At 34.8% G+C, this 144,179-nt stretch overlaps 8 protein-coding genes, 2 long non-coding RNA genes and 3 pseudogenes across 15 annotated transcripts; 6 read left to right on the top strand and 7 right to left on the bottom strand.

Moving 5' to 3' along the window:
* Nucleotides 1-6,684: 6,684 nt before the first annotated feature.
* LOC114389269 (GDSL esterase/lipase CPRD49-like) lies at nucleotides 6,685-8,340 on the top strand. Its single transcript, XM_028349907.1, has 5 exons — nucleotides 6,685-6,783; nucleotides 7,309-7,449; nucleotides 7,593-7,666; nucleotides 7,801-7,953; nucleotides 8,053-8,340. The coding sequence occupies exons 1-5, from the start codon at nucleotides 6,685-6,687 to the stop codon at nucleotides 8,264-8,266; spliced, it is 681 nt and encodes a 226-aa protein (XP_028205708.1). The 3' UTR covers nucleotides 8,267-8,340.
* Nucleotides 8,341-16,683: 8,343 nt separating this feature from the next.
* LOC114390555 lies at nucleotides 16,684-30,834 on the bottom strand. Of its 3 annotated transcripts, none has more exons than XM_028351317.1 (21): nucleotides 30,484-30,832; nucleotides 30,293-30,365; nucleotides 29,344-29,466; nucleotides 28,395-28,564; nucleotides 27,182-27,334; nucleotides 26,187-26,330; nucleotides 25,694-25,754; nucleotides 25,212-25,522; nucleotides 24,771-24,902; nucleotides 24,556-24,675; nucleotides 23,993-24,079; nucleotides 23,718-23,849; nucleotides 23,453-23,570; nucleotides 23,231-23,356; nucleotides 22,208-22,342; nucleotides 21,141-21,283; nucleotides 20,854-20,994; nucleotides 19,602-19,928; nucleotides 18,539-18,664; nucleotides 17,866-17,949; nucleotides 16,684-17,183 (listed from the first exon to the last, which is right to left on the bottom strand). In XM_028351317.1, the coding sequence occupies exons 1-19, from the start codon at nucleotides 30,538-30,540 to the stop codon at nucleotides 18,581-18,583; spliced, it is 2,637 nt and encodes an 878-aa protein (XP_028207118.1). In that variant the 5' UTR covers nucleotides 30,541-30,832; the 3' UTR covers nucleotides 16,684-17,183; nucleotides 17,866-17,949; nucleotides 18,539-18,580. The 3 variants fall into 3 exon arrangements, with proteins under 3 accessions (XP_028207118.1, XP_028207116.1, XP_028207119.1); XM_028351315.1 differs by having other exon boundaries at nucleotides 17,870-17,949; XM_028351318.1 differs by lacking the exons at nucleotides 16,684-17,183; nucleotides 17,866-17,949; nucleotides 18,539-18,664; nucleotides 19,602-19,928 and having other exon boundaries at nucleotides 22,168-22,342; nucleotides 30,484-30,834.
* Nucleotides 30,835-31,038: 204 nt separating this feature from the next.
* Nucleotides 31,039-32,316, top strand: LOC114389832. The gene has a single exon (XM_028350558.1). The coding sequence runs from the start codon at nucleotides 31,039-31,041 to the stop codon at nucleotides 32,314-32,316; it is 1,278 nt and encodes a 425-aa protein (XP_028206359.1).
* Nucleotides 32,317-45,303: 12,987 nt separating this feature from the next.
* LOC114389294 lies at nucleotides 45,304-48,284 on the bottom strand. Of its 2 annotated transcripts, none has more exons than XM_028349934.1 (5): nucleotides 48,147-48,284; nucleotides 47,841-47,940; nucleotides 45,853-45,914; nucleotides 45,708-45,766; nucleotides 45,304-45,617 (listed from the first exon to the last, which is right to left on the bottom strand). In XM_028349934.1, the coding sequence occupies exons 2-5, from the start codon at nucleotides 47,918-47,920 to the stop codon at nucleotides 45,600-45,602; spliced, it is 219 nt and encodes a 72-aa protein (XP_028205735.1). In that variant the 5' UTR covers nucleotides 47,921-47,940; nucleotides 48,147-48,284; the 3' UTR covers nucleotides 45,304-45,599. The 2 variants fall into 2 exon arrangements, with proteins under 2 accessions (XP_028205735.1, XP_028205736.1); XM_028349935.1 differs by having other exon boundaries at nucleotides 47,841-47,958; nucleotides 48,147-48,257.
* Nucleotides 48,285-50,117: 1,833 nt separating this feature from the next.
* On the bottom strand, nucleotides 50,118-51,511 carry LOC114389831 (annotated as a pseudogene).
* Nucleotides 51,512-71,188: 19,677 nt separating this feature from the next.
* Nucleotides 71,189-73,660, bottom strand: LOC114389208 (dnaJ protein ERDJ3A-like). The gene is made up of 4 exons (XM_028349839.1): nucleotides 72,957-73,660; nucleotides 72,203-72,541; nucleotides 71,724-72,077; nucleotides 71,189-71,641 (listed from the first exon to the last, which is right to left on the bottom strand). Exons 1-4 carry the CDS (start codon nucleotides 73,299-73,301, stop codon nucleotides 71,474-71,476), a joined length of 1,206 nt encoding a protein of 401 aa, XP_028205640.1. The 5' UTR covers nucleotides 73,302-73,660; the 3' UTR covers nucleotides 71,189-71,473.
* A 9-nt stretch (nucleotides 73,661-73,669) lies between these two features.
* LOC114389209 lies at nucleotides 73,670-77,838 on the bottom strand. The gene is made up of 6 exons (XR_003661721.1): nucleotides 77,673-77,838; nucleotides 77,488-77,544; nucleotides 74,442-74,505; nucleotides 74,176-74,259; nucleotides 73,928-74,077; nucleotides 73,670-73,822 (listed from the first exon to the last, which is right to left on the bottom strand). It is a non-coding gene; the product is annotated as an uncharacterized LOC114389209 (long non-coding RNA).
* Nucleotides 77,839-79,369: 1,531 nt separating this feature from the next.
* Nucleotides 79,370-80,686, top strand: LOC114390165 (annotated as a pseudogene). The gene is made up of 5 exons (XR_003661828.1): nucleotides 79,370-79,586; nucleotides 79,666-79,802; nucleotides 79,904-79,995; nucleotides 80,087-80,261; nucleotides 80,422-80,686. The product of XR_003661828.1 is annotated as an ERBB-3 BINDING PROTEIN 1-like (transcript).
* A 16,882-nt stretch (nucleotides 80,687-97,568) lies between these two features.
* LOC114389356 lies at nucleotides 97,569-98,381 on the top strand. The gene is made up of 3 exons (XR_003661754.1): nucleotides 97,569-97,701; nucleotides 97,853-98,139; nucleotides 98,304-98,381. It is a non-coding gene; the product is annotated as an uncharacterized LOC114389356 (long non-coding RNA).
* Nucleotides 98,382-106,661: 8,280 nt separating this feature from the next.
* LOC114389040 (chlorophyll synthase, chloroplastic-like) lies at nucleotides 106,662-132,626 on the top strand. Its single transcript, XM_028349631.1, has 15 exons — nucleotides 106,662-106,857; nucleotides 107,084-107,128; nucleotides 112,591-112,679; nucleotides 113,983-114,070; nucleotides 114,272-114,357; nucleotides 114,466-114,552; nucleotides 114,639-114,704; nucleotides 114,780-114,863; nucleotides 114,958-115,019; nucleotides 131,036-131,111; nucleotides 131,209-131,271; nucleotides 131,401-131,482; nucleotides 131,969-132,045; nucleotides 132,173-132,220; nucleotides 132,351-132,626. The coding sequence occupies exons 1-15, from the start codon at nucleotides 106,740-106,742 to the stop codon at nucleotides 132,411-132,413; spliced, it is 1,134 nt and encodes a 377-aa protein (XP_028205432.1). The 5' UTR covers nucleotides 106,662-106,739; the 3' UTR covers nucleotides 132,414-132,626.
* LOC114389039 (leucine aminopeptidase 2, chloroplastic-like) lies at nucleotides 117,348-129,529 on the bottom strand. Of its 2 annotated transcripts, XM_028349629.1 has the most exons (17): nucleotides 129,260-129,520; nucleotides 129,074-129,145; nucleotides 128,846-128,901; nucleotides 125,744-125,836; nucleotides 122,708-122,783; nucleotides 122,505-122,620; nucleotides 121,881-122,333; nucleotides 121,742-121,789; nucleotides 120,908-121,304; nucleotides 120,621-120,815; nucleotides 120,249-120,474; nucleotides 119,457-119,583; nucleotides 118,998-119,093; nucleotides 118,631-118,708; nucleotides 118,228-118,288; nucleotides 117,824-118,010; nucleotides 117,348-117,494 (listed from the first exon to the last, which is right to left on the bottom strand). In XM_028349629.1, exons 7-16 carry the CDS (start codon nucleotides 121,998-122,000, stop codon nucleotides 117,877-117,879), a joined length of 1,482 nt encoding a protein of 493 aa, XP_028205430.1. In that variant the 5' UTR covers nucleotides 122,001-122,333; nucleotides 122,505-122,620; nucleotides 122,708-122,783; nucleotides 125,744-125,836; nucleotides 128,846-128,901; nucleotides 129,074-129,145; nucleotides 129,260-129,520; the 3' UTR covers nucleotides 117,348-117,494; nucleotides 117,824-117,876. The 2 variants fall into 2 exon arrangements, with proteins under 2 accessions (XP_028205430.1, XP_028205431.1); XM_028349630.1 differs by lacking the exons at nucleotides 117,348-117,494; nucleotides 117,824-118,010; nucleotides 118,228-118,288; nucleotides 118,631-118,708 and adding an exon at nucleotides 118,848-118,898 and having other exon boundaries at nucleotides 129,260-129,529.
* Nucleotides 132,627-133,094: 468 nt separating the features above from the next.
* On the bottom strand, nucleotides 133,095-134,002 carry LOC114389830 (annotated as a pseudogene).
* A 3,774-nt stretch (nucleotides 134,003-137,776) lies between these two features.
* On the top strand, nucleotides 137,777-139,294 carry LOC114389105. The gene is made up of 2 exons (XM_028349703.1): nucleotides 137,777-137,857; nucleotides 138,606-139,294. The coding sequence occupies exons 1-2, from the start codon at nucleotides 137,820-137,822 to the stop codon at nucleotides 139,021-139,023; spliced, it is 456 nt and encodes a 151-aa protein (XP_028205504.1). The 5' UTR covers nucleotides 137,777-137,819; the 3' UTR covers nucleotides 139,024-139,294.
* Nucleotides 139,295-144,179: the final 4,885 nt, after the last annotated feature.

Raw genomic sequence — 144,179 nt, 5'->3', positions numbered from 1 at the left:
TTAATATAGATATGGTTACAGTGCATGTCTGTATAATTCTGCCGCACTGTTTCTTCTTTCTTTGTGTTGTGTTTCTTCCTCCTCGTGGTGGTTTTCTTCATTTTCCTTCTGCTTCTTCGTTCTCCTTCATGTACGACATGATCTCCTTCATTCTCTTAGTGGTTTGTGGTTCTTTCTCGTTGCGGTTCTTCTTCTTTTTTCACTTTCCGTGCGGCTATGGCTCTTCTTCCTTCATTTCCCGCACCGCTGTGATTCTTCTTCTTCCTCTTTCCTATGTCGTTTTACTCTGTTGGTGTTTCTTATTCTTCTTCGTCCTTTGAGGGTGCTGGATGTTGTTTTGGATGTTGTTGATATTGGTTTGATATTGTTATTTGAAGCAAAGTTGCAAACAAAAATAACATTTTTTCTAAAAAAAACCCATACGGATTGATGATCCGTATGGGTCATACGGATTGCCAATCTATATGTAGCAATCCGTATGATTTTTTTTTTGAATAATTTTTTTTTCAAATTTTTCTTCTAAATTTTTTTTTTTTTAATTTTTGTTCACATTGTAAATATATATTTGTCAATTATTATTTAAATTGTTTTATACTGTAGTGTTGTTTTGTAATGTTAGTAAAATTTTATAATTTTTTTCTAATTTATATGTTAAGTATTGATTTTATTTATAAAAAATATATATTAGTTATTACTAAATACTAAGATTAGATTAAATTGCTAAAATTAAGATTAGATTTTAATTTTCAATATTGTTAAGTTATATTTGTTTTTAACTTTTAAAAAAATTAAACAAATATTTAAGAGATATTGAATTTGTTATGAAAAATACTGAAATCATAATTAAAAATAATTTAAATTTTTTAGTTACAAAAAATATTTAAATGAAAATTTTAAATAATTTAAATTTGTTATAAAAATATTGAAACATAATTTTTAATTGTACAATAAATCTGTTTGTTATAAAAAAATATGAAACCAAAATTTAAAATTTAAAATATGATAAGATTGTTAGTTTTTAAGATAATGATTGAAATCAAATTTAAAAATATATTTAATTTGGTAGTTATAAAAAATATTGAAACCAAAATTTAAAATTTAAAATATGATAAGATTGTTAGTTTAAGATAATGATTGAAATCAAATTTAAAAATATATTAAATTTGGTAGTTATAAAAAATATTGAAACCAAAATTTTAGATCTAACATTTAATAATTAATCAATGTATGATCATGCGGATTTAAAAATTTAAAATAAAAATTAAAAACATACGGATTGTTGATCTTTATGAACCATATGAATTGCTGATCCATATGAGTCATATGGATTGACAATTTGTGTGTTTCTAAATTTTTTTATGAATCTCTTCTTCTCTGGTAACGAATAACCAGCCAACTTTACCGTATCCTCTTGAACAGCGCATGTACATCATCGGAGACAAAAAAAATGCTCAGAAAAAGAAACTAACAAAAGCTAACAAAAATAACTTACTATAAGGGTGTGGAATTTTGTGGGAAAAAAAAAAGGTGTTGCAGAAATGAATAACCAAACTTTCTATTTGTAACCAAAAATAAGGAAGTTGAGAATAAAATAGTTGCCAACTCTATCACATTTGAAATACGTGTTTGAAGTTGAGTTACCAAATCAACTAATAGCCGAATTATTTAAATGTAGTGTAATGTTGTTTTGTATTGTTAGTGATATTTTATATTTTTTTTATTTATATGTTAAGTATTGATTTTATTTATTAAAAAATATATATATGAGTTATTATTAAGATTAGATTGGATTAAATCGCTAAAAATAAGATTAGATTGGTGAAATAATTAATTTTTAATATTGTTATATTATATTTGTTTAACTTTTAAAAAAAATCGAAAAAAATATTTAAAAGATATCGAATTTTTTATTTATGAAAAATATTGAAATCATAATTAAAAATAATTTAAATTTGTTAGTTACAAAAAATATTTAAAAGAAAATTTTAAATAATTAAAATTTGTTATAAAAATATTGAAACATAATTTTTAATTGTACAATAAATTTGTTAGTTATAAAAAATTATGAAACCAAAATTTAAAATATGATATGATTGTTAGTTTTTAAGAATGATTAAAATCAAATTTAAAAATATATTTAATTTGGTAGTTATAAAAAATATTGAAACCAAAATTTAAAATTTAAAATATGATAAGATTGTTAGTTTAAGATAATGATTGAAATCAAATTTTAAAATATATTAAATTTGGTAGTTATAAAAAATATTGAAACCAAAATTTTAGATCTAAAATTTAATTATTAATCAATGTAAGATCATGTGGATTTAAATTTTTTTAAAAAAATTTAAAACATGCGGATTGTTGATCTGTATGAACCATAAGAATTGTTGATCCGTATGAGTCTACAGATTGACAATTCGTGTGTTACTAAATTTTTTTTATGTATCTCTTCTTCTCTGATAATGAATAACTAGCCAACTTCATCGTATCTTCTTGAATAGCGCACGTACACCACCGGAGACAAAAAATGCTCAGAAAAAGAGACTAACGAAAGAAACAAAAACAACTTACACTAAGGGTGTGGAATTTTGCGGAAAAAAAGCGCTACAGAAATGAAAAATCAAACTCCCTATTTGTAACCAAAAAATAAGGAAGTTGAAAAGGGAAAAACAATTGCCAACTCTCTACTACATCTGAAAAATGTGCTTGAAGTTGAAAAGTACATTAAATTTTCTAGTTTTGGAAAATAAAACAGTGGCCTACACTACAAATTATATATTCTTAAAAATAATTACAACTTGTGTCAATTGTGCAGTCATATTCGGGGGTGTATCTTAAGAGATGAAAAATCATTTGAAAGATAAAATCGTATTTAATCAAAAAAAATGTTAAGGTAAAAGAAAAGGAAGAGATTAAAAAAAAAACAGTAACAACTAACAAGGTCATTTAAAAAGGTGATGTGAATCTTACGGGGCGGAACGTTTGATACAGGCTACGGAGATTTGGATGACGCCACCTCCAGTGAAGGAAGATAAGTCATGGTAGACGCCACTTCCGGTGAAGGAAGATAAGTCAGGGTAGACGCCACAAGAATTACCTTGATAAATCTAAGATTGGTTCAACAAGGAACCCAGAGAGAAGCTCTCACCAAATTTTATGAAAATGCCAAAAGTTTTTTTATTGAAAACAAAAACCAATACTTATAGTGTATCTGAACAAAAAGATAAAAATAGACATGGGCCTTCTAAACAGTTTGGGCCAAAATTACAATAAATAAAAATTATTAATAAAAATAAAACATATTTATTATGGGTCTTCAAATTAATCTGGGTCTTCAGCAACAATTAATAGTTTTGATAATGTCTCTACCTCTGGGCCTTCATCCTTCTCCACTCAGGGGCTTTGTCCTTCTCCACTTGGGCCTTTAGCCTGTATTTGGCCAGTTTCAGGATTCTCATCATTCTCTCCTTCTTGGAAAACATTTGTCCTCAAATGTCCAGGATCATCACCGAGTTCAAGTACCACTTCCTTCCTTTTCTTGTCGGCTTGCTTGGTATAGCTTTCATTCTTCTTTGCAATTTGCACCTTCACTTAGTCATACAATCTTTTTACATACTCAACTTTGGTCTGTGCATCCTTATGTTGAGTCTCTTGGGGCTTGTTGTTGAGTTGGCCTGTTAGGCAATGAAGCTTCTGGAAGGAGATCAACTTGATGTTCTATGCTTCTTGAAGGTGGCAGTCCATGAGGAATCTCCTTGGGAAAGACATCTTTAAATTCCTGCAATAAAGGTTGAACACTAGGAGAAACATAAATAGTTAACTGATTAGAATTATCACTCTCTCTCTTGTGTATCACTCCATCTCTCAAGTGTATCACTCTTCCTTTTTCTATTCCTCTGTGATGCCTTACTATTGTCTCTCTCTTGTTCTTTCTTTTCTCTCCTTCTGATTTGGTCATCACACACTTCTCTGAGGGATAGAGGTTTATGAATAATTTTCTGGTCATGGTGCTGGAAAGAAATTTTGTTGGTGAAGCCATCATGTACTGCTTTGGTGTCCTCTTCAATGTTGGCCCTCACTAGTGTCATCTCCATCTCCTTGTCCTCAACAATCAAACTTCCCTAGGATAACCTCTGGAGTTTCCATCGCCTGGTTCTACTGTAGCTAGTTGGAACATATATCTTTCACATAACCCTTCTCATCTCAGTCCATGTATCTATCTCCCGCCATTCTTCTCTCTTCATCTCTCTTTGATTTTTCTTCCACCAAACAAAGGCATAGTCTGAGAATGTAGCTGCTGCTAACTTCACCTTCTGCTCTTCCGAATAATCATTGTAGGAGAATACATGTTGAATCTTCATCTCCCAGGTAAGGTAGGCGTCTGGGTCACTCCTGCCTTTAAAAGAGGATACATTGAGTTTTACTCCCTCAATTCTGTCTTGCCCCTCTATTCGGTTCGATCCATCATTGACCCTTCTGTTGCCACCATAAGGTCTCCCAGCATTTGGATTCATTTGGTGCTCTAGTCCTTCTATTCGCCTGTAGAGCTCTTCATTGTTACGTTTCAACAAACGTTGCATTTGTGTAGTCATCGCGTCCAGTAATAAGCGTTGAAATCCTTCCAGTTGATGATATACACCTCCATTGTCACCAACTCCTGCCATGATTAAGGAACAAAAAATTTTGCAGTAATTTTTAAAAAAATTCAGGACCTCACCACACTCTACTCACGTGTTTCTCTCTTTGATGGTAGTTCACTCGTGTTTGATGCTCTCAATATAGGCTTTTGTGTAATGTATTCCCTCTTGCCTTTTACCACTCGTGTTCACTCTTAAGTTCCTGGATGGACCAAATGAAACACACAAGGTAATATAAAAATAAAAGGAAAGACAATATAATTATCACAGACTGAGTAACAGATTTGATTTGGGATAACAACTTGGACTTGATTTGGATAAAAGATCTGACTTGATTTGGATAAAAGATTAGATTATGATTTGGATAAAAGATCAGATTATGATTTAGATAACAGATTAGATTGGATTTGGATAACAAATTAGATTTAATTTGGATAATAGATATGATAACAAATAAGATAACAGATAGAATAACAGATAAGATAACAGACATGACAAGTAAACTTCAAATGTTCATAACTTTTGTTACGGTTGTCCGTTTGAGGCCCACTATATATCAAAATGCTCAGAATTCAGAGGAGAATCCAGATAAGGGGATTTGGTACACAATTTTCTGCCAAAAAAAATCCTCTAACTACCTCAATTTCGTGTTCAAAGATCAAACACCCACTTTTTTTTCTTCTTTTCTTCTTTTTTTTTAAATATTTCTGCAACTTTTTTTTTACTTGAAACAGAACTCAAACAGATTTTTTTTTTTACACAAAGTCTGAAAGACACAAGAAACAAGAATAAAAACGTGACAAGAACAAGAACAAAAACGAAACAAAGACACAAACAAGAACGCAAACAAGAAAACAAATAACAGAACAAAGACAAAACACGAACCTGGACAAATTACAAAAAAAAATAATAGGATAGGATAGAACCTGTATCAAGAGCCAAAGCTCTGATACCAGATGATGTGAATCTTACAGGGTGGAACGTTTGATACAGGCTACGGAGATTTGGTTGACGTCACCTCTAGTGAAAGAAGATAAGTCATGGTAGACGCCACTTCCGGTGAAGGAAGATAAGGCAGGGTAGACGCCACAAGGATTACCTTGATAAGTCTAAGATTGGTTCAACAAAGGACCTAGAGAGAAGCTCTCACCAAATAAAAAGTCCTTCAATGAAACCTATATGAAGCAATACAAGAGCTCTTTCTGAAAAGATCATCTAAGATAAATAAAAAATAAAAAAAAAGTGGGGTGGGGGAGGGGGACAATCCCACCAGATTTGAAAGCAAGAGAGAGACAATGTTGTATGTTTTCACCACGCGGGAGAAATCTTAAAATGGAAAAGTGGACCTAAATTACTAATGAAGGAAGGAGTCAATTTTTGTGTTATTGGCCATAATTAAGACAAATACTAGTAACCAACCAGTGTCTTTAGTGCATCTGGTTAAGAAATTTAAAGTATTTTTTTATTAAAATACATAAAATCATGTTGTTTATAATTTTATTTATGCTATTTGATTTTTACAAAATATTTTTTTCATTTTAATTCTTCAACCAATATCTAAGAGTACTAATTAATAAGATTCGTTAAAAAAATGAGCAATGCTATACCATACAAAAAACATAAACACAAAATGCACGAATCAGTTCATTTATTATAATTTGTAGCCACGTATATTCGTGTGGATTCGTACAATGGAATTTTTGTAACATTTAGCATTTTCCTTAAAAAATTAATAAATAGAACATGTTTTTATTAAAAATCACATTGAAGTGCATTTGTAATAATAAATATTATGCCTTAAATAAAAAAATTATTTTGATTCTTAAACTAGCTAAAACAATGGTTAACAAAATTAGTAAGGAATATATAATACTTTATGAGGAAAGGGTGGGAACACCTTCGATTAATTAGTCTTTTTTCTTCAGTACAACGGGCTTATTAAACAAATATTTATTAATATGAACTATGAAGTGCCTAACTTTTTAAAACTTAGTAGAATGTTGGAATGTTTTACATTTATAAATGTCTTTTTGGGATTAATAAAGCAATGCTCAATGACACGATACAGGTTGATATTGATTTGCGAGGATATGCTGGTTGGAATTCAAGGCATGCTGTGCAGGTTCTGGATAAAGTTTTTCCCAAGGTATTCACCATCTGAGTGCTTCTGTTGAATAAAAAATCTCCCCTTCAGAGTGAAATTTGTTTTCCCATTCTTAATAAACGGTTAATTTCTTTTTTGGGTGGGATGAGGGATGGTGTTTTAACAAAAGAGGTCAAAATCAGTTTGTCTAAAGTGTGGTAATAACTGATTGATTACAGAATTTAATTAGAATATACTGTTAATATAAAAGAATTTTACCCCATTATTCAATCATAGATTTGCCAATCATAGCTAAGGTTATTTCTAATTTATTAATATTACTAATAATGCATAACTATTGGTTCAGAAAGAGTCATCCTATCTGTCAAAATTAACCTTTTTACGGTCAGCAAATGAATTTTATTTGCATCAATTAGCCTGAAAAATATATCCTGTACTTGGAAGATTATTCTGATCTTTAATTATATTAAATGTACAATAATGAACTTCTTAATTATCACAATTGTTAGCATGCACAATGTCATTACTTCGATTCTTGCTAAGACCCTGTCAACTTGTTAAATTCAGGATGCCCCTGTGCAACCTTCATTGGTTATTGTCTACTTTGGTGGTAATGATTCTTCTACTCCCCACTCATCTGGCCTAGGTCCTCATGTGCCTCTCCAAGAATACATTGAAAATTTGAGGAAGATCGTTGACCATCTCAAGGTATTTTATTTTCCACATCAAACATGTTTATCCTATGCCAATAAACCTTTTTACCTTTGTTCACTGCTTGAAAAATGGTATATTTTTTCCCCTTCTTATTCTTGTGGCTGCAAAAGTTTGACACAAATAATAATGATTGCTAGAGCCTCTCAGAGAACACTCGCATTCTACTTCTCAGTACTCCTCCCATCAATGAAGCAACAATTACGCCAAACAGGTTCTAACTGCAATAGATTTTCTATTTGATTGTTATAATAAGTAGTCAAAATATGTTTTTTGTTCTAATAAATTTTTGGTTCCTCACAAAAAAATTTCTGTTTTTTTCCTCACAAAATCGATAAATTGTTGGAGTGAACGCAGTGATGGGAAACCAACAAAGACAAATGAAGCTTGTCAAATATATTCAGAAGCATGTTTGGATGTGTGCCGGAAGATGAATATCGAGGCCATGGATTTGTGGTCTGCTATTCAGAAAAGAGATAACTGGCAAGATGTTTGCTTCATGTAAGTTTATGCTCTCATGTGTAGTGTCCCTCAATTGAAAAGGTTCAAATTTGCGTAGTCCTTTCTGTCATTTGATTTGGTGCTTTTGTTATTTTATAGTGATGGAATTCACCTGTCATCTGAGGGAAGCAAGATAGTGTTGAAAGAGATACTGAATGTCCTCAAAGGTGCAGAATGGGAACCTAGTCTATATTGGAAATCAATGCCAAGTGAGTTTGATGAAGATTCACCATATGATCCAATTGCATCTGATGGAAAGTCAACTGTTAATCTTTCCAACTGGGTCTTCCCTGACAATGACAAATGGGACTAGACTTTATATGTGCATTAACAGCGAGTCACTGAATTGCATCGAACGAAAATGCTTATTTTTATCTTTTTTTGTGTTGCATGTTTGGGTTCCTTTCTTTATCGTGTTCATTTCTGTATTACTTGCAAAAAATGACTTCTATTACTATGATTAACTTTGAGGCTCATGAGTCATCTTCAATCTTCTCCAATATCTCTGTTCTTATTACGGTAACAAATCAACGTGTACAAAATCCCTGAAGTAGATATTCTTGGCATTTGTGCTTATACAGGTTAAAAATAAAAACAAATTACTTTTAATGCTTCTGCGTTTTCTTTCCTTCAATTTTTCACTATTTTATGCCTTCTATGTTTTTGTTGCTTCAATGTCAATCAACATTTATTATTTCTGTCAATGTCAATTAGCATTTATTATTTCCGTCAATGTCAATCAACATTTATTATTTTTTGTCTTTTATGTTTATTTTGCCGAATTAATGTTTCCAAGAAAAATAATGTTGAACTTCCAATCCCATTTTGAATTCAACTGTGTGACATGATGGCTTTTCCATTTTCCCCTTGCATCTGATAACAATAATAAAATTAAAATAATAATAACAAAAAAAAAATTATGATTAATAATAATGATTTATAATAATTTATTATTATAATAATAAAAATGATTATAATCAATTTTAAATATTACAGTATCAATTTTAACATATTATTAAAACCAACTTCAATTTTGTATTTGTTTTTACCATAGTCATTGTCAATTTATTAACTTTTTATTAATAAGCATATTTTATTCGTATTTTTGTTAATTTTCATTTCAAATTAATAGGTACTTAATCATCATAATTTTCAAATTAATAAGCATATTCTGCTAGGATATGAAAATAATCATAATTTAGACGTTGCCTTATTCCTAATTAGTAGGTACTTAACAATCAATTTTAAATATTACAGTATCAATTTTTATTATTAAAACCAATTTCAATTTTGTATTTGTTTTTGTCGTAATCATTGTCAATTTATTAATGTTTAATTAATAAGCATATTTTATTCGTATTTTTGTTAATTTTCATTTCAAATTAATAAGTACTTAAGAATTAATTTTAAATATTCTATTAGGATAGGTAAATAATCATAATTTTCAAATTCATAAGTAATACTTTGTTAGGATATGGAAATAATCATAATCTAGATGTTGCCTTATTCCTCATTAGTAGGTCCTTAACAATCAATTTTAAATATTACAATTTCAATTTTAACAAAAACCAACTTATATTTTGTATTTGTTTTTGTCGTAATCATTGTCAATTTATTAACGTTTAGTTAATAAGCATATTTTATTTGTATTTTTGTTAATTTTCATTTCAAATTAATAGGTACTTAACAATCAATTTTAAATTTTCAGTTAGGATATGAAAATAATCATAATTTTCAAATTAATAGACATATTCTGTTAAGATATGAAAATAATCATAATTTAGACGTTGACTTATTCCTAATTAGTAGTACTTAACAATCAATTTTAAATATTACAGTATCAATTTTAACATATTATTAAAGTCAACTTCAATTTTGTATTTTTTTTTTGTCGTAATCATTGTCAATTTAGTAACGTTCAATTAATAAACATATTTTATTCATATTTTTATTAATTTTCATTTCAAATTAATAGGCACCTAACAATCAATTTTAACTATTCTGTTAGGATATGAAAATAATCATAATTTTCAAATTAATAAGCATATCCTATTAAGATATTGAAATAATCATAATTTAGAGGTTGACTTATCCCTAATTAGTAGGTACTTAACAATCAATTTTAAATATAACACCATCAATTTTAACATATTATTAGAAGAAAATTTTCATACATGACTACTTAAACATTATTATCTTTCAAATAAACTTAATTTTCATCTATTTCATAATGAATTTTAACACCGTTGATAAAAAAATTAATGTTTATACCAAGAATGAATATGTCTCCTTTTGATTCTCCGTGGCCATTCAAACTAATTGGAAGACAGTTTCCATTCACGACTTCATTTGCAATGACCATTAACAAGTCTACGGGATAGACCTGCGCACGTGTACGATTGTATTACATCACTCCCACTAAAGCATATTCATATAAATTTACCACTTGTTAGGTTAGTATTGTTGTATAAAGTAGCAACGTCCCGCTTGAGATTTTTAAATGTTCACTACTCTTATCTATATATGCAATCAATTCATTCATTTCTGTTCATCGTGCAGCCTCTCATTCATCTGCTTGAGATTTTTAAATGTTACACTATCAATTTTAACATATTATTCAAATCAGATTCGATTTTGTATTTGCTTTTGCCTTAATCGTTGTCAATTTATTAATGTTTAATTAATAAGCATATTTTATTTGTATTTTTGTTAGTTTTCATTCCAAATTAATAGGTACTTAACAATGAATTTTAAATATCCTGTTAGGATATGGAAGTTATCATGATTTTTGAATTAATAAGCATATTCTGTTAGGATATCGAAATAATTTTAGTTATAAATACTGTTTTTTCCACAAAAAAATGCAATTAACAATTTAAAGGCACGGGCTAACACTACTAATATCTGATTTTAGTCATGTGCATCCCAAAGGTTCTTCAATCAAAAAGAAGAAATAAAATGCAGTCAACAATTTGAAGGCACGAAAAAAATGGACCAAATTCAGAAAACAAATTCTCGAAAAAACTGCAACTGGAAAAAACAGAGGAAGAACGTGGACCCATCCGAAAATTCCATCATTCTCCCACTTGGTCCATTTAACTCAACATCAACCATAACAAGAAACATAATATATGAGTCATAACAAGAAACACAATATCTTCCATGTACCACAATATATCAAGTCTCTCAACACTAGCTCTCAACTTAATGAATAAACCATATGTTTATTCTAGATCTAAACCAGATGATTTTTCTCGAAATAAATAAATATGTGCACAAATCCATATGAGAAAATATCTAACTAAATAAGAGTTTCATTGAAAATAACAAATATACGTACAATGAAATTACATCATGGAACCAAGTCTCATTCGTACTACATGATCCTTAGAATTCTTTGGTGGCATGCCTTTAGTTAAAGGATCAGCAATCATCAACTCAATGTTGACGTGTTCAATGACCACTTTCTTCTCTTTAACACGTTTTCTTATGGCTAAGTACTTGACATCGATGTACTTACTTTGACTTCCACTTTTGTTGTTTTTAGCCATAAACACTGCAGTAGAGTTGTCATAGTACAACTTTAATGGCCTCGAAATAGAGTCCACAACTCTAAGGTCAGACATTAAACTCTTCAACCATACACCATGCGAGGTAGCCTCAAAACAGGAAACGAACTCAGCTTCCATAATGGAAGTAGCAGTTAAGGTTTGCTTGACACTTCTCCAAGATAAAGCTCCACCGACTAACATAAAAATATAACTAGATGTTGATTTTCGTGAATCAACGCAACCAGGAAAGTCTGAATCGGAGTAGCCAATCACTTCCAGACAATCAGTCCTTTTGTACATGAGCATGTAATCCTTTGTCCCTTGGAGTATTCTTCATGTGTTCCCGCTCAAAATCATTTTTCGGGCACTGACTCAAAACGAGTTTGTCACCCTTCACAATGGGAGTTATACTTGGTGAACAACCTTTCATGTTAAATTTCTCTAAAACTTTGTTGATATAAGTCTCTTGAGACAAACCCAAAATGCCTCGAGATCTTTCCCTATGGATCTTAATGTCAATGACATAAGATTCCTCTCCCATATCCTTCATATAAAAGTTCATCGAGAGAAATTGTTTCACCTCATATAGCAAACCCTTATCATTAGTTGCAAGCAAAATGTCATCCACATATAACACAAGAAAAAAAATCTTACTCCCACTGACCTTTTGGTATATACATTGATCCATGATGTTCTCTTCAAAGCCAAATGAAGTGATGACATCATGAAACTTTAGATACCATTGGCGGGAAGCTTGTTTCAAGCCATAGATTGATTTATTAAGCTTGCAAACTAAGTGCTCACCTTTAGTAGAGGAGAATCCTTTAGGCTGTTTTGTGTAAAACTCTTCCTCTAGATGACCATTAAGGAATGTCATTTTCACATCATTTGATGTAACTCAAAGTCAAAATGAGCTACTAATGTCATAATTATTCGAAAGGAATCTTTCTTAGATACAGGAGAACAATTCTCTGTGTAATCAATTTCTTCTCTTTGAGTGAACCCATTTGGCAACAAGTTTTGCCTTATGTCTCTCAATGCTGCTCACTTCCCATTGGCCTCCTTAGGTTTTTCATACCCTGCAAGGTATTAGAAACATGGATTGTAGAACCAGAATCAATCCACCACGTGTTATGATTAATACTAACCATATTAGATTCATAACAAACAAAAGCAAATGGAGTACCTTTCTTGTCCATCCAACTCTTAAACTTTAAGCAGTCTTTCTTCATGTGTCCTTTCTTCTTGCAAAAGAAACACATGGACTCTTTCTTTATGATTGGTTGGGCAGGAATTTTGCCCTTGTTTTTGGGTTGATCCCCTTTCTTTTTTCCATGAACAGTTAAGTTCACCCTTTCGCCCTCTTCCATAATTAACCTTTCCTCTTCTTGAACACACATGGTCATCAACTCATTAATTGACCATTGTCTTTATGTGTGTTATAAGAGATTTTGAAGGGAGCATATTGCAAGGACAGAGTACACAAAATATAGTGTACTAAGAATGAATCAGACATGGCAACCTCCAAGGCTTTTAGTTGAGCCACTATATCCCTCATGCGCATGATGTGATCACGTACACCCTTTATCCCTTGGAGCTTTAAGGATGAGAACTGCATTATAAGGGTGTTGTAAAGGGCCTTATAAGATGTAATAAACTGATAATTAATGGCCTTCAAAAGATCGTTGACCTTTTCATGCTGATCAACGGAGCTACGGATACTAGTAGATATATTAGTCTTTATGAACATTACGGATAGACGATTAGATCTCTCCCACTTTTCATAAAGATCAGCAGAGTCTGGAGTGCTAGTTTCAGTAATGCCTGACGGTTCGTCTTTCCTAACAGCATAGTCAATATCCATCCAGCCTAAATGAAGGAGAATTTTCTCCCTCCAAACCTTATAATTGTCCCTTTTCAATTCGGGAATATCACACTTAATATAAAAAATGTTTGCAGATTGATTAACTACAAAGTTCAAGAATACATTCTCATTATTCATAATTTGAGACTCAATAAATTGTCATGTTTTACCAATGTAAAATATGTATTAGTTCATGAACCTAGTGACATACAACTTGCCTGTGGGCTAAAGTCCTACTCAATTAGATTCATACTTTTGATAAAACTATCAAATTATGTTCCTTTTTCTCAATTCCTGTGGGTAAATTAAGAAATATAACTTGATATTTTATCCTAATTAATCATACAAACATAACAAAATTCCCGTGGGTATATTTTATCACATTAAATATGATTAATCACAACCAATGTTTTTTAAATGTGATTTTTACACTTAATATATAAACCTAATCAATTAAAGATGTTGTGGCTATTCTCTAATTAATTAAATCATATTAATCACTTAACATTAATTCTTAATTAAGAGCTAAATATTTACATAATATTCTAAATAATGTAAATAAATTGAATAACATTGCATAAAAAATATTCAAGATAACTTCGCATGTATAAAATCATAAAATCATACACACAAAACTTCAAAAGTAAATAAATAATATATGCATACGATTATCCAATAGTTGAAACCATATAAGCTCTTAACCATTAAATTTAATGTGCATAAATTATTTAGCTTAATATTGCATGCTTAAATACCAAAATAAACATACAATTAATCTTAATAAATAATTCAAACACACTAAAAGGCACTTAACAACTCATATTTAAATCATATTGATTAAGTAGAGAAATAATAAATTAATATACTTTTTCCTACAGGTGAAAGGATGACCTTATTATATCATATATATATATATATATATATATATATATATATATATATATATATATATATATATATATATATATATATATAAAAGTTTCAGTATACGCTTTCAAACTTCAAGGACGGGTTTCTCGTGATATTTCTTTCACTTCCAAGCCGGCGTCGCATTATAACTTATTCTAAATGATCGTTACTCTGCTCATCTTTTTTTGTCCCTCTGTTTCTATCTCCTCCGACGGCATCGTGTTTTTCACTCTGAAGTCCGTTGTGGATGCCTCCAGCGTCGCTGCTTTCTCCAACTGGAACGACGGCAATGCCACGCCATGCTAGTGGTCCAACGTCACATGCGCGAACATCTCCGGCCTCCAACCAATAAGATGGGTTCGTGAATCATTAATGTCATCGTGGGCAAAAAGTAGCAGCACAAAGGAGAACTCGAAGGTTTCCAGCCACATTAAATAAAACAGCATTACTGACATATAGTTCCAAAACAGAAGCAAAACAGAGGCATATAGTGCTATGATACCAAATGTAAAAGATATACATATTGATCTAAACATGTGAATGAATTTAAATGACATATTCAGATCTAGCAGCAGAAGCTAAACAACACATGTGTACTTCCAGCCATTGCAGATCAAACACGAAGCAGCACAAGCACGAACTCGAAGACAGCTTTGTTTATCCAAACTCTTACTCACTCTGAATAGATGATGTCTTTTTCTGAATAGAGAAGTAGGTTTGGTGATATAAAACTGAGAGCACCTCATCCTATTTATAGAGTTTGCCCATCACAGAGCTCAACCAATTCGGATCAGAACGTGGGTTTGAGGATAGAGGCGTGAGTTTATTACTGAACGTTTGCAGAGATAAGGATTGAACGTGGGAGGAAAATGGACCAAATTCAGAAAGCAAATTCCCGAAAAAACTCCAACGAAAAAAAAAAATAGAAGAAGAATGTGGATCCATCCGAAAATTCCATCAATAGTTTATGTTTGTTTAATCATAAATGGGGATTCAATTCTCCTTGGTTTCTCTGCATAATACTGTTGTGATTGTACTTCTACATTTGTTCTTTAATGTCTTATATATGGTTTTATGTCTTCCTTCTAACGAAGGTTATACATCAATACATGCAGTTGATAGTACAAAATAAACAGGACAATCAATGAGGAAGTTCTATGGTGATAGAATAGTTGTTAAAGCTTTCAGAGAATATGCTATCCATCTAAACATACACTTTAGATAAGAAATGATTGCTATCATAACCCGACATGACTGCTACCTAGAAAAAACATTGAACTACATAACAGCAACAAAACTCTTCCAAACATCTATAGGCATCTAATAGGAATGTCAGCTCCAAGTCTAACAATTAATGGTCAAAAGAAGTTAGATGAAAACATCCAATTGAAAAAAAAAATATTAAAAGATGTTTCTTATCTATAAAATTAGAAAAATTCAGTTTTCGTCCTAGATACGTTTAGAATGCACGCTTCACTGGATGGATTTTACGGGTTGTGGAATTTGCTGAATGCAAGCTTCGCGAGTGGGCTTACTTGCATGTCTAGCTCTAATTGCGAGCATGCATCTATATCTTCTAGTAGAATTTTAAATTTCACTATTTTAGTTAATTAAATATCTTGTAAAAATGCCAAAATTTCATAAAAAAAATGTTTTGCTCTGTAAAAGTGACCCATCCAAGCATTGGGTGTAGGAAATTCAATTGAAAGTCATTCAAATATCATATTTTTCTTTCAAATTCTAATTGCCCATCTAAACGTAGGATAAAGTTGTTCTGCTTAAGCTTTAAGAGCCTATTATTTCTTGAGGAGTTTTCGTAGTACCTTGAGACATAAATCCAACACATCGCACTGATTTCCAGTGAAGGCTTGGTTCCACTCTGCTTGTTTTTCAACATCTCCTTCACCACTATCTTGCTGCCCATAAATCAAATGAAGGAAGCATATTTAAACTTTTCTAAATTCAGGGACATATCCATGGAGCAAGCATCTTGCTAATTATCCTTTTTCTATTGCCTATATCATACATCAATGACATTTTTATTCATCTCGAGGCACACTTCCAAACATGCTTTTGAATTTATTCAACATGATTCAGTAAATATATGAAGCCGTTGTACAATAATTGTCTTGTATAATTTAACAATTAAACCAACAGCTTAAAGATTTGATGCATATGACCTATATTTTCTTGCGCAACAATCTTATTTTATTTGATGCTTTTGTCTTATTTCTTTACTGCTCATCCTATATACTTCACCCATTTTTGACAAAGTTTAATTTTAAATGAGCTACCACAGTATCAATCAAGGAAAGTTACTGCTTTGAACAACTTTCAAATGATCTGCAGATAATTATGTAGTACGAGACTTTAGGCTTAAATTTGTTGTTAGCTGCAAGCGTCTTCTGATTTTTTACACTTGGTGACTTTGTTAAATTACTTAAATAATCTCATATAAAGTTATATTATCATCAAAATTTTGGTCAGAAATCTTTAGTCTTAACACTATTGTTGTATACTTGTATAGGAAAGAAAATTAACACGAAAACTATAATATCTACTGTGTCTAAGCCATTGACGCTCATCACGAGGCTAGCTAATAGAAACACAGTGAAACAAAACTGAGGCTGCATGCAAAATTTAGATTTCTCCAAAGTGAAATAAAGTGCCTGCTGCAGGCAGGCCTCAAAACTGCTTGCAAATTAAACTTGGGAGAAGTAGGTTAGTAGATGAGGATGCCAATGCCAAGTATGCTCTGATAGTAATAAAACTGATGCCGAGTTTACCCTAACAAAGTTTACCAGTTTTGATCCAGACTTCGCCGCAAGTTAGAGAGAAAAAGTTACAACTCGGAAGCAATCTAAGACAAAAAGGGCACACACATATGGAGAGAGATCAAATTACACCTGCATAACGTACACCAAATATTACACCGTCAATAACTTTACCTAAAATGTGATTTTACTTGATTCAATTGTTGATATATAATTACACAAGGTGATTAATTTAACTTTGCAGATAAATGAACAATAATAAGATGATCAAATGCTTCATGTTTATATATATTTTAAAAATAGGATTAATTAAGTTTTTTGTCCCTCAACTATTTCAAATTTCGATTCGATTTTTAGTCCCTATCAAAAATTTGGCCCATTTTTAGACCCTATCAAATTTTAGATGATTAATTTTAGTCTCTTTAATAAAGTTTGCCCATTTTAAAGGAGCTTTCGATGTAATGGTGAATTTTGAGATAAAATTATTGAATGGTGTCATAGTTAGTATAATTTACACTATAACATAATTGGATCAAATAAGAGAGAAAGAGCATATCTAGTGAAAATCTAGAGAAAAGACATTTTTAAATGACTGAAGTAAATTTGAATTGTACAATTATGCATAAATGGTCAAAATTTAATGTTTGTGATCACTTAAAAAAGTCATTTAACTTTTAACACAATCTGTGTATTAATCTTGACCGTTCATGATGATATATCTAATAACCTAGATTTACTACTCACTCTAACATAAAAAAGGCTCCCTCACAAGATATATATATATATATATATATATATATGAATAACATTTTACCTACCCCAGAGCTCAGTCCATGTCCTCTGTCTGTCAATTTGACAAAAAAAACTCCCTTCTATGCCAACGATGCCTGCAAATATCCTGTCATGGACTCGAGCATATCAGAACTACCCAATTGCTATATTCAGGGATAGATTATGCAACTTTTTTTTTTGGTGAATAATAGATTAAGCAACTTATGACATTTTTATTCATGTTTTTTGGTGACCTTGGCAGTCATGGATAGTATGATTCATTTGAAAGGCTGAATGCACACAAATGAAGCAAAAAAAATTATTAGCAAGATTAAGCTGAACAAAGTGATAGAAAGAAGATAAACATGATATCTCAAAAAAGAGGAGGGAAGACGAAGACAGAGAAGGAAGATGATAAACATTGGTTTGTAAATTCAACATTGCAGGTGGGGTCATCTTTATGATGAATAGCTCAATTCAAACAGGTCATACACAAAAGCAAGAGACACTAGAAGACATGTCCCAACGACACTCCTCACCCCTGACAAGTGAACAAACCAAAAAACAGCACTAGAATTATTCTGAAATTCCTGAAGATGTATTATATGGTACACACTAGACAACAAAATACGAAATTCCAACAGAAATACATAATAAAATGACATGAAGATGAATGATATGTCAGAAAAATTTGCTAGCAAGCTTTAAAAACATACATGAACCAGTTTCTCAATTCAGAACATCCTTCTTGACAATTGTTATCCCGTTAAGATTTTCAGTCGTTCAAATGCACATTGTATTTCATGCCTTTCTTCAATTGTCGTACTGATCCGCCCTGATGTCTACATAAAAAATAAAAGAAATTATCAAAGAACGCCTATTAAATTTTTTTGGGAAACTAAATATGTTAACAGAACAATAACAAGAATAATAAACTCATCCCACAGTTAACAGAACAGTAAGACAAACAAAAATGAAAATACATCAAATCATTATGTCACAGCACAAGTATTCTTTGGGAAACTTGCAATGTTCCATTACCAGATTTCAACCCAACCAAATTTAGTATCTACTAGCTTGACTATGTGTTTGTCTAAGAAACCATTAAGGCCTGAGCAGTGTTTTACTGCAGAAGCCTGAAGTGCTGATGTAACTTGGACATAAACACCCAAGAGTTCATGGGTCAGATTAAAATAAATGCACCAAAGGCATCCTACCACAGTTTATCTAAGTATAATAGAAGCAACAGTGGAGACATTGTTATGTTTCAAATCCATTACCAAACCTTTTTCAAGATAATGAATTATCTTGTCTTAAAATAGCTCATTTTACACTAAATTGTCAATACAGGAACACCTTTCCATGTAATATTGTAATTCATTTCATATCTTCCTTGAAGTTATTTCCTACAGAAAGCTAGCCAATATATTTAGCATAATTGCATGCAATAAGCACTCTACTTGAACTTTATGCTGCCAAAAAAAAAGGTGATATTATGGATTAAATGATAAAGGAGTGTGTGCATGTATTTGGTGCAGATACACATCCCAAAAGCAAATGATCCCTCGTATGTTGCAGGCCACAAAGCCTCACTGTAGAGGATGTAACTATCTACATACAGTAGTATAGACAATCACAAAATACTGAAAACCTTTTATTAAAACTCCCAATTTTGTTTTATCCAACCAAAAGAAATTCTTGCAGATAAGTAATAGTTATGAACAGCAAGCTTCAAAATAGCAATCAATAGATGTTCTTGATCACTAAGGTTGAACCTACCTTTAAAGAAAAAACTTTATGTATGACGTTATCAATATCTTCCTTGAATAAAGACATAATCGGTTGCAATTTAGCATCCTTGTGCATCAAAAAAAGTACAGAAGTGACAGCATTCACTCTATCCAAACAGTTCCTTGTATGTTGAGTGCATTTATCAGATATTGGTGACAAACTACTTTCAGTTATAGCTGATCCCATTCTCTTCAACACAAGATTCATAAGTTTATGGCACCGATCAAACAAGAAAAAACAAGGTAGGAGATAATAATGCTGAGTACTTAATTGAATGGAGGGAGTCCCCTGTTCATCACCATCTTCTGGAATGCACTGTGGTACAGTGAAATATATGATCAAGAAAAATATCTATTCATATCAGCAAAAATTAAGATCCATTGCTTTAGGAAAAATAACAAAATAAAACTAAGATAAATTACTAGAAGTACTTACTAGAATCAGAAAACATACTAGGAATCTAGCAAAAAACTAAAATATATATAATAATTAAATCAATTCAAGTTGTCAACAAAAATTAAAACCCAATGCTTTTGAAAAGAAAAGAAAATGATGATAAATTGCAAGAAGCACGTACTAGTATCAGAAAACATAATAGGGATCTAGCATAATAATAATAATAATAATAATAATTGATAGATGTCTCTAAAGCAGGATGAGAAAATGAAAAGATCTTGGTTATTTGTTACAAATAATACCCTTAAGGCCGAAGGGTTAGTTTTATATACCCTCAACTATGGAACCTTCAGCCATTAAAAAAAAACACTAAATTAATGCAAGAAAAATAAAAAAGAATCAAGTCCTAGCTCAAAAGTAGGGTGTAAGCACCCATAGAATGGTCAAGTCGACATTTTTCTGAAAGAATTCTCACTTCGGTTAAAAGGGTGATGTTGATATCTCTCGTTAGATAATTCCAAAAACAATTATCAACAAAGGAAAGAAACCAAAATCAATCATCTGGGAAGTAGGCAGGATTTAGAAATTATTCCCACCATCTCCTATAAAATAATAATGTCTCGTAGATATTTTGCAGATTCTGCATTTCTTTTTAAAAATTGTCAATCTTTATTTTATATAGTAAGATATCATACCAATCAATCATAATATTTCAAAGACATTCTAAACAATTTGACTTTCAAAACAAAATTAAGGACAAAATTAAGTGAGACATGTATGTAGGAAACAACATAGCTTCAAACATATATTGATGGCTTGTCAGAGTTTTTGGCAGCATACGCACCTGCACAGCATCCATCAGATATTCAGAAAGATGCTGGCCTAGAATGATAATGCTTTGTTCAGAAAGTCTTGTGGGCTTGGAATCCACTGTAACAAGCATTCTCAGGAGAGAGCAACTATTATCCAAAGAAGGCATTTGTGGCTGTGGTACAAAATATCAGTAAGAGAAATGGAGGAGTCATTCTTCTAGAAAACCTCTAAATGAGCTAACAAGCAAGCACCAGAAAAATACAAGAAAAAAATCTGAATGCAAAAGAAAGCTCAAAACAAACAATTGTGTCAACTTACTATCTGATCAATTACCACTTTCTCTACTATCTGCAGAACAAGAGAATTGTCACCCATCTGTGCCATGTATGAGCAAAGAACAGTTGTCATTGACTTCAAAGTTTGGCAGAGTGGATCACTCTTAAAACCAGCAGAACCGATTTCTGCAGAATTAAAAAAGAATAACATTTCTGATGCCAGAAGACTGACTACCAAAAGTAGGTTTAAAAGATTGATAAATATAGCTATTTCAATAACCATAGATAACTAAATTAACTTTTTCTTGGCCAGGGATGAACACAACTTTCCTCAATTCAGTAGCTTTTCTAGCTCAAGAACATGGAAAAAATGCTATATAAATATTGTTATTTACAAGTTACCAAGAAGTCAAATATAGGTGGCAGGAATGCAAATTGGATAGATAAGTACAGATGAAAATTAGCAATGTAGACATGGTGAAGGGTAACCAACTATTGGGCTTACTGTGCCTGCAGTTAGAAGTTAACAAATAAAGAGGAGTGGTAGGGTAAGATGTGAATTGGAGGGAAGAGAAGGAGAGCATAACAGAATGGATAGCTAGAAGGAGAGTGGGGGAGGGAGATGTGAGGATCATACTAGGGGGAGAGAGAATGAATATTTGAGGGAAGGTACAAGAATGAGAGGTATGAGGATTCTTGAGTGAAAAATATCTGGATAGGCTGAGTGAAGAAGGGGTTCTTCCACATGAAAGGGATTATTCTTATTTCAGTTTTCTTCATTTTCATTCTGCAAGGAGCTCTGCCCCTACAGTCTAGTTTTCCTTTTAATTATCCTTAATTCCATGTTGTAACAGAAGTTTCCCCTCCCTCTGATTAGTCATATTTCAGTATCAATACGGTTCAGTTTCCCTATTCAATTTTTGGGTCCTATTTCTATTACATGGAATATGTTGTTTTGCATTGCCAATTTCAACCCCTTCTAGTTTTTTCTGATCACTACTACTGAGTATAATGTACAAAAGCTCTAAATTGGAAAAGTGAAACAAGAAATGGATATTATCAGAAGTTACAAGTTCAAACAAGTAGTCCAAATAAATCTTTGTAAGCTACCAGGGGAAACTTTGAAACGCAAGACCAAGGTGATGAAAACACTCAAGTAATCTGCAATTTTTATATGTCCATCTCTATAGGCTGAATGGAGAACCTCTATGATCCTAAATAACACATAGGGATCTAGATCTGCACCTGCAATAAGTACAAACAAAATTAACATTCATAAGCTTTAAGCCAGAAACTTGTACAGAATTAGTATCTGAATCCTATTCCAACTTTAAAGGCATTGGCTACATTGCACATTAAAAGCACTGGCACAGGAAGTGAGGATTGAGGAAAAAGTACCATATACAAAAGTATCCTCCATTGCTTTAACTTATCAAAACACTTATTTCTCGTTAATATCAGAGTCCTTGTAGGCATCTCTCCCGGATAACTTAGAAACAATGTCTTATCACTGTAACATTTACTTTGAGGGGAAAGTCCCAACTTTCAAATCAACATTACAAGATTTTAACAAAAATAAACCACATTATGTACTTCTTGATTGAAAAGTCCCATCATCATTGTTTACTGGAGGCCATAAAAATAAATAAAAAAATAAGGCTTCCAAGTCAGACAAATATCTTCATTTTTTTATTTGATGACACACCAATTACATGTTTTTTTATTAAATAAATATTACTTAAATCTTTGAGGGCATAGACTAAGATGCTTCCAAAAAAAAATTCCTCAAAAAAAATAAAAATCAAAGTAGTTGGACTTCTATGCTATACCTCACATTTATTAATATTACTAGAAGTAAAGAAAGAACAAAGTTGGAAACTTATTCTCCTCAAATAACAAAATCTCACATTCAACTAATTCAAAGACAGCCTTTTTCTCTTATGTTTAATGTTTAAATTTAAATGATAAGCCTTTCAATAACTTGCCATCATGTATCATGGTAAAATTTAAAAACATTTAATATTAATTATGCAAATGATAGTAGGTAAAATGTTAAGTGAAGAGATATGGTGAACTAAAAATTCATTAAAAAATATCAAGTTAGTCAAATTTAAAACATGCGCAAAAGCTTACTTAGGCAACAACAAGCTATTGACTTTAAAATAGGCAGGTCCAAATAAGAGAAATAGTAAAGGGAACATAAAGAGAGCTCTTGAGATTCTCTAGGAAGCCTGAGAAAAGGACCATAACATATCTGTCCTGCAAGATGAAAAAGCCAAAAACTTAGAAGCCAAAGAATAACTCACACAGGTAATGTATTATTAATATTGATGTCAACAGCATGTTCATGTTTACCTCCTTGACATGTACAATAAAAATCTAGCAATGAGTACTGTGTGTTGTCATACATACAAACAAGTGATGAATTCAACAAAGAACATTGTCCAATACGAAGTTGAAGGCGTAACACAACCTATGATGAACATTGAACATTTTAGGTAAAACAAGACACTAAATTGCAGATTTAACATCAATACTAAAGCACATTGATCTCTCAAAATTCTGTCAAATCCAGGAATTTCACATAAAAAACTGCTTATCGAATCAAAATAATGACTACCTGGGAGCAGGTTGGGTGTTTATCTCCAAGCTGGATAAGCAACAGAGGGAGCTCTCTAATCCATGCGAGTAAGGCATCTTGAAGTTCTAAATTTTCTGGATTGCTTGTCTCTATGGAAAGCATGCTTTCAATCTAGATTTGAACCAAAGACAAAAATAAATGTTAATATGGAAAGGGAGAGAAGAGGAAGGAAATAAATTGCTTTCATAAGATTATCCAAAAGTCAAGAATTTCATTTCAAAGAAGTTCCTAGAATGATATGAAGCCAAACTTACAGGAGTTAGCATATCTTCAATAGCAGAAACACATGCCAATTTCATCAAGGAACCTGGCTTGCTTTCCCTAAATGTCTGGGTAAAAGCCTGCAAGTGCCACAATTCCATGTTAATAGCAACATCAAAACCTCTGGAAAGGAAAAACATAATTACCATAAACATGGTACAAAATAATACAAAACCAGAAAATTAATGCAGTGTTCAGTTTATTTACTGTTTTCAGTTTAGTTAATATATTTTCACTGATTAACAAAAAGGTCACCCTTTCTTTATTATTTTCAAGAATTCACAAGGGACTGGGAGATGGTGAAAACAAGAAAATCATGCTTTTACCATATCTCTGACAACATCTTGGAAACAGGAAACAATTGAAAATAGAAGATGACATTTTTTGTAATTATTGAAGTAATTGAAAACATACCATATCAACATATAATAAAAACTAAAAAGAAACCGAAAGCCACTGTAGAATAAAAAAAAATCAGAATATCCAAATTAATGGCTTCCAAAGTTCCAACAAAAATAAATTATTTGGAATTCATGTGGCAACTGTCAAGTCAAACCTGAAGAAGACGTGATGTCCAAGAGCTTGCCCCACGTGAAAGAAATTTAGGAATAAATGAAAGGAGCTGAACTAAACACTCTTCCCAGACAGCCTTACCAGACTGTGTAGCCCTGCAGAACTGTATACTAACAATTCAAGTCAATTTCTGATGTAGAATGACCACTATTTTCAACTGATAATGAAACTTAAAAAGGATTATGTTATGTATCAAACCTTCCCAAGCAAAGCATTTTCAAAAAATTCTAGAAATGTCTCCAACAAATTAGGAGGAAGACTCGTCCATTCATTTAATTCAAAAAATATTTTGGCAACGATCATGTTCAAGTCAAACAACCTATCACAATCCTGCAAAGTAAAAGAAGAAAGAATTAGTTTATTTGGAATTAGAGGAATATCACAGTCCTGCTGCTTCCCCCCACTCCATGTCACAAATGGAACCAGATCACCACAACACAGCAGAAAAAGGGTAATCCACCACAAACTTTTTATAGGGGTAAACTAATTTATTTTTGAAATATACTTGACCATAACATGCCAATTTTATATGAATAGTTCTATCTTCTCTTTAGACCCCAATTGTACAATTATTTATTGTTCTACTCACCAGTCACCAGTCCCCACTAAAGGGTAAAATCGACACACACAATCACACACCTTTTCAGAAAGATGATCAACCGGGTTGAGGGGGAAACGAGGAAATAATTTCTTCAAGAATGTAGAAGAGATGTTAACATCCCATACAGCTGCATCAGGTCCACCTTGAGAACTTGGGGATTCTGAATCCTTATCAGTCCCATAAGCAATAGACCTGACTATAAGATATATGCTATGAAGAATGGATATCATACAACCAAAAGACTTCCCTTCAAGACTTTCCATAGCATGAACCAATGGAATAAATTCCAGGAAACTATTTATTAATACTGGCACTAGATCCTTCAAATTCTTTATGATATAAGAAAAACCTACACAAACAGATAAAGCATAGAACAGGACTGTCAGACAATTGTTAAGAACATAAAAAGCTTGACAAAACTTTTAAATATTTGAAAATTATGCAAACTCATGCAACAGCAGTCAATTAGTTATTTGTTTCAAAATCAAATTGTTTTTTTTTTTTTTTGAAGTTAGCATACCATTAGAGCTCATAGACACATCAACTTCAAAGGCATGCAATACCCTTTGTCCAGTAGCATCCTATTAAAATTAGAAAAAGTATTAGAAATAAATTGGTGAATGCACAAAAGATAAAATAAAGTCACCATTAATCACAATGAGATGTTTCACACAGCAGAAACTTACCAGGTCTGAAAAGCCAAAAATTTAAATCATAGTCATAACTCCCACTCTATTCATAGTATATGTATTTATCTGAATAGTATTGTGAAATTATGAGTTGTGCAAGATTATAAAGTACTACATGTATCCTGAGAAGAAGTTACAAGTTCCAGATGCACATAAATCAACCAATTTAATCATAAAGCTAAGTGGAAATGAAATGACAAAAGAAAGAGATTGCTAAAATGAAAATGCAAAGAGGTTTATGTCATGCATAGAAATAGCAAAACTTAAATTAAAAAGACTGACAGAGCATTTACTAATTTTCACAGCCAAATGAAAATAAAATACCTTATTGTGCAAATCAGTTTCTTCTTTATTCCATGGCAGGAGTGACAAGCAGCGAACCAGCCCAGCAAGAGCATCCTTTAGTTTTCCTTTGTCCTGTAAATAGTACTGGTTCCTCACTAGAATATCCTCATAATTCTGAAAAATCTGTTAACCATGCAACCAAGATAAGTGAATTCTAAGCATCAAATACAAAAATACAACTACAATAACGGGAGAGATATAGAACTCATAGAACTCAATTTCAGCAACAATTGAAGAATAAAAGCATGCAGATGAAGAATATAATAATGTGCTAGGAAATAGATAAAGAAAATGAAGGCACAGAAACTAATCAAGAAAAACCATGGGAAATAGAAATGCAATGAATTGCAGTGTATTTTGCCAACAGAACTAAGAAATAAATTGCCGCAATAATTTAAGCAAATTTCCCAAATTCATCAGACAAATATTCAAACGGTATTAATAATTAAAAAAAATACTCTATTGACCGTATAGGAATTCAGAATAACAACATATCAGAAATAAGAATATTTAAAATAACAAGGAAATTGCACCTCAAGTAGATTTTAAGCTATTGTTATATCTGGTTAAACACTACACAAAATTCTATAAAAAATCCAAAGACATATTGAAGCATTAGCTTATTTTTTCTTCCTATTGTTAGGCAACATTTCAGTACAGAAAATACCATAAAATTCAAAGATCACTAGCATGAAACTGTATAACAAAGGTGTTGACATTGTGTCAATAAATTATTAAAAGCTTCATCCGTAGAGGTGGAAGTAAAATCGAATTACAAGAGCATCAGAGAAGTTTAAAGAGCTCACAACTGCTGCTATTGCTTGAGCAAATAACCTTCACCCCACCCCCACCCCCACCCCCACCCCCCAAAATCACCATAGAACAAAGAGTTGCATCTTAAAACAAAATATGATTTGAAGGAGCAATCCTAACATGTCGGCAAAAGAAATTTTAAATATGGCAGATAATATCACCTTTTCTGCATAAGATGGTGAAAAGGAAGGAGGATAAAACTCAAGAATGAGGTCTAAAAAATCAAATGCCATCATCCGAACATCAACCACCAAATGAGTCATTGCATTAAAAATGTAAGGCACCAATAAAGAAACGATCAGCTCTTGATTGTCCTACAAAATATAGGGAGAACCAAGTAACACAATAAGGCAATTGAAGTTTTACAAATCAATCCTTACTGTAATGATATATAATCATATAAAGATTACAGGGTGCATGAGGAAAAAAAAAAATTGGATCCTCGATCAGAATTCAAAAACAATGAGGATAGCAATCAGCTTCAGAGAGTTATAGAGTATTACAATCAAACATCTTAATGTATCATAGATCAATAACCAGAGACAATATAACAAATCTTAAATCATGAGAAAAAACCATTATTTACTTTTTCACAAGAGAAAAAAATATCCAATATCAATGTTCCAAGCCAACACCATATTATACCTTTCCTTGTTAAGGCTCCCCTAAAGTGCGTACCAAGGGTTTATCAAGCATAAAATTTTAGTGAATAACTATCAAAATGCATTTTTTTTTGTGAACCCGGGGGGGTATCCCTTAACCGGAAGCCAATGAATAATCCGTCAAGGTATCAAATATTGTCAAACTAATTTTAGACTAATCAGAAATTAATAATCCCTGACTGAAATCCTTTACAAATGCTATATATTTCAGTTTCTAAGAGATGAAATTTTCTCTGCAAAATATTTGTCATAAGCCAACAAGAAGTTAGAATGGCTCAACATTTGGGTGGATCAGTGGTTTAGGGAGTAGGATGAAAATATTGCGCTTTTTAGCTGGAGTGAGGTTAATTTGGTGGGAGCATGATTCCATAACCTTTAACCATAAATTTCTTCTACCCCACCATTCCTGGGCATTTTGGGCTTTTGCTGATAAGATTTTAAAGGTTCTTCTAGTTCTGGGCTTCCAGTATGTACTGGGCTGCTCTTTTGAGTTGATGTGCATTATCATTATTTTTCGTTATCTATAGCGTCCTATCCAACTTTAGGAAAAATCTTAATCCTCCTGCTGTTTTTTTCTTTGTTCTACGTGAACTCTATTATCAAAAAAGGAGAAAAAAAGCTGCAGCCTAGAATATTTTATCCATCCAAATGATAATGGTGCATCATCCCAATGTATTAGAAAAGTGATTTAAGTAAACAAAATGGAAAGTACCTCTTTACAGCAAGGTAAAATCACTACTTTAAAAAGATCATATAATGATTTTCGAACCACTTTATCATCATCACCAATGCGCTCACGAAGTTTTTCTACAGCAGCATATTTGTGCAACTTCTGTTCAGCTGGATATCTGGTGAATAAATCCTTAATACCAATCAATGCATCTGTAATTTAAAGGGTGGAAAAGAAAGAGTATTAAATATGAGGATTACCAAATTTAAATGAAAATTTGAATGCTTAACTGGATTAAATAACGCAATGACATTAATCTGTGACATTACAATTCAAAAAGAATAAGAGTATATTAGGAATAGAAACCAAGCCAAGACATTAAATCAATCAAGACATGCCATTAGATTAACTTTCATAAGATCCAAATAATATAATTAGTGGCTGCTTAATTTTATTTTTGACAGATTTGGAAATAATGACTAATATTGACACAACGTCCATGGTACTGATTTTTTGGCTTCAAGCTTAAACTCGAACCAACTTGAGCTATCATTCCTCAAAAATTTAAAACTAAACCAGAACCAAGGTTTTGGCTTGGTGTTTCAGCTCCAAACCAAGGTTCATTGTTATTTGAATTCATAAAAAAGTTCCATTAATTATATGAACACAAAATACATTACAATTGTAATAAATAGCTAGAATTATCTACGTAATTCAATCAGTCACATTCCCTCCACATGATCACATGTTAGTAGCAAGTGCACTAGTATAAACAGGCCTCTAACTTTTAAGGTTAATAGCTTAATAAGTTAATCTCTATTAAGCTGAAAAATTTTGTTCAACTCAGCTTATCAAGAATAATATTTTTGAAGATTTTATCGGTTTAAAACATACAGAATTTGTTCTATAGTTCTGTAGAGGATTAATGACACTAATAAGTACATTTAAAGGCAATTAGATAATTACATTATATTATAAAAAATAAATATACCTCTACGAACTTTTGGATTGTGATGAGATGTTTGCTGGAGAAGTTCTTTTAAAGTCAAACCTTTCTTGTTTACAGCCAAACCTGCCTTCTCTGCCGCAAGACTCTGTTCCGGAAGAACAATTGCTGTTGAAGACATGTTCGTTAACTTATTTCATGACATTAAAGTCATTTGTAAATAAAAGTTGTAAAACAATTAAAAAGAAATTCCATTTGATGGGTTGTAAGAGAGAGATAGGGAGGGAGGAAAAGAGAGATTCTATACTATATAAGTATTAACAGCAGAAGCAGATGGACATTCTTAAACTTCAGACAAAATATAAATATATTTTAATTTGACAGGATAGTGTAGAATTTTATTTTATGTTATTTTTAGTGAAAACTTTGAAGTATGGCAAAAGAAAACAGCTCAGATTGTTATTTGCATCAACAAAATCAAACAAGTTATTAAGTTAATACAAGTACAACAAATTTCACCGTGTCTTGCACTTTGCTTTGCTAACACAAAAATGGTAGTAGAATATTAGGGTGTGCAAAAGAAGCAATTAAACTTAACCAATCCATAACCCAACGCAAACCACATTCCAAAAATCCATAGAATGTAAACCTATTTTCAAACCAAACCGGTTTATTACTTCTTAACAAATGGTTCGGTTAATCAGTTTCAAAACCATTTTTTTACAAACTTCATATATATATAACTAATTTTACATCAGTTCAAAACTGGTTTTAGAATAACGTTTCATTCAAAAACTGGTTTTGAACCAAATCCAGTTTTCTCCATAAACCGATTTGGCCAAAAAACCAAAACCAGATTTAAAAAAGAAAAAAGCGATACGGTTTCAAAATTCAATCCATATATCTAGTTTTAATTTGGATAACCATGCACACCCATTGGTAAATGAACATGTGATGAACAGAACCTATTTTAATTTTGGAGCAGAAGGGGTACCTTTAGATTTAATTTCAGTATCTGTTGTATTCTTAGGTGGTGGCAGTTTCCTCCCAACCTTTCGCCTTATTTTCTGAAAATTTTGAACAAGTGACCCATGTTAAAAAGCTACAAAATACTCATAAACAGAATTTTACACATGCAGAAATGCATATTATAGAGTTGTGCAGTGCTAGGGCCATAGGGGAAACCTTGAAGTCAATGCCCTTCTGTTTCTTTGAGTTCTTGTTGGCTTTAGAACGAGGCATCTTGCACTAATAATGAAACTGAAAAAAGCAGAAGCAAAAGCTGAGTTGTTGTTGGCTTTAGAACGCAGCTGCAACCCCTCGAAGCTCCAACACACAGCGCGACCTCGGAACCCAGCCACGACCCCTGCAACCAGCCACGACAGCAGCCACGCGTTACCCGCTGCACACAGCAGCCAGCAGCGACGACCCACGGCGTGAACGGCGGCGACGAGCACGGCAGCGACGACCCACGGCGCGAACGGCGGCGACGAGCACGGCGTGAACGACGGCAACGAGCACGGAGAAGACGACCCCAACCCACACGCAGAACCGCCACTTATACTGGTGGGCAAAGCTTTTTTTTTGTTTTGTTTTTGCTGCTTGACACCCATTTTTTCTGTCTGCAGCTTTTTCTTTTCCGTTTCTGTATTTGACACCTCTTTTTACTTTCGACAGTCCCATTTTTAATTTTTTTTTCTATTTGACACCACAATTTTTTTTTGTTCAGTCCTCTTTTAAATGGCTGAACCATCATCCGATGCTGCTATTGCAAGTGCAACGAGGAAAAATAAGGCAAACTCAGGCTGGAAATATTGTCATTCACCGGTGGAAGGAGATACAAACACCATTGTTTATAATTTCTGTGGAAAAATCACAAAGGGAGGAATAACCAGAGCCAAACAACACCTGATTGGGAAGTCGAGTAACGTTGCAGCTTGCAAGAAAACTCCACCAAATGTAGTCGAAGAGTTGAAGGAATATATGGCTACCAAAAAAAGTGGGACCACTTACAGTACTTCTGGCAGTAGTAATATGACAAATATAAGAGATTTTGAATTTGGTGAACCAATTGGATGTGATGGAAGTGAAGAAGATGAGTTTGCGGACTCTTGTAATGTTGCTGCAAGTGCAAAGACAAAGTATGGAACTAAAAAAGGACCAATGGACAAATTTTGTAAGAATCTAGAAAATGCAATCAATCGGAGAAAAATGGAGATGTTGAGGCAAATGAACATTAGAGAGTCAATGGATAAGAATGAAGTATTGAAGGTGCATCAACATATTGCTCGCTTTTGGTATCAAGCAGGTTTGTCATTCAACCTCATTAAATTGAAAAGCTTTGAGAATATGGTTGCAGCCATTGGTCAATATGGGCCACATTTGCCCATTCCTAGCTATCATGACATCAGAGTTCCACTCCTCAAGAAGGAAGTTGAATATACTGAAAATTTGATGAAAGACCATAGGGAGCAATGGGTCAAGTATGGTTGTACTATTATGTCTGATGCATGGACTAATCGGAAACAAAGATGCATCATTAATTTTTTGATTAACACTCAAGTTGGTACCATGTTTTTGAAGTCTGTTGATGACTCTGATTTTGTAAAGGCAGGTGAAAAGCTTTTTGAGTTGCTTGATGCCATTGTGGAGGAAGTTGGAGAAGAGAATGTTGTTCAAGTTGTAACCGATAATGGGAGCAACTATGTTTTAGCGGGTAAGTTGTTGGAGGAGAAAAGGAAACATATTTATTGGACTCCTTGTGCAGCTCATTGTATTGATTTGATGCTTGAAGATATTGGGAAGCTTCCCTTGATAAGGAAGACAATTAGAAGGGCAATTAATCTAGTTGGGTTTATCTATGCCCATTCTAGTACCTTAAGTTTGTTGAGAAATTTTACAAACAAGAGGGAATTGGTGAGACATGCTATTACTAGATTTGCCACTTCTTATCTAACCTTGGAAAGGCTCCACAAAGAGAAAGCAAAAATTAGAAAGATGTTTACTTCTGATGAATAGACCTTGAACAAGCTATCTAAGGAGCCTAAGGGAAAAGAAGCTGCAAAGGTAGTTCTCATGCCTTTTTTTTGGAATAGTGTGGTTTACACTCTTAAAGTCATGGCTCCACTTGTGAAAGTGCTTCGTCTTGTGGATGGTGAAAAGAAACCAGCCATGGGCTATATTTATGAAGCAATGGACAAGGCAAAAGAAACAATTATCAAGTCTTTTAACAGCAATGAAAGCAAGTACAAAGATGTGTTTGCAATCATTGATAAAAGATGGAATTGTCAGTTTCATAGGCCATTGCATGCAACTGCCCACTTCTTAAATCCAGAGTTCTTTTATGACAACATTGACTTGGAGTTTGATTTTGAGGTCACCAATGGTTTGTTTGAGTGCATTAAGAAGTTGATTCCACAATTTGATGTGCAACAGAAAATTCTAACTGAGTTGCATCTTTACAAGATTGGTGCTGAACACTTTGGTTCTGACTTTGCAATGGCTCAAAGGAAAACTCATTCTCCTAGTAAGAAACTTTTACCATATGACAAATACAAATACCATACTATAATATTGATCGAGGTCGTACCCGAATCAAATAAACATGAAAATGCAGTAACTAGGAAGTGATCCTAGGTCGTTTCCCAACGAGCAGTGACAAACCAAATGTTCATAATATACTTGCAGTAACAGTAACAGTAACGATTGGGGGGTTGTTTGTTTTGTGATTAAAGAGCAGAACAAGTAAACTGGAATACGAAACTACTAATATTAAAAACGGGTTGTTTCCTCTGATTCAGAAGCCATTCTCTTATCCTGGGTTATGGAGAATTCGTCCCTAACAGTCAACCACTTAATCCAACCCTATTTCAATTTACTAAGCGAAAATCAACTTAGGGTTTTCAATACGTGATTAGGCACCACGTACACCAGTTAGCCCTTCGTCCATTAAGCATGAACACAAGTTAGGCTCAGAGGCAATTAATCGAACACGAAGCGTGCACTGATTAATATTCACGAAATTGGGATAACTGGTGAAGGGAAACTGCCAGGAAACCACATTACAAGCGAAACCTCAAAGAGAGTTGGGCTTCGTCCTCAAAAGGAAACAACACCAGAAAATCTAGCCTTCCATGGATTCAAACAGAAAACGCAAATGAAACATGAAACAGAAACATAAATGAACAGAAACGTAAATGAACAGAAACGTAAATGAAAGTAGAAGAAGAAGCACGAATGAACTCGTAATTAGAAGCAGAAAACGGAAATTTGCATTAAGAACGAAAATTGTAACAAGGGAACAGAAAAACGTGAAAACCTAAAACCAAAGCTCTGAATAATGAAAATAGCATAACAGAATGCCCTCCACGAATCCCAAGGCAGCTATTTAAAAAGAGTCACTCAAAGTCACTGGGCCCTATTACAATACTCTGGCCCAAAACGAAATAAACACTGAATAACATAAAATAAAATTGCGAAATTTCCTAATTAGAAATTAACTAAGGTAAGCGCTGTTTTATTTGTCCTCTTCAAGTCCACAACCAAAATCCAGATTAAGCCCAATGTTTCATTAATTCCTGAAATTAGATTAAAAACATCAAATTAGCTAAATGAGCCCAAATAATAAAACTGCCTAATTAATTGACAATTAAGACCAATCAATAATTAAAATGGTGCAAAAAGGGTTTAGAAAATAGAAGAAAATGATGGCACATCAAAATCCCCCATACTTAGTCTTTTGCACTCCTGGGCAAAATGAAACAAAGAACAAAATCCAAGGATATCAAAGGGAGACAAACAAAAACATTCACATATTTCTCAATGAACATCAAGGAATGAAAGGAATGGGTAACATCTAACATAAGGAGATCCAAAAAGTCAAGACATTCATGAAAATCATCCAAGCAACCCAATCATGGCAAAATAGTTCATCAGCTCAAGAATGAAAAGTGATAAAGCCTCACAAGATATACACTCTATCTCTCAAGTGTCTAGGCTACTATTTACCCTCAAAGCACCCATGAAAGCAAACACCACATAAACTTGGCAAGATTCTAAAATTGACAATCAACCCATAAACACAAGCACATGAGGATCAAAAGGTCTTTTAAGGTTGTAATGGGGCCAAGGACAAGGTATGGAAAAATATGGAATAAGTGGCTAAATCCCAAAGGGATAGAGGAGCAATGGGGAATAAGTGCATATTAAGAAAAAATAAGAAAATAAAAAAAATAAAGATAAAATTTAAACATGAAGAGTAGAACCAAGAGTTTCATCATTCTTGTGCCATTTAAGATCTTATTCACTCAACTTTATTGCTTTTCTTTTTCTTTTTTTCGAATTTTTTTTTTTTACTCTATAGCCTTTGAGAAACAACATTTCATTCAGCATGTCCAACATTTAACCAATATACAATGTACATCAAGTATGGCCCAAAATACATCATGAAGCATAGCCAACAAAACAAGTTGTCCAATGAAACAAAAACCCCCCACACTTATTCCCAAAACAATTCCAAAGCTCCAAAATTCCTTAAGGATATGGTATTATCATGGTTTTTCACTTAAGGCTTGTAGTGAGCTTCAAAACAAGGAAAGGGAAACAAGGCTCAAAAGGGCTATCAAAGGAATTAATTCAAGGTAAGTCCATTTGGCTAGAAGCTTATAAGAACAAAATTTCCTTAATAATTTCCAAATATGCATGTGAATTAGGACGCATCAACAAGAATCAAGCCAAGGCTATTGTGCAAGCAATCAATGGGGCAAAACACACCAAATGATTATAATGATGGATGGCTCAAATTCTCACAAAGGTAAAATCATCACTTTCAAATTGAGCTTTCAAAACTATCATGACATGTAGAGAAGAATCAAGGATTTCAAGTCACAAAATGTCAAGAACTTTTATTTTCAAAACAATTACCCATTTCTTGAACATATCCTATAATTCAAAGAAAAACAAGCAAAGTCGTATGTGCACACAAAATTGACCCAAAATATTAAACTAAAAATCCGACGAAACTAACAACATTAACAAATTAACACAACTAACAAATTAACAAAACCAACAAAACTAGCAAAATCAAAAGAACACTCCCCCCCCCATACTTAAACAACACATTGTCCTCAATGTAGCACAATTAAAAGATTAAAAACAATTAAATCATCAAAGAGAATCGGACAAGTGTAATAAAAGCAAAGAAGGAGATAGGAAAAGAAAAACTCCCTAAGTCATGGTGGAGGAAGAGTAGGGTGGAGTAAGGAAGTCTCTTCCACCACTACGTCCACTAAAGAAGGGTTCGTGAGGAATGACTTAAGTCGATGTTCGTTGACCTTAAAGCTCTTGTTTGTGGAGTCGCTTTTGATCTCAACTGTACCATAAGGAAAAACATTAGTAACAACAAAAGGACCAATCCACTTAGACCTCAACTTACCACTCATGAGTCCAAGCCTAGAATTATACAATAACACTTTTTGCCCAACCACGAAGTCTTTTTTAACTATCATGCTATCATGGAACTTCTTGGTCTTTTCTTTGTAGAACTTGGCGTTCTCGTAGGCTTCTAGGCGGATTTCATCTAACTCACTCAGTTGCAACTTTCTTTCCTCACCAGCTTGATCCATAGAGAAGTTGCAAGTCTTCACTGCCCAGTAAGCTTTGTGCTCAATTTCCACTGGAAGATGACATGCCTTTCCAAAGACAACCTGATAAGGAGACATTCCTATGGGTGCTTTGTAGGCAGTCCGATGTGCCCAGAGAGCATCATCAAGCCTGGTACTCCAATCTTTCCTGCTTGGCTGCACAATCTTCTCTAAAATTCGCTTGATTTCTCGGTTAGAAATTTCTGTCTGTCCATTGGTCTGGGGGTGGTATGGTGTGGATACCCTGTGTACCACCCCGTACTTTTTAAGCAGGGCATGCATTGTCCTGTTGCAAAAATGGGTTCCTTGATCACTAACAATTGCTTTAGGTACTCCAAACCTGCAAAACAGATTAGACCTGACAAAGTCTGCGACAACTTTAGCATCATTAGTTCTAGTGGGCTTGGCTTCCACCCATTTTGAAACATAGTCAACTGCAAGGAGAATGTAAACATAACCAAAAGAGACAGGAAAAGGACCCATGAAATCTATACCCCAGACATCAAACACCTCACAGAATAGCATAGGTTGCTGAGGCATTTGTTGTCGCCATGTAAGTGTATTTCCTGCTCTCTGACACTGCTCACAAGTGCTGCAGATCTTCCACGCATCTTTAAAGATGGTGGGCCAATAAAAACCACAATCAAGCACTTTGTGAGCTGTCCTTTGAACACCCAGATGACCTCCCGGTGCGGAAGAATGACAGAACTGCAGGACTGAGTCAGTCTCATGATTTGGAATGCACCGTCTAATGACCTGATCACTGCACAATTTCCACAAGTAGGGGTCATCCCAAATAAAATGCTTAGCATCACTTTTAATTTTATCTTTTTGGGCCTTAGATGCTAAGGGAGGAAAAACAGAGGCAACTAAATAATTGACAATGTTAGCAAACCAGGGAGTAGAAAGAGAGTCAGAAATACTATACAATATATACAAATGATCATTCGGGAAATTATCCCGAATAGGTGAATCTGCATCAGAGACACGTTCGATCCGACTCAAATGATCAACAACTAGATTTTGTGCTCCGCTCCTATCACGGATCTCCAAGTCAAACTCTTGGAGCCAGAGCATCCATCGGATCAACCTAGGCTTAGAATCAGCCTTCTTCAACAAGTACTTTAGAGCTGCATGGTCAGTATAAACAATAATGCGAGTACCAAGCAAATAAGATCGAAATTTTTCAAGAGCAAAAACTATGGCTAGAAGCTCTTTCTCAGTAGTAGTATAATTTGCTTGGGCAGCATCTAAAGTCCTAGAAGCATAATATATCACCCTGGGCAATTTATCAATTTTCTGAGCAAGGACAGCCCCCAATGCATAATTTGATGCATCACACATAAGCTCAAAAGGGGCTGTCCAATCGGGTGCTTGGATGATGGGGGTGGTAGTCAACGCTCTTTTGAGGCAATCAAAAGCCTCTTTGCATCTGTCATTAAAGTCAAACTCCACCTCCTTTTGCAACAAGTTGGACAGTGGAAGGGCTACTTTGCTAAAATCCCTTATAAAGCGCCTGTAGAATCCTGCATGACCAAGAAAAGATCGCACCTTTCGCACACAAGAGGGGTAAGGCAATTGTGAAATAACAGAAATTTTTGCAGGATCTACTTCAATACCCTTATTGGAAATAATGTGGCCTAAAACTATACCTTGCTCAACCATAAAATGACATTTTTCAAAATTTAGAACAAGGTTAGTTTCAATGCATCTATTCAAAACTTTTTCCAAACTATTCAAACAACCATCAAAAGAGGATCCATATACAGTGAAATCATCCATAAACACCTCTATGCAATTTTCTAAAAAATCACTGAAAATACTAATCATGCACCGCTGGAAGGTACCAGGGGCATTGCACAGGCCGAAAGGCATCCTCCTATAAGCAAAAGTGCCGAAGGGGCAGGTGAATGTGGTCTTTTCCTGATCCTCAGGAGCAATAGTAATTTGCATATAACCAGAAAAACCATCAAGGAAACAGTAGTGGGATTTACCTGCCAGGCGTTCAAGCATCTGGTCAATGAATGGCAGGGGAAAATGGTCCTTTTTGGTAACCTGGTTCAGCCTCCTATAGTCAATGCAGACTCTCCAACTGTTCTGCACCCGAGTAGGAATCAACTCCTCCTTCTCATTTCTGATCACTGTGAGGCCAGTCTTCTTCGGGACTACCTGGACGGGACTCACCCATTGGCTATCGGAGATAGGATAAATGATTCCAGCTTGCAAAAGCTTGGTTATCTCCTTCTTCACTACATCAAGAATCACCGGGTTGAGTCTTCTCTGTGGTTGCCTTACTGGTTTAGCTCCATCCTCTAAATTTATTCGATGCATACATGTGGATGGGCTAATACCAGGAATGTCCGCCAGGGTCCAGCCTATAGCCTTCTTATGCTTCTTGAGAACTGACAACAACTTCTCCTCTTGCTCATCAGCAAGGGAGGCAGATATAATCACTGGAAAACTCTTGCTATCATCCAAGTAAGCGTATTTTAAATTTGATGGCAGAGGCTTCAATTCTGGTGTGGTCGGCTGGACAGTGGTAGAAGGAGATGGTTTCTCAGCCTTTACCTCATAAAGAAAGTCAGAGGTATGTTTACTTCCTGTAACATGGTTAGTCCTATCTGACTCTATAAAATCAATCTCGAGAGGTAAAACACCACCATCAGACATGCAATCAATATCACTCTCAGATTCTCTCTCAGCATCAAATTCAGACATATGATCAAGTACAATTTCAGACTCAATGCATGAAGAGTGAGAGGCATGCAGATTAGAATAAAGATCAGTCATGTATTCATCAACAACATGGTCAATTATTTCAGCACGAAATACAGAAAGATCTTCAGATGGGTATTTCATAGCATCCAGAATATTAAAATGAACAGTTATATCACCAAACTCCATGGACAGTGTGCCTGCATAAACATCTATCTTAGTTCTAGCAGTTTTCATAAAGGGTCTGCCTAGAATGATGGGAACTGATCCTTGAGAAAATCCATCTTCCATATTCAAAATATAAAAATCAACAGGGAAAATTAGTTCACCAACTCTAACTAAGACATCTTTTATGAAACCAACAGGATAGGAAACACTTCTATTAGCTAAATGAATTACCACATCAGTTGACTGCAAGGGACCTAGAGATAGAGAATTAAAAATCGACAGAGGCATAACACTAACAGAGGCTCCTAAATCTAGCATGGCATTGTCAAACTTACTATTCCCTATAATACAAGGTATGCTGAATGTACCTGGATCTTTGCATTTTTCAGGAATTTGAGGAACAGATTTACCAATCAATGCGGAGACATTTCTGCCCATGCTAATTCGTTCACTTCCTTTAAGCTTCCGCTTATTAGTGCACAGCTCCTTCAAGAATTTGGCATATCTTGGAATTTGCTTTATTGCATCCAATAGAGGTATGTTTACCTCTACTTTTCTAAACGTTTCCAAGATCTCTTTCTCTGCCTCTTCCATTTTTTTGTTGGAAACTGCTCTTGGAGGGAATGGAAGAGGGGGAATGTGCTGCTTCTGCAAATCAGAATTACCTGTGGAAGAAGATTCACCTGCACAGAAATTGTTAGGTAAATTTTTGTCATCACCTTTTTCTGGAATAGAGTGAAGTTTGGCAGGTTCATTTGCAGATGAGGAAGGTGCTACGGGTTGAGGTCCTTGACACTGCTTTCCCGACCTCAATGAAATGGCACTGACATTTTTGGGATTTTGGACAGCTTGAGAAGGCAGCTTGTCAGAATTCTGGGACTGTTGTTGATTCAATTGGGTAGCCAATTGTCCCATCTGATTGGTTAAGCTCTGAATGGAGGCTCTGGTCTCTTGCTGAAACTGCATGTTCTGCATAGTCATTTGCCTCACAAGTTCTTCGAGGGAAGGTTGTGGAGGGGCCTCAACTGTTGGCTGTTTCAGGGGTTGTTGCTGTTGTTGGATTGGTGGAGGAATGTATGGTCTGCTTGGGCCAGCAGCATTTTGGAAGGAAGAAGCAGGTTGCTGTTGTTGTTGCTGAGGGCTGGACCATCTGAGGTTAGGGTGATTCCTCCATCCAGGGCTGTATCTGTTGCTGGAGAGGTCATAATTGCTCTGCTGTGGTTGATTTTGCTGCTGAGGTTGAGGAGGTCTATTGTAAATATTTGCAGCATAAGCTTCAGGCTGCTCAATTGCTCCAGGTTGCTGCATGGAAGGGCAAAGGTTTGTATGGTGGTCAGCAGAGGAGCACAAACCATAAACCCTTGCGACAGGTACAGATTTCTGATTCAAGGCCAGCTGGGTTACCAAGTTAACCAATGCATCCAGTTTGCCTTCAAGCTTCTTAGTTTCAGATGATGCAGATGGGTTTGTAGCTACCTCATGCACTCCTCTAATGACTATGGCATCATTTCTGGCGCTAAATTGCTGGGAGTTGGAGGCCATCTTCTCAATTAAATTTCTGGCTTCAGTAGGAGTCATGTCTCCAAGGACTCCACCACTGGCAGCATCTATCATATTTTCTCCATATTACTGAGTCCTTCATAAAAATATTGGAGAAGAAGTTGTTCTGAAATCTGATGGTGGGGGCAACTGGCACATAGTTTCTTAAATCTCTTCAAGTACTCATACAGGCTCTCTCCACTGAGTTGTCTAATACCTGAGATATCCTTCCTGATGGCTGTGGTCCTGGAAGCAGGGAAAATTTTTTCTAAGAATACTCTCTTAAGGTCATCCCAGCTCGTGATGGACCTTGCAGCAAGGTAATACAGCCAGTCCTTTGCCACTCCCTCTAATGAATGAGGAAAAGCCTTCAGAAATATGTGATCCTCTTGGACATCTGGGGGTTTCATGGTGGAGCAGACAATGTGAAATTCTTTCAAATGTTTGTGCGGGTCTTCACCTGCAAGGCCATGAAACTTTGGAAGCAAATGAATCAGTCCAGTTTTAAGAACATATGGGACATTCTCATCAGGGTATTGGATGCACAAGCTTTCGTAGGTGAAATCAGGTGCAGCCATTTCCCTTAGAGTCCTCTCACGAGGTGGAGGTTGTGCCATGTTCTCAGAATGTGCAAAATCAGAATGCTCAGAATCAGAATGCTCAAAATTATAATGCTCAAGATCAGGATGTTCAAAATCATCAATAACAGAATGCACAAATTCACCAGTTATGGAATGCTTAGAATGATCAAAAGGTATAAAATGATGCCTAACTAATCTATGAAATGTCCTATCTATCTCAGGATCAAAGGGTTGTAAGTCAGATGGATTACCTCTAGTCATACACTACATTCAGCATGCACACAACTAGTTGCCTTATCATGTAAATAAAGGTGTAGGTTTGAACTACAGCTACCCTCAAATGATATCCAAATGACTTGAAATTTTGTGAGCAACCTTATAAAATGATGAGAAGATAGCACAAAAAATTTCAGACAAAAATTCAAAGTCTAACTATGAAAGCTAAAAATGGTAAGTTAAGAAAAATAAGTGAATAAAACTTGAAAAATAAAAAACTTTTGACAGAATCGCTTTTTTTGGACGATGGAGACCTCAGCCGCCTACGGCCGGCTGTCACGGCATAGGAAATTTTTTTCTACCCCAAATGCATATATAATAATTGCGATTCTGATAACCGGAGCAAAAGTTATGGCCGTTTGAAGTTTTGACAAACACAAAATTTGCTAGTTTTTTGGAACTTTCAAATCTGACCAAACTAAAGGCTCTAGCTATTTTTCCCACACAATATGGATTAAAAGAAGTTACCACAAAAAAATTCAGCCAAAAATAACAACCCTAGCTACCAAAACAAAAAATAATTCAGCATGGGTGGTCGCTAAAATCCGTCTCTAATTGATTTCTACTACTACTCTGTTTTTGCCGCAAGCACAATCTTCACAGCGAAACACCCAAGACTGAAACAGGGGAAACGCTTAATGGGAAAACTGAAACAGAACACACATTAAACAAAATACCAGGACACTAAACAACACTAACACACATACTAACACAATACTAACAATTTAAACATAAAACACGAAAGAATTAAACACACAACACTAGCTAGCTATTATGAACCTTTGGACACTGCTCCCCGGCAACGGCGCCAAATTTGATCGAGGCCGTACCCGAATCAAATAAACATGAAAATGCAGTAACTAGGAAGTGATCCTAGGTCGTTTCCCAACGAGCAGTGACAAACCAAATGTTCATAATATACTTGCAGTAACAGTAACAGTAACGATTGGGGGGGGGGGGGTTTGTTTGTTTTGTGATTAAAGAGCAGAACAAGTAAACTGGAATACGAAACTACTAATATTAAAAACGGGTTGTTTCCTCTGATTCAGAAGCCATTCTCTTATCCTGGGTTATGGAGAATTCGTCCCTAACAGTCAACCACTTAATCCAACCCTATTTCAATTTACTAAGCGAAAATCAACTTAGGGTTTTCAATACGTGATTAGGCACCACGTACACCAGTTAGCCCTTCATCCATTAAGCATGAACGCAAGTTAGGCTCAGAGGCAATTAATCGAACACGAAGCGTGCACTGATTAATATTCACGAAATTGGGATAACTGGTGAAGGGAAACTGCCAGGAAACCACATTACAAGCGAAACCTCAAAGAGAGTTGGGCTTCGTCCTCAAAAGGAAACAACACCAGAAAATCTAGCCTTCCATGGATTCAAACAGAAAACGCAAATGAAACATGAAACAGAAACATAAATGAACAGAAACGTAAATGAACAGAAACGTAAATGAAAGTAGAAGAAGAAGCACGAATGAACTCGTAATTAGAAGCAGAAAACGGAAATTTGCATTAAGAACGAAAATTGTAACAAGGGAACAGAAAAACGTGAAAACCTAAAACCAAAGCTCTGAATAATGAAAATAGCATAACAGAATGCCCTCCACGAATCCCAAGGCAGCTATTTAAAAAGAGTCACTCAAAGTCACTGGGCCCTATTACAATACTCTGGCCCAAAACGAAATAAACACTGAACAACATAAAATAAAATTGCGAAATTTCCTAATTAGAAATTAACTAAGGTAAGCGCTGTTTTATTTGCCCTCTTCAAGTCCACAACCAAAATCCGGATTAAGCCCAATGTTTCATTAATTCCTGAAATTAGATTAAAAACATCAAATTAGCTAAATGAGCCCAAATAATAAAATTGTCTAATTAATTGACAATTAAGACCAATCAATAATTAAAATGGTGCAAAAAGGGTTTAGAAAATAGAAGAAAATGATGGCACATCAAATATGCATTTACAACAGAATTCGAAATTGCTAACCAAAACTAAAATTCATCATTGCTTAAAGTGAATCCTTGGAATGATTAGTTGTTTAGCCTTCAATGGTCATCACAGATGGAAGAACAACAAGAATTAAAAAAAGAAAGGAGAAGAATAGAGTTGAAGAGATGAAAAAATATAAAAAACAAGTGAGAGAAGAGTTTTATCTAAAACTTGTACTAGAAGTTAGTGTTTATTATAGAAAGTGACTCTCACTAACTAACTAACTCTAAAAATCAATTGTGAAACCCGATCCGATCATTGACCCGATCAAGGTAATGGGTCAGTGGTCCAACCGATGGGTTAGTAATTGACCTAATTTGACCTGATATATATTAAAAATTTAAAATTATATATGTATCTATTATATATAAAGTATATAACTAACATTATTTGAGTAAAAAAATTCGTCCATACTTTAAAATTCAAAATAATAATAATAATTAATAATTAATAATAATAATAATAATAATAATAATAATAATAATAATAATAATAATAATAATAATAATAATAATAATAAAGACATCAAAACGATAACGTAGACATAGTCCTTTTTTTAAAAAAAAAAATTGGTCAGATTGGACCAGCTTAACTGAGGTCCAGTGACCTAACCGGTCAAGTTAATTGCATGATCTTCCAATTGTGTGACCAATTCAATAGTGAAATTGGCCCAATTAGACCACCAGGTCTCAGTTGGACCGATCTGTGTGGTTGGACCAAATCAGATTTCACAATTATGCTAAAAATACACTAAATAAACTAATATATACTCTAACTAATTAGAAGTAATGGACAAGCCCTGATTTGACCCACCTAATCTCTCTAATTAAGCTAATTACAAAATACAAAGGCCCAAAATTCGCAACACAAAATCCAAGTGCAGAGACTCTAACTTCCAAGCCCAAAATGAGCCTCAAAGCGACAAGGTTCTGACAAAATTGTAGCTCTTTTCATTAACTTTTTAGAGACTACTCATATACTCTTTTTGGAGTTCTGTAACATCCTGTAGGTCCTACACAAGACAGATATATCAAGTAAGTACAAGTCTGAAAGTAAACAATGATCATCAATTAAGTCCAATTATTTGTCTAAGAACAATACTAAATTAAGGTGAAAAAATAAGAGTAAAAGAAATGTCAAATAAGCTAAAAAATAAAAAAATAATAAACTAAAAATACTCTATCATTATTCAGGCTACAAGTGCAATGAGACTACAAGAAGCAGAATTTGAATCAAACCCATGACTTTTTTCTTCTTCTCCTCCTTCTTAATCAATCAACCAACCAACCTTATAGTTCTTAGTGCAAATTAAATTTGACTCCAAGGTTGTCATGAATAAAATAAATGGCATTGTTAAAGATGTTTCTGAGCTAGGTAACATTTTAAATAAGTGTAAGCCCTTATTGTTAATCAATCAAACCTTTTATATTAGTTATATAAGGAGACAAACTAATGGTGTGACTCATGTCCCGGTAACACCTTTTTCTAGTCTCCAACTTTTTCAGCGTATTCCGATTTATATTGCTTCTTTGGTTATTATTGAAATTTACATAAGCTTGTTTCTCAAAAAAGAAAAAAAAAAAGAATAGCCTGGCCATTTCAGCCAATTGTTAGTTCGTAAAAGAGAAGTGGCCTATCCAACACTTTTCACCACTCAAAATTTTAACACAAAATAATAAGAGGAACTAGTTAAGCAAAATGGATCCATATGAAAATATCTTTATACAAAAAATTTCACCACTTAAAACCTTTCACACAATTGTGCCTTTATCATCTCAGTTGTATCTTTACAAAAAAAATATTAAATTTGTATGACTCTTATTATTTTCTCTGTGTGAATATTTTAACTCAAATGGATCCATATGATTCATATTTCGACAGTAAGCTTGAATGAAAATTTAAAAATGAGTTAATGACATTCAAACCCAACATAAATTACATTGAGAAATTAAATGAGAAACGTATGCAAAAACAAGGTAACAATTCTAGACAACATGCTGGTGAAAGAAGTCGCTTACAAATGATTTGGCAAGAGGCCTATTTGTGCCCTGAATTCACCTAGGATTCCCTAGAAGAACAAATTGAATGTAATAGGTATCATTTTTATTCAGTAATAATCCGTCCTCTATAGTTTCAAATAATAAGGCAAACTAATATTGGTGACAAAGTGATAGTATCGTAAACTAGCAATAATATCCTCCTAATCCTGTTTTCAGTTCACCAAGCAAACTGAAAAACCCTTGCATCCCAACTTTTGAGATCACGAGTTAAGAACCAAAATATATTACAACAAAAGAAATTTACAAAAACCCAGCCTTGTCACCAGGAACATCTTTGGCTAAAGAAAATCAGGACTCCATTAGCAAGAATACCAAAATTACTGGTTCTTGAATGACTGGAAGAAACAAAAGAAGAAGGAAAAGTTAAATGATGATAATCACATTGTCAATAGCTGATTTAAATATTAGTTTTTTCAGCATACAACCTCCATATTTTTTGAGATGTCCTTGATCTGCTCAGCTAGCTCCTGCCTCTTCTGAACAGCTGCCGGAATATATAACACAAGTGTGAAACTGATCTATTCACATGGTCAATAAAACATCAAAAGACAATCATTTTGGTCCTATTACCTTTGTTAGAAATATCTTCAATTCTTTTTGATGTCCTCACTGCAAACCTCTGAAATGCAGGGCTGTGAAATCACAATGAAGCATTAACATAATAAGGTCAGTAAACAAAAAAACAAGAACTAAAAGGGTAAAAGAATTTTGTGTAAATTTAAATGGATAATTCAAAAGCTGGAACGCCTTGGACATTGAATAGACCAGCATTCTAAAAATGTGTACTTGATTTGGAATTCACAAGGCAATAATTGAAGCATATCATGGATTGGAGACTAGGGACCTGCTTGATTATTATTCTCTTAAAAAAATCTTTAAAAACCAAAAAATGAAAAAACATCTTTTAGGGTGCACATATTTTTTATCTGATTATTTTGAAAACTTGTCCTCCATAATTACTTTTAGACTAAAAAAATTGGGAGCACATTTTAGTTGTTTTTGTATCTCTACTCCCACCTAAACCCACCCAACCAGTACATTTTCCTCTGCATGCATCACTGGTTCCCCACAGCTGCCAACAAAACAAAGGTTTCCAACCTTCATGAAGCCTAAGCCTTAGCCTTCAGACAAACTCCGAACAACACCAATGTACTAAAGAGGGGGATCAATGCCTTTCAATAGGACAGGGTGTTCTGCATTAACATAAAGTTGTGCAGTGGAAAGAAAAAAGCATTCCGTGTCATACGGTAGGAGATTTACAGTTTGAGTTGGATTACAATCTTTGCCTCAAATAACATAGACTCCCATGAGGAGATTGTCCAGGAGAATATGTCTGAAGAGAAATAGATAGGTAGAATGGGAAAACATTTCAGAAGACGATGCGTGTCCTTGATCATTCAAAACTTGTTTTCAGAAAAAGTATCAAACAAATTTAGGAATATTTATACTCTATAAAATATTTCCTTGAAATAATTCTTAAAAACAAGAAAACAAAAAAGAATCAAACAGTCCCTAGAAACTAGAAAGATGCAATCTTGAATGGATTGATGGCATGCACATATAACTGTACTCAAATGCCTTCACAGGAAACAACACTCAGCATAAACATTCAACAAAGAAGCAAGTCATCTTGAACAAGAACACAGCTATAAAATTAATAAAGCCCATCAGATGCAAAAAAAAGGGAGGGAAAATCGAGGGAAAAATTGGGTTGGAAAGCGTGGAAAACGAGGGCAAAGATGGGTTGTACCCCTGGGCATAAATCATACTATTGGCTGCAGCAGTGGGCACGACATAAAAAAATACGCAATGCTCACAACCTGTAGCATTAACAGGCTGCAATGTTAAGATGCTATAATAGCACACGATTGACAAACCTGATGTCAAGCTTTTCTGTAATTAATGAATACTTCCAAAACATAGAAATTGAAGTTAATTCTACTAATCAATGCAATATTATAGCTGGGTCATCCTATGGGTTGTTTTCATGCACAGGCACAAATATGGTTGATTCAAGGTTTCCAAATTTTCCATATCTCTCTTACTCCTCTTGTTTGAGTCCGTCAATCCAAAATCAGAGTGTCGGCAATAAAAAAAATCTTCAAAAAATATGTTTGCTCCAATCAACACAACCATTTTTTTTCCACCAAGGATATTCTCCACCCCATCAAAAACTAATTGCTCTCAAGCCGTAGAGATCACTAAGTTTTGCCTTAACAAAACACAACGCAACCATATGATTCATGTACAATCCACATTAAAATCTAGCTAAAATTTCTAAAAATCAGCACAGGAAAAACTAATACAACAAAACGCATATTACCAATTATCATAGGAATATATGTGCCCATGCAGCAAACCATTCAAACACCTTAAACTTACAGTGCAACCATGTTGCCCAGGAGACACTTAAAAAAAACTGAAAAATCCCCAGAACAGAAATTTCCGACAGCCAGAGAAGGAAGCATACAACCTCAACAATCAAACGCATAGATCAAAAACAAAATTATAAAAATTAAAAAATATACAATTAAAAAGTTGTTGCATCACGTACGTACCTGTTGGCAAGCCCATTGACAACCACTTCATTCACCACGTAAGAGAGAACCCTCTGCACGAAATTCGCACCACCGGCCATGATTATTTCTCAGCTTCAAACTGCAAGCGATTCCAACGTTACCCAGAAAATAAAAAAAACGCAAAATCGCCCGAAAATTAAAACTTTTCAGGTAGCTATCAACAATCCCTAAGTTTTCTTTTCTAATCCTTTTTTTTATCTGATGAGAAAACAAACAAGCGAAGAAACTGGAGAAGAAAAACAGAAATCGAGAGATGAGAGTTGAAAAGGGTAATTAATCGCAAACCTTGATTGAGAGGAGACGAGGGGAGATTGATTGAAGATGTTTCTGGAATCAGAATAAGGCGGCGAAAGGGCATAAACTGAGCGTTGAGTTTCGTTTATATTGGTGCCTTACACTTCTTGACATTATATTGAAACGCTAAAATATTTGGATGATTTTTAGGATAAATTTTTATGAGTGCATGAATTATTTTAATTTTTTAATTTAGTCTTTATTTTTAATATTTAATTTTTTAATTATTTTTTACTGTAGTTACAATAAATAACTACACGGAATTGAGTAATGACTCAAAAATTAATATTGTCACCTTCTATTTAGGTTTGTATTGGTATTTTTATTTTTTCACAAGCCTATTCCGTTACATTCAATAACAACTTTGCTTTGGACTCACTCAATTGACCTAGATAATTAATTTTTCATAATCAACAGTTAAACAAAAGGATCCAATTAAAAACTAAATAGAAGTTTAAGAATATAATTGGAAATAAAAATAGTCGAAATACCTATTTAAAAACAACAAATAGAGACCTAAGAACTAGCTTAACCTTGTTCTAATTCTCTATACAAATTTAATATATATATTTTTAGGAATTTAATTTGTTTTTAGTTTTTATATTTTAATAAAATATATGTTTTTAGTTTTTAACTAATTGGATAAAATAATAATTTCTAATACTAGGAATATATTTTTTTACACACTCTTTTAAACACAATTTTTATTTATTTATTGTAATTTTTAATACATTCTAACCAATTAAAGATAACATGTTTTTATCACTCCTCTTAAGATATATATTACTATATTAGAATGAATGTGCTAAATATTTTAGCAGTAGTATGCTTTAATTTAGACGAAGTTAAATTTACAAGATAAATAATTTTATATATTTTACAATAGTTAATTATTAATTTTAAATATTTTTTTTTGTAATTTATTAAAATGATTAATAAAAGATACAGGTGGTACGTGCGTCTAGCCAGTATTAGTAACTCGGTCAAACCACCCACAACCATTTATAATTGACTGGGGGAGTAACTTTCTCGTTTGTTATGATTCACAATTCTCCGAGCATAAAGAGTAAAAGCAATTTGGGGTAAAAGAGTAACTTTTTTGTACTATTATTCAGGTAAAGTGGTTGAAAAAAATGTTTAAGCATGTAGTTATGTAATCAAAATCATCCTAAGTCTGTCTTTGATTTAGGAGTAGAAGAAAAAAAAATAGAAGAGAAATTTTGTGAATATATGAGATTCACACTTTTTATATTTTATTTTAATTTTAAAAAAATTCTTTTATTTTCATCATATCTATTTTTATACTCTAAACTAAGCATAACATAAGTGTTTGTAAGTGGAGTAGAGAATTTTCCTATCAAACTAAAATTAAATTTACAAATCTTTATTCTTCTCTAGTTTAATTGAATTTCTTATTTCATTTTGGGTTAAAACAATTTTTTAAAGTTATTAATATTTGTACATTTAATTACTATAAAATAATCATTTTATGAATATATCAATGTTGTCATGGAATTTATTTAGTTTTCATCTTTCTTAACCATGCCCCAAATCCAAACTTATTTTCAAAGATCACATTGAAAAACTCTTTTGATTTTTACACAAAAAATAAAGTTTTGCAATTTTTCTTATTTTAAATAAATTTAGTGACGGGACAACTTGTGACAATAGGTCATAAGCTATGGAATTTCAAGATCTTCCTTTCACTTGCATTACATTCACTGTGACAACAAAGGTAGGCTGTGTAGATGTCAGATGACTATGTATGTATAAATGTAACATGGTGACAATGTGACCCTTTTTGGTTTCACAACGTATTCTATTGTCAACTCTATTCATGATGCACGTATATTTATATCACACAAATGGCATTTCAACTTGAATGTACACAAAACCAAATAGTTGACATCTTCATGTCACAAGAGTTAAGAAAAAAAGGGGCATGAATCTTTGTGTAAGATATTATATATTTGTTTGTTACAACATAGCCAAAAGTATTTGATTCCACGTATTAGGAACTCCAGGCAAACACCACTGTATGTAATCTGCATTTTGTGGATTAGCCCTTTCCTCTTCAGTCAACAATTTCCCTTCGGTTTCAGTGTAAACTGAACAATGTCCATCAATTCTGTACTCTGATATCTGTGTTATGTTGATGAATGTCACTGGAACTTTCATTTTCTTCGTCACTTTTGCCACCACACTCATTATTCTCTTGTCAGAACCAGTCCCCCAGTGCTTCTTTTTCCTCACTAGCTTTGTCTCATTGAAGCACTTCACACCTTCCATGTTGCCCCAATCTTGGCTTCTGAGAAGCAACACATTTGACTTGTTACAATCATGAGACATTTTACTGAGACATAAATGAAGCAAAGAACAACACTTGACTTATCATGAAAAATTGATTTTGAAGTCATCTAATTTATGTTTGGATTTTTGTTCTAATAGTAAGTTAATAGTAAACTTTAGTATAATTTTTTTTATCCAATGCATAAGTTACCTAAATTGCTTCAACTTAAAATCAATTTTTTAGATTTAGAATCAATTCATTTATGTGGAACTAAGCATGTGAATATTTTCACCTAAAATCAAGTTAGATGGTATTTTCAACGTGAATCCAAACACACATTTAACTTATAGCTTAAGTTGTTGCTATAAAAAGTTTAACTTCATTAAGGTTTCCTTAAGATAGAGAGACCTTGTATGTGTTGGTGACATAGTGGTTGAAAAAGACTCGTGTTTTGTTTGGATTGATGGTTGAGTCAATCCAGTTGGCCCACGTTTTCAAAGCTAACTTGTAAGCAACTGGGGTGTCAAACTCTTCATACCCTTCTTGTCCATTGGCAAATGAACCCCATCTGAAATTTGTAAACTAGAGGTTAGACATGTTATCTTGCTTTTGGCTAAAGATAAAATGCTGCAAGAGACTGTTGAATGCTTGTCATGAACAACAGAAGAAGAATGACGCACATATCATGCTGCTGATTTAGTAGTGAGTATCCAAGAAAGCTTACATTGTTTTGATCCTAATACCACTCATCCACCATACATAGGTGTTGAAAACAAGGATGTCCACGCCCATCCAATTTTTGGCTCTTTCAGCTATGGCATCCACTTTTATTATCCTTTTCTTTATATCTATGATGTCAATGTCACTGTTGGACTCCACAAGATATGGAACCCAATAGAATTCTATAGTTGCATTGTAAGCCTACGAAAGCACAGATACAAAAAGAATGAGCTTGAGTTTTCCAAAAAAGAAACATGATGTGTAAGAGTTAGTGCGGTTATTTGAAAGAATTCCTTCTAGTAATAGCTTTTATTGTGTTAGTGTCAATTACCATATGCCAAAACATTATTTACATCCTCAAGTCAACCAATGAAACTTTCTGCAAATTCAGAGGAGGTTGATGTTTTAAGAAATCAAATTTAGGAATTAAATGAATCACTACAAAGACAAGAACAAGAGCAACTAAAGACGAGACAAGAGTTGACTCAAACCAAAAATCAAGGATCCACAAGCATTGCATCCTCAAGTCAACCAATGAAGCTTTCTGCAAATCCAGAGGAGATTGATGCTCTAAGAAATCAGATTAATGCATTGAATGAATCACTACAAAGACATGTACAAGAGAAACTAGAGATGAAGCAGGAGTTGACTCAGACCAAAGAACAAGTAATAGCTTTAATGCAACACTTTGGATTTGTTGGTTCTTTGTGTCCATCTTCATCACCTCAACACAATAGTGTAAATGACGATGACTATAGTGACACTATTAGTGATCATATTGATTAGAGTTGTATTTGATATCTTGCTACATTCTTTTAAAAAGGTGTGTTGAGGATGATAGTGACACTATTAGTGATCATATTGAATGCGATTGTATTCTTGCTACATTCTTTTAAAAAGGTGTTGCCTTAACATATTCTCTTTAGTTGGTTGTTATTATTTCTTTATTTGTTTTGAAAGAGATATTCCCTTAAGATTCTCTATCTGGTTAAGTTCTTCAGTTTTTCTTTCATTATGATGCATGGCATGGTCTGCTTAGCGCCATAGTTATCTTCTTTAGCTTGTTGCTGGATCATGTTGGAATTTTTACTTATTCCTCTAACTTCTTTCTTTTATCTGTTTATTGGCATCTGTAAAAAAAGATCTTTGTTTATTGACGTATGATATATGTTATTAGATTCATTGTTTAGAATGACACTACTGACTAGACCTTGGGCTAAGTATCTTGTACAGTACTGTCTCAGTGATGGAGATCTCGAGTCATTTTTTTCTGTTGCCGAAATTGAGTATTCAAATTAGACCTTTTTTCTCTGTGCAGAGAGGGCGCCTGCAGTTGCTGCCAAATTCACGTTCCTAATTCTATATCTTCTTCTTTACGTTTTTGGGTTTTTTATTTTTACAAATATCTTTGAAGGAAACAAGATTATGTTGTACATCTTAACAAGATTTTGACAAGATATGTAACGGAAATTTGTTCTTGTTAAGGGATATTAGTAAGATTTTATCAAAGTACACAATACAAACTTGATTTTGTTACGTATGTTTACAAAATCTTGCCAAGATGTAAAATAGAAGCAAGTTTTCTTCGTGTATCTTGACAAATTCTTTCCAAGACATACTACAATCCCACAAATACATTTTTCTCCCTTTTGTGTTGCATTGGAGCAGTCTTTTTATCAAGTGTAGACTGCACTCTTTATCACGGTACCACTAGGATTTCTTTCCTTTCAAATACCATTGTCCAACACTTATTCCAATCTAAATTTTCTCATTCATTCAAATCAAGTGATTGAACACAAATGATTAATGTGCTAAAGTTAAGGGAAATTGTTTGGGTATTATCTGAGTTTGATCCTTGATAGAAATAATTTTTTGTCAGATTTTACTTCTTATATCAGATAAGTATTCTGTCAGGACAAGAAGATACTTGATGCAATATATCCTATGAAACTGAGTACCCTCTCGACCATATACCCACATATTACATACAACATGTCTCAACCTTCAACATATACAAGTGATGAATACCATTCGGCCATGATTACTGTCAATAAACCTGCTTAAGGGTAATTACTTGGTTAAAAGTATCTAAGCAAGATTAAGAGGCGTATTACCTAACAGGTAATCAGAACATGCATGCCCATAGACCCAAGGCTCAGTAAGATAAGTATATAAAGGGAAAAGCCCCCAAGTAGGTGGACTGATTCACTCTTGAGTATTCACTAGATATCATCAACAAATCTGAGCTAAATCCTTACTTCGTTACTTGAGCATTAGAGTGTCTTTTGCAGATACTCCTCCTTGCTCTTTAGGACTTGTACGCACTAGAGACATTGACAAGTTGTTATCAGAGAGACCCATCGGCACAGTAGGAGACCCTTTTGAATAAGGGTAAATGTCTGGTCCATTTGTGACAAGAACATTTTGGCACACACTGTGGGGTCGAGTAAGATATATCTTGATCCCAAGATATTATGGCGATAACGAGAACTGGAACAAACACAATAGCAATGAAGAGATTCATGTTGAGGACCATACCAACTTGTTTTTGATAGTGCGTTACAAGCTCAAGTCTCGAAAATGCACAGGCATCACGCCCAAGTTGTTGCCTTTCGGTGTGAGAATGCCCATCTACGTGAAGTTCAGGTCATGGAAGCATGAGGCTAACCCACTTGAAGGATGAGAAGTTGAGTTAACCACAATCGGCTTACCCAAAGCCACCAATTTAAGTGTACATCCAGAGGACGATCAAAGAATGCTATATGGTCAGCCTAAGGTTACACCTTCATGCAAGGATGGAAGCCCCAAAAGTCATTCACTATGTGGTGGTTAAAATGAGAACCAAAGAGGTGAAGGAACTAGAACTCGATCTGAGAACTAACGATGACAACCAGGTAAAACTGGTAGAGGAGACATCCACTTTCCTGCTCAAACCTAAGAAGGATAAGTCACTCAATTACGAAACCAACTCTCTAATGACGACCGTAGACGAATACAATGGGTTATCAAAGAGCACACTAACTTATTCGCATTGCCCACGACAAACATGCCTGGTTTCAATCCAATCTTTCATCGTCATAAGTTAGCTATATGTAAAGATGCAAAGCATGTTGCCTAGAGAAAAAGAAAAATGGGAGAAGAGAGTTGTCGAGCAGTACAACAAGAAGTGACCAAGCTGATGGTGGCCCAGTTCATCAGGGAAATTGACTATTCCACTTGGCTTTCCAACGTGGTCATGGTAAAGAAATCAAATAGAAAGTGGAGGATGTGTACAAACTACACAAATCTAAATCAAGCATCAACTGCCTGGTCAATGGAGCAGTCATAAATAAATTGTTAAGTTTTCTAGATACATATTTTGGCTACAATCAGATAAAGATGGACCCAAGGGACAAGGAGAAGATGACATTTATCACCAAATTCGTAAACTTTTGCTACAAATTTATGCCATCCAGACTTAAAAACGCTGGAGCAACGTATCAACATTTGATGGACAAGGAGTTCAAGGGTCAGCTTGGACGAAATCTAGAAGTTTATGCAGATGACATGATGGTCAAATCTAACGATTTGGAAACCCACATTGTAGATTTAGAAGAAGTTTTCAGCCAACTCAAAAAGTATAACATGAGGCTAAGCCTTGAAAAATGTTGATAACTGCTAATTATGAGTATATTTTGGGGTTAAATTACATAGGAATTTGTAATTTTTCTCTCTTAATTTTTTCTTTTTGAGCAAATAATTGTTAAATTAACATTATTTAAGTTTTTGTGTAGAGAATATTAAAAGTGATGAATTTATGATGCTTAGTGAGTAAAATAAAGTCCAAAAAAGCAGGATAATTAAGGAAGGCGAGAATAATTAAGGAAAGCGAACTAATTAAGGAAAGCAAGATAAATTAAGGAAAACAAAATAATTAAGGAAAATAGAATAATTAAGGAAAGCAGACCAATTAAGGAAAACATGACTAATTAAGGAAAGTAGGCCAATTCAGGAAAGTAAAGACAAACTTAGTGTAAGAAGCCTGTCAATCTGAACTTATAAAAGAAGAAGAGAGAAGTAGGAAAACACACACAGAAATTCCAAGAGAATACAATTTTTTATAGAAGACAAAGGCTAGAAGAAGGAGAAGCAAGCATTGAGAGTCATTCTTTCCCTTCATTCCCTTTCTTATCTTTTCCCCATTTACTAAATATTTCCATCTTGCAATTGTAAAGCCTCATGACAATGTGAGGCTAAATCCCCTTTGTTGGCAACTTGGTAGTCAATTACTCTTGATGTAATTTCTCTTCCTATCTATTTATGAATATTACATTTGCATTATCTTTTTTTGTGCTTAATATTATTGTTTGTGGCTTGATCACCCATTTGCATGGTAAGTTTTAGGGATAGCGTTGGGAAACATTATTTTCTAATAGTACTGGGAAATGGTATCTAAATAAAGTCATCACTAGGGATATGTTGATATTTGTTTAGCCTATTATACATCTATATTCTTAATGCAATTTACTATTTTAGCTTTGCAAAGGGATTTGGGAGAGAAAATAGATAAATTAGGTTCTTTCATGCAGGGGACCAAAGTTAGAGTATACTAGTAGATGCAAGTGTAAATTGGAATAATTATAAATAGAGAAAAATCATTAAAATTACATCAAAGAGTAGTTATGGTAGGCTAAGTTCCCAACATTCTCATCTTCCGAATTTCCTTCTACAATAATGTTGGATATTCTCATCTTTTATGTATTTAATTAATTAATTTAAATTCTTGTTTAATTTCTCCTCTTGTTTGATCTAATTTTTTGCCAATTTAAATTATTGTTTTTCTCATAACCATTTCAAATCAATTTTATTTAACTTCTTTTATTAATAAAATATTTATCTACTTAGGTACAAACAAAGTCCCTGTGAATTCAACACTCGAACTTCTATTTTAACTTTACTACTTGGGACACATTGGTGCACTTGCCAATTCGTTAACAAATATTTCTTTGGGGTAGAAGGGGGGGAGGTTTATGATTTTCATGCTAATCAACCAAGGAACACACACTAACCCGGACAAGTGCCAAGCCATCTTGGAGATGAGGAGTCCCCGGAATGTGAAAATAGCTTAAAGACTAGTCGATAGGATAACCTCCTTGTCATGATTTTTGTCAAGAATTGCAAAGAGGGTAAGACCAATTATGAACTTCCTCAAGAAAACCAATAACTTTGTTTACCTTTTGTCAAAGCCTGACACCAACAAAAAATTGATTGTCTATCTTTTGATCTCGGGTTAGACCGTAAGTGCAATACTAGTACAGGAAGAAGAGAGTGAGTTAATGCCAATATATTTTGTGAGCCAAGTACTACAAGATTCAGAAATGAGGTATACCAGATGATGGAAAAGGTAACCCTCGCACTTGTTAAAGTTGTTCACCATCTTCGCTTCAAAGCCATAGGGTCCCTATTCAGACTGATGGCCCTATAGCCAAAGTACTACGCAAACCTAAGCTGGTAGGACGGATGATGGCATGGTCTATTGAACTCTCAGAGTATGAAATTGTTTACGAGACAAGAGGGACAGTCTGGGCCCAGGTGGTGGCCGAATTCGTCAACGAACTTTACCCTTCGTAATCACATTTTGAGTAAGAATGGTGGACAGTGCATGTAGACGACTCCTCCAACTAACATGGAAGTGGAGCTGGGGTGATCTTAAAATGACCCAATGGCATGGACCCACTCAATCTTTACATTTCGGCTTCAAGGCCACATGCAATCAGGCCGAGTATGAGACTCTCTTGATAGGACTAAGATTTGCCAAAGAGGTCGGTGCCCAAAGAGTCTGGAGCGAAAGTGATTCTAAGATCGCCGCCAAACAGATAAACAAAGTGTTTCAGATCTAAGATCTGAACTCCTAATGTACTATCGCACATTTAAAAGACTCAAGGAAGAGTTTGAGGAAGTTTAGGTGATTCATATAAGCTGAGAAGTTAATGACAAAGCCGACGAGTTGGCTTAACTTGCAACTTGACCTAAACCTTGGTAACTAAAAACATTCACACTCCATTTGGTTCCCGAACCCAACATCTTGGGAAAAGAATGCTTACAGGTGGAGGAAGGCCCTTCGAGATGGAAAAAAGAGATAGTCGAGTACTTAAAACATGAGACACTCACAATAGACAAGGGAAAGGCCAGAAAACTAAGAACGCAAGATGTTTGGTATACCTTAGTGACTGATAAACTATATAGGAGAGGGTTCTCCTCACCGCTACTCAAAATGTCTTGACCAAGACCAGGCTTACTACGTTCTTCGAGAACTACATGAAGGTGTTTGTGGTATGCATTCCAGGGAGAGAACAATGGCCATAAGAGTTCTGAGAGTCGAGTACTATTGGCCTACTTTGAGGACGGATTGTTCAAGGTTTGTGAAGAAATTCCTTTAATGCCAAAGGCATGGGAATTAGATAGATCAGTCGGTCGAAGAACTGCATCTTATAGTTTTCTATTGAATTTCCCCTACAATTACTTTTTGGTCCAATTTTCCTTTATACAAATATGTTCAACGAAAATCCGATTCGCCGAAAAGTGCACCGGGTCATCAAGTATTTAAAATTAAAATGGAGTGATCTGAGTATCGAACTCAGGGAACTTGCTTATTAGACAAATTTTTATTCAAAATTAAGGCATTGTTGGAATAACATTGATCATGGATGGTTAACACAGAAATAAACTACTTCTATGGTAAAAACAATAGATGCAAGTATGTAAAAGTTGACAGCAATAAGTAACAAGCGTTGGGTCTTTCTAACAAACAAGCTGATGCATATGAAGATATTTTTCTAATCAATCATGCTTTTGTGTTCTATGTTGTAGCCTAAAATACTAAACCTCGATCCCTCGTAAGTTTAGACTAATTTAACCTAAGCTTCGTCCGCAGATCCCTTTTGTAAGACTAGGCTTAACTTAAATAGCATTATCGTAACAACATATTCAGAAAACCAAAACCCCAACAATCCATCCCTGGTAATGTGGTTATTCAGTCCTGCTTCTATCAAGTTCTAAGGTAACAATACATTTCCCAATGCTAAAGTCACCTAATTGTACACACAAATGGGTGATCAGACCAAAAGCATGCAGAAATTAAGCATTAAACACATAAAACACAATTAATTAGATATTAACGTAATTACATCAACTGTTCCTTAGAAATTCCTAACAAGGGTGTTTAGCCAGCCATTACAGAAAAACCCTAACACAAATGAGGTTGAGAGTACAAAATAATTGTTCCTTACACAAGAAGGGGGATCCCTTCTCCTCTTCTCAGCACCTCATAATCACTCTGCAGCTCACTAATCTCTCTCTAATTGAAGAACCCTAGGCTTCTCTGCAAAGCTGCTCTCCTTTTGCTGCCTCCAAAGTCTCCATCTCGAAATTAGCACTATGGTGTCCTTGCTGTGGAATTCTGTACTGCTTGCTAAAAATTGTGTACCCTAATTCTACACAAGACAGGCTTTAAATAGACTCTGAATCCTCGACGTTGCGCTTAGCGCCACCCTTGCACTTAGCGCAAGTTAGTGGATTTGGGCTTGGCACTAGTCATGCACTGAGCCTGGCTAAAGACAACCATCCTGCTTAGCGAGCAGATCTCGCGCTTAGCGCACGACCTTGAAATCGATGCTCTGCCAGATTCTTCTGTCGCGCTGAAGCTGTGCTTAGCGTCGGATGCGCGCTGAGCGCAACTGCTTCCTTTAGCACCTCAAGATTTTAGCCTCTTTTGACCTGAAATTGTGCAAATTTTATCATTAAATCACATGGGAGATACTCGAGAGATAACTATAACAATAAAGCAAGATTTATTTACAAATCCCTATAAAATAACTATAAATTGGGGAAACTATACAAGTTTTGGAAAATGTTTTCTATACAAAAGTTAGTCATATAAGACGACTAACATTTTCCCTTGGTCACTCGCTGTTTAGGGATTGGATATTCTCGGACCCTTCCCCACAACTCTAGGGCAAAGGAAATTCATGCTAGTTGCAATTGATTATTTCAAAAAATGGGTGGAGGCTGAACCACTAGCAAACATCACAACCTAGTCCACCCAAAAATTCTATTGGAAGAACATCATTACATGTTTCGGAATTTTGAATACGTTGGTCACAGAAAATGGCCTACAGTTTACAGACCGAAAGCTCAATGAATTCTTGAGTAGCCTCGGTATCAAGCATAGGGTGACATCAGTGGAACACCCTTAGACCAATGGGCAAGCCAAAACGACTAACAAGATAATCCTAGGTGAGCTAAGGAAGTGGTTGGATAGAGCGAAAGGAAAAAGGGTCAAAGAGCTTATGAAGGTCTTATAGGCATATAGATGCACCCCAAAATCTAAACCTAGGAAACATCTTTTCAGCTAACCTATGGGACGAATGCCATCCTATTGGTCAAGGTTGGAGAAGTCTCTCTCTAAAGGTGCTACCTCGCTAAAGCCAAAAATAATGAAGCATTGTGAATAGAGTTGGACCTTGTCGAACAAGCATGAGAAGATGCAATTGTCATGACTGAAGTCTGCAAGTAGCGCATGACCCAGCGCTTCAACTATAAACTAACTCCTCGGCAGTTTGAAGAAAGATACCTAGTATGGAAAGCATGAGGAAGCCTGAAAGGTCCCATCAAATGGAAAGTTGGCGGTCAACTGAGAAGGTGATGAGGACATGACAAGGACTAAGGGCAAAGAACTTTTAGAAGGACTTGGAGGACCTATGCTAAGGGCTGGAACAAAGAAGGCCAAGGAAGCTCTTCAACAAGTGTTAACCATGCTATTTGAATTTAGGCTCAAGTTACAAGTGGAGAAGCTTCGGATTGTCAATTGCACTATGTTCCAAGAAGAGTAGAGGGCGTCACCTTTGTTGAGTGGTTTTATTAGCATTTTGTTAGTTGAAATAAAGGCCCAAACTTGGGTTAAAGTGGCTGTCAATTCTCTTTGGATTTGCACCACCATAGGCTTGTTTTAATTTAAAGAAATTAAGGTTTAATAAGGTGGAAACTCTAGTTTAATTAGATATAATGACACCATCAATTGGATTTGCACCAAGAGTTAAGCATTTTTCCTTATGTTTTTGTGCCTTAATTCTAGTTTAATTAGGTATAATGACACCATCAATTGTTGTTATTGGTGATCATTTGTCTTAATTCTAGTTTTAATTAGGTATAATGACACCATCAATTGTTGTTATTGGTGATCATTTCATCTTCTCACTTGTGTAACAACCTTGATGTCGTTCCTATTTATGGCCTGCACATTTTCTAATAATAAACATACCTTAAATTGAGTTTTAATCACCTTCTAAAGTGTGAAAGTGAATCTCCTTAGTTACTTGAGTGATTCAAGAATTTGGTTTATCAAGGAACACCACCTTGTGTGTGACACCAATTCCAGAGGAGTGATTCTTCCAACCACCTTCTTCATTATCCCTCTTCATCATTCTAAACCTTCATTCTTTAATCCCACTTGAACATCATTGTTATCATCTTCATTCTCCATCCAAACACATTCAGACTTTGAATGAAATCCCTTCCAGTCAACCCTCCATAAACTTGCCACTTTTTCTCTCCTTATCCATTCCATTTTCTGAATGTCATACAAATAAAAAAAAATCTTTGAAGATCCATCCTCAACCCTTATGCAAATGTGTTTATATCATTTTGGTTATCAGAGCTCTAGTTCAAGGGTTTTTCAAGATTGCTTGGGCTGAAATTTCTTGGTAACATCCTTCTAATTTCTTCTTTGCCATGGCTGAACCATTGCAAAAATTAGGCCTTTAATTTATTGTTAAAAAAAGGCAGAAAATTATTTTAAAAAAAATTATTTGTGCTGAATGGTTCATGCTATAATAGTTTTCAAAAATTCTTGAAGGTAATATAATTGGTTGTTAGAAGGTTTGAATTACCAAATTCTAAAGTTTAATTCCTTCAAAAAAAAATCCCATTGTATAGTTGTTGGAATTTTTTGCCCTTGTTCTAAGCCTTTGTTAGCCTAACCTTAGGCCTTTTCCTTGTCACAAATTGGTGGTTGAACTTTGTTTAAACTTTCTCTTGAATTGCTTTAGAACTCAAGGAGAATTCTAGAGTGGAAAAATGCAAGAGTGCACAAAACTGAAGAAAAAAAAGCCATATTTGAGAGATACACTTGAGTGTGGTGAGGTTCTATTTTCTTTATAACTATTATTATTTTTATTTTGAATATGTCAGGTGGTGGTGAACATCAATTAGATGGGGCACAAAGATTCTTGTTGAATGCTCTCAATGCTCAAATGCAAAGACTATTGAGAGAGAACAACGAGGAGTTGTATGAAAGAATTGAGCTATTAGAGAATTGTGAACGTCATGAGGAAGAAAGGACAGAAGGAAATGGTGGTGGTCCAAGGCTAAACCGAATTGAAGGAGTGAAGTTCAACATTCCTCCCTTTAAAGGCAAAAGTGATCCGGAGACATATTTGGAGTGGGAGCTCAAGATGGAGCATATCTTCTCATGTAACACCTATGAGGAGGCCTAAAAATTAAAGCTAGCAGCCACGGAAATCTCAGATTATGCTCTTGTGTGGTGGAACAAATTGCAAAGGGAGAGAGCTAGAAATGAGGAGCCTTTGGTGGAAACTTGGATTGAGATGAAAAGGATCATGAGGAAGCGATATGTGCCGACAAGCTATCCTAGGGACTTAAAATTCAAACTTCCAAAGTTGTCCCAAGGTAGCAAAGGCGTTGAGGAATACTATAAAGAAATGGAGGTGTTCATGATTCAAGCCAAGATAGAAGAGGATGAAAAGGTAACTATGACTAGATTTCTTAATGGTTTAAATAGTGATATTTGTGATGTTGTTGAGTTGCAGGAAATTGTTGAAATTGAGATTTGCTTCCCAAAACAATCCGAGTAGAGCAACAATTGAAGAGGAAAGGTATGGTCAAAAGGAGTTCCACTAAGTATGGTTCTTCTAGTTGGAAGGACAAGAGTAAAAGGGCTGCCACCTCTAATGCAACACCTATACCGTCAAAAAGTCCTCCAAAATTCCAAGAACAATCCTAAAAAAAAGCCGGGATGTCAAGTGTTTTCGGTGCCAAGGCTTGGGACATTATGCATATGAGTGCCCTAACAAGAAAGTCATGATTCTTAGAGATAGAGAGTACATTAGTGAATGCGAAGTTGAAAAGGGGAAAGAGAGTGAGGAAGATGAGGAGGAAGTGGAGAAAACACCAGAGGGAGAATTGTTGTTGATTAGGTGGTTACTTGGCCATCAATTGAAGTCTATGGAGGAAAGTCAAAGAGAAAACATTTTCCACACTAGATGTTTGATCAATGCAAAGTTTGCATGGTGATCATTGATGGAGGGAGTTGTACCAATGTGGCAAGTGCAAGACTTGTGTCTAAATTGAATTTAGTCACAAAACCACATCCTAGGTCGTATAAGCTTCAATGGTTTAGTGAGGATGGAGAGGTGCAAGTAAGGAAGCAAGTGGAGTTGGATATTTCCATTGGAAAGTACAATGATAAAGTTCTTTGTGATGTTGTTCCTATGGAGGTCATCCACTTACTCATGGGGAAACCATGACAATTTGATAAGAGGGATAATCATGATGGTTTCACCAACAAGATCTCTTTCACGCATCAAGGCAAAAAGATAGTGCTCAAACCATTGAGTCCACAAAAAGTGTGTGAGGATAAAAGAAAAATGAAAGAGAAAATTCTTCAAGAAAAGAGAGAAAAAGAAAAAGAGAGTCAAACACTTGAGAGTTCAAAAAGTCAGGACAAAAAGAGGGAAACATGAGAGGAAAAAGATGAGTGAAACACTTGAAGTGAGGGAGAATTTACTAGCTACAAAAGGAGAGGTCAAAGGGTTGTTTCATTCAAAACAACCCCTATACTTGTTGATTTTCAAAATTTATGTTTTGACCACTAACACTTTTGACAACTTTGAATTTCCTTCTAGTGTGAAAACTCTTTTGCAGGAATTTGAGGATGTGTTTCCATCAAGTGTTCCAAGTAGGTAGCCACCATTGAAGGGAATTGAGCATCAAATTGATCTCATGCCGGGAGCTTCTTTGCCTAATAGGCCAACTTATAGGAGCAACCCTTAAGAGACCAAGGAGATCCAAAGACAAGTGGAAGAACTCATTGGTAAAGGATGGGTAAGAGATAGCATGAGTCCATGTGTTGTCCCGGTAATTTTGGTTCCAAAAAAAGATGGTTCTTGGAGGATGTGCTCCGATTGTAGAACTTTAAACAATATTACCATTAAATATAGGTATCCAATACCTAGACTTAATGATTTGCTTGATGAATTGCATGGTGTTTGTTTCTTTTCCAAAATTGATTTGAAAAGTGGTTACAATCAAATAAGGATTAAAGAAGGAGATGAATGGAAAACCGCTTTCAAAATAAATATGGATTATATGAATGGTTAGTTATGCCTTTCGGTTTGCTAATGCACCAAGCACTTTTATGAGATTAGTGAACCATGTTTTGAGAGAATTCATTGGTAAATTTTTGGTGGTGTACTTTGATGATATCCTTATTTATAGCACAACCCTTGATTTTCATGTTGCACACTTAAAATCGGTGTTGTGTATGCTTAGGAAGAAACAATTGTATACTAACCTTGAAAAAAGAATTTTTTGCAAAGACCATGTTGTGTTTCTTGGTTTTGTAGTGAGTTCCAAAGGGGTTCAAGTTGATGAAGAAAAGGTCAAGGCTATCCAAGAGTGGCCTACACCTAAAAGTGTGACCGAGGTGAGAAGTTTTCATGGCCTAGCAAGTTTTTATAGGCTATTTGTGAAGGATTTTAGTACCTTGGCAGCACCTTTGAATGAGGTCATTAAGACAAATGTTGTTTTCAAATGGGGAGAGAAACAAGAAGAAGCTTTCAATGCTCTTAAGCAAAAGTTAACCAATGCCCCCATACGTGCTTTGCCAAATTTTTCAAAATCTTTTAAAATTGAATGTGATGCTTCAAATGTCAGGATTGGGGTTGTATTGTTACAAAAAGACCATCCAATTACTTATTATAGTGAAAAATTAAGTGGTCCTGCCCTTAACTATTCTACTTATGATAAAGAGTTGTATGCCTTAGTGAGAGCATTGAAAACGGGGCAACACCATCTTTATCCCAAGGAGTTTTTGATCCATAGTGACCATGAGTCCCTAAATTACTTAAAGGGACAGGGTAAGCTAAACAAAAGGCATGCCAAATGGGTGAAATTTCTTGAGCAATTCCCTTATGTTATTAAACATAAAAAGGGAAAAGGAAATATTGTTGCAGATGCCTTCTCAAGGAAACACATTTTGCTTTCTATGCTTGCAACAAAAATGATTGGATTTGATTGCTTGAAAGAAATGTATGAAGGAGATGACACCTTTGATGAAATCTTCAAAAATTGTGAAAAGTCTTCTAAAGATGGTATTTATAGATATAAGGACTAGCTTTTCAAAGAAAATAAATTATGTGTGTCCAAGTGTTCTACTAGAAACTTGCTTATGTGTGAAGCCCATCAAGGTGGGTTGATGGGGCATTTTGGGGTCCCAAAAACCTTAGATACATCGAAAGAGCATTTTTATTGGCCTAACATGAAGAAAGATATGCAGAATTTTTGTGAGCGTTGTATTGTTTGTAAAAATGCAAAGTCAAAGGTAATGCCTCATGGTTTGTATACCCCTTTACCAATTCTGGATTCTCCATGGATTGATTTATCAATGGACTTTGTTTTAGGGTTGCCTAGAACAAGTAATGGTAAGGATTCCATATTTGTTATTGTTGATAGGTTTTCTAAAATGGCTCATTTTATTCCTTGTAGGAAATTTGATGATGCTAATCATGTGGCGGATTTGTTCTTCAAAGAAGTGGTGAAACTCCATGGATTACCAAGAAGCATTGTTAGTGATAGGGACTCCAAGTTCCTAAGCCATTTTTGGAGGACCTTATGGGGAAAGTTGGGTACTAAGTTACTATTTTCTACTACTTGTCACCCTCAAATGAATGGACAAATGGAGGTCGTGAAATAGGACTTTGGGTACCTTGCTAAGGACCGTTTTGAAAAAGAATCTTAAAAATTGGGAAGTTTGCTTACCTCACATTGAATTTTCTTATAATAGGGTTGTGCATAGCACCGCTAGTAGTTCTCCTTTTGAGGTTGTATATGGTTTCAATCCACTAACTCCTCTTGATTTGTTGTCAATGCCTAATATTTCAGTTTTTAAGCATAAGGAAGGACAAGCCAAAGCGGACTATGTGAAAAAGATCTATGAAAGAGTCAAGGCCCAAATTAAAAAGAGGAATGAGAGCTATGCTAGACAAGCAAACAAGGGGCGCAAAAAAATTGTTTTTGGGTTCACATGAGAAAGGAAAGGTTTTCAGAGCAAAGGAAATCCAAGCTTCAACCAAGAGGGGATGACCCATTTCAAGTACTTGAAAGGATAAATGACAATGCATACAAGATTGAATTGCCCAGTGAGTATAATGTGAGTACTACATTTAATGTGTCTGACTTAACTCTTTGGGATGTAGATGGAGAAGCCGATTTGAGGATAAATCCTTTTGAAGAGGGAGAGAGTGGTGAGGACATGACAAGGAATAAGGGCAAGAAAACTTTAGAAGGACTTGGAGGACCTATGCCAAGGGCTAGAACAAAGAAGGCCAATGAAGCTCTTCAACAAGTGTTAACCATGCTATTTGAATTTATGCACAAGTTACAAGTGGAGAAGCTTCAGATTGTCAATTGCACCATGTTCCAAGAAAAGTAGAGAGTGCCACCTTTGTTGAGTGGTTTTATTAGCATTTTGTTAGGTGAAATAAAGGCCCAAACTTGTGTTAAAGTGGTTGTCAATTCTCTTTGGATTTGCACCACCTATGGGCTTGTTTTAATTTAAAGAAATTAAGGTTTAATAAGGTGGAAACTCTAGGCTTGTGGCTGCCTCTTGGCTGACCAAGAGTTAAGCATTTTTCCACATGCTTTGGTGTCTTAATTCTAGTTTAATTAGGTATAATGACACCATCAATTGTTGTTATTGGTGATCATTTGTCTTAATTCTAGTTTTAATTAGATATAATAACACCATCAAGTGTTGTTATTGGTGATCATTTCATCTTCTCACTCGTGTAACCAACTTGATGTCGTTCCTATTTATGGGTTGTGCATTTTCTAATAAAAAACAGACCTTGAATTGAGTTTTAATCACCTTCTAAAGTGTGAGAGTGAATCTCCTTAGTTACTTGAGTGATTCAAGAAATTGATTTATCAAGGAATACCACCTTGTGTGTGACACCAATTCCGGAGGAGTGATTCTTCCAACCACCTTCTTCATTATCCCTCTTCATCATTCTAAACCTTCATTCTTTAATCCCACTTGAACATCATTGTTATCATCTTCATTCTCCATCCAAACACATTCAGACTTTGAACCAAATCCCTTCCAATCAGCCCTCCATAAACTCGCTACTTTCTTTCTCCTTATCCATTCCATTTTCTGAATTTCATACAAGTAAAAAAAAAACTCTTTAAAGATTCATCCTTAACCCTTGTGCAAATGGACTTACATCGGAAGGACCTTTTAGAGTTTGACACAATTTGAAGAATAGAGCTTACAAGCTAGAAGAACTATCCTAGAAAGTCATTCTGAGGACTTGGAACTCCACACATTTAAAATTCTACTATAGCTAGGTGCATTATTGCAATGGGTGTCATACTCTTTTTCCTATCTCAATTTTTTATCCCTATAATAATGTGAAAGGGTTTTTACCAAGGTTTTAACGAGGCGCACTCTGGCAACCAACTATTAATCAAAATTTTCTTATCTCTATCTTTGATTACAAGCTAAACACATTCATGTAAATTATTAATAGTTCCCTTCCAAGTACACTCCTAAACTAAGGTTGAACTTCGACGATTCATTAACATTTATCTCCTGATTCATTAGCAAATTATATTGCTTATGTTAAAATTTCTTTCATTTCAATTAAAATGTAAACTTACACTTGCACAATTTACTTTTATCATTTTACCACCAAAGATTGTGTTGGTCAAATACAAAAACAGATAAGTCAATCGACTAAATAAAAAACATAGTAAGCAAACCAATTCTTCAAAGGGAAATTCCATTAATATTAAGTTGAAAAATGAAAACAATGATTAGAAAAGAGATACACAAAAAATTTGTACTTGTAAACCTAAAGAACTCAATACCTAGGCCTTACATGGTCTTCATCCTCGACCCCGACACCTTTAGTATGTAAGTCCTTCGTCGAGGTCGTCAGCCTCTCTGGCTTAGGGGCAACATCCTCTAGAATGTTGTCAATCATCATCAAATCCCCATTGTAGACATCTTTGTTGATGTCAAACACACTTGGGTCAGAGACTTCACACAAGTGCATCACCTGCCGAAGGCAATGGTTGAAGCCCGCCTCATATGCATTATATACATCATCAAAAGTTTTTTGTTGAATCCTCTCTTTATCAACAACAACCTCATTTTTCTCCTTTTTAGCAACTGCCAAGGCTGACCGAAGCCTAGAAATCTAGCTATCCCAAGACCTAACCAAGGCCTCCGCATTAACATTGAGCTTCTCCAACCTGTTTGCCTCGATGGTCAACACAAGCACTTGATCCTCCAAGTTCTTGTTATTCCCAGGCAACTTCATGTTAGCTTAAAGTGGCGAGTTCAAAGAGTCATCAACCTTCAATAGCTGGTCCTTCAAGGCTTCACCATTCAAGGACCCCTGGAGATGCTAGGCCATAACCAAAGCCCTAGAAAGAAAGGCCCATAATGTAGCCCAGTTGGCGACATCATCACCCTTGGTTAGTACTTGCTAATCATGGTCGGGTTGATGAAACAAACCGGCTAAAAATCCTTAACAAAAAACCTTGGTTGGTCAGGGCTGACAAGTTGGCCAAGGTCCCAACACTGGTGGGATGGAATTTAAGCATTTGTTGCTTGAGTATTTTATCGTAAGAGTTACTATCCCAATGCTCCCAAATTGCTTCGGTGTTTATGGTGACTCCTTTTTTGTGTTGTTGCTTCACCTTGGGATCTTTGTTAGGAGGAGGCACCACATCAGCTGAAGCATCTCATGGCCCCGATGTTTGATTCAAAGGGGGATTCGGAGAAGGATCTCTATTGATGGCAATTCAGTTCCTACGAGCCAAGCGGAAGGCATTCATGTCGGCACCGACATGAGTCATGATTCCTACAAAATAATAGAAGTGATAAATGCACAAGTTAGAGTGAGAAATTGGCGCACACTTGAAAAGAAACATAATAACCCTCAAGATCCTGGACAGGTTCCAAAGATTGCAAAAGTGACACTAGAAGCCGAGCAGGAAGTTGCCGAGGGAGTGTTTCAAGGAACTCGAGGTCTCGACCTTCAGAAGCTCCTTTGGATACTTGTCGTATTGACGAAGGCATTGTTGTCAATGGAAGGGAAACAAAGGGTTGCCCGCCAAGTCATAGAAAAATTCTTCCCAGTGACAGGCCATATTGTTACTGTAAAATAACCAATTTTAAAATTCTTGTAAGAAGATGTGAAAATATGAAAGAGAGGACCCTTTGGTATCCAGATCAACGATATCCATTGAGTCTTGTCTTGTGGACGACTACAAAATTAGTGCAAGAAGAGTCCATGCATTGCCAACACAAGGCTATACAAGTAGAGTGCATGGAACGTTTGCATGGCCGTCTACCCATTTGGATAAAGTTGCATTGGAGGCATGTTTAAGATACAAAGCATGCCTGCTGTGATATCACCAAACGGGACCCTTACATGCAAATCACAAAACAAGAAATCATATATGTAAAATAAATCTTTGTTCGTCCTTTCTCAGTTCATGAACACAAACTCCGCAGGTGGAGTAGCATCCAACTTAACAATATAAAGTGTAACCAAACAGTACTTCGGTTCCATTATTGTACTAATCGACAACTAACTCAAAAGGTTGAGTAGATTTGACTCGTGGTTGTATTTGGAGAAGTAGGTACCTACCTCTCCATCAACCTAATTGTACTTGAGAAGCATAATAGGGGGAGGTGAACACTTATCCTTCAACATAGGGTGCTTCTTAGGCCAAGGTGCAACTTTCATGGAAGTCCCCTTCTCGACAGCAGGCACCAGCACTGGAGCTACAATATTCTCACTCACCTTTTTTAACAAAAGGCTCAAAAATGCCAAAAAGTCACAGACCCCTCAATGGCTGAATGGTCAATTGAACTTGAAAAATTCGACCCCAAGGAGTAAGAATCAAACGACACCTCAAAAACTTCGTTATTGTACCCATGAACCTTAGACTCATTATCGACCGACTCCCCTGACAATGAACCTTCGATCGAAACCATTATTACATACCTTAAAAAGAATTCTTTTATAAGACTATCCAGCTCAGAACAAAGGAGTAAATATAAGCAGTGAATAAGGTGCCCCCCTATTTATAGAGTTAGGCATGCCAAGAGGCCCAGCCAACAACCTATCCCACTGTTAGATAAAAATAAATCTACGGAGGGAAGAGATCATGAGATGTTCTAGTTCCCTACGTGAGAAGATGGAGAGACATGTGATTTAACCGTTACATCCACGATGTAACGGTTACATCATACCATTTAAAAAACATAACCATCGGAGAAGAAGATCTTAACTGCTCTAGCACAGAGAGTAAAGGCCTTCTTTTTGGTCGAGGATAAAAAAGGGCTTAGAGGGCCAGTATACCGGATAAGTATTCGATCAAGACGAGAGACACCTGATGCAATATACCCTATGAAGTCGAGTACCCTCTTAGCCATATACCCACATATTTCATACAACACATCTCGACCTTTCACATATACAAGTGATGAATACCATTCGACCATGATTATAGTCAATAAACATGCTTAAGGATAATTACTTGGTTAAAGGTACCTAAGCGGGATTAAGAGGCGTATTACCAAATTGGTAATCGGAACGTGCATGCATGTAGGCCCAAGGCCTAGTAAGGTCAGTATATAAAGGGAAGGAGCCCCAGGTAGATGGACTGATTCACTCTTGAGTATTCATTAGATATAATCAATAGCTCTCAATCGAATCCTTACTTGAGCGTTGGAGTGCCTTTTGCATGTATCCCCTTCTCTTTCAGACTTGTACACATCGAAGACATCGACAAGAACACCTCCTGACCAAAGTTCAAATTAATCAGGATCTCTTTCTCATAATGAACCAGGGGATTAAAAGAAAAATCTCATTCTAATCAAATGAATTAAGAGTCCCATGTAGCAAATATGAAAAGAATTAAACACATGAAGGTTCAGATGACAATCCTCCTTTTTATTTTATTTGAGAAGCCTGAGGATGAACTTGGGAGGAGAAGGTGGAAGCATATTATGTAAGCATACACAACTCAATATGATTATATTTTACTAGTTAAAAATCTATTTGATTATCCAGTAAACAAATTTTTTTTAGTAACATAACATTTTTTTGTTTTTAACTTATTATCTTATAGCTTTTTATATTTTCTTCTTTTGTATCTTTAATATATTTATCAATTTTTTCATTATCCTTTTTAAATAAATCATAATTTTTTTTATTTTATATTTTTTTTATCTACTTTACCATTTAGTTTTGTCAAACACACATAATTTAGTATGCTAATTTTTTCACCTCAACTAACTTTTTCAACTAGTTAAACAATAAATAACATTTTTTATTATTATTAACATAGGGCCCAAAACAGCAAAATTACATAACCGTGGGGTAGTAATAGCCTGCCTTAGCATCCAAACTAAGCAATTGCTTCAGCAAAATTACAAATGGCCCTTTTTAGGTGTATGAAGACAAAAGCACCAATATTTATCTATTTTTTATTTATATAAAAGCCTTTATATCATACTCTTTTTTCTTTTTTTCAGTTTCTTCCTTACCAAAGAAGGTACATTATCATCTATTGTCTATTTTTTTTTCTTTTCACTTTCCTTCCTAATCCAAATATACCACCAATGGCGAATTCACAATGGCAGTAAAAGCTAGATAAAACATCCTTGAGGAATTAGCATGGATCAATAATATCCTATGTGCCGTTATCTTAATTAGATCATTTGTACTCTTGATAGTATAAAAAAAACAAAAGATTCCATGTATCTCTTGACTCTGTACATGAGCATGCAGCCATAACAGTCAAAACCTACTTTTATGACCTAATACTCTAGTACAGGCTTCCCCCGTGTTGCTTCTCTGAAGGGTACATCTCCACTGAGAACGGAGCTAATGAAATTCTCTATCTCCTCTATTGTCATTTCACCCATAAATATACTATACTTCCCTCTTCAAGGTTTATAGGCAATCAACAAATTATTTGATGATTTATAACCTGTTTTGTCAAATGCCTTTAGAAATGATTTTTGCTTTGCAGCATCTAAGAGAGCATAGGAAATGGAGTCCCTAGAGCTGCTGGATCCCTGATTTGGTCGTCTTGCCAAAGATTTTGGAGAAACCTGAAAATTTTGCACAATCACCCTTTGAGAAAAAGTTTACATAACCCCCTTAAACTAGTAAGTGAATGAAATGTACACTTACCAAAGAGAGGATTGATTCAAGCTTTTCTCTAGCTTTAGAAGATCTGAAGGCACCAATTATGCAGACTGGAGTTTTCTCACCACATAGAGCCTCAATGTTTGATTTAGAAAGTAATGGTACGCGTCCCTCGTCTGAGTCAGTTTGTGCCTCCTTGGCCTGACCTGATGATTCCTTTTTACTTACTTTTTCAAAACTATCAAGTATGTTACTAAGATCAAGAACTGCAGATTTTAAATCTTTCACAGATATCCCAGTTTTTAGAACACGCTTTTCTCCATTTGGTAGCCAACCTACAATAGCTGGAAGTGCATCAACTCCTAGCGTTTTCACTCTTGGATCAGAAACATCATGAACCTACAAATCATTCAAGATATACATTAAATCTTACCCTTTAAAACAAAGCATAAGATTTTCCTTATAGGTCCAAAGAAAGAAATTAACAGAGAAAAATGTGTTTCACATCCACCCCTTTTACATACCTCTGCATCAATGAAAGTAATGCGTTTGTGATACAAGCCACTAAGGACACGCCAAATTACAGGAGTGTCCTTCTTGGTGGAGAGAAGCAGCACCATAGGCAACTTTCCAGTAGTGCTGAATTGATCAAGATGATTCAAGTCAGTTCGTTTTGAAAACCTTGGCAAATATTCTTGACAGAAAGCCTTCAAATTCTTAGCAGCCAAGTCTCCCCTATACTCGACCAAATAACCTTTTTCATTCTCCTTGTAAGAAAAAACAATAAGCCTTGGAGCTCTGCGTGGATATATGCTAAGCTCCTTACAGAATGAGACTTCCTTTTCACAGTTTATGCTTCCAACCTGTCACACAAAAGAGAGATATAAGCCATGCCAATTACAAAACAATCAACGAAAATGAATGAATTAGAATAGGATAAAATATGCTTTTAATTCATGTAAATACGGTTAAATTTGATTTTAGTTCACCAAAAAGCTTTTGTTTGTTTGTTTGTTGTCGTCGTCCCCATCAATTTTGTTTTAAAATACTCTATCACCACTTATTGATGACATGACATACATTTAAATATGTCATCATCCCAAAATGGTTATTGACACAGCATGCATCTAAACATGTCAAGTCAGCACTAAGTGGTGCTAAGGACCATTCTCAAAATTTTAAAAATTTATTAAGAACATCAACAACAAAAAATAAAGAACTAAAATCATATTTAGTCACATTTATAAATTTAAGCCAGTTAAGAAATTAAGTAAGAACCTTCAAAGCTCCATGCAACGAACTTGCAACCTCCTCTATAGTGGATTCAAAGTATTGGATCTCCATCGAAGAGGGCATATAAGATAACAAAAGCCAAGTCATCCCTGCATTCTCTATTTCTTTCTTGTAAATCTGTGAATTTACAGCTCTAAGACTTTTGGAAGAACTCTTGGACCCAGATTGAGACTTGGCTGAACTGCCAAAACCACCAAACTGACTCCCACCACCTCCACCACCGAAAAAACTGCCAAAAAGATCATCCAAGCCAAATCCAAAAGGATTGGAATCACCTGAGCCACCACCAACGGAAAAGGAGAATGACTTAGATCCTCCCTGACCACCCATACCTTCCAAAGATGAGCAATGTCCTTAATTGGCAAGAAACCACAAGAAAAACCATAAATGACCTCTATCAGTGTAACTATGACAATAAAGCTTCATCGGAGTTTCTCCATAGCCAATGACAGTTTTCATCATTTAGAGATCAAAATCCACACAGCATGAAAATTAGGCAAAGAAATCCCTTCGAGCAATACACATGAAGCAACCTAATTTCTTTCCAATTTTACTAAGCTGAAGCTTATATAGTCTATGACTTTACACCTATCAACCAAAGGTACAATAAAGAAAGGCAAGGCAACATGTAGTAAAATCCAAATCAACTTGTATTTTAAAAATGAAGATACAGTAAAAAAATGTTACAGTTGATTACTTTCTTTCCTGGCCTGACAAGCCTCAAGGCCACCTCAGCAGCAGTATTTGCGGCAGCAATGACATCAGCTGCCCTTCCTGTAACAGGACCTTCCTGAAGAACATGGGTGTGAGCTACGGCAGCAATGAATCCATCTATATGACATGCCATATCACTGCAACCAACCAAAGAAACAAACATCAACTTCCAAGTAGTATAAAAAACCACAAACTCCATTCTCCGACCACTCATCACAAATTTCATGCATTGAAAGCCTTACATTTTCAATATATCACCTTCTTCCAACACTGCCTCGTCACTGGCTAGTGGAGAGAAATGGCAGACAACGTTGTTTACAGACAAACATGTAGGGAAAGCAACACCTCTCTCAATCTTCCTCTTCACATTCTTGTACACATTTCCAGTTTGCCTACACACCCACAAAGCAAACCCTATAAGCTAAAATTCATAAATATTAAAAAAATGTCAAAGACAATGCTCCTTCATTTATGAATATTATAAGCTTACTCTCGAATGTATGAATCCCCTTTCTCACAAATATCCACAATCTTCGCTTTGGTTTACATTCTGAAATAACTAGCTTCAAGGCCTCTGTAAAATCATAGATAAACACAAGAAAAAAAAAACATCAAATCTTAGTAGAACCAAAAAATATAAATTAAAAAAAATGAACTTCAGCAAGGTTCCAGGAAAAATTGTGTCCAATGTATGAAATAACCAAAACCCAAATAGAATTTGAGACCACAAAGGCATTAAAAGAGTGAGGAACAAACTGTTAACGATCTCAGCCGCGGTTTTGTATTTGGTTACAACTTCTGCAGAAGAGAGATCCAACTCCTTATGATGAGAATCATGAAACTGGCCAAATACAGGCTAAAGGCCCAAGTGGAGAAGGACAAAGGCCTAAGTGGAGAAGGACAAAGCCCCCGAGTGGAGAAGGATGAAGGCCCAAGTGGAGAAGGATGAAGGCTCAAGTGGAGATGGATGAAGGCCCAGAGGCAGAGACACTATCAAGACAATTAATTGTTGCTGAAGGCCCAAACTAATTTGAAGGCCCAAGTTAAATATGTTTTTAGTTATAATTTTTATTTATTGTAGTTTTGGCCCAACCTATTTAGAAGACCCATGTCTATTTTTATCTTTTTGTTCAGATACACTATAAGTATTGGTTTTTATTTTCAATAAAAAAACTTTTGACATTTGATAAAATTTAGTGAGAGTTTCTCTCTAGGTTCCTTGTTGAACCAATTATCAGACTTATCAAGGTAATCCTTGTGGCGTCTACCCAGACTTATCTTCCTTCATTGGAAGTGGCGTCTACCCAGACTTATCTTCCTTCACTGGAAGTGGCGTCTACCCTGACTTATCTTCCTTCACCGGAAGTGGCGTCATCCAAAAACTCTACAGCCTGTATCAAGTGATCCGCCCCGTAAGGTTCACATCATCTGGTATCAGAGCTTCGGCTCTTGATACAGGTTCTATCTTATCCTATTATTTTTCTTTGTAATTTGTCCTGGTTCGTGTTTTGTCCTTGTTCTGTTATTTGTTTTTCTTGTTTGCGTCTTGTTGCGTTCTTGTTTGTGTCTTTGTTTCGTTCTTGTTCTTGTCACGTTTGTGTTCTTGTTGTTGTTCTTGTTTCTAGTGTCTTTCAGACTTTGTGTCATAAAAAAAAATTGTTTGGGTTCTGTTTCAAGTAAAAAAAAAAAAGTTGCAGAAATTTTGAAAAAAAAAAAGAGAAGAAAAGAAGAAAGAGAAAAAAGAGAAAGTGGGTGTTTGATCTTTGAACACGAAATTGAGGCAGTTAGAGGCTTTTTTTTTTGGCAGAAAATCGTGTACCAAATCCCCTTATCTAGATTCTCCTTTGAATTCTGAGCGTTTTGATATATAGTGGGCCTCAAACAGACAACCGTAGCAAAAGTTATGAGCATTTGAAGTTTAGTTGTCATATCTGTTATCTTATCTGTTATCCTATCTGTTATCTTATTTGTTATCATACCTGTTATCCAAATTAAATCTAATTTGTTATCCCAAATCTGATCTATTATCCAAATCAAATCAAATCAAAAAAATTTATCCAAATCAGATTTGTTATCCAAATCTAATCTGTTATCCAAATCAAATCCAATCTGCTATCCAAATCAAGTCCAAGTTGTTATCCCAAATCAAATCTGTTACTCTGATAATTCTATTGTCTTTCCTTTTATTTTATATTACCTTGTGTGTCTAATTCGGTCTATCCAGGAACTTAAGAGGGAGTGAGTGGTAAAAGGCAAGAGTGAAAACATCACACAAAAGCCTATATTGAGAGCATCAAACACGAGTGAACTACCATTAAAGAGAGAAACACGTGAGTAGAGTGTGGTGAGGTCCTGATTTTTTTATTAATTTACTGCAACATTCTTTGTTCCTTAATCATGGCAAGAGCTGGTGACAATGGTGGTGTATATCATCAACTGGACGAATCTCAACGCTTATTTCTGGATGCGTGGACTACACAAATGCAACGTTTGTTGAACCGTAACAAAGAAGAGCCCTACAAACGAATAGCCAAATCTTCCTCGTTTACTCTTAAACCTCTATCCCATAGAGAAGTGTGTGATGACCAAATCAGAATGAGAGAAAAGAGAGAACAAGAGAAAGAAAATAGTGAGGCACCACAAAGGAATATGAAAAAGAAGAGTGATACACCCGAGGAAAAGAGTGATACACATAAGAGAGAGAGTGATACACATGAGAGAAAATTTAATTATTTTGCAGAGGCGAGTGAAGTGAGGAAAGTGTTACCTGCTCATGAACCACTCAATCTACAGTATTGCAAAGACAGTAAAATTTCTACTGATAATTCTAATGAGTTTACTATTTCTATTTCTCCTAGTGTTCAACCATTATTGCAGGAATTTAAAAATGTCTTTCCTAAGGAGATTCCTCATGGACTACCACCTTCAAGAGGCATAGAACATCAAGTTGATCTCCTCCCCGGAGCTTCATTGCCTAACAGACCAACTTACAAAAGCAATCCCCAAGAGACTCAACGTAAGGATGCACATGCCAAAGTTGAGTATGTGAAAAGATTGTATGACCAAGTGAAGGTGCAAATTGCAAAAAAGAATGAAAACTATGCCAAGCAAGCCAACAAGAAAAGGAAGGAAGTGGTACTTGAACCCGGTGATGATCCTGGACATTTGAGGACAAATGTTTTCCAAGAAGGAGGGAATGATGAGAATCATGAAACTGGCCAAATACAGGCTAAAGGCCCAAGTGGAGAAGGACAAAGGCCTAAGTGGAGAAGGACAAAGCCCCCGAGTGGAGAAGGATGAAGGCCCAAGTGGAGAAGGATGAAGGCTCAAGTGGAGATGGATGAAGGCCCAGAGGCAGAGACACTATCAAGACAATTAATTGTTGCTGAAGGCCCAAACTAATTTGAAGGCCCAAGTTAAATATGTTTTTAGTTATAATTTTTATTTATTGTAGTTTTGGCCCAACCTATTTAGAAGACCCATGTCTATTTTTATCTTTTTGTTCAGATACACTATAAGTATTGGTTTTTATTTTCAATAAAAAAACTTTTGGCATTTTGATCAAATTTGGTGAGAGTTTCTCTCCGGGTTCCTAGTTGAACCAATCTCAGACTTATCAAGGTAATCCTTGTGGCGTCTACCCTGACTTATCTTCCTTCACCGGAAGTGGCGTCTACCCTGACTTATCTTCCTTCACTGGAAGTGGCGTCTACCCTGACTTATCTTCCTTCACCGGAAGTGGCGTCATCCAAACCTCCGTAGCCTGTATCAAACGATTCACTCCTACTCAGGTTCACATCACCTTCTCCTCCCTTTCATCGTCCGACATGGTGGTACACCTCTTTAGTCCCTGTGACCTCTGAAACACCCAAATGAAATGGGACGAAGAAATGAGTAAAACAAAAACAAAAATCAAATCTTTATCCAATTGGGTCGTCCAAGAGAATGAAAAGTTGGGAAATTGATAGATTTTGAAGTAACACTCACTGTGGGGAGGTTGGGGCCGATGGCAGTGCTGATGAATGAGCGAAGAAGAATAGGGTTTTAGGAATGAAATGGTAAAGAAGCAAGTCTTGAAGAGCCAAACGGTGCTACCTGTGCTATTAGGGTTACAGCCAGAGGCAGCTTTGCCTTATATAGGAGTTTTTCATTTTCGTTGTAAGAGGACAAACCTTGGAGTAGGGTTTTTACATTCCATTTTTTCCCTTATTTATATTTTATATTTATACTACATTACTCATTTTGTACTGTAATGTGTACTGTACTATACACAACAAGTTGACTCTACAACATGGATGTAATAAAAAAAATCAATAAAAAAATATTAGGAGATATTTTTTGTTTAAAATAATTATATGACTAGCTTTATTATTTATCATTAGATTATAAATATATGTTTTTATTCTTAAGAAAGGTGATAAATATTTATAATTTTTATTTTTAATATATTATTTATCATTATTTACAACAGAGTTCGATAAATGTGAACTATGAGGCACAACGAAACTCCTCGTCTGTAATGTGCATTTCTCACCTTATGCTGTTTTGTTCTTTTGAGATTACTTGGTTGTCATTTTAAGCTTTTTGAACCTTTTTTTTATCTGCATGATGAATGCTATCAAGCACTTCCATAAACAACCTTGGTTTTTTTTTGTATTCTGATTCTGATTCAACTTGGTTTATAATATATTGTAAATTTGATAGGCTGATCTCTGTATGATGAAGACATTATTGGTTATGGATAAAACTCCAATGAAGCCTGTTTGTCATAGTTACACTGACAGAGATTTCTGCAATTTGTATTCCATCTTGTTATGTACCTGTATGATGAACTTTATCATGTACTAGTGTCAAACATTTTTTGTATTCTGATAAAATTTTGGAAAATATCTTGACAGGTCTCTCTTGTTTCTTTCCATATCCCTCCTCTTAAAACTATCTTATTTGAATCCATAATATTATATTGTAAATTTTATGAACTGATCTCTATATGATGAAGATATCATAGGCTATGGGTAAACCCCAATGATGCCTGCTTTTGTCATAGTTACACTGATAGAGAATCATTCATCCACTGTTCTATATATAGTGCCCACCATTTGTCATCACATAGAGAATTGTTCATCCTGTTATAGCTTTATCAGCGTATATGTGGATTTTAATATTTTGTTGCATATGCTAAGGCAACTTTGCCGAGGTGATCAGGTACCATATTGGTTTCCTCTTTTCCCTGTTGCCAATACTAGAACTGGCTGAAAATAGTTTCATGGTTGTGCTGATTATATAGTCAGTACACTTGACTAGTCTAGCCAACATAGTACAGTACTACTGTATTAATTATTAAAACATTACTTAACACAACGTAGAACTAGAGAAGAGGAATATAATACAATATTCAAACCGTTAGATTAGTTGAGTTATTTTATTATTCATGGAATTGAATACAGTAGCATTTATAAAACCTTTAGTAAGGAAAACTTTGCTTTGATGATTGCTGGTATATTGATTTCCCCTTTTCTCTGTTGCCTAATTTAGAATAAGCTTTAAATTATTGTAGTTATGATGATCTATTAGTTCAACACGTTTGTCTATTTTAATCAGCACAGTATTAATATTATTATTCATAATTTCATATACATAAATGGCCTTATTTTAATTAGTGTTTTTTTTTTCTTTTATCCACAGATCAAGGATGTAAGTGATGCAATTCAAAAGGTTGCTGCTGCCTATGACTGTAAAATCGTTGAGGGTGTGCTTAGCCACCAAATGAAGCAGTTTGTTATTGATGGGAATAAAGATGTGCTTAGTTTGTCTAATCCGGACACAAGGGTTGACGAAGCAGAGTTTGAGGAGAATGAAGTTTATGCAATTGATATAGTAACTAGCACTGGGGACGGCAAGGTAGTTCAATTATATCAACATATTTACTAGTATGGTAGAGCTTATGCATGATATAAAGTAAATTTTCATCCTCTTGCAGCCTAAGCTGTTGGATGAGAAGCAGACAACTATCTATAAGAGGGCTGTTGACAAGAGTTATCACTTGAAGATGAAAGCGTCTAGGTTCATTTTCAGTGAAATAAGCCAAAAGTTTCCTATCATGCCGTTCTCTGCTAGGTAATTTGATTACTTGCATGTTTATAATACTGTGTCTAGTTGGTGTGCTAATTATTATTGTCATCACTATTCTTAAAATTTTATTTGTTTTATAATAACAGGGCTTTGGAAGACAAAAGAGCTCGACTTGGTTTGGTGGAATGCGTCAACCATGAGCTCTTGCAGCCATATCCTGTTTTGCATGAAAAGCCTGGTAAAGAACTTTTGGCCAGTAGGCATGATTAAATCCTGTGTTGGCATTTATGTGAGCCTTCATGTCATGCATTGCATTGGTTGCTTTACAGGTGATTTTGTTGCGCACATCAAATTCACAGTCTTGTTGATGCCAAATGGATCGGATTGAATCACAACTCATCCACTCCAAGAATTGCAGCCTACAAAAACAATAGATGATCCTGATATTAAGGCTAGCCTTGGGCACAAAGACAAAGAAGAAAGGTGGTGGGAAGAAGAAAAAAGGTAGGCTCGAAGAGCATGTTGCTATTATTCTATAATAATTCCTTGTGTTGCCTCATGCTTCTGTATTATTGCACAGAACTCCATCATTTGCATATGTAAAGTTTCAATGTTACTTGTCGAATGGCTCAACAAATAATGCTTCTTGGTTGTTTGCACACAGGTAAGAAAGGGGACAAGGCAGATGAGACAACTGAAGCTGAGGCTATGAACTCAACAAACGGGGCCACTCCTCAAGAGTGACTTAACTACCCTTCCCTCTCCTCTCCTCTCCCCAAACAATGAAAGAAGCTTTTTCGTTTCATTTTCGACACCTCTTTTCAATTTTGGTACATTGTTCACCAAATTGTATTTTGCTTGCTTGGATGTCAATTTTAGTATAGTGTTCCGACATTGATTTTAATAGGAATTTATATATGCACATTTTAGTTGGGGGTGTGTACATGGCTCCTTTTTTTCAAAAAAGAAAAAAGACAAACCGAACCAGTTAAATGGTTTAGTTCTTCATCCAAACTGGTTGATAATAATAAAGCGGTTTGGTTTTTGGTTAACTGATTCTGAACCAGTTTGAGTTGAAACATTTCCAAGCTGTTTCTTTTGTGCTGAACCGTTTTTAAAACCGTTTTTGAATGTGCAGCTTTTGAAATGATTTGTGAAATAATATGCAGCTTTTTAGGTGACAAACCAAAAAAAGGCTTTTTGAATTATCTATTATAATCTCAAATTAACTATGAAAAGAAACTGATAAGAAGTTATCTTCCATCTTCTATACTTTTTATGCTATGCAGGATGTGTTTTTAAAATCAGTTTCAATGATTTTATAATACCCGATATCAATTATAAAAAAAGATTCAATGTTGCTGAAGGGTAATGCAACCAGTATGGAATTAATATCAAATAATGAAAGGTAAACGGTGTGTGATTAAAAAGGAAGCAAATTTTAGAGTAAGCGTGTGTTTGATTTCATGTTCGATTTTTTATAATAGTTCAATAAATTCTAAAAATTTTAGGCTTACTTAATAACTAATTCACGCTTACTCTCAAATCTAATGTATTATGAAAGCCTTTTGGTTTGTCAAACATTGGTGCATTATCTTCCACCAAAAGGCATGGAGATTACCTAATGTGTATCAAACAATGGACAATATAAGAACTTATCATGATTTTATCATATCCTAAAGGTTCAAGTTCTCTTTGTCGATATCAGTTAAGCATGTTCAATTAATGAGTTTCATGTGCATGATAAAAAGTAGAAAGGGAGTATGTTAAACACTCAGTTTTGATTCATTGCATTGTTTAGTGAAGGTTATAGACTCAATTATTGATTCATTGTATTGATTGTTGAAGTTTCACATACAAGAACTTACTTATATAACACTATCTATCAGTATCATTGATAACTGAAGAAGAAAGGGGAGCAAACATAAACACTCAATTATTGATTCACTGTAGTGATTAGTGAAGGTTCCCATGCAAGAGCTTATATAATCTCTTTCTCAATATAAGTCAATCGTGTTCAATTAATGAGTTTTACATACATGATCAAAGAAGAAGAAAGGAAAAGAAATATGTTAAAGACACAAGTATTGATTCATTACTTTCATGGGTGAAAGTTCACCTGCAGAGGCTTATATAAAACTAGGGCTGCTCAAAATAACCAGTTTTATATAAAACTAGTCATGATTATAGATATAATATCCACTTATAATCTAGTTATTTATTAGTTATATGGTTATAGTTATGTAAATACTCAAACCATGAACACCCCTATATAACACTATTTTCAAGTATCAATTGGTATTCAACTAATGAGTTAAACATATATGATAAAATAAGAAAGAGGAACAAATATGTTGAAGACTCATTGTTTCATTGGATTGAGTAATGAAGGTTAACATACATGATCTTATTTAATGCACTCTTATCAGTGGATCATGTTCAATTAACGAGTTTAACGTACATCATAAAAGAAGAAAGCGAAACAAAAATGTTAAAGACCTAATCATTGATTCAGCCACTCTTTCTCAGTATATAAGTCAATTGTGTTCAATTAATCAACTTCACGTACATGCTAAAAAAGAAGGAAAAAAAACAAATTTGTTAAAAGATTGAAGTGTCGCATTGATTGATGAAGGTTCACAAAAAGGAGCTTATATAATGCTCTTTCAATATCAATCAATTGTGTTCAATTAAAGAGTTTAACTGTTTAACATACAAGATAAAAGAAGTGTTGGAAATAAGGCTTTTTATGTTTAGGAAAAGTGTTTAGGAATATTGGAGACTTTGAATAGAAACTTGATAGGAAGGAGAATTCTTTATGGAGGAGAGAACTTTGTATTTTTGCTTGATACAAATGTGTAGGATTACATCTCTATTTATACTACTCTAAGGAGAACTCTAGACACACTAATTCTAGAGAGTTCTCAACTCTAGAGATCCAAAGAGTATTCTAGAGAATATTACAACCATAAGAAATATCTAGACACTCCAAACACTACAAGAATTCTCTAGAAACATGACCCATAATTACTTAAGCTCAAAATAACTAAGTCCAAGGAACCAAATAATTAATTTAGGCCAAAATCAAGTTTATATTTCAACATCCCCCCTTAAACTTGATTTGTGACTCCAAGCATACTCCTTAGCTTCACGAAAGTTTCCAACTTGAGTGGCTTTGTGAAAATGTCGGCAGCTTGATCTTAAGACATCACATACTTCAACTTTACCTCTTTCTTCTCAATGCATTCTCTTATGAAGTGGTAACGGGTGTCGATGTGCTTACTTCTTTCATGAAATACTGGATTCTTTGCCAAAGCGAGTGCTGATTTATTGTCAACACATATTTCCATAGGTTCTTCTTGTGGCATTTTTAACTCTTTCAACAAGTTCCTTAGCCAAATTGCATGACAAACGCATGATGTGGCAGCGACATACTCAGCTTCACAAGTTGATAGTGTGACTATTGGTTGCTTCTTTGACAACCAAGTGAAAGCAGTATCTCCCATAAAGAACACAAAACCAGTAGTGCTCTTTCTATCATCCAAGTCTCCACTCCAATCGCTATCACTATAGCCAACAATGTTATAATTGTCAGAAGAGTAATAGTGCAAGCCAAAGTTTGTTGTACCTTTGATGTATCGAAGGATTCTCTTTGCCGCCTTGAAGTGAGTTGTGGTTGGAGCTTCCATGTAGCGACTTACTACTCCTACAGCATAGAGAATATCCGGCCTTGTACATGTCAAGTAACGTAAACTTCCAATCAAATTTTTGTAAAGAGTTGGATCCACATTCTCTCCTTTTTCATGCTTGCTCAACTTGCTGCCACATTCCATCGGGGTGCCAACTGGATTGGCGTCATCCATCTTGAACTTCTTAAGGACTTCTTTGGCATAGCCTTCTTGGGTGATGAAAATTCCTTTGTCTTCTTGTTTTACTTCGATGACGAGATAATATGCCATGAGCCCCATATCCGTCATCTCAAATTCATTTGACATATCTTTCTTGAACTCTTCGAACATGCTTGGATTGTTCCCTGTAAAGATCAAGTCATCTACATATAAACACACAATCAAAATATCTCCACTTTGCGCTTTGATATAGAGTGCATGCTCATATGGACACTTGATGAAGTTCTTGTCTTGAAAGTACTTGTCAATTCGAACATTCCAAGCTCTCGGTGCTTGCTTGAGACCGTACAACGCCTTCTTCAACTTCAAGACTTTTTCTTCTTGCCCTTTTACTTCATAGCCCAGTGGTTGCTCAATATAGACTTCTTCTTCGGGAAAACCATTCAAGAAGGCTGACTTCACATCCATTTGATAGATCTTCCATTTATTTTGGGCTGCCAAAGAAATGATCAGTCTAATAGTTTCAAGACGAGCAACAGGAGCAAATACCTCATCATAGTCAATTCCTTGTCTTTGACTATAGCCTTTAGCCACCAATCTTGCTTTGTATCTCTCCACATCTCCTTTAGCATTCTTCTTTGCCTTGTACACCCATCTTACTTCGATTGCTTTGTGTCCTCGTGGAAGTGTAGTAAGTTCCCACGTATCATTCTTCGTGATTGACTTGATTTCTTCGTCCATGGCGTCTTTCCACTTTATGTTTTTCGTTGCTTCTTGATAGCTTAGAGGCTCACAATCACCAAAAAGACAAAAGAGGTTAATGTCGTTTAGGTTTTTGGTTACCTCATAAATCTCTTCAATGCTCCTTAGTCGCGGTGTCCTCTCACTTGAACTTGTTTCATCCAACCTTGGTGTCGGTGAGGCAGGTGGTGTAATATGTTCCTCTATGATTGGTTGTTTAATTTCATCTTCTTCTTCAAAATAAGGAAGAAAATCATACTTATCTTCTTGAACACTCCAATGCCAACAATCTTCTTCGTCGAACTCCACGTCGCGACTTATGACGATCTTTCTACTATTTGGATTATAGAGCTTGTACCCCTTGGATCTTAAGTCGTAACCCACAAACACGTACTTCTCACTTTTATCATCGAGCTTTGTCCTCTTTTCGTTTGGAACATGGGTATAGGCAATGCTTCCAAACACTTTGAGGTGAGAGATCCCGGGCTTCCTTCCACTCCATGCTTCTTGTGGTGTCTTCTCATGCACGCTTCTTGTTGGGGAACGGTTTGTTAGGTAAACTGCACATGTCACTGCTTCAGCCCAAAACTCCTTTGGCATCTTTTTGCTCTTGAGCATGCTTCGCACCATGTTAAGTATGGTCCGGTTCTTTCTCTCTGCTACTCCATTTTGTTGTGGCGATCTTGGCACTATCAGTGGGCGATGGATTCCATGGTCTTCACAATATTTGTTGAACTTATTTGAAGTGAACTCTCCTCCTCGATCAGATCTCATGGCCTTGATGGAAAGACCACTTTCTTTCTCCACGAGGGCTTTGAACTTCTTAAAGTTTTCAAACACTTCTGATTTCTCCTTCAAGAAATAAACCCAGGTTTTTCTGGAATAATCATCAATAAAGAGGAGAAAGTACTTATTCTTACCAAATGAATTGGGTTTGATTGGTCCACAAACATCGGTGTGTATGAGCTCTAGCGGCTTTGTTGCTCTTGTTGTTGATTCCTTTGGAAAACTTTTACGAAATTGCTTCCCAATTAGACATCCTTCGCAATGTTGGTTTGGGTGGTTGATGCTAGGCAAGCCTCTCACCATCTCCTTCTTCGCTAAACGTTCTAGACCGTCGAAGTTGAGCTGCCCGAATCGTAGATGCCATAGCCACGAAGAGTCGGTATAGCAAGCCTTGAGACACTTTGCCACATCATTTTGAATGTTCAAGAGGAACATTCTATTCTTTGACATAGGCACCTTAGCAATCAAGTTATGTCTACAATCTCTTAAGAAAAGACTATGTTCTTTCAAATGGATGTCATAGCCTTTCTCTAATAATTGTCCCAAGCTCAAAATATTATTCTTCATGTTAGGCACATAGTAGACATTGGATATAAATTGATGACTCCCATTCTTCAAACGTATGAGAATTTCACCTTTGCCTTTGACTGGTATCTTTGAGTCGTCTCCAAATGAGACATCGCCAGTTGCCGCTTCATTGATCTCCATGAACATGCTTTGATTGCCGCACATGTGGTTGCTTGCGCCGGTGTCGAGGTACCACTTGTTTCTTTTATCTTCAAATTTGTTTTGGCACGCGAGTAGCAAAGTTTCTTCTTCTCCTCATTTTTCTTCTACAAAGTTAGCTTTCTCTTCAACCTTCTTCGAGAATCTACACTCGGATGCGTAGTGACCAATCTTGTTGCAATTGAAGCACTTGATTTGTGATTTGTCATACCTTGACCATGAATTTCCTCTTCCACGACCTCTTGTTACTTGTGGATTCCAACTTCTTTCTCCATTGTTGAATTTGTTGGAGTGGTTGTTGTAACCACCTCTTCCTTCTCCTCCATGTCCTCGTCCACGTCCACGATCTTGGCCGCGACCTCGTCCTCTTTGGCTCTTGTAATTTGCATAGTTTACTTCCTTTACGTTGAGTTGTAGTAGTTGCTCCGTAGCCTCCTTTTGTTTAATTTTTCTCTTTTGTTTTTCTTCGTACGCTTGTAAGGAACCCATGAGTTGCTCAATAGTCATGGTCTTTAAATCCTTGTTTTCTTCAATGTTGGTAACAATGAAGTCAAAACTTGGATTTAAAGTTCGAAGTATTTTTTCCATGACCTTCACCTCATCAACATCTTCACCATTTCTTTTAAGTTGATTGACTACGGTCAATACTCGAGAAAAATAATCATAAATTGACTCGGACTCCTCCATAAACAAACGCTCAAAGTCACCTCTAAGAGTTTGAAGACGAATCTTTTTTACCTGCTCAACTCCTTTGTTGCAAGTTTGAAGCTTATCCCATGCTTCTTTGGCCGTCGTTGCGTTGGATATCTTCTCAAATGTATCTTCATCCATCGATTGATAAATGAGAAAGAGAGCTTTCTTGTCTCTCTTTCTTGACTCCTTCAACGTCTCCTTTACACCTTGGCTTAGCGAGGCTTCATCTTGCTCCTTGAAGCCATTCTCTATGATATCCCACACATCTTGAGCTCCTAGTAGCGCCTTCATCTTGATACTCCAATTATCATAGTTGTTCTTTGTGAGCATTGACATTTGGAAAGGAAAACCTCCATTCGCCATCTTTTGAGGATCTTGAAGCTCTGATACCACTTTGTTGGAAATAAGGCTTTTTATGTTTAGGAAAAGTGTTTAGGAATATTGGAGACTTTGAATAGAAACTTGATAGGAAGGAGAATTCTTTATGGAGGAGAGAACTTTGTATTTTTGCTTGATACAAATGTGTAGTATTACATCTCTATTTATACTACTCTAAGGAGAACTCTAGACACACTAATTCTAGAGAGTTCTCAACTCTAGAGATCCAAAGAGTATTCTAGAGAATATTACAACCATAAGAAATATCTAGACACTCCAAACACTACAAGAATTCTCTAGAAACATGACCCATAATTACTTAAGCCCAAAATAACTAAGTCCAAGGAACCAAATAATTAATTTAGACCCAAATCAAGTTTATATTTCAACAAGAAGAAAGATGAAAAAATATGATAAAAGACTCGATTATTGATTCATCGCACTAATGATAAAGGTTCACATATAGGAGTTTATATAATGTTTTCTGTTAATATCAATCAACCATGCTTAATTAATGAATTTCTCATACATGATAAAAGAAGAAAAGGAAATGGAAATGTTAAAGACTCAATTATTGATTCATTGTATTGATTGGTGAAGGTTCACCCACGTGAGCTTATATAACAACACTCTTTGTTAGTATTAATCAACCGTGTTCAATTAATGTGTTTAGTGAACAAAATAAAAAAGAGGAACAAAATTTGTTAAAGAAGGATGTAATCGGCGCAAGTCAAAATTTTCTTGCTGCCTATGATTGTAAATTTGTTAAGGGTGTTCTTAGCCACCAGATGAAGCAGTTTGTCATTGATGGGGATTAAGTTGTGCATACTTTGTATTTGTCTAATCCGGACACAAGGGTTGACGAAGCAGAGTTTGAGGAGAACGAAGTTTGTGCAATTGGCATGGTAATTAACAAGCAGTGGGATGGAAAGGTAGGTTAATTATATATATATATATATATATATATATATATATATGTGTGTGTGTGTGTGTGTGTGTGTGTGTGTGTGTGTGTGTGTGTGTGTGTGTGTGTGTGTGTGTGTGTGTGTGTGTGTGTGTGTGTGTGTGTGTGTGTGTGTGTGTGTGTGTGTGTGTGTGTGTGTGTGTGTGTGTGTGTGTGTGTATTGTGTTCATTCTCTTGCAGCCCAAGTTGTCTGGATGAGAACTGATAAGCATGAAAGCATCTAGGTCAATGATATAGGCCAAAAATTTCAAATGATGTCATTCTCTGCTAGGTAATTTGGCTTCTTTCATGTTTTTATTACTGTGTCTAGCTAGCTGGTGTTATAATTATGATTCATTTCATTGCTCCTAAATTAAAATTTCATTTCTCTTATAATAGGATTTTGGAAGAGAAAAGAGCTCGTCTTGGTTTAGTGGAATGCGTCAATCATGACTCCATGAGCTCTTGTAGCTAGTCATTTCTTGTTCTTCATGAAAAGCCTGATAATGGCCAATATCATAATTTGATCCATCCTCCATGGTGTCATATTCATGTGATCCTTCATTGCCATGCATTATATTGTTTGCTTTTCAGGTGTTCACATCAAGCCAAAAAGGACCTATCAAATTGATAATAATCAAGTTCATATACTATAAGAATTTCGAATTTTACTATTGATGTGTAATATTTCATTTTTCGTAAAATAAAAAAATATATTTTCTTTAAAATTAAATAGAGTTTTAAAAACAAATAATGGTATTTTTGTAATTAAATAAATGACGAGAAAATAGTTTTATTAATTAAAATAATAGATTTTGAAATAAATAAAATAAATATATATTTTAGAAAATAAATAGATATTTTAACGAGTTATTTATTTATTTAGAAGGAGTTACATAGAGTTCTTTTATATAAAATAATAAAGTAAAAAATAGAGTAAATAACAAGCTCAGATTATCCTATTTATAAATAGAGATATATTATGTTAGTTTTTATATCTACCATTGGTCTCTCTCTTCCTCCCAAATTCGTCTCTTTTTGCCGCACATATCAAAATTTGTTCCAGTAAAACTACGATCTCAGACTCATTAATTGTTTATTGTCGTGAAATTTGGACACCACGTTAATAGATGAAGATTTGTGAAGTAATGTCTGTAGACAGAGGTATGCCCCTCACATAGAGAATAAATTTGATGCTCGGATCCCTTCTTCTTCTCTCTGATGCTTGGAAACCCTAGCAGAGTGACCAAAGGAGAAGCTTGAAGAATCTTAGGGAACCACTAGAGATACCACTACAGGCGTGATCCCACTTAGAGGCAAGGGATGGGTTATTGATAGATAGAGAGTAGTGAGAACATGTGTAGAGATCCTTAGCGGATCAATTAGGATGAGTTTTTGGATGTTTTTGTTATTTTGATTCTATCTTTACAATTATAACGGAGAATTGTATATGTTTAACAAATCAATTGATGTATCAATGCAAAATTACTATGAAATTGATGTGTTCTTGCGTTGAGCGTGAACCCTAGCATAGTGTGATAAAACTGAATGATTAGTATGATATATTTACTAATAAATTTGCATTATGAGTTTATATTTGAATCTAGCATAGTGTGATAAAGAATAAATGGTCAAAAGAAAAAAAAAATCCATGTGTTTGTTTTACATATTGCGGTAGATTGAAAAAGGTATTGTAATATTATATTAAAATAAATTTTCAAATCAAACCGAAATTGTATGCAAATTTTTATGTCATGTACCATTGCACTTTTGATATTTGATACCACACACATCAATTTCACTTTATTAAATAACGTGAATTGTAGTCTAAATAATCTTCTTTTTAGTTGCTTATTTTATACAAATTATTGACTTTATTATGTATCCTCCCATGATGATGATCAACATAAAATAATAAATTAAAAAAAAGTTGTAAAGTTAATACTTGCAAAAAATGTTCGTTGTAAACTCATTCTCCTTAAATCTGTTTAATAATCCTATTAATTTTGTAATTTTGTTTCTCTATTTTAATTGTCTACAAAATGCTCAATGAAATCCCTTGCTCAGATTAATAAGTGAATTGAAGTTCGAACCTTATTGAATTGTGTCTCTGAGTCAACCTACGTTATTTCTATATTATAAAATTGTTGAAATCCTAATTTGTTTTGAAACGATTCAACATTGTTATCAAATAACAAATAGTAAACTCAAGGTTTCACCTTCATGGACATCAAAACAAGGGTTCCTCCACTTAGACCTAGCAACCATTACATTTCCTTACCTCTGTCTCATACACACCCAAAAATCAATACAATTCAATTCTTTGAAGAAAGAGGCATCGACATTACATTCCATAGTACCTAGAAGCGGTGGTGTCCAACTATGATGGTCATTGAAAGGAGTACGATTTTGAAAAGAGACATTATCACTATTAGTCCTAAATCATTGCTGATAAAAAGTGTCATGTTATACTTCCTAGTTTCTATTGTATTTTCTAAATTTTACAAATTTTTAATTTGTATTTCCTAAATTTTATAAATTTTTTAAATTAAAAATGTAGAATTTTAAGATTAATTGGGTGATTACACTAACAAGGAGAGAGGAAGAATCTTAGATTCAAATCTCTCTTTCCTACAAAATAATAACAAATAATATTTACCTATAAAAAATATAAAATTTATAATAAAAACATAAATTTTGATTCTTCATAAGTCAATCATATGGTTCAAACATTTTTTTCGTAATAACTTATATAAAAATATAATAAAATAAAATTATCTTGTAAATTAAAATTCACTTATTATTTTATTTTTATAAAACTCTTTATTTTATTTTTAAAAAAAACTTGGTATACATAAATTAATTTTGTTTACGATAATAAATAATTTAATTGATTTTCTTATATGAAAATATTTTTTGAAAAACTTATTTAATGGACTCTGGAAATGAACCAATGAGTTTATGATATTTTAGTAAATTTTAATTGACAAAAAATATATTAAAAAAAGTGTGATTTGACGAAAAAATTGGTTTTTTTTTATGAAAAAAAACATTGTTAAATGCAACTTGAGGAAGCATTCTCCAACTACTAAACACTGGTCTTTTGTCTGCAATGGTTTATGGTTAAGGTTTTCACATAATTCCTCTAATGGCATACATCGTATCCAGCAAGGTTAACCAATTTCGCTATTCCACGCGCCTTCTCTTCTCACACCTTCTTCGCCATGGCAGACCCTCCACGCTTTTACCACCCTTCTCTTCTCATCTTCAACCACTCCATCACCCTCACCAGGTTCACTTTCCTTTCTCTTTTATTCACCCCTAAAGAGAGCAACAACAAAAGAAGAGGCCTTCATCTTTCTCCACTTGGGCCTTCAATCATCATCAATGGCAGCTATACAAATGACCAGCCTTGTCTCTATGACGTGTTGGGTCTGTTTAAGTCTGCCTCTGGTCATGGGCCCTTGAAGTGCTTCATGGTCCTTGTCCTTAGTTGTGTCCTCATCACTCCCTCCTTCTTGAAAAGGATTTGTCCTCAAATCCAAGGCTCCTCCATCTGCATCAAAAAGAGATAGATAAGACAAATTGAAAGTGACACTTACATTATACTCACTAGGCAAGTCAATCTTGTAGGCATTGTCGTTAATCTTCTCCAACACTTGGAATGGTCCGTCTCCTCTAGGTTGAAGCTTGGACTTCCTATGTTCTGGGAACCTCTCCTTCCTCAAGTGTACCCAAACCCAATCACCTGGTTCAAACACGACTTTCTTTCTACTTTTGTTGGCTTGCCTTGCATAGCTCGCATTTTTCTTTTCAATTTGAGCCTTCACTTGCTCATGCAGCTTCTTCACATACTCAGCTTTATCCTGTGCTCCTTATGCTTAAACATAGCAATGTTAGGCATAGGCAACAAATCAAGAGAGTCAAAGGATTAAATCCATACACTATCTCAAATGGTGAACAATTAGTTGTGTTATGGACAACCCGATTATAAGCAAACTCAACATGAGGCAAACATGCTTCCCAAGATTTAAGATTTTTCTTTAAAACAGTCCTAAGCAGTGTACCTAAAGTCCTATTGACTACCTCAGTTTGACCATTAGTTTGTGGGTGACAAGTAGTAGAAAACAACAATTTAGTACCAATCTTACCCCACAAGGTCCTCCAAAAGTGACTAAGAAATTTTGCATCCCTATCACTGACAATGCTCATCGGCAATCCATGAAGCCGCACTATTTCTTTGAAAAACAAATCAGCCACATGACAAGTGTCATCCACTTTCTTGCAAGGGATGAAGTGTGCCATCTTAGAAAACTTGTCAACAACAACAAACACAGAATCCTTTCCATTCTTGGTTTTGGGCAACCCCAAAACAAAGTCCATAGATATGTCAGTCCAAGGATATTCAGGAACAGGCAAAAGAGTATACAATCCATGAGGTTTAACCTTAGATTTAGCTTGTTTACACACAATGCAATGACCATAAAACTTATGCACATCACGCCTCATATGAGGCCAAAAGAAATGCTCTTACAGAATTTCCAGGGTCTTTTGACTCCCAAAGTGTCCCATCAACCCCCCCTCATGTGATTCACTCACAATCAACTTTCTAATGGAACACTTAGGCACACACAATTTATTTGCTTTAAACAAGAATCCATTATGCCTATAGTAACCATTTTCAGAAAACTTTTCACATGCAGCAAAAATTTCAGCAAAGTCCACATCATTCACATACATGTCTTTCAAAGACTCGAGACCAAACAATTTAGTTTCAAGCATAGCAAGTAAAGCATGTCTCCTAGACAATGCATCAACCATTACATTCTCTTTCCCTTTTTTATGTTTGATGACATATGGAAATTGCTCTAAAAAATCTACCCACTTAGCATGCCTCTTATTAAGCTTTCCTTGACCTTTTAAGTATTTTAAGGACTCGTGATCACTATGGATGACAAACTCTTTGGGTAATAAGTAATGCTGCCAAGTTTGTAAAGCTCTAACCAAAGCATACAATTCCTTATCATAAGTTGAATAGTTAAGGGCAGCGGCTCCTAACTTTTCACTAAAATAAGCTATCGGATGTCCCTCTTGCAACAAAACAACCCCAATATCCACATTTGACGCATCACACTCAATTTTAAATGATTTTGCAAAATTAGGCATAGCAAGAATGGGTGCATTAGTTAACCTATGTTTGAGGGCAGCAAAGGCCTCTTCTTGTTTCTTACCCCATTTGAAACCCACATTCTTCTTAATAATTTCAGTTAGAGGTGCAACCAATGTACTAAAATCCTTAACAAATCTCCTATAGAAACTTGCTAAACCATGAAATCCCCCCACCTCACTCAGTGTCTTAGGTGTTGACCATTCTTGGATGGCCTTAACCTTTTCCACATCCACCCGTACTCCCTCAGCACTAACAACAAAACCCAGAAACACCACATGATCAGTACAAAAGGAGCACTTTTCTAGGTTGGCATACAAATTTTCTTTCCTAAGCACACTTAAAATAGATTGCAAATGTTCAACATGCAAATCAAGACTAGTGCTATAGATAAGAATATCATCAAAGTACACCACCACAAATTTCCCAATAAATTCCCTTAAAGCATGGTTCATCAATCTCATGAAAGTACTAGGTGTATTAGTCAAACCAAATGGCATAACCATCCACTCATACAAACCATATTTTGTTTTAAAGGCAGTTTTCCATTCATCTCCCTCTCTAATTCTAATCTGATTATAGCCACTTTTCAAATCAATTTTGGAAAACACACATGCACCATACAGTTCATCAAGAAGATCATCTAACCTGGGAATTAGATGCCTATACTTGATGGTATTGTTGTTTATGGCTCTACAATCAGAACACATCCTCCATGAGCCATCCTTTTTGGGTACTAGAATGACAGGTACAACGCACGGACTCATACTATCTCTCACCCAACCTTTGCTCAGGAGTTCGGACACTTGTCTTTCAATCTCCTTAGTTTCTTGTGGGTTGCTCCTATAAGCTGGCCGATTGGGCAAGGACGCTCCTGGAATGAGATCAATGTGAAGCTCAATTCCCCTCAATGGTGGTAAACCATCCGATACACTTGCTGGAAACACATCATCAAAATCCTGCAGAAGAGACTGAATACTAGAAGGCAATTTAAATTCATCAATTGGGTTAGCATGCAACATCTGACGTTGAGAAAACAATAAATAGAGGGGTTGTCTCACACAAAGCACCCTCCTTACCTCCCTTTTTGTTGCTAAACAAAGCTGTTTGCCCTCAAGTGTTTCACTTTTTTTGTTTTCTCTCTTTTCCCTCTCAAGTGTTTCACTCTTTTTCTTTCCTCTCTTTTCCTTCTCAAGTGTTTCACTCTTTTTCCTCTCAAGTGTCTCACTCTTTTTCTTTTCTCTCATTTTTTATCTGATCCTCACAAACCTCTTTAGGAGATAACAGTTTGAGAATAATTTTCTTGTCAGCTTCTTGAAAGATATTTTGTTGGTGAAGCCATCATGCACTGCCTGGGTATCATACTGCCACAGTCTTCCTAACAACACATAGGTCGCTTCCATTGGGACCACATCACACAACACCCTATCATTATATCTCCCAATGGTGAGACACACCTCAACCTGTTGAATCACTTTTACCTCTTCATCTTCACTAAGCCACTGAAGTTTGTATGGTCTAGGATGAGGCTTAGTTTCCAAATTCAGTTTGGTCACTAATGAGCACAACTTACCATTAATTACACACCTGGTGTGGAAAATATTTTCTCTTTGATTGTCATCCAGTGGCTGCATTTGATTTCCCAACAACCTTCTCACCATCAACATATCACCCTACATAGCTTCCTCCTCATACTCTTCTTCTTCCACTTCTTCTTCACTGATTTTAGACTTACTAGTGATTTCTCCATCAGCCTTTATGATCATGGTCCTCCTGGTTGGACATTCAGAAGCAATATGTCATGTGCCTAAGCACTTGAAACATTTTATGTTTCTGATTCCAGTATTGGATGAGGAAGTGGAGGTGTTATGTTTGCTTCCACCTACACTGGACGCTGCTGACTTTCCATGCGGGGATGTGGCTGCAGGGCAGAACGAATTACCTCCTTCCTTCTTGGATCTGTTGGTCCAGTTTTGGTTGTAAGTATTGGGTGAGTTCCTCCTTGTTGCACTTTTTCTTTTAATTTGCTGTTCAACCCGGAACGCCCTATGTAACAAGTCATCCAACGCCACATACTCCTGTAATTCAACAACATCTCTGATTTCAGGGTTTAGACCATTCAGGAAACGAGCCATAGTGTCTTCGGAGTCCTCTTCGATGTTGGCCCTCACTAACGCCATTTCCATCTCTTTATAATATTCTTCCACGGTTAAATTCCCTTGGGACAACCCTTAGAGTTTCTGTCGCATGGTTCTGTTACAGCTAGTGGGCACATACCTTTTTCTCATCACCCTTTTCATCTTAGTCCATGTATCTACCTCTCGCCATTCCTCTCTCTGGTATTTATGCCACCAAACAAGGACATAGTCAGAGAATTCAACTGCTGCTAGCTTGACTTTCTGCTCATTAGTGTAGTCATTACAGGCAAATACATGCTCAATCTTCATTTCCCAGTCCAGGTAGGCATCTGGATCACTTCTGCCTTAGAAGGGAGGAACATTGAGCTTTACTCCCTCAACCCGGTTCTGCCTCGGTCCGTCATTACCGCCATTGTTACCTCTATTCCCATTTATATTTCGTCTAGCATTCTGATTGGGTTGGTTCTCCAAAACTTCTAGTCATCCATAGACCTCCTCATTGGTACAGTCCAACAAACGTTGCATCTGTGCATTCATCACATCCAATAACAGACGTTGAGCTCCGTCCAACTGATGATACTCATCACCACCACCACCTACTCCAGCCATAATTCAACAGGAAAAAAATGTGCAATAAAAATTATTAAGGGTTTCAGGACCTCACCACACTCTACTCACGTGTTTAACTCTTAGATGGTAGTACACTCGTGTTTGATGCTCTCAATAGGCTATTGTGTAATGTATTCCCTCTTGCCTTTTACCACTCGTGTTTCCTCTTAAGTTCCTAGATGGACCAAATTAGACACACAAGGTAATATAAAATAAAAGGAAAGACAATATAATGATCATAGACAAATTTGATTTGGGATAACAACTTGGACTTAATTTGGATAATAATATATTAGATAGGATAACAGATATGACAACAGATAGGACAAGTAATCTTCAAATGCTCATAACTTTTGCTATGGTTGTCCGTTTGAGGCCCACTATATATCAAAACGCTCAGAATTCAGAGGAGAATCTAGATAAAGGGATTTAATCCACGATTTTCTTTCCCAAAAAACACCTCTAAATGCCTCAATTTCGTGTTCAAAGATCAAACACCCAAATCTCTTCCAAACTTTTTTTTTGCAACTGTTTCCTTTTTTTTGTCTTTCTTTTTTCTTTCTTTCTTTCTTTCTTTTTTTCGTTCTCTTTTTTTCTCTTTTTTTGTTTTTTTTTTTTCAGACGTCCAGCTAGTAGAATTCATTCAATAGGCAATCATCATTAGGCAAATTTGACAATTTAGCAATTTGACAATTAGGCAATTTTTACCCCAAACAGAATTTGAATAGGCTGAAACAAAAGTTATGAACAGAAGACATAATACAATATGACAGGCACAAGAACTTGACAAAGTCTGAAAGACACAAGAAACAAGAACAAGAACGTGACAAGAACAAGAACAAGAACGCAAATAACAGAACACAAGATGCAAACAAGAACGAAACAAGATGTAAACAAGAACGCAAATAACATAACAAGGAAAAAAACACGAACCTAGACAAATTAAAAAGAAAAAAATAGGATAGGATAGGATAAAACCTGTATTAAGAGCCAAAGCTCTGATACCAGATGATGTGAACCTGACTAGGAGCGGATCGTTTGATACAGGCTACGAAATTTTGGATGACGCCACTTCCAGTGACGGAAGATAAGTCAGGATAGACGCCATAAGGATTACCTTGATAAGTCTGAGATTGGTTCAACAAGGAACCCAGAGAGAAACTCTCACCAAATTTTATCAAATGCCAAAAGTTTCTTTATTGAAAACAAAAACCAATACTTGTAGTGTATCTGAACAAAAAGATAAAAATAGACATGGGCCTTCTAAACAGTTTGGGTCAAAATTACAATAAATAAAAATTATAACTAAAAACATATTTAACTTTGGCCTTTAAATTAGTTTGGGCCTTCAGCAACAATTAATAGTCTTGGTAGTGCCTCTGCCTCTGGGCCTTCATCTTTCTCCACTTGGGCCTTCAATCATCATCAATGGCAGCTATACAAATGACCAGCCTTGTCTCTATGACGTGTTGGGCCTGTTTAAGTTTGCCTCTAGTCATGGGCCCTTCAAGTGCTTCATGGTCCATCAATTAGCCAGGTCGAATCTAGTTTGAGGGTGAAGTTTGTGTACAGCAGTACAGGATATACAGTGCCACATTTCAATTTGATCAAATAGTCCTGTTTCCTGATGCATTTCAATTTGATTATGAGGTATTGTGATGTTTTGTTCTTCCATCTATTGATTCAAATTTTATTGCTGCAGGGATACGTACTAATACGGAGGCTGTTAAGCAGGGACCTTCTACAGGAAAAGCTGCAATTGAGGGTCCATTTCGCGTTATCAACCATCACGGAAAACATGTAACTGAAAAGGATTTCATGGGAAAGTGGACTTTGTTATATTTTGGCTTTACTCACTGCCCGAATATCTGTCCAGAGGAACTACAGAAGTTAGCAGCTGCTGTTGATAAAATAAGTAAGATTTTGTAGATGATTTGTTGGTGTATGTCAAGCTAAGTTTCATACTATACAAAGCAAAATATGATATTTTATTCTCATTATAGTGGTCATTGAACAATTAAAATACCAAGTGATGTCTGAAATAACAAAATTCATGAGATGTACAGGTCTGGAGTGTGGTTGATCTGTTGAGATTCAATGGGATAGCGATGCAAATGACATTGGAAGTGTTTGTTGTTCTTGGCAAAATGATTTAACCAATGGTTGTTAAGAAAGCACATTGCAGTTTTTCAATCTTCAAGTTTTGTTCTTGTGATAATGTACTAATGGTAATCATATCCATGTCTCTTTTGGTTCCTTGCAGAGGAGAAAGCTGGAATTGAAACTGTTCCGGTTTTTATCTCTATTGATCCTGAGAGGGATATTGTTGAACAAGTCGGTGAATATGTCAAAGGTGCTTGGCAGTTGGCATCATACTTCTTAAATTACTTTTATGGTCTATTGTGTTTGTTTCCTATTTGTTTTTCCTGGATGCGGAGGGGGAAGTGGGATACATAGATTGGTTTATTATATCAGTTATTGAATTCTAAGGTCATTGCGTTAATTTATACTTTTCAGAATTTCATCCGAAGTTAATTGGATTAACTGGTAGCCCCGATGAGGTCAAGAATGTTGCTCGTGCATATCGCGTTTATTGTTAAAAAGAACAATGACATACAAGTTTTAGAAAGAATGCTCTTTTTCTTAATCTTCAAATTCAACTACTGAAGTTACAAAGTTACAATATATAGACTACTGCAGTTACAATATATTTAAAACTACTCCACATAACTACTCCATATAATTATTCCACATAACTCCTATTTACGAAACTACCACTAACTTCTTAACTTCTATTTACACGTCAGCATTCCCTCCCTTAAACTAAAAAGAAAAACAAACATTTAGTTTATAACTGACGCATCAACCATTCCCAGCATACTCTGTAATTTCAAGAATTGTTCTAACTTGAGAGGTTTTGTCATTATGTCTGCAACCTATTCTTGAGAATTACAGTAACTCAACTCCACAATTTTGTCTCTGGTCAAATCTCTAAGAAAATGAAACTTTATATCAATATGTTTGCTTCTGCCATGAAAAACAAAATTCTTTGATAGCTGTAGAATTATTGTCACATTGAATCAAAGTACTATTTTCCTCCTTATGACCAAGTTTCTCTAAAACTTTTCTCAACCAAATACACTGACAGACACAAAATGCAACAACTATGTACTCAGCCTCAGTAGTAGACAATGTCACTACAGGCTATTTTTTAGAAGACCATGAAACTGCTCCAGAACCAAGTAAGAATGCAAAGCCAGAAGTGCTCCTACGATCATCCAAATCACCAGCAAAATCATTGTCGGTGTAAGCCACCAAATTTGTGCAACCATCCTTTTTGTAGAAAATTATCAACATTGCCCAATGATCATAATGACCATTAAACCTTGGAATTGCAGGCTGCACGAAACTGCTACTCCCACCTTCTGCCATTCGTCTCAACTCGTTCTACTCGAAATAAAGAAAAACTGCAGTTTCTTTCTTGACTCACACTGACTGTTTTCCTCACACACTCATTGTTTTCCTCACATGCACTCAATATCAGGCCCCTACAATGGAGCTCTGATACCAATTGTTAAAAAGAACAATGACATACAAGTTTTAGAGAGAATGCTCTTTTTCTTAATCTTCAAATTCAACTACTGCATTTACAAAGTTACAATATATAGACTACTGCAGTTACAATATATTTAAAACTACTCCACATAACTACTCCATATAACTACTCCACATAACTCCTATTTACAAGAAACTACCACTAACTTCTTAACTTCTATTAACTTCTATTTACACGTCAACATTTATTACATGAAGACAACAGAGGAAGACTCAGATTATCTTGTTGATCACTCCATTGTTATGTATGTAATACTGTTTGTGCTTCAATAATACGACATTCTGTTTTACCAATTGCTCTTGATGTCGTATGCTAGTAGTCTGTCTATGAATTTGGAATCTTGATGTTTGGAAATGAAATTTGCAGATGATCTAATCTTTGAAATATTTCAATGGCAAGGATGAGAGTAGAAATAGTGGAGGTAATCTCCATAAAGTTTTGAATAACCTTTCTTTGAAATATACTCATCATGACTGACTGTTAACTTCACGTGCATGCCATGCACATATGTATATCCATCTTATTTAGAACTTAGAAGTCTATGATGGTCCTAGACATATTTCAATAACTTTTGACCATATTGAATTAATAGAAAAATTGAACATTTCTAATAAATTTCCATTTGTGTTTCAGTTATTAGTGTCATCATACCAGATATTGGATATTTTGGCTATTTGTTTAGCTATTAGCTTGCATAGCGAGATAGTTTCAGTGTCCTGGTTACTCCTATCTATTGACTCTCTTTCTGGTTATGCTTATGCATTTGCAGACATGTAATTGTATTTGTAAATGTAATTGCATCTGCAGGATAATATTGTTCTAATGAAGGATGTTTCTTGTTGCGTGATGAATACTAATTTGATAACATGGTTATTCTTTCCAGATACTTGATGAGTCTTGAGATGGAATTCGTAAAGTTTTTTGGCATAAACAATGATGTTGACTCACTTACTGATGGTGTTATTAAAGAGGTAGCGTAACATAAGAAATAACCTGCACAACCAGGCTATTGATACCCTCATTTCTTTATTGTGGAAACGAAATTGTCAATAAATTTTGGCCTTGTGGTAGTAAACTACACCAACATGTCTGGTTTTACAAAGCAACTTATTGGTGTCATTGTTTCAATGTTGTTGTTTAGCATTGTGCTTGAATTTTTTTTTTGGTGATATGTTATTGGTGTATTTTGAGATGCAACGACATTACAATTGTCATGTTCAACATGCCTTACATCAGAGGTGGCATCTATAATAAGAACTACCATGGTTTATATTGAAGATATATTAAATTATGATCTTTCTACAGGGAAGAGCTTACAATTAAAATGAATCTGATTGGTTTCCTTTCTTTCATTGGTAGCAATACCCTTTTGAATGTTACACTCTCCATCGATCATTTGCATGAATTTCTGTATGCTGGTTTAAATGTGGCTAGTTACAAATTTAGGACAACTTAAATTAGCTAAAGTTCGAATAACTAAAAAATGATAAAATAATTTGAAGTCATTGTTAAGCTACGCTCTGTGTATCCTATTGTGGCTTATTTTTCACGCTCATTTATAGCGTTTGATGGTTTTGCCTAGCTACCCCTAACGAGCATGATGATGTCAGCCCCAACACTCTTTTCACCCCCTGCGTTAAGGTTTCCTATTGCTTCTGTGATCCTTCCTTTTCACCTTGTCTGCTTTTAAACGAATTTTACTTTATGGTTGAATCTATCACATGCAAAGCATATTTGGTGAAGCATTTCATACTCGATATGAAAGTTTGTGTCTCATCACTTATACTTTTCGCACCAAATGCTTGGGTATAATATAATAGTCCCCTGGAATGCATTGACATAAGCCTGTCAATTTTGAATATCGATATATCATCCTTAGAAGAGTTGTATAGCTCAAGAAGTTGTTATTAGTATATATTCACATTTCCTTCTATTTCTTTTTTCCCATGACATGATAGTTGAAATAATCCTAACTAGGTTAACACCTCAACAAACATGAGAGGCATACACCAATCTCACGACGACACTACTAAAAAAAAGGTCTTCTACATCAATTTTAATGGCCTTTCTACACCGGTTACGACGCGTGGTGGTAACACAGTGTCGTTGAATACCGACATCGATTGGAGGACCGTCTTTGAAGGGTGACCTTTCTACAACGGTTGTGTAGCTCAACCGATGTAGAATGTGAGCTTTCTACATCGGTTCTAAGGTTGAAACCGATGTTGAATGGTAAGGTTTCTACATCGGTTATCAGTCAACCGATGTAGAATGGGTAATAATGGCAAGGTTTCTACATCGGTTATAAGTCAACCGATGTAGAATTTGAAGGGTTTCTACATCGTTTATCACTCAACCGATGTAGAATAATGAATTTTTTATTATTATTTTTGCGAAATTTATAATTTCCCCTTCAAATATTGATGTGATGTTAAAGTGCATGATTGTGGTTTACTAAATGTAAAAATACACATATTAGCACATATTTGAGCTAGTAATAGAAAAATCACAAACTACGTGTAAGACTAATGTGAAAAATCAAGAATATCAAGAAACAGTTTTATCATAATTAAATACTAAAAGAGTCCACTAGTGACAAAGCCAAAGAATGTATAGGACAGTAAAGTTATTATTTTTAGTATTTTGCTTCTACTATATTCAACAAGTTAAAAAAAAGGTTTAGCAGCTTTAATTTTTTTTATAGCAATATCCATTATACCCCTTTGCGACTTATTCTATCTAATATAAGTTCCTTAGCGAGGAACCTATGTCACAAAGGATATTTTGAAGCGCATTGGATTCTACCTTTGATCCAAAGAGGTTATGCATTATAGCATCTCTTGTATCAAAATCAAAAGACACTATGGCCTACGGATTCCACCCTTCGTTTGCAAGGTTGGCAACCAAAAAGGGAGTGAATTAAAAGTTGTATCAGAAACTATATATGACTAAGAAGTTAAGACATATATATTGGAATCCAAGAGACATTGGATCTTGTAAAAGCAGGAAAACATGAGCACATATAAAGTGGAGCCAGTGGATGAAATAGAGCCACCTAAGCAAATAGGAATCTCCATGATGCCTAAACTGGTAATATTTAATTCATTGATGCAAATCGGGTTGTCTGCACTTGAGAAAAGCTCAATGCATTGAGCTGAATATGTACACCGTAAATTATGTTCATTGTTAACTAAGCATTATAGCTAGTAAATAGTAATTATCACAAGCATCATACTAAAACATCAAAAGAGCATCATGAGCAAATTTGTTCTTTAAAATAAAAGATAAAATTTCCACTTACATAGAAATGGTCCAGTTCCAGCAAAGTCACCCTCCACAAGCTTGAGCTGGATGGTCACTTTCCGAAACATATATTTTCTCTTAGATCCAAATCCAGCACCTGCAGTGTTCAAAAAAAGGTCACATGTTTAGATGAAAAATAACACATTTTGCAGGAAGAAATAGAGTCTTGAATTGGTGATTGTTGGCGGCAACCACCCTCTCCAAAGAAATCTCCCCAGGAAGAGTCTACTTGAATAACCATGGAAAAACAAATCTATAGCCTGAAGTACCTGGCCTAATCCTCTACATATATCTCTACTATCCTTCAGGATTCTAGACATATCACTTAATATTCTGCCGGGTAATAGTTTTAGTACCTTATTATATATCCCTCATTTTCCTTAAATGTTAATAATTGAAGTTTGTAAAAATTATAGATAACTTTAGTGCAAGAGACTCGTGAAACTTTGGATAAAACTCGCAGTGACAATATTATGCACGTGTTGCAGCAGGAGAGAATCAATAAGAAACCTTAGCTCTTACACTCAGTAAAGAACATACAGAGGATAGGCAAAAAAATTCTGCTGGATTACATAAAACAAACATATATTGTGCATATGTACTTCAGCAGTGCTGTTTACACCTTTTTTCTTTTTACATTCTTTCTCCGCACCCCCTTTGTCCCCCCTATAATATAGTTCCCCTGGGGTAGTATAAAAAAAAGATATTGTTATACCTTTTAAACACCGTTACATACAGGCAAACTAATAAAAGAATTGCACCCGTAATAGCATGGAGTATATTAATTCAATGGGATAGAGCCTTGCAAAAAAATAAAAAACCAAAATTAAACACGTTAATGTTTTAACAGCATTTTAATAGAGTTCATAAAAATATTGTAAGATAAGGGCAGGACCTCTGTTATGTAAAAGCAAAAATCCTATCAGTAATACTTGTGCGGCATATTGGACACTCAGAACAAGCAAGTGAACAAGATTTACACACTACAAGATCAAACAAGAGGCTATAAATATTCAGACAAAAATTGTAAATCCAAAAAAGGAAAATCACCAACAAATTTTTTGGGTAAGAGATTTAGACAAGTTAGGAAGAGACTCACAACAAAAATGTCGGCATGGAAGCATAATTGCTGTAGTTGGAGATTCAAAACATACTTTACAAACATGGGAATTGGCATTGCCATTTCCAAGGTACTTGAGTTCTTTTTCCTTCATTTCTTGCATGCGCTCTTGAAATCATAAATCGCACTAAATCTCTGAAGACCTTTCAACATGGGAATTGGCATCGCCATTTCCAAGGTACTTGAGTTCTTATTTCCTTAATTAGGATTATTAAATTGTGTTACCTTAATGGATTTAGGACTTGTGCCAATAATACTACTACACTTGACCATAATATAATTATAAACTAGAAACACAATTGCACGCTGCGCAAGCATCTTAATGTTTTACAGAAAAAAAATTTAATAGTAATAGGATATATTAAAAAGTAATAAAAAATTAATAGTAACAGGATACATTAAGTTAAAGAATGTCATTCGTTCCAATTTATATCCTTAGAAATCTAATTGTTTCTTATAATTGGATGTTTGCAAGAGATCAATTTTTTTATTAGGCTTTCTCGTGACTATCACTACAATATGTGTTTGAAAGAAATTAGTTAGTATATTACTTATAAGTTATAGAGAAATATTTTTGGTCAGTTTTGTATGTCTTCCTACAAAATAGGTTGGACATACTTCACTGATGTTTTGGTATATTTTCAATAAAAGTGTAGGAGTGCAGTAAAAAAAAAAAAAAGAATAGGAGTATGATGTTGATTGTGCTCATTTAAACTCTCTAGTTGAAACTAATTAGATGCATAGATGCATCTAAAATAAAGCTTGTAACTCCTAATCTAATTTATGCTAATTTCTCTAAAGACATGAAAGAGATAGATTGACGAGAATGGTCTATATAAAGTATAAAGACAATACCTAGTTAGCAAAATAAGATTGAAGTTAAGATTATTGGGTCAGTATTTTGTATCACAATCATATCATATCAAATAAATATCCCATTATTCACGGTCTTGATTCTCTCTTTTCCTTCTTCCCTACCTAAACCCTATTATTTCAAAACCAGCTAAAGAAAATCAAATAAGAATTTTCTAGGACAAAGAAAAGTATAAATAGCTGCACAATAAGGTTACCTTGAGGCGAACAACCAAGGGATCTTCTTTGGGCATTTCCTCATCTAGTTTCGGTGCATCCAAAATATGCTCCTTGGGAACAATATTACTTTCAACGTCATTAGTTTTTGGACCATTTATGTGTTATGCACCATCATTTTTTTTATCGATGTTTGATTCTGGAACAGCACCCCCGTCTTTTTTTTAACTTAGCAACAAGGACCCACATATTTGCTAAATCATTATCCAAGGCTTCTTCTCTTCTCTTGGTCTCTTCAGTTTTTTTCCGGTATTGCTTTTCCACAAATTCCTTCTCGGCTAATGCAACTTCCAGAGCTGCCTCTCGTTGTTTCCTAGCCTGTAGTTCTATCTTTAAATCATCAGCATCAAGACTCCTCAACTCAAAATCATCTACACCAGTTCCTGAAATTTCATTAGCACGGCTAGAAATCCTCCCCTTCCTTCCAGCTCTTGGATCATTGTGAAGAGGAGAAGGAGAAGACAGCTAGGGAGTGGGGAGAGGAACAGACCCCAGCTGGGAAAGAAAAGGAATGAGTGCCACATTTGTGGAAAGAAGAGGAACGGACGCGAGGGCGCATTAAAAATTAAAATGGCATGTATTCAAAGATGGTTTTCCGAAACCGCCTTTGAAATGTTCGCAATATTTACGAAATTGCCATCCTTATACATACTAAGACATTTTCCTATGACCGTGGTAAATATGATGTCGTAAAAAGAAGCTTTTTTAGTAGTGCGAGAGACATAAAGCTCTACAAATACCATAAATACTTTATTAATTCTTTCAAATCAATTTACTTAATTTTTTTTAAGTGTAATTTATGTTTCTCAATTTTTTAAATATCACAAATTTCTCAAAATGAGCTTAGGGAATAAGTATTTTCAGCAACTTAATGGTTGCTTTTATATATATATATATCCGTCTCATTTTTTATTATTCAAAAACCGTGTCTTTTTAAAAACAGATAATATATTATTGACCTAATTGCATCTTTACTCAACTTTTATATTTTTGACGAATTTTATAAAAAAAAATTGAGAATAAAAAGTACAACTGTGTTATGAATAAAAAGACAAAGGGTAAAATTCTTAAATTTTTTAAAAGATGAGATAAAATATATTAAATTAATTTTTTGAAGTAACATATATAAAAAACTAAGGGTAAAAGTATTACTAATTCTTAGGTTTCTTTGTAAGTACTTTTATGAGAAGAAAATAAGAAAAAAATCATGAGCTAAAATTAGTTATTCAATAGTTTTTCATTAACTAATTTTTAAGATGTCCTCTCATCTAACTATTTATCAAAACTCGTTTCAAGAATTTTTTTAAAAAAAAATTAGGAATATTTTAGTAATTAAATGAAATATTATTATATTTTCATCCAATCACAAACTAATGATTTGTAGTTGGTTAATGTAAGAATTTGTACATTCATAATTAAATATAGGATTTTTCAATTAGGGTATTGGTTGAGGAATTTTAAATAGAAAATTTTTATATTGAAATTTAATACATTCAAAATGTGTTGGAAATCATACCAGAGAGACATTAATGACATTTTTTTAAAGATAACTTGGTGCCTTTAAGAAATAAGAAGGTTAAATATATACTTGGATTCTTGAACTAAATTTGTAGATCCATTAGATTTAGAATGGACTTAATTAAGAAGGTTAAGTAAAAAAAACTAAATTTGGAGCGAGAATCGGGTCAAATAGAACCCTGTTTGAACCAGCAGTAAGTGACAATTGTCTTTGTTTATTCCAACTAGTTTATCACTACCACTTAAAGGATCGATAACCCGTGTCTTTTTCTGTGTATCCAAGGCATCTTCAAGCTCTGAATCTGCAATGGCTTCTCTACTCAACATGGTTTCGGTTCCACCAAGAATATCACCAACCTCACACACCAGAATCACTTCGCTTCAAGCTCGACCCGTTTTGCCAGCCTTTTCTGTCTCATTTTCCAGTAGGTGACTCACACCACCTCTTTCTGGTTGCTATTTCAGTCAACTCTTGTGTGTTCTGAATACCGTTTTGGCCCTTCTTTTGTTTCCCCATCTTCAATGTGCTAACCAATCATGTTCTAATAGTTTCTTAGCGACCAAGATGGTCAAAGTTGCAGTTTTTATGCTTTTTTGATGTGGCTTGTTTCAGTGGATTTGAAATTCTTGTTGTTTTTATGGACATTCCAGGGAGGAGACAATCAATTAGAGCAACAGAAACTGATACCAATGAAGGTGTTTGTTACGAGAAGCAACCCTGAACCGCAAATAACCAGGCCCAATGACGATAACAACTAGAGGTTAGCAGCAGGAAGGCCCAAGAGAGGAAGCAACACTCCTAGCTACTTGAAAGACTACGTACTTGAAGTTTAGAGCATTCATGAAACATGCAGAGGCGAGGATAACATATGGCATATTCTAGAAGTTGAGGGATAATATGGGGTATTCGTGTAATAATTCTGTTAGGCCATTAGACTGTTACGTAACCAAATTGAATGTATAAAAGGCTGAAAACGAGCTTATGAAGGATATCAGAAATAATATACATTGCCTTTTCTCTATTCTCTCTCTCTTTCTCTCTCTCTCTCTCTCTCTCTCTCTCTCTATATATATATATATATATATATATATATATATATATATATATATATATATATATATCGTCTTCTTTCTCACGTAGCTACCCTCGTTCATGGAAGCCACCACTAACATTGGTGCTTTCATTGAATCCTCTCCGCCATGGCCGAAGCTACATGCTCCAAGACTAGTGTTGATCGTTGGGAAGATGCCTTCGCGAAACTCTCAGCGTCAATGACTTCGAAGTTCGATGAACTCCTTAATCGCATGAATCAGTTAGAAACTTCACATACCAACCCCCACGCTCCTCCGTCGTTTGCTGGTGCTTCCACGGCGGCCACAACAAACGTAGCCTATAGGTTGAAGTTGGAGGTTCCGCGATTTGATGGATCAGATCCTGAAGGATGGATATTCAAGGTTACGCAAGTCTTTGAGTACCATGCGACACCGGATCATGATCGCTTGACGACGGCATCATTCTATATGGAAGGGCCTGGCGTTAGCGTGGTTTCAATGGATGTATCGTAGCAGCCAACTCTCCTCGTGGTCAGCTTTTCTCCATGCCATTCACACAAGGTTTTCGTCTTTAGCTTACGAAGATCCTACGAGAGTTTTGTGCAAATTAACGCAGAGATCCACGGTATCAGCGTACCTTTCGGAGTTCGAAGCTCTCGCTAACAGAGTTATCGGCCTTCCGGTGCCGTTTGTTCTTAGTTGCTTTGTATCCGGCCTTAGCCCTGCGATTCAAAGGGAGGTACAGGTTATGCAACCTCACTCCCTGGCTCAGGCAGTCTCATATGCATGACTCATGAAGAAAAACTTCTCGACAGTCGCCGTCAGGGAGGTAGACCTCCTTCCACTGCACCACCTGTGGTGAACAACACGCGACCTTCACTTTCCTCGAATGGACCTTCGCCAGAATCATCCCTACTGCCATCTGTGACCAAACCACGTTCAGCAACCATCCCTTTCAAGCGGTTAACGCCATCTGAATTAGCCCTCCACCGTGAACAAGGTTTATGTTTCAACTGCGGCGAGAAATATTCGCGAGGCCATAAATGCACATCTTCTTTGTTCTTATTTGTCACAGAAGAATACGAGTACACTCAGGAAATTGATCCCGGACCTCCTTCGTTAACTCTTCCTCCCTCGCAGGAAACGTCACCAGTGCAGATTAGTCTGCATGCCCTCTCCGGTCAAGGAGCACCGGAAACCTTGCGCCTCACAGGCTTAATCCAGGATCATCGAGTCCAAATCCTCATAGATGGCGAAAGTACGCACAACTTCCTACAACAGGAGTTAGTATCTTCTCTACAATTAAGCCCACGAGATACTTCCACGCTGCGAGTGACGGTAGGTAACGGCGAAGAATTACAGTGCAACCAGGTATGCACGAATATCTCAGTGAAGATCCAGAAGCATGATTTCCAGGTGGACTTCCACGTTCTACCAATTCGAGGGGCTGATGTAGTATTGGGGGTTCAGTGGCTCAAATCCTTGGGGCCAGTCCTAACGGATTACACTGCGCTTACTATGAAGTTTATCTACAATGGGTAACTGATCAAGCTCATAGGGGATCGCGATACGTCTCTGCAAATGATTTCGCCCTCTCAATTGTGTCGCCTGGTAGACACAGGTAATACCAACACCTATTTTCATATTAAAATGGAATCCCCCACCGTGACACCACTGCCAATTACGCACCCGATACCGGCAATCCAAAAGCTCCTCACTAAACACTCTTTCCTTTTCCAACCATTATCTGCTTTACCTCCATCGAGACCCACAAACCACACTATCACACTTCTTCCACACTCAGCCCCGGTTAACGTGAAACCCTATCGTTACCCTCATTTTCAAAAGAAAGAAATAGAAACCCAAGTCGCAGCCATGCTCAGGCAAGGTCATATACAACACAGTTCTAGCCCATTCTTATCTCTGGTATTGTTGGTTAAGAAGGGCGATGGAACTTGGCATTTCTGCGTTGATTACAGGGCACTCACGCGATCACGGTGCAAGATCGTTTCCCCATACCGATGGTGGATGAACTCCTGGATGAGCTAGGAGGCGCGGTCTGGTTCTCTAAGTTGGACTTGATGCAAGGGTATCACCAAATCCTGATGCGAGAATCCGATATAAGCAAAACAACGTTTCGCACCCATCATGGGCATTACGAATTTCGCGTAATGCCCTTCGGGCTTTGTAATGCGCCTTCGTCATTCCAAGCAACGATGAACAGGTTGTTCCAGCCACACTTACGAAAGTATATCATCGTCTTCTTCGATGATATACTGATCTACAGTCACAGCTTGGATGAGCACGTGCACCATTTAGAAATTGCGTTTCAAGTGTTGAAGGATGGCAAGTTTACCCTCAAATTCACAAAGTGTTCCTTTGCACAGAAGCAAATAGACTACTTGGGTCACATTGTTTCCGGCGACGGTGTTCGGCCTATACCTGAGAAGGTACAAGCTATTCAGAGATGGCCGCAGCCATGAACAACTCGAGCCTTGCGTGGTTTCCTTGGTTTAGTAGGGTTCTATCACGGATTCATAAAGGGTTATGCGACGATAGCCAATCCTCTCTCTCAACTATTAACTAAGGCAGATCTTCTGTAGTCACCGGAGGCGGAGAACGCGTTTTAGACACTTAAGAATGCAGTCACGACGGCGCCGGTGCTTGCTCTTCCCAACTTCACTAAGCCCTTTACAGTCGAAACATATGCTTCGGGCTCGGGAATGGGCATTTTTCTCTCACAAGAAGGACACCCAATCGCCTTCTTCAGCAAGCAATTATGTCCAACGCTACTTAGGTCCTCCACCTACGTCTGTGAACTGGCCACCATCACCGCCACGGTTAAGAAATGGCGGCAGTATTTGCTAGGACATCATTTCGTGATTTTGACAGATCATAGAAGCCTAAAGTAACTGATGAATCAAGCTATTCAAACTCCTGAACAAAAAAAGTACCTAGCACGATTACTGGGCTTCGATTATGTTATTCAATATAGAACAGGCAAAAGCAATGTGGTTGCAGACACATTATCTCGGTCAGGGGGATCAACAACTGCTTCACTTCTCATTCTCTCGGTGCCTCACTTCACTTTCCTTGAAGATTTACGTAGGGAATTGCAGACGAACCAAGAGTTTGTCACCTTGAGGGAGAAGATACGCGCAGAGATGCAGGCATACCCTGACCATTCATTAACTCAGCACTTCATCTTACATCGAGGTCGAATTTGGTTACCTCCAAACTGTTCGTTCATTAAGACCCTGCTCTCTGAATTTCATCAGTCCCTAACAAGGGGACACATGGGTTTCCGTAAAACCCTAGATCGCGTAGCTGAGAACTTCACTTGGGATGCTATGGCGAGCGACACGCACAACTTTGTTGCCAACTGCTTAGTTGTCAACTCGTGAAGTATGAGCCAGCAAAACCAAAGGGACTGCTATGTCCGTTATCTGTGCCGTCGCAGCCATGGAAGGACCTTTCGATGGACTTCATCGTGGGAATCCCTGCTTATCGTGGTAACACGTGCATCTTTGTTGTCGTGGACCGCTTCTCCAAAGGGGTGCACCTTGGTATGCTTCCTCCTCACCCACATCCCAGACCGTGGCTCAACTGTTCATGGATATGGTAGGCAAGTTGCACGGCATGCCTCGGAGCATCACGTTTGATCGAGATCCTCTTTTTGCCAGCAAGTTCTGGCAATCACTATTTTCCCTGAGTGGTACTAAACTCAGAATGAGTTCTGCCTATCATCCTCAAATGGATGGGCAGACCGAGGTTGCGAATAGGATCATCGAGCAATATTTACGAGCGTTCATGCATCGCCGGCCAAGCGTATGGGGGCATTTTCTTCTGTGGGCGGAGTGGCCATACAATACATCCACTCACTCAGCCACAGAACTGACGCCGTTTGAGGTCACTTTTGGCCGCAAACCACCAAGTTTTCCACAGTACCTGACGGGCACGTCTACGGTGGCGACAATGGATGAGTTGCTCAGTCAGAGGGAGGCCATGTTTACCCTACTTCGACGAAAGCTTCAGAAAGCTCAGGCTCGCATGAAGGAAATCGCGGATGGACATCGTAGAGATCATGAGTTCCAAGTGAATGAATGGGTCCTGGTCAAGTTGAGGCCGTATCAACAAACCATGGTGTCTGGAACAGGTCAATCCAAGCTTTCAAGGCATTTTTATGGACCCTTTAGAATCATCGTGAGGATGGGCCCAATTGCATACAAGCTTGAACTCCCAGAGCACTCTCGCATCCATCCCGTGTTTCATTGCTCCCTTCTGAAGCCCTTCATGGGATCACCTAACACAGTGGAAGTTGAGAAACTACCCTCAGGGGCCATGGATAATCAACCTGTTTCCACACCCTTAGCTATTTTGGGCCATAAAACGATTCCTACGGACCATGGGCCAAAACAGATGGTTTTAGTGTAGTGGCAGGGCCTGCACCCCGACAAAACCTCTTGGGAAGATTGGGCAAGTCTTCAGGAGCTTCATCACCTTGAGGACAAGGTGTTGTTTGAAGAACAGGGGAATGTTACGAGAAGCAACCCTGAACAGCAAATAACCAGGCCCAATGACGATAACAACCAGAGGTTAGCAGTAGGAAGGCCCAAGAGAGGAAACAACACTCCTAGCTACTTGAAAGACTACGTACTCAAAATTTAGAGCATTCACGAAACATGCAGAGGCGAGGATAGCATATGGCATATTCTAGAAGCTGAGGGATAATATGGGGTATTCGTGTAATAATTCTGTTAGGCCGTTAGACTGTTACGTAACCAAACTGAAGGTATAAAAGGCTAAAAACGAGCTTATGAAGGATATCAGAAATAATACACGTAGCCTTTTCTCTATTCTCTCTCTCTCTCTCTCTCTCTCTCTCTCTCTCTCTCTCTCTATATATATATATATATATATATATATATATATATATATATCTCGTCTTCTTTCTCACGTAGCTACCCTCGTTCGTGGAAGCGACCACTAACAGTGTCTTGGTTTTTTTTTTTTTGGTTTGGTGGTGCTGCTCATTTCCCATTATTTTTGTGTTTCTCACAGAATTTTTTTTTTGCCCCAATTGGTGGGGTGTTTAATTTGAGCAATTCAATCTCAGGCACCGGGTGCAGCGCCATCTAAAGATGGTTCAAGCTTCAATCAGCTTCTTGGTATCAAAGGAGCTGCCCAAGAAACAGTGAGTCTACCTCAACTGTTCTGCAATTGCAATTTTCTTTCCATTATCTGATGTAGATTTGTTGATTGTGTAACTACAGTCATAGAATCAGTCTAAATTCAGAGAATTGCAATCACTTGATTCCTTAGGCAGAAATTTTGCTTTTGCGTGCTTGTGTGTGTTTATAGCAGTTCATGGCTAGACAAAAAGCCTTATATATAGTCCCCTAAGTGATTGGGTAACTACAGTCATAGAATCAATCTAAATAAAGAGAATTGCAACAATTTTATTACCAAGTGACAAGGTTTCAACTTGCAGTTGCGGTTATGATTTTGTTGCTCTATTTGATATTGTGAAAAATTGTAGACAAATGTTGTTTGGAACCTTTCCACGTGATTCCTTGGGCAGGAATTTTGCTTCACAGGTCAACTAAGAACCACTAAATTAATAAATTTGGTGTTGGTTTAAATTGGTTGATGAAAGTATTATGTGTCTGTTTTAATATGTCAAAACGTAATTACAAATAGTGCTTACTATTAGCAGAGTGTAGTACAAGGACAAAGTGGCATGAATTAGATCACATAGTGAACTTTAACTATTTTCTTTTTAGCTTACCTTAGAATAGCCTGGGTTGCTTCCATAAACTTTTTGGGTAATCTCAATCTGCAAAGGCTTAAAGTAGGTGAAGACAATAGGTTTTCATAATGGCATATTTAGCAATTGATAAACTACTTTATATTAAATAGGCACTTCCTTCCTTTGAAATCAAGGTTTGCAAATTTCTGTTAGAGACATAACTAACTGGCTTTCCAAATGGCTATTCCGTTTAACCCGTGAAATATGTAAGATGCGATTGAACTGATTGAAGGGTTGGGAAAAAAAGTGTCATCATTTGCAACTAAAATGTTGAACCATGCATGATGCATCATTGGTAAACAAGCTGATATGAATCTAAATTCCTAAACTGATGATTGGACCATCTTGTAGGAAATTGTCTTTATATTGTTATTTGCAAACTCTTCCAAAAAATTTGCTGACTTCACTGGTGCACAGTATATTAATCTGAATATGTGTCTTTTACAATCCACCAATGCCCATTAATCTATTCTTATTTTCGTACACATTATTGAAAATTTATTTTAATATTTTGAGACATGGTAAGCTTGACTTTGGTTCTAAATTACTAACAATTACATTTGCAAGTTTATATAGCTTTGTAAAATTATGCAGTTACCAGATAACTGTAAATTAATGCAGTTATTAGATAACTTTTTTTTAAAAAAAATATTGTGTTTCTTAATTGATTGGGTAATATATGGTGCAGAATAAATGGAAGATTCGTCTTCAACTCACAAAGCCTGTCACTTGGCCTCCGTTAGTTTGGGGAGTAGTTTGTGGTGCTGCTGCCTCGGGTACTAAATTCTATCAACTAGCATAATGTTAAAACTTGACATGCATTTTCACTAAAATGTTTGGTCCTGCATATTAATGTGATAATTGTTTACACATGTTCAAAGTTCTATATTTAATGCTCCATCCTTCATGGTATAGAATCTTATATTTTATTTGAGACAACTTCTTGAAGTCCTCAATCTACTATGATCTCCGGTCAGGAAATTTTCATTGGAATTTTGAGGATGTTGCTAAATCAATTGTGTGCATGATGATGTCCGGCCCATTCCTGACAGGATATACACAGGTAGTGTTTTTTTTCTTATTTATATAAAGTTTTGCCAATTGCTATTGGATGGGAATATCTCACTGACATAAGTATAACTTTGAATTATTGGGTTGTTAATTTTTTTAGACTCTGAATGATTGGTATGACCGAGAAATTGACGCAATAAATGAACCTTATAGATCAATTCCTTCTGGGGCAATATCTGAGAATGAGGTATGTTTTAAACCTGAGACTGAGATGTCTTTTCTAGTTGCCATGTTTCATTTTTATTGTTTTACCTTTTGCTCAAAATCTTGCAGGTAATCACTCAAATATGGGTGTTGCTGCTTGGTGGTCTTTCTCTGGCTGGTATATTGGACATATGGGTGGGTACAATACACAATAGTCTCATGGTCGTTTTTTATCAGAAGCTTGATTGGTAAAAGTATTCTCTTTTACAGGCAGGGCATGATTTCCCTATAGTATTTTACCTTGCAGTGGGTGGAGCCATACTGTCTTATATATATTCTGCGCCTCCTTTAAAGGTAGTTTTTTTTTAATTGTCCTGATTTTTTCTTTATATTTTCTATTTCTCTTGCTTATTTTGATCATTTGACCAAGTTCTACATTTCTTTCTAGTTAAAACAAAATGGATGGATTGGAAACTTTGCCCTTGGAGCAAGTTACATTAGCTTGCCATGGTGTGGTATCTTCTACTTCGATAAACTCTAATTGCTATAGATTTAAACTGTTATCCTGGTTCAAGCTTGATGATCGGAGTGAGAAACATGTGTTCATTGGCTATGATGCAAGCTCAAAAGGCTACAAATTGTACAATCCAAACAATGGAAAGACAATTGTGAGCCGAGATGTCGAGTTCTATGAAGAAGGCACATGGAATTGGGAGGAGAAAGAAGACACTTATGATTTTTTCCCGTACTTTGAAGAAATAGATGAAGAAGCCTTAACTCCAAATGATTCAACTCCAGCACTTTTACCAACTCCTTCAACCAATGAAGCCTCATCATCTTCCAAAGGGAGTTCAAGTGAAAGGCCAATAAGAATGAGAAATATTCAAGAATTATATGATGAAACTGAAGTTATAAATGATTTGTTTTATCTTTTTGTTGACAGTGAGCCCTTAAACTTTGATGAAGCAATGAAAGACAAAAGGTGGAGACAAGCCATGGAAGAAGAAATCAAAGCCATTGAGAAGAACAACACTTAGGAGTTATCAAGCCTTCCCAAGGGTCAAGAAGCAATTGGAGTCAAATGGGTGTTCAAAATCAAGAAGAATGCAAAAGGAGAGGTTGAGAGACACAAAGCAAGACTTGTAGCTAAAGGCTACAAGCAACAATATAGAGTTGATTATGATGAAGTGTTTGCACCGGTTGCCCGCATGGAGACCATTCGTCTTCTTATTTCCTTGGCAGCTCAAATGAAGTGGAGAATTTTTCAGCTTGATGTAAAATCGGCATTTCTAAATGGCTATCTTGAAGAAGATGTCTATGTTGAACAACCAATGGGTTTTGTCATCGAAGGTCAAGAAGGAAAAGTCTTGAAATTGAACAAGGCGTTGTATGGTCTAAAGCAAGCACCGAGGGCATGGAATACTCGCATTGACAAGTACTTCCAAGACAATGGGTTTGTTCGTTGTCAAAATGAGTATGCTCTTTATGTTAAAGCTTTTAATAATGGTGATGTCTTATTTATTTGTCTTTATGTGGATGACCTTATCTTTACCGACAATAACCCAAATTTGTTTAAAGACTTCAAGGAGTCCATGTCTCGTGAATTTGATATGACAGATATGGGACTCATGTCATATTACTTGGGAATGGAAGTGAAGCAAACGGAGAATGGTATCTTTGTCTCACAAGAAAGCTACACAAAAGAAGTGTTGAAGAAATTTAATATGCTTGATTGCAATCCCGTGAACACACCTATGGAAGGTGGCTTGAAGTTATCAAAGTTTGATGAAGGAGAGAAGGTAGACTCCACAGTCTTCAAGAGTCTTGTGGGGAGTTTAAGGTATCTAACCAATACAAGGCCCGATATTCTATATGCGGTGGGAGTTGTGTGTCGCTTTACAGAGGCTCCTACCTCTCCTCATCTATAGGCCGCAAAAAGAATTCTTCGTTACTTGAAGGGTACAATTGATTTTGGATTGTTTTATTCTCCCTCCAATAACTATAAGCTTGTGGGATTTTGTGATAGTGATTTTGCCGGAGATGTTGATGATAGAAAAAGTACTACCGGATTTGTATTTTTTATGGGTGATTGTGTTTTTACATGGAGTTCTAAGAAGCAAGGCATTGTGACACTTTCTACTTGTGAAGCCGGGTATGTAGCTGCAACTTCTTGCACATGTCATGCCATTTGTCTAAGAAAATTGTTGGAGGAACTTTAGTTGTTGCAAAAGGAAAGCACAAAGATCTATCACTACTAAAAAAAAGGCCTTTTACATCGGTTCTAATGGCCTTTCTACATCGGTTATGACGCGTGGTGGTAACCCGGGATCATTGAATCACAACATCGGTTTTATGACCGAGTTTGAAAGGTGGCTTTTCTACATCGGTTGTCTAGCTCCAACCGACGTTGAATGAGTAGGTTTCTACATCGGTTGTCTAGCTACAACCGATGTTGAATGGGTAGGTTTCTACATCGGTTATCAATCAACCGATGTAGAAAATGAAAGGTTATTACATCGGTTATAGTTCAACCGATGTAGAATGACTAGATATGGTAACGTGGCTACATCGGTTATCAATCAACCGATGTAGAAAATGAAAGGTTTTTACATCGTTTATAGTCAAACCGATGTAGTATTAGCAGATTTTCTACATCGTTTATCACTAAACTGATGTAGAATGGGCACGAATGGAAAGGTTTCTACATCGGTCTTCAATCAACCGATGTAGAATTTGAAGAGTTTTTACATTGTTTATCGCTTAACCGATGTAGAATGAGGATATTTTCTACATCGTTTATAATTGAACCGATGTAGAATATGGATTTTTTTTTTTTACTTTTTGGAAATTTATAAATTAGTACAAGAAGCTATGCTGCTTTTCCACTAAAGTAGCAATGCCAAATCCTGTTGCTGAACGCTTCTTGTCATTTCACATAGGACCAACCATGTCAATGTGCATCCATTGAACCTTTTCATCAACAAACTGTAAGGGAAAATTGTTTCAGAAACTGCTAACATGAATGTGCAGTGGAACGACACAACAAGAAGCCAGACAACTAAGAAACACACACTTCCATATTTACAATGCATCTATTTTTTTCCAGCAATAATTCTCCTTAAATAAATGGTTTGTATATGATTATTTTAAACTTCAAATTGGGATAGTTCATGCACCAGTGCACACATTTTATGTGGAACACTGCTTGTCGAAGTTTGGAAGAAACACAATCACTAGGGGAAACATGGAGCGAAAAAATAGCAGTATATATCATTCAGAAAATAACATGATCTATATCATGATTTAGTGCAAACCTGTTTTAAGAAGAGAGCAGCCACAATAGCAGCACCTTGTCGACCACCAGTGTTCACATGTCAGCAACTCCTGATTTCATTGTTTCCCAGTAACTTTCCCCTAATGGCAACCTCCATAGTTTCTCCCCACTCACATCAGAAGCTTCAAAAACTTCCTTTGCTAGGTCATCACTGGGTGTAAACACACCTTCAAAAACAATAGTTTGCAATAGTAATTAGGACTCAGAAGCATTTTAAGAGATATACCTTTCAGGTCCAGCCTCTACCAGAGCTTATACAAATGCTTTTGGTGCCGACTAAAATATTAGGCCCTTTTGTGTTTATTACAAGCAAATATTGGTATATGGTCTTAAAAAAAAGAACAGATTCACACTTGATATAATATAATTTTAGTTTATAATTACCAGCAATTGAGGGTCCAAGGGCAACAACGCAGGCCCCAGTCAAGGTTGCCAAGTCAATAATCTGAAGAACAGTTGACCAACCCATTAGCACCATTCTAAAAACAATTATTAAGCTTATGTAAATTGAAACCAAAAACCAAAAATATGAAGACAATAGAGTTAAGTGTGTAAATACAAAATGCCCAAAGTCAGCACTTTTCAGCAATCTTTGTATAAAGAACTGAACTTACCCACAGATATTTTTAAAGAATAACAATTGTATAAATTCATCAAATAATTAATCAACAAATCTATCAAACATACAAATAAAATTTTAAATGCTAAGCAAATCTTTTGGGAGGGAGACCTGGAGCTTTTATGATTTATAAGGATGGAAAGAATGCATAGCTGCGTAATGTTATACCTTTTCAACACCTTGATTACAAGCATATACCAGAGCATCTGCCAGGGTAAGTCTACCTTCAGCATCAGTGTTGTTAACCTAGGGAAGATGTTAAGCCTATCAAATCCTCAGTACAAGAACGGGGTAAAGTACTACACATGTTATATTAAATAAATCATCAAGGCCAAAACTCCAATTAATTGATTTTTAATATAACATATGTATACGATGCAACTGAAATTAGTTAATTTGTTTACAAATAAGAAATACAGCAAAGTAACGGCTGAAACTGAAACAAAATCCACCAGATACTACGAGTCAGTATCACATTAAAAAGCATAAATTTAATGTACAAAATCTACAAATAAAAAATATAGTAAATCCACACCTCTATAGTCTTTCCATTTGAAGTTGTGACAATATCTCCAGGCCTCATACTTGTTCCACTTATCATATTCTCACAGGCTGCAACAATAAAATGAACCTGCACATGTAGGATTTTTAATCTGGGCATTGCATGCATTATCATTAATACACCACAAAAGACACTACACAATCTCCATCAGAACTCTAAACAAATTAGCCACCAGAAAAGAATGAAAATTCATATTCCATAAGTTCATTATGGAAAACATTAGCTGAGCCTGAGACAAAAAGTGCAATTGGTTTTATCACTTTTATGTATATGAACCCATGATTTGCCACATCCCACCCATCACCACCCCTAAGAAAAGCCTTGACATAACATTGAAAGATAGAAAAACATAGGATACCATGCAACAATCAATCAAACCAAATGTTATTCTATGCAAAGAAAAAGACATGACTATTGACATAAATGACTGACCTCCACCCCTAGAGGTTTGATTTGACCAAGAGCTTTCGTTGTTCCTAAAACTGTTGCTGAACCACCCATATCAAATTTCACGAGTTCAATTGAACAGCCAGGTCCAGTCTTGATGTTGTAGCCACCACTAATAATATGCAGACAACATAAAATAATAATTTAAAGAGATAAATAGACGTTTTCATTATAATGATGGATATTTTATTATATTAAATAAGAATCAATTAAAATGATAAGACTTTTAAGATTGCGGAGGAAATTATGAAAATAAATTACTAGATATTTATTAAAAAATTAAAAAAATAGGATAAACAATGTGATATACTAAAGGAAATAATAAATGATAAATTTTAATAAAGTATTGAAGATAAAAATGAAAAAAAAAATAACGTATAAAGCTCAAAAGCTGCCTCAACTAGCATCTAAAAAACTGCTACAGGCTGGTGAGATATGTTTGTTTACCAAATATCTCTATTTTGGTCAAATAATCTTATAAACTAGTTAAATAAGCAACAAGTTAACTAAAATGGTTTGTCAAACATGGAAATCCCATTTCAAATTGATCACTCTCTTATTGAAGTTATAATACTGAAATCAAACCAATTGATCACTAGGGAAAATCCCTGTTATGGAGTTACAACATCATAATGAATTGAAGTTATAATGTTTAATGTCACACCAGATTGAAGTTATAATACAAAAAATCAAAACCATGGATAACACACTAGGGAAATCCCACTTCAGATTGATCACTCTCTAATTGAGTTATAGATAAATAGGTCACCTATTTACCTGTCAAAAGTCAAACCTTTGCCAACTAAAGCCAACTTGACATTGACAGGTCCACTCAGAGGTTTGTAACATAGATGGATAAAATGAGGAGGATTTTCCGAGGCTGCAGCAACACCCAGATAGGATCCCATTTTTAATTCAGCACATTGCTCGGCATTTAATATTTTAGCAGTGAAAACATCACTGTAGGTAGAAGCAATCTTAGCTGCCTCTTCTGCCAACACCCCTGAGGTAAACAAATCATCAAGCACTGATCAATTTTAGAGAAACAAAATTCCCTCACAGATATGAAACTGGCCAACTGCACCCCAAGCAACTACAGAACTAGGAACAATAATCACATATCATATACATTCAAAGTGTCATATGAACCTGGTGTGAGCACATTAGCAGGAGAATTTACAAGCTCCCTTCCAAAGATAATTCCGGAAGAAACATCTCCTGCGTACTTCAGTTTCTTCTCCAGTTCAGGTCCCATCCCAAGACCAATAATATCAATGGACCTAAGTGTTGATTTCTTTGCTTCTGACTTGTATCTATTATCTTCAAATAATCCCAGCACAGCCCCTGGCACATTTCAAGCCCGCACATTGTCAAGCATAACTACAAATCACAAGCTTTTATATATATCCCACAAATATAAACCATAAATTCAATACCAGAAGCAATTGCATAAGCAGTGCTAAGCTTTGATTGAGCAGACAGTCCTTCAGAAGAGGCAAGAACGACAGCAGCACTGCTTTCTTGAGAAGACTTGGCAGCCTCCACAACGGCATCGCCAAGACCCTTAAAAGGTGAAGGAGTGGAAGGTGACTGACCAAGACCAATCAATCCAACCCTCTTTGATCCAAGTCCTGTAATTCTAAGAACAGTTGACTGACCAACTTTGCCAGAGAAATCCTCTTCAGAAGAGGCTTCAGCTAATAAGCCACCCAACTTTGAGTCAATCTTGCTCAAAATCACATTCTCAAACTTCGAGTTTGCATCTCTAGCCAAATCTTTCTCTGTAACACCCACTGCCAGAATGTCCCCTTTCCATTCTGTCACATCAACATCCTTAGCACCAAAAGAGATCTTCCATGAATTTTCACAAACATAAAACGCATTTTCAACATCACATCAATAAACACACACAAATACGCCAATACATTTCAAATCCAATCAGTCACCCCTAAAAAAAGTTAAATTTAAAGTAAACCCCCACAACGATAAAATCCATAAGTTATTAACTTTTTACATCGTTAAATCATATAAAGAGTTAAACAAAACCTGGGGACGTTAGATTGAATGAGAAAAACTAGTTAACGAGTTTAGACTGGCCTTGGGTGTTTCGATGTTAGAAGGATGTGAGAGACCGAGAGTGGCACGTGCGAGAGTGTGCGACATGAGTTTCCTCGTTGGAGAACACATACTAAATTACATTTAAAAGATATTGCAATTTGACTTTTCTTTGAAGGGCCATAATGTATTCATATGCAATAGAATCTATATACCTCCTTTCTAACAAGCCTCAAAAACTCTTCACGTTCCCTGCTCACTGACTGAAAAAGTATCAGACAAATGAATGACTCCAAGCATTCATCAGTGCATAAAAACTTAGTCTGGCAAATATAAAAATTTACTTTCACTTACAGATGCTGATGCTAAAACGGCTAATGCACGGCTGAGCTCCCAGAGGTGCTCCTGTTTATCCAATGTCTTTTTTTTTACCTCTCCTAGTGTTTGGTTGGTTGTTGAAGCCCTCTCTTTCATAATAAGCTAGTCTATTACTATTATACATTTTTGGTTTTGTTGTTGTTATTTAACTGGGGAACTCATCATTCTAGTAATTACAAATTTGTGGGATCAGGTTTGTGGATTTTTGTACAATGCTTGTATTTATACTACCTATGTTTGTCTAATAATCCCTAACTTTAGTCTTTTACTTAGATTCTTTGTTGTTCCCAAACGTTGTTATAGGACAGGGTGGGTACCACAGATGAGGTTGGGCCTTTGTGTAATACATTAGCATAGTCCGTGGAAAGTTATCCCATCCCCGTATACAATACTCCACAAAGGACCGAGTCAGTACAACCCAAGCTGAGCCTGTTCACATAACATAAGAGAAAAATATAGGATTCTGCCATGTTGATAGCCAATTAGTAGCTAGATATTTTATAACCCTAGGACTGCTAAACCTTAAAAGGGCATCCTACTTTAAATTTGCAGTAGAAAATAAAATTTATAAATGTTTATAGATAATAGATATAGACATACCAGTAAACAGTTTAAAAGACGTCGGAAGTGTTCTTCGTTGAGTAGTCAATGCTAAATCAGATTTCTTTGATAAGTAAAGAGCAGGGTCAATAATGATGGGTCTTGCTCTTTGGTTCCTGCATATAAGCAATAATACAAGGAAATCACAATCAACTGCAAGGGGAGAAAAACATGCAGAATATAATTTAGAGCAATTCACTCACAGTTTCCAACCAACAATGCGTGTATGTTCAATGAAATTGATATTTCTTGACAGATTTGAGAAAACATGAAGCAAATCTGCAAAAGCAGGAAACAAAAATCAGATGACTTCACAAAGCATCTATATGAATCTTGATTTATATAAATAACAAGGAATGATCTATATGAATCTTGATTTATGCCAAACGATACCAATATGCAATTCAATCAAACTTTAACTATAAATACATGGAATGATCTATATGAATCTTGATTTATGCCAAATGACAGAATATCAAAATATTAGCAATGCAGAAGATGTTGAAACCAGAAGACTCAAATTATTGAGTATAACAAAATACCCTCAATCAAATTGCTATGCAGTTAAGCAGGTACTAGAAACTTTATTTTGCATTTTAGGTCAAAACGGAATACATCTTATACTTGACAACAGCCCAAAACAAGTTTAGATTTGTAGTATGAATTTAATCCATCTACTTTAAAGGGAGTTATCTTGATTCTTGAGCGTTGAACACTTTTGTCCATCTCATACTTCACCATCATTCCCAGCAGTATAGTAGCTCTTGTCATGCAAAGAATAGGCCTAACCATATCATAATCTATGCCGCACATATATTCATAATATAAGTTGTGGTTTCTTTAGCAACTGATTGGATTGGGAAAAAAATCCTCTGAAATTTGTCTCTTAAGTGAGCAAGCATAATTAGTAATCAACCTTAATTTTAGAGGATTAAGACCACAACGCACTTTAATTAATACAAGCATGTACAATATTTATATTTATGTTGATTACTTATAGGTCTGGTTCTTTGAAATTTAAAAGAATTTATTTATAACAATTAAAATAAATGAAGTGCATTGAATATGCGTCTCATCCTTTGAAATAAATGAATTTATTTATAGGTCTGGTACTTATAGGTCAGCCAGAGTTGTTCATTCACATTATTCCTGACAAGACCAACAACACATTGTCTATCATTGACAAAGGTATTGGAATGACTAAGGCTGCTAAGATTAAATATTTGGTTAGTCTTTGTGAGATTATCGCCAACTGTGCTTGTTAGTTAGTCTATTTTCTCTAATGTTTGTGCGTTTGATGTTCCAGAGTTGGTCAATAACCTCGGTACTATTGCCTCTCTTATAACAATTTTTCACTGGCATACAACATCTGAACTGATCAAAACCAAAAGATAATATATATATATATATATATATATATATATATATATATATATATATATATATATTAGTAAAAAATAGTTCAAATGACTATATTATGGACAAAATAAATTAGAACTAGGAAATCATCTATCATGTATGTCATGATATGCAGCGAGTAAATTTTCACGACCTCATCAACCTCAAAACCACAATCCTCAGAGAATTGGATTGGTAGATAAAGAAAAGTTATTATTATAGAAAAATGAGAGTGAGAGAGGGATGGAGAAGAGGTCGAGATATCTTGAGGAAAAAAATAGACACTCCATTTTAAAGGTTTCAAATGTGGACATTCTCTCACAATTGTTTACTATGTAATTTCATTTTAGTTCTCATCCTTTTCTCTATATCATTATTGTTTTACTTTGCTGGAAAATGTAGGATGAACCAAAAGTAATACTTGAAGTACCTTCTCTGATGAATTAATAAATTTTATTTTAGTTTCCTAATATATTTTTTATTTTATGTTAAGTTTCTAATAAAATAAAAAATTATTTTTCATTTTTTTATTTTGTTTTAATCCTTCTAATATTTGCAATTTTGTCCCTAAAATTTGACGATGATTTCTTATTAATCCATATTAAATATTTATCAAAGGAGCTCATACAAATGAACAAAACATTATAAAAATGGATATATTTAAAGAATTAAGACAAAATAACAACAACTAAAAACAATTTTTTTTATTAAGGACGCAAAAAAAAATAGTGACTCAATAAAATTTATTAATTAACCAGAGACTTAGTATAATTAACCTTATTATATATTTATTATTAATATTTCAATTATAAATTATATTATTTCTAAATAAGCTAGTCTATTAACCCCTTTGGACTTTTCTAAAAGCCCATAGTTTAGCCTACTTTACTATAAATATTTTTGTTTCTAACTATGGACCTAACTCAGTGACTGAGAGTGTTTATGGTGGGGTTCCTATGATCTGCAGGCCATTCTTTGGTGATCAAGGAGTGGCTGGAAGATTGATAGAAGATGTTTGGGAGATTGGGGTGGTAATGGAAGGAAAGGTGTTCACAAAAAATGGATTGCTTAAAAGCTTGAATCTGATTCTGGCGTAGGAAGAGGGAAAGAAGATTAGAGACAATGCTCTTAAGGTGAAGCAGACTATGCAAGATGCAACTAGGCCTGAAGGACAAGCAGCACGGGATTTGAAGACTTTGATTGAAATAATTTCTACTACATCTTAATGTATGGCACAGTTAATTGGTTGTAATAATTTGAGTTGCAATATTAAATTAACCCAAATGAAAAAAAAAAGGAATAGGTACAATAGTGATATAGATACCAGCATTAATAAATTATTAAGAGTGGTTTAGTTTAGTTTTTTTTCTTATAGAGATTACATGTACTTTTAAAGATAGAATCTTTGCTCAATTCGAATTTGTTAGAGTTTATATTTCGATAATTTCCATTAAATCCCACTTTTATGACCTGAGGTTGTTGCTACCCTATCAACTACTAAAACATTCCTATTAAGAAAGACTCATGCAACAAACTAAAGATAGACAATTAATGTCACTAGAACAATATGTTGAGGGTAAACCCCTGATAAGATGAATTTTTAATGATAAGACAATTTCAATAAGCAAATTTCAAGTCTGTTGAACTTAAGTTACTAATGATTTGTTTTGAGAATGTGATTATAAGAACATGAATTTATTTTATACCATGGAACATCAAGCTGGAGGTCAATGAAACTAAAGTATGCAAGTGTCCAAAAGCTTAAAAGGTATGATGATTTCTCATTACAAGCAAGGCCTGCTAGAAGGACAATTGTTAGAAGCATACCAAACTGAGCATACCTTCAGAAGATCAAAATGCAATCAGACCAAAAACTGTGTATGATCATAAATATGATCGGGATGAATTTGACTAAAAGGTAGCAAGCCAAGAATCTGCATATGATTAAAAGCTCCATCAGAAGATGCAAATTGAACAAGAACTAATATGAACGTATCTACATTGTTTTGAAGCAATAAATTGCTATATCAGAAGCAGCATGCTTAAAACTGAAGTGAAATGTCTTCCAGAAGTAAGAATCTATCCTAGAATTTCAAGTACTGATTGAAACAAAGCGAAACAAAAAAGACAAAAAGACTGATGTACAAGCACTACTACAGGTATTCAGAAGTAGTTTGAGAATCATGTTGCAGAATATGAAGCTTTAGAAGAAAAATTCTTGATCGATTCCAAAAATTCTCAAACAATGTGCCTTGGGAAACCTAAGTCAAAACTGCTTGTCAAACTTCAAATTCAAATACAATTTATAGATAAGGATTTTGAAAAAGGACCAAAGGTGATTTCAGAAGTGATAAAAGACAAAAAAAGAAAAAAAGTCAATACACAATTGTATGAAAGAGGCAACTTATACTACTTTGGAAGACCATTTGGTCACAAACAACTATTTTGAAGCCAAAGAGCCTACAAATAGATCCACATTCGAAGTGTTCATTGCAAGGAAAGAAATTAAAGCAACATATTTTCATATTTATTTTCTCCAAAAGTTTAGATAGTTTATCCAATTAACTTTTCTAAAACTTCATTACTCTCATAATTTCTTCTAAACATAAGCTATTTATTTTTAGTTAACAATTGTTATATAAAAATTGTTTGATTCAACATTTCTTTTTTAAAAAAATTGAATCAAATACTGTCTAATTAAAAAAGAAACACCTATGTGCCTATAGGTCATAAACTCAGTAGGTACTCAACACACATGTCATATACTCGAGCAAGACCAAACGCATGATCCCCACTAAAGGAGTATAGTTCAAACTGGTGAGGAGCAGTTACTGAGTTGTAACCTCCTCCCTTAACTCATATACTCACATAGAGAAAAGAAAATTTACATCTTATTCATTCTCATACACATAAACATCTCTAACTTAATTGATTTGATTTAAAGTTTTTTGATAGGTACTTTCACTGTGTACTGAAAAAGGAAATCGGAGATCATATAACACTAGATGAAGGAGAAGATTGAATTATTTCGGCTAATGAATTTGTTAACGACAACCTTAAATACTACTTTTAAAGAATTTATCACAAATATAATTTATAATTAAAGAGCAGAGCATTATTTTACATTATCAATCTAGTCTAATTGGTTTCCTAAAAGTATATAATAATTATAATTTACTAATAATTATAAAGAGCAGAGCATGTACTATTCTACACTCCTCCCATTAGATATCAATGCCTACTGCAGACATCCTGAGGTCTCAAAGCAGCCAAGGGAAATTAAGTTTTTTTTTTTTAAGTTGAAAGATGACTCTTAGCTTGGCTACGAAAGTCATGCAATGTGACTTCCTAAGTATTGGGTATGCACCAATATCTACTAAGTTTTGAAAACCGCTTCTATGCCAAAAACCAAAAGATAAAGATAGCTAGAAGATGTTTTCTCAACTTATGTTTTCTTCTTATTCAACATCTCTCTCAATTTCACACACTCTGCTATGTGCCTTACCTCATTCAGAACCGTAAGGTTATTAAAGACCCAACCTCTTACAATGTCAATATCAGAGGAATCAAATCAGCTGATACAACAACAGATATCAAGAAGGCATACCACAAGGCAGCTCTCCGACATCATGCAGACAAGGTTAGAATCTTATGTGCCTGCATTATAGTTATCTTAGTATGAGCTTTTGGGTATAAAGGCGAGCCACCCTCATTTTTAGCTTTCAAAACTGTTGTACTTAGGAAACTTTATTTTATCTGTTTCTGGTTTGAATCTAGGCTGGTTAGTTGTTGGCTAGAAGTGAAGTTGGAGATGAAGGCCAACTTTGGAAGGAAATTTCACAGGAGGTGTACAAGGATGCTGATAAGCTTTTCAAAATGATTGGAGAAGCATATACTGTGCTTTCAGACCCAGCCCAAGGTTATACATATGATTTTTCTACTAGTTAATGAATCTGAATTCATTATTAAGTATAGTTTGAGAATACGAGCTGGGTGGGCAAGAGAGAGAGAGTTGACAAATAATGATTGAATATATGAATGGCTTACTGTGCTATCTTCCTAGCATTAACATGCTCTATTAAAATGCTCAAGTTCACTCCTGTCTGAAAACACTTATTTTTAAGCTGGAACAAAAATATTATATGCTGCTAGCCTTTTGCAAACAGAGCTAACAAGTAGTCAGTTAGTAGTTTGAATTATGCTCAAGTTCACTCTTGTCTTAAAACACTTATTGGTACATCTGAATGACTGCATAGTTAGATTGATTCTCTATATTTCAGTTGTGGTTCAAGACAAAACCTAACTATTGACACAAAATTAAAACTAATGGATGTATATGCAGATCCAAACATGAAAGCACAATTGGATTGGGAAAGTCATTACAAAGGATTATACTTGTCACCGGATTATCCCACTTGTAAATCATATAATTGTCAGTTGTCACTGACAAAGGATTTTTATATATGGCGAGGATTAAATATGAGATTTCTAACTAAAAAGACAGCGGCATTCATCATGGGGAGAATGTTGAGGATCTACTAAGTTTTGTAAGTCTTCCTTTTATCTATTTTTTCTACTTTGTCAATTAAAAGTATCGATTACAGGATTACAAGCTCCATAAAAATAATGTAAAAGTGGAATCCATGAACTAATAAGCATGTTTTGCAGGCATGGATAAGTTGGAACGAGCGGACAGCTATATATATTGTAGATCCATCATTAAACAAGAATTCACGAAATGAAATGATGAGATGTATCCATATTGGTTTACTTTGTGTTCAAGAAAATTTAGCGGACAGACCAACCATGGCTACCATTATGCTCATGAATGCTAACAATGTAACCCCAACCAAGGACAACACACAGTTGCTAAGAATTAAAATACAAAAAACCAAAAAGATTGTTGAGACACATGATCAAAAAAACTGCGAAATTAGTCATACCTTAACAAAAGCACTAGGAACAATGTTAAGCGAAGGAAGCTCACGATGTCATCCCTCTGCAATTACAGCACTAGATTAGACAAAAAGCACGACACTATAAACACAATAAAACAACCAAAAATGCTCTGAACCCCTGTTGCAGTAGCGTGCAAATCAAATCAATTAGCATAACCTATGATTATACTTTTAAAAATTGAAATCATTTTTTCAAAAAAAAATTAAAACTACCTGAAGTTGAGTCAGATTGTTGAGCCTAAGGTGGAGGTTTTTGAAGTTCAAGAGGGTGGCCAACCACATTATCTGCCTCATTTCGAAAGTTTAAAAACTAAGAATTTTTGTTAGTTAAAATTGTAAAACGGGTACAGAACTAAAAGGGGTATTTTACTAGAAGCTGATCTCGGAAAGATGTACGACCTTTGTGAGTGGTAACGGAATTTACATCAGCGGCATGGATGGGAGCTCAGGCACAAACGGACGAGGAGCGCAGAGCGAAGCTGCTGCTAGGGCAGATAACGTGGAAGGTATGGCGGCAGAGGAGCGCGGGCAGAAACGGACGAGGAGCGTGGAGCGAAGCTGCTGCTAGGGCAGATAACGTGGAAGGTATGGCGGCAGAGGAGCTCAGGCATAAATGGACGAGAAGCGCGGAAGAGGAAGGTATGGCGGCAGAGGAGAGAAGCTGCTGCTAGGGCAAGCGCGTCGTGGGAGATTTCGAAGAACTGATCGAATACGTGAACGCCCGAATCGAAAAGACACACTCACGTGTGTGGCACGTGCAGCAACTCTCTCTGTACAAAGGCGGTTATTAGGCCATGATCGTCTTTGTATGTTTATGGGCAACATACAAAGGCGGTTTACTTGTCACACCCGCAGTAGAAGAAAGGGTGTAAATTACGAAAAACCCATTGCGCCATAATAACAAAGACGGGTGTCCGCGACCGTCGTAGTAAGTTTCGTTTTATTTACAAAAATGCCACTGAGACACATTCTAAGGCGATTCTAGGAAACCGCCTTAGAATGTGCGACGTAAAAGAAGGATTTTTTAGTAGTGTATGTTGATAATAGATCAGCACAAGAGCTTGCCAAGAATCCGGTGTTCCATGAACGAAGTAAGCATATAGATACAAGGTATCATTTCATTAGAGAGTGCATTACCAAGAAAGAAGTAGAATTGACTCATGTGAAAACTCAAGATCAAGTTGCGGATATTTTCACCAAGCCTCTCAAATTTGAAGATTTCCGAAGATTGCGAGCAAGACTTGGTGTGCAGAAGAATTTTTCCAATTAAGGGAGGATGTTAGATATTAATTAGAAAAATAATAATAACAAGTTTTATGAGCCTTAAATTGTGGAAGATGAAAGTTGTAAAGTTGTAAGTTACAAAGTCTTGAATAAGCAATTATGTGAGCATTCAGTATTCTTGAATAAGCAAATTATGTGAATAGCCACTCTATTCTAGTATAAATAGGGGATCATATTCTTGTATTTTGTGTGCCAAATGAAATAAAATCTTCTTCTTCTTCCAACAATGTACATGTTTTCAGTTAATCCTTTGGTTATTTGTATATTGAGATAGATGAGTTGCTGAACAAGAATGGTTCTTAGCTTTTATATGCAAGATGCATGGCTAATATCTTTTTTTACAAAATATTTTTGTATAGTATAATTAAAATATTAAGAGGGTGGGCCATGGTGGCGTACATCACTACATCTACTTTTCCCAGACACCAGCAAGTGGAAGCCAGGTGCACTACGCCGCCCTTTTTATACAACAAGAGAAATGTTAGCATACTTATAATACACTATTATCAATTGAAATTTATTGGCAAAACACAATTTTGTAGCTCCTACATATTTAATGAGTTTCACTTATTATTTTTTAATTTTTAATAAACTTTAGTCAATAATAATGTGTTAGTAGCACTCCAACAACAATTAAGCCTTTCTCCACTTGGTAGGATGGGCCACATGGAGCTCTTTTTATAATATATTAAATATTATTGCTTTTGGATAGCATTTTACTTTTGGAATGTGGCAATTATTGCTATAAAAGCATAATTGGGTGAATCCTACATTTCATCAACAGAGAATTATGATTAAACTGGTCCTTTTTTATTTACTAATAAGTGTTAAGTTCTATTATCTGGACTTGCACTGTATCTCAGAAGATCTTGATTGGTTTCTTACTGACAGGTGGGCGGGTCAGGCTTTGTTTGGAACTCTTACACCAGATATAATTGTTCTCACACTCCTATACAGCATAGCTGGAGTATGTAATATATTCTACATGGCACTTTGTTGGATATGAATACGATAATATGCCAAATAAGAATGGTTATTAATATTGTTGTTGTATCACATTGCAGTTGGGAATTGCTATTGTCAATGACTTCAAAAGTGTTGAAGGGGATAGGGCTCTAGGGCTTCAGGTCTACTCTATTGTCCTTTGCCTTTCAATAACAGTACTCTGAACTCATTCATGTTTTAGAAATTCTAATCATGTACAGTCATTAAAGTAGCTTCTACTGACTTTTGTATTGGCTACCTTCTTTGAGTAGTCTCTTCCAGTTGCTTTTGGTGCTGAAACTGCAAAGTGGATATGTGTTGGCGCTATTGACATTACACAATTATCTGTAGCTGGTAAATTTTGATCCCTCAAATATATACAAATAATTACTATATATACAAACAAAACAGTTAGAAACTTTTCACCATATTTACTTAATCATTATCCTTGTCCTTGTTTACTACTTGTAGTTTGATTTTTGCTTTTATCTTTTGTCTAAACCATATTTGATATTTGTACTTGGTTATAACCAAGATGGCCATTTTTTATTTTGTCAGAGTCACAGTTTGTAAAGTTCTATCTAAACTTAGGTCTCAGAAAAACTCTAGCACTGGTTATCATAAATTGTTGGCATCAGCATGACCGGTGATTTCAAATTGACAAGTAAAAGCAATATTATAATCAACACAGAATTAATATTGGAAACCAGGTTTTTAGGAGAGGTTACGAGGATTTTGTGCTTTTTTTTCATATGTTTCATAATTCAGTATTTCTCATTATAAATCATTATTTTGTAACAAGAAATGCAAAATGGATTAAATTGTAACTTATGGTTGCAGGATATCTACTTGGGGCTGATAAACCGTTTTATGCGTTAGCTTTACTTGGCCTAATAATTCCACAAGTCTTTTTTCAGGTAAGTACACAATTGCACACATGTTAAAATATTGTTTACAATCATGTGACTGCTGCATACACGCTAAACCGTTCTTTCTAAATTTATGTTAGCATCTCACTGGTTCTTATCATCTTGTGCCTTGCAGTTCAAGTATTTCCGCAAGGACCCTGTGAAATATGATGTTAAATATCAGGTACATATTGACCTTAAATTTAGCTTCTAAGCATAAAAAAATGGAGAAGTGGCCAAATGAGCAATGCCCCAGAAGTGGACATCTTTTTAGAGTAAATTATTCTAAACTAATTGAACACTCGTGTTTGCAGGCTAGTGCACAGCCATTTTTGGTGCTTGGTTTGTTGGTTACTGCTCTAGCAACTAGCCACTGATCTTTGATGTGCAAAATTTGCCAAAGGGGCATTAAATTCATAGAATAAAGACGAAGGGAGCCACCGGTTAGAAGGATAAGAGTGGCTTCTCTTAGGTACCTGCATTCAAGATTTGTGGCATAGCTTTTGTTGGCCACCCTACATTCAAGGAGGAGTATGACCTAGGCTTGTCCAGTATTGTGTTTTTTTTTTTTTCCTTGTTCTCCTCGTTTCCACTTGTTCAAGTTTTGATTATTTTAGGATGAGAAGGGGTTTCTTTTTAGGAAGCTTTAAAAGACAATAAATTGTACAAAGTGTAGACACAGACATGTTATTGTTCCCTCGAATCTGGGACCCTTATGTTTGGCCCGTCATTGATTTGAGATGAAAACTTGAAACTTTAGTTATTGTTCTCGACTCTTCATCCGTTCCACCACTCACGTTATTGAGTTCATGACAGAATTCATTTAACATGTATTTATACAACTTATAAACAACACAAAACTTGATTCAATTGCATGATGTCCATTCTTTCACATTGATCAAATTTATACACTACATAAAACATGCCTTGATTGTGTAATCTGTATCCGGCCTTTCAATCTCATATTAGCTTCTCTTTACCCTCCTTGTTCCTTATATTCTAAATGCAACTTTCTTAAGACCACTCTTAAAAGCTGCTTGATGGAACTCAAACGTTTAAAAATAAGAGAACATGTATTATAAGTAGTAAAAGAGTCTCCAGTGATAGTTTAACACTTCCTACAACACCATCATGATAAGCATGATCCATATCATGCCCTAAGATCGATAAAGACTACCTAAGGTTCCTAAACCTAAAATACCAACCATTCCTACCAAACAGGAGCATCAAAACATATATTTTGTAGTACTAGTCTCCTACACATATTCACTACTACATCAAAACACACATATTAGCTAAAGCAACTACAACAAATCACTACTTGCTCAAACATGCTTTATTTATTCTTAAACTTAGACTCATCGATGTCTATGCCTTCCTCTTCAGCACGCTCTACACCAGACTTGTCCATGGTGCTGAGGCCTCCTTTGCGTCCCATCTCTTGGTACCCTTCTCTCCCCATCTGCTCCTTCCTCGTCTGCCCTCCACGGTTCCTTCCTACACATTCATTCACATCATAAAAACTCATTTTTTATAAAGTAACCACAAATACTTCAATGAAAAAATTGACAATTAACATGTATGCTCTTGATAAAGGGATTTATTAGTTCAATTGGTTAAACAAGATACGCGAGTTATTATAAACGTAAACCCCTTATACCTGTATTCGCCTGTATCTGATTCCTACATATTAAAAAAAAAACATGTGTTATTGAAAGAGGAAGAGGAAGGGGTTGTATTGCATGCCTTCAGCAAGATGTTCTTGAGCCTCAAGACTCTTCCCGCCATTTCCACCAGGAACCACAGTTTCACCTTACCTTGCCCTCTCATGAAGTTCTTCACGGTTTGCTTGCTGAGATTCCATGTTAATTACTTGCACTAAGATCTTTTGCTTCTCAAAGAAAAAACTTCACGATTGTTAACACATGAGGGTAGAAACTAGAAAGGTTCATCCTTCTTTAGTGTGTAAAAGTATGCATGTGATGTTGTAAAGTAATAAAGATAGCAGTAAAAGATAAGACTGGATTTTGATGGAAACGTAGGTGTAGGCATGCATGGACACGTGGCTTTTGGTGAGGGAGGACAAGCACTTAGGAGTGACACATATATACGAGTTATACTAAATATAATTTGTAAACCAACAGATAGATTTCAGTGATTTAGGAATATAAATGCACAAGTGTACTTGTAATCGCTACAAGTGCAATTAAATTGTGATGATATATAACAGCAAGCTGCTCAAATACGTACGTGACTAGAAAAGCTAATTAACATGCATTCCCTATTATTATATTACCATTGAATTTGAAATGTATGGTTTAAGAAAGGACATATTAAATAGTTGGATTGAAATGGAAACAGATCCAACAACTAGTTCAATTGTGCTTGCACGATTGGTGTGCATAAATTGGGTATTAACCTGTCAAACCGATTGTTAAGGAAATATGATTCAACAATCGTATAGTTTTAACGGGTAAAAAATAAATTAGACAATCAATTCATGGCGATATTGGGCACAGAGCGAGAACTTAGGATCTATTTTTTTTAATATCCACTCAATTTAATTCTCAATTTACATTAATTTATGTTTTAATCCATATCATTTTGCAAATAAACATGATGAAAGAGATCTATAAACTCATATGAACGTGAATATATTCTTTTTTTTTATTTATTTTTAATTTAAAATATTATAAAATATAAATATTATATTATATAATTTTTTTAATTGGTTTTAAAATTATTTATTTGTTAAATTAAAATTTATAATTTTGTTTTTTTTAATTTTTTTAAAAGAAAAATATACAGATAAAGAAGAACATTTTGTTTAACAATTATTTATAGAAGAACACTATATTGCATTATCAATAAAATACTTAAACAATTACACTCGGCTAAGGAAAAATTTAAGATAAAGATATGTTAGGACAATTGTAAAGCGTCATAGTGTGTATAATTGTATCATGTACAACATATTTCAGATCATCATTAATTTTGTCATATTTACAATATAATTGTATTTTTAAATATATTTCATTATTTTCGACTATCATCTCACTTACTACACTTCGAAATTTTGTCTATTGTATAAGATAGATGTATTAATTATTTTTTTTAATTTGTTTTACTACTAACTAATTTTTTTATTTTTTGATACATAACAAAAAAATATCAACAGCACATAAATTTAACTACAAAATTACATACAACGTAACTGAAAAATTGTACTATAATTTTATTCAATTTTTTTATTTTTCTTTATCTGTATATTTTTCTTTTAGAAAAATAAAAAATAAAATTATAAATTTAATTTAATAAATAATTAATTTTAAAACCAATTAAAAAAATTATATAATATAATATTTATATTTTATAATATTTAAATTATAAAAAAGAGTATATTCACATCCTTTTGAGTTTTCAGCCGTTGGATCTCTTTGGAGTGATGTGAATCAAAACACAAAGTTTAAAATAATGTAGATTCGAAATTAAATTAAAATGATATACATTGGAAAAAAAAAAAGAGAAAAAGAGTGTATTCAAAAAAAAAAAAAAAAAACCATTTCTCTTCTCCTCTCTCTTTTCAGTTTGATGTCTTTCTTTCTTTTTTTTTTTTTAATTGTGTTTTTATGATTATGTGTGAGTAATCTACTTATTTTAGGATTGAGGCTAATGTCACTGAAGTATATATATAGAGATTGAATGATGATAATTCATCTTATTGAAGATATACAATCATGAATATTGTCTTGAGACTATACGGGACAACAATTTGATGACTATTTGATTATCTAATGGAAAATTTGAAGACTATTTCATCTCAAGATCGTTGAACATTTTTCTATAATTGCATAAAAAGAAATCAATAAAGTATCAGAATCAAACTTTGGGCACATAACAATCTCAAGTATTATGTTTGACATATAAAAGTAGACATGACAATATATATAATCTTGCAAGATAATTAAAGTAAGTTTATTAAATACAATAATGGAAAAATCTATCTGCTTTAAAAATAGTACAATGACAATGTTTAAAATAATTAAAAGCACAATAAATACATCCCAATGTTCATGATTGTGTAATATTTTTTCGCAATTATAATAATGTACTCAAGTTACTTTTCTTTGGCCACTTATTTCACGCAATAACTATAAATTCAATATGTTTGCTGATTAAAAAAATAACAAATTCAATACATCTAACTATTAAATCATGTGATATTTTCTTGATGATTATGTCTATCTAATTTTAGATAAAATAAACATTTATTGGCATGCAATTTTATAATTGAAAATGTTATAAGTATACCAATAAATGTTATAGCAATATTTTTAGACAATTATGAGTGAAGTTAATTAATTAAGAAGTGAAACCTCCGAAATTTTATTATTTACAATAAAATTTTAGTAATAATAGAAAGTTTTTAAAAGGGGATATTACTAGCAATATTTTTTTTCCATTTTAGTGCTAATTTGACAACTGATTGGCCAAAAGGGGAGTATTTTACAAACAAACTACTAAAGTATGGCTCTTTTGAATCATTTTACCAAATTGAGGTACTGAACACTAAAATCCTAATCTGACTAAAGTTTCCTGTGACATATCATTTTTCTCTTAAAACAATAAATTTTATTTTAGGTTTAATTACTCATTTAATTCCTATAATTTCTAAACATATCCATTTTAGTCTTTATAATTAACAAGTAAATTTTTTAATTCCTCGTGTTTACATTTTAATTTTCAAAAAATTTCTATCGTTAAATCTTTTTAATTCTATTAGTTAAAATTTTTTAATAGCAAAGACATTTTGAGAATTAAAATATAAATTTTAGAGATTAAAAAATTTGTTGATTAACTATAGAGACTAGAAGAATAAATTTAAAAACTATAAAGATTAAATAGGTAATTAAATCTTTATTTTATTAATGTTAGGTGGTGTTCCTGTGAGACATTGCATTGTTAATAGTTATAAAAAAAATGTTGTTATTAAATATTAACATTGCATCTCACGTGACATTAATAAATCAAAATTTAAAGAAAAAACTTAGGTGACACTAAAATCTCTAATCAAAATGTCAAATGTAGTTTTCAGTGTTGTTTGTCTCCGTTTAGTAAAATAAAACATAATTTTTAAGTTTTATTTGGTTAAAATAAACAATAAATAAACACACCCCTTTCTTTTTAATTATTTGATTTTACTGTTGTTATAATTATAATTCTTCATTCACTTTCTATTCATTTTTATTTTTGTTATCCAAATAAAATTGGATGTTCATAATACATATATTTGTAAGTTTTATATATGACTATTTTCGTTCCCTTGTCAAGAAAATAAAACCGATTGATATTAATAAATCAAAATTCATTTATTTTTTTTTAAAAAAAAAAACTTACGTGATACTGAAAACTATAATCAACTAACAAATTTTTAGCATTAACTCTCTCAATTTAATAAAATGTGTCAAAAGAGTCTAGCTCCGAAACAGCAAGAATTTTCTGAAGTTGAAAAACAAAGCTAACAATTGCCAATTTCACAGAACAGTGACGTGTATCAGTGTATGTGTGTGTCTCTTTGGGACTAAAAATAAAATACGTATAAAACGAAGCGCGTTTAATATTTGGGTGGTCTCATATTTGGGAATTTTCTGAATCGATGTATTGTATCATATGGGGGTCCCATCTCCTATGCCCCTATTTAACATGACTTATGAGCACACACCAACGAACAATTCTCAAACAGAAAAGCACTTATTCTCATCTCAGGGAAGCCAGAAACAAACATGCCTGTCCCGAATTCCACTCATTTCACTTCAATGAGGTTAATACTTAGTGTAGTTTTGTGAGGTTAAATTATTCATTTATTTTCTATAATTTCATAGTTCTTATTTTTTTAGTTCCTATAATTTAGAAAGTGATTTTTTTAGTCCTATAATTTATAAGTTAATTTTCTTTTAATCCTGTATTTTAAGAGTGTTTTTTTTAGTTTATATAATTTACATTTTACTTCTCTTAGTTCCTATAATTTAAAACTATAACGACTACAATAAAAATAAAAATAATGAAAATATAGGAACTAAATGATTAATTTAACCTTTTGTCTAAGTGTTATTAGATTTGCAAATTTAATCGGTTAGAACGAAAACCGGATACAAGGCCGAGCTGATACAATTACTTGATCGTTTATGATATTAGCCCAGTGACACGTCTTCAACCCAGTGTTGAACCGAATAAATCGGTCCGGTTCGGATAACATTGTTTATAAATTATAACTACTCTATTATCACAAATATGTTGCTATATGCTCTTTTTTATAACCTTATTTGACGGTGATTCTAGTATTCTGCTAACTTACCATTTCACCATCTTTTACAAGCTTCACTTGCACACCCTGCTAATTATTTTACCCGATTTCTTCTTTCTATTGTTGACCAATTGGACATTTTTGGTTGTGTGTGTTTTCAATCGTATTCTGCATTGAGCTTCATTTATTTCTAGCAAAACTGCATCATAATTCTGGTATGTCTAACTTTTTTTTTAATCTTTTGTCCCTTATTGAATGTTCTTAGGGACCAAGTGGACAATTTATTCAAGGAATTGAAAGAGATCCATGACAAATTCTTAGCACTGATGATTGCCTTGGTTGCAGCAAAAAACAGTGACACGGGAAATTCTTTGTTTGCAAAACAACACAAGCTGATGATTTCTTTGGTTTTGGCCCTTGTTCTTTACTCCTTCTTGGCTACGCTTGGGACAATACTTCATACACATAATAACAGGAACACAAACCTTCTTCTTCCTATCATAACATGTGCTATGCTTATGTTGGGAATTGTTGTTTCAATTCTGGCTTTGAGCTTCATCTCAACCACCGTTGCTTGGATGACTTTGACCATCTGGGTTGGAATATTCACATTGATTGCTTATGAGTATGGTGCTCTTAAAGAAATTAGGAATTGGATTAAGGGTCACATAACACGGGACTAAGGTTGATGCTTCTCTGGAGAAAGTACCATTGGCAAACTCTGATTCTATACTCTGTTCACAGAGTTAGAGTTTCTCAGTTCTGTTGTATTTTGTGGTTGTTATGCTTTTTCTTTGTTTTAGTTTGAGTTTGGATCCTAGATTCTTGATTCAGGAAGCATCTGTAGTCGAATTGATGAAAGTAACTCTTCTTTGTAATGCTTAGTCGATTTTTGTTTTATCTAGCTCTTTGTATGATTAATGAAGTAAAGAATGCCAAAATGGTTGATTTTGATTTTTTTTTTTATTAATGCTCGTGTATATAAGCTTAACCGTCCTAAAAGTTGAAGAAGATTGAAAAATAGAAACAGAAAAAGAAAATTGATTTTGAAATAATTAATATTAAAAAATTGATTTAAAGAAAGATGTTAACATAAGATTTATGTTTGGAAATTATATTTTAATATTGGATATAAAAGAATTGATTTTATTTAAATAATATAACAGAATCATTTTTGAAGTATAGATATAAGAAATCCTAATCACATATTTTGACTTTCCTAGTTTACGATGCAAATGCCATTCATAGTTTGACATTCCTATTAAATCCAACGTTTCTAAATTTTTATTTGGCAAATTTATATTATTTAGTCTTTTAAGTTTAATTGCAATATTATGAATTATGATAACCGAATATGTATAAAAAAAAATTATAACGGATTTGTGTAAGTGTTACTGAAAAAATTGTTAGATGTCCTACTGTGTTGTTAAACCTATCCCAACAATGTTTTTTTTTTTTTTTTTCTGAAGAGTTCATATCATTTCACTAATAAGAACATTAATATAATCAGGTAGATTATCAAAAGTTTTGGGACTAGCATAGAATTGAGACGTCCTTGTAAGACAATTCATTAACAATGTTAAGAAAAGAGTTGTCAGATATGATATTTTACACCGTGTGAATGTACCTTTCCATTTTATTTTATTTTTTACTTAATTTTGATTTTAATGTCCTTTTAATTCATGATCTACTATTTTGATCTTCATTTTTTTGCAATTTTGTTCTCTAAATTTTAGAAATCTATAATTTTGATCTAATCTTAAATTTATGTCTACATTGATCATTTAACGGTTGATTAATTATGTTCAGTATTTTGATGAGGTAGAAATTAACATTTAATAATTAAAATTAAATTAATTAAATAAAATATAGAAAATATAAAATATAAAATTGAGTATTGAATCAAAATGACATATTTTTATAAATTTGGAAACTAATACTGCTGAAAAAATAAGATTCAAACTTGCTAATAAAAAATTGAGAGAAATTTTAATTTAGCATTTTTTTTATCAAAATCATTAATCATCAAATTTAAATAAACAGTGCAATTCCATTAAACACTAAGTTGAAATTTTATTATTAAAAAAAATTGACATTTATGGTTATCAATAACTATAGAACCTATTTTAAAGCAAGTCCTCCGAACACACAAGAATAATTTCGTGAAGTTGCAAAATGAAAAACAAAAGTTAACATTCACCAATAATGCGTGCCAAATTCACAAAAGAGTTATGTTCTTAATGAGCTGAGTAATAATGACTGATGCATATGTGTCTCTGAGACGTAAATAAAATTAAAATATATAATGAGTGATTTTGTTTAAACTTATAATAAATAATTAAAGAAAACTTTTTAAAAAAGCGCTTATTTAATAAGCATATAGTCATAGGATTTGTTCTTCAAAATAATGAGAAAACTATTTATTTTAAACAGAAACAATTTAGACAAATAAAATATAAAAAAACTATTTTTTATTAAAATAAATACACAAATAAATTTAAACTGGTCAATATCTATAAGGAAGCACTTTTAGTACTTGGGGGCCCCATATTTTGAAATTTTGAGTCAACCAACGAAACTTTCTGCAAACATGAATAGATGGTTGACTATCAGCTTGACTATCAGTTCCACCTTCACCAGAAGTAAATTTTGAACTCTTAGAAGATAACTCAGTCTTCCTCTGTTCAAATTTATCCTACATAACAAGTAACATACTAGCTTGAGTAAAATACCATCTTTTCAGACCAAATATTGACATCATACTAGAGGTTTATAGCAACAAGCAAGTATTATAAATTTGAAAAATAAAAGGCAAATACAACTATTTTTAATTGTATCGCGAGTCAGGATGTTTGAGTAGTACGACAAATGGAGCGCTGCAAGTATCCCATCAGACTAATCATACCCAAATGTGCCATTGGCTTAAAGTAATAAAAGGTTAATTTATCCCTTCAAGAACCACACAATGAAATGTACCATAAAAGAAGTTATATCACTTTGTACCAATGCTATATATTATTCTAAGACCTAAGCTAATTGCTGGCATAGTGGCATACTCAGTTTGGCGTGGGGACCTCAACCATAAATAACATACACGAAATAAGATAAACATATTAAGCGTGCTCATATAATTGTCAAAGGTTTTAGCATGGCAATAGAAACACTACATGTGCATTAAAATCAAATGCCAAAAAAATTAATCAATGTAAAATACCGAGAGAAAATTTCTAAGATATCTTAAGTTCAATTTTTTTAATTGTGAAAACCAAATCCTGAAGACATGACTATAGATATAGAGACTAGAGAGTAATAAATTCTATTTTAATAATACTCATCATGTACTCAATTTATTATTATTAATCTTTTGGTTGGTGCACCTTACTCGGGCAAACATTTAATTTCTAAACAACAACGACAAATTACAACATTGACATAGGCCAATATTTGCAGTTAGTTGAGATTATAATTAAAATAAACATAAAATAAGTCTCAAATGCATTCATTAGTATAAAACTTACATATGAAGATTCTGCACGAGGACCCACCCAACTTTGATCCTTTTTTCTTCGATGAGTACGAAAATAAAACTCAGCCAATGATGGATCTGTCCCTTTTTCCTCCTTCTGTAATAAATGTTGAAATAAACTTAAATATCATAAACTTAAAACTTAGCCAATACTAAAATATAATAGTAAATAAATGATACCATTCTCTTCCAATGCAAACGATGAGGAATTGATCCACCAGTGTGAAGAGACGCACCGTCCATAGACTTACGATTTCTTTTATTTATTTCAGATTTATTTTTGAAACTTGAGGATTCCCAATGTGCCTTCATTTGTGCCCACACATCATCTTCCATCCAAGTTGGTTTTTCATTTAAATTTTTTCGAACATCTTGCATTAATTGAGTCATTTTAGCTGAACCCCTTTCCTCAAAGTTGTGCCGCACCATGTCCTTATACTGAGGTGGCCATGTAAACTTTGACTACGTTGGTTTTGACCAAAATGGGAAAAAAATTATTACATTACACACATTTTTAAAAATAATATAAAAATTGAATATTTTTAATCAAACATTGAAATTTGATTACTTCAAATATATTAAACCATGAATCCCTTTGACCTATAGATAACTTCTTCCATGATGGTTTTGCCTCCTCCAAGTTAGTACGTATGATTGAAGCAATTGTCCCAATTACCAAATTATGTTGATCAAAACTATGCAAAAAAAACAAAACAAAAAAATGATGAATAATTATAAATCAAATAATAGAAATTCATATCATATGCTAAGAAAATAAATGACTCACCCATCCCCCTCTGGGAGTATCATGATTTTGTTCATGTTATTGCCTTCACTAACTTGACTAGATGAAGAAGATGGGGCTTTATTGGCCATTGGATATTCTTCCATACGTAGGACTTGAGTGGGGATTTGTTGAGATTGGGTGGTACGGGATTGTGATTGAGGTAGAGGAGGAGGTTGAGGTTGAGATTGAGTAGATTGGGTGGTATGAGATTGAGGTGAAGGTTGAGTAGGTCGAGGTTGAGTTCGAGATCGGGTTTGAGACAAAACTTTTTAATTTTATTTAATTTTGATGATCAAGTTTTATTTGGAGTATATTTGAGATTGAAATCAACATTTATTTGCTATGTTGTAGATTCATTCCAAAAAAAGAAATAGGCTTGAGCACAAAAGGTTGCATTATTTGGTGTTTGTCAAATACAACCAACAATTGAAGCAAAGATATAATGCAAGAGATGAAATTGATCCAATTTCTCTTAATGATATTGATGTGTGCAATGAATGACTCGTGGGAGAGATGGATCAAGATGATGATAATGATGCTGGAAATAATTTGGTATTTGAAGATGATGATGCTCTAAATTGGGCAACTGTGTAGCAGGCTTCGGGGGTTGGAGAGTGTAGGATGTATACTAGGCAGAAAAAGCAAAAAACAACAAGTGTTGCTGCTGCCCAAACTTTTAAAAAACAGGCAATGGTTGTTGGATCTTCATCAAGGAAGCAAAAAACAGTCCAAGAAAATGATGAAGATCTAGATTTTGAGGAGAATATTGATCTTGAATCTGAAGAAGAAGAAATCATGGTCAATTTTGAGGCGTCTGATGGGGAAGAGGGAGAGGGAGATGTTCCATTACCATATGATAACAACTAAGATGATTATGTTGGGATTGGAGAAGATGATTAGAGCCTCAACTTTCACTTTGCTCTTTGCATTATGTTTTTATCATTTTCTTATTTTGAACTCTTTAATGAGTTTATTTGGTGTTGGTACTTGATTATTGTATGAACTCATGAAACTTTTTTAGTTTATTTGAATGCAATCCTTTGTTTTTTCAATTTCAATGAGTTTATATATATGTATTTTTTTTTCCGCCATGACATCCGTCATTTTTCGCTATGCCATCCGTCATATTTTTATGGCAGATTTTTGACTTTCCGCCATGAACCGCCATCCGTCATTAACAACATTAGATTCTAGTGCCATTCAATGTACTAATTCATAGGAAGGGCGAAAGGGAAGGAAGAAGTACCTGTAACTGATTTTTAATGGTATTCACAATGCTGCTGCCTCTATGCTCCTTGTAGCAGCACAATGGCATGAGTTTCTATTTGTTTTGTTTGCAAAAGAAGGCCCAATTTCAGTTATACAAAACCGCATAAATGCAACAAATTCAATTTTTTTTACTAAACCACATATATTTTTTTCTTGGCATCCCTTAAAGCGAAGTTTTGGTCGGTCCTATGAAGCATGAACAAAGACACAGAGAGAATACAGCAAAAAATAGAACTTCACAGCGAATTTCAACAAAA

The sequence above is a fragment of the Glycine soja genome, chromosome 16 (assembly GCF_004193775.1).
Source record: "Glycine soja cultivar W05 chromosome 16, ASM419377v2, whole genome shotgun sequence".
Taxonomy (NCBI): domain Eukaryota; kingdom Viridiplantae; phylum Streptophyta; class Magnoliopsida; order Fabales; family Fabaceae; genus Glycine; species Glycine soja.
The sequence above is the reverse complement of the archived record's forward strand: the minus strand, read 5'-3'. Positions and strand labels throughout refer to the sequence as shown.

Coding starts and splice junctions, on each gene's coding strand:
- LOC114389040 (XM_028349631.1), top strand. CDS start 106,740: ATGGCTTCTCTACTCAACATGGTTTCGGTTCCACCAAGAATATCACCA. Junction 107,129..112,590: donor AGAAACTGATACCAATGAAG/GTGTTTGTTACG, acceptor TAATTTGAGCAA/TTCAATCTCAGGCACCGGGT. Junction 132,046..132,172: donor TTCCACAAGTCTTTTTTCAG/GTAAGTACACAA, acceptor TGTGCCTTGCAG/TTCAAGTATTTCCGCAAGGA.
- LOC114389269 (XM_028349907.1), top strand. CDS start 6,685: ATGCTCAATGACACGATACAGGTTGATATTGATTTGCGAGGATATGCT. Junction 6,784..7,308: donor TGGATAAAGTTTTTCCCAAG/GTATTCACCATC, acceptor TGTTAAATTCAG/GATGCCCCTGTGCAACCTTC. Junction 7,450..7,592: donor AGATCGTTGACCATCTCAAG/GTATTTTATTTT, acceptor AATGATTGCTAG/AGCCTCTCAGAGAACACTCG.
- LOC114389208 (XM_028349839.1), bottom strand. CDS start 73,301: ATGGGTGGTCAGGGAGGATCTAAGTCATTCTCCTTTTCCGTTGGTGGT. Junction 72,542..72,956: donor CGTTGCATGGAGCTTTGAAG/GTTCTTACTTAA, acceptor TTTGTGTGACAG/GTTGGAAGCATAAACTGTGA. Junction 71,642..71,723: donor TTGAATCAATCCTCTCTTTG/GTAAGTGTACAT, acceptor CAAAATTTTCAG/GTTTCTCCAAAATCTTTGGC.
- LOC114389294 (XM_028349934.1), bottom strand. CDS start 47,920: ATGGCCGGTGGTGCGAATTTCGTGCAGAGGGTTCTCTCTTACGTGGTG. Junction 45,915..47,840: donor GTCAATGGGCTTGCCAACAG/GTACGTACGTGA, acceptor GTGATTTCACAG/CCCTGCATTTCAGAGGTTTG. Junction 45,767..45,852: donor TGAAGATATTTCTAACAAAG/GTAATAGGACCA, acceptor ATATTCCGGCAG/CTGTTCAGAAGAGGCAGGAG.
- LOC114389105 (XM_028349703.1), top strand. CDS start 137,820: ATGCCTGTCCCGAATTCCACTCATTTCACTTCAATGAG. Junction 137,858..138,605: donor ACTCATTTCACTTCAATGAG/GTTAATACTTAG, acceptor GAATGTTCTTAG/GGACCAAGTGGACAATTTAT.
- LOC114389039 (XM_028349629.1), bottom strand. CDS start 122,000: ATGAAAGAGAGGGCTTCAACAACCAACCAAACACTAGGAGAGGTAAAA. Junction 119,094..119,456: donor TCAAACCTCTAGGGGTGGAG/GTCAGTCATTTA, acceptor CTACATGTGCAG/GTTCATTTTATTGTTGCAGC. Junction 118,709..118,997: donor CAAATGGAAAGACTATAGAG/GTGTGGATTTAC, acceptor CATCTTCCCTAG/GTTAACAACACTGATGCTGA.
- LOC114389832 (XM_028350558.1), top strand. CDS start 31,039: ATGGCTGAACCATCATCCGATGCTGCTATTGCAAGTGCAACGAGGAAA.
- LOC114390555 (XM_028351317.1), bottom strand. CDS start 30,540: ATGCCTCGTTCTAAAGCCAACAAGAACTCAAAGAAACAGAAGGGCATT. Junction 28,565..29,343: donor CAATCCAAAAGTTCGTAGAG/GTATATTTATTT, acceptor TTTAAATTACAG/ATGCATTGATTGGTATTAAG. Junction 21,284..22,207: donor GCGTTTCAAAGTTTCCCCTG/GTAGCTTACAAA, acceptor TTAATTCTGCAG/AAATCGGTTCTGCTGGTTTT.